Source organism: Mus caroli, unplaced genomic scaffold (genome assembly GCF_978045245.1).
Source record: "Mus caroli unplaced genomic scaffold, Mus_caroli_1 scaffold_22, whole genome shotgun sequence".
In the NCBI taxonomy this organism is placed as follows: domain Eukaryota; kingdom Metazoa; phylum Chordata; class Mammalia; order Rodentia; family Muridae; genus Mus; species Mus caroli.
The window spans coordinates 7,774,221-7,918,399 of NW_028227277.1; the positions used below are offsets into that span (position 1 = coordinate 7,774,221).

The 144,179-nt window shown below is 38.5% G+C and overlaps 4 protein-coding genes across 12 annotated transcripts in view; 2 read left to right on the forward strand and 2 right to left on the reverse strand.

Moving 5' to 3' along the window:
* LOC147000049 (vomeronasal type-2 receptor 116-like) overlaps nucleotides 1-732 on the forward strand; it is a 9,091-nt gene extending 8,359 nt beyond the window's left edge. Inside the window, 1 exon segment of the mRNA XM_085834287.1 lies at nucleotides 1-732. This exon segment is cut by the window's left edge and continues 911 nt beyond it. The gene's annotated coding sequence lies outside the window, so the exon portion shown is untranslated.
* A 31,398-nt stretch (nucleotides 733-32,130) lies between these two features.
* Nucleotides 32,131-41,369, forward strand: LOC147000050 (vomeronasal type-2 receptor 116-like). The gene is made up of 6 exons (XM_085834286.1): nucleotides 32,131-32,444; nucleotides 35,096-35,378; nucleotides 35,833-36,636; nucleotides 37,463-37,687; nucleotides 38,790-38,913; nucleotides 40,035-41,369. Exons 1-6 carry the CDS (start codon nucleotides 32,239-32,241, stop codon nucleotides 40,937-40,939), a joined length of 2,547 nt encoding a protein of 848 aa, XP_085690412.1. The 5' UTR covers nucleotides 32,131-32,238; the 3' UTR covers nucleotides 40,940-41,369.
* A 12,895-nt stretch (nucleotides 41,370-54,264) lies between these two features.
* Nucleotides 54,265-80,180, reverse strand: LOC147000051 (vomeronasal type-2 receptor 116-like). 9 transcript variants are annotated; one of them, XM_085834325.1, is made up of 6 exons: nucleotides 79,892-80,180; nucleotides 78,323-78,605; nucleotides 77,094-77,897; nucleotides 76,024-76,248; nucleotides 74,761-74,884; nucleotides 54,265-55,631 (listed from the first exon to the last, which is right to left on the reverse strand). In XM_085834325.1, the coding sequence occupies exons 1-6, from the start codon at nucleotides 80,098-80,100 to the stop codon at nucleotides 54,727-54,729; spliced, it is 2,550 nt and encodes an 849-aa protein (XP_085690451.1). In that variant the 5' UTR covers nucleotides 80,101-80,180; the 3' UTR covers nucleotides 54,265-54,726. The 9 variants fall into 9 exon arrangements, with proteins under 9 accessions (XP_085690451.1, XP_085690457.1, XP_085690452.1 ...); XM_085834326.1 differs by lacking the exon at nucleotides 54,265-55,631 and adding an exon at nucleotides 72,266-73,605 and having other exon boundaries at nucleotides 77,130-77,897; XM_085834324.1 differs by lacking the exon at nucleotides 54,265-55,631 and adding an exon at nucleotides 72,266-73,602.
* A 20,913-nt stretch (nucleotides 80,181-101,093) lies between these two features.
* Nucleotides 101,094-107,712, reverse strand: LOC147000052 (vomeronasal type-2 receptor 116-like). The gene is given in 7 exon segments (XM_085834371.1): nucleotides 101,094-101,671; nucleotides 101,673-102,438; nucleotides 103,788-103,899; nucleotides 104,976-105,200; nucleotides 106,028-106,810; nucleotides 107,417-107,472; nucleotides 107,475-107,712. Coding segments are annotated over 7 exon segments (2,316 nt in total). The 3' UTR covers nucleotides 101,094-101,535.
* Between the last annotated feature and the right edge of the window lie 36,467 nt (nucleotides 107,713-144,179).

Below are 144,179 nucleotides of genomic sequence, written 5' to 3' on the forward strand. Positions count from 1 at the left end.
ATTCATAATATGAAAATGTTAGATGATACTCAACATATTTTTTCTTTGTCTTAACAAAAGTAGTACTTAATCTTATAAAAATTTAAATAATATACAAATGTGAACTTACAAACATGGTCTCATTCATAAGGACACAATTTTGAAGATATTGAGAACCAGGAATCTCAATTGTGGAAACGCTACCATCATCCTGACCTGCAGTTTTGTATGTAAACCATGAACTTAATTAATGATTAATATTAGGTGACCATACTGACTGTGAACACTACCATCTCTAGGCAAGATGTTTTTGGAGTTATAAGATAAAGGTCTGAAAACAACATGGTTGTAACTCCAGTAATCGACATTTTCCCTCATGCTTTCATGGAGTTCCAGCATCCAATTTCAGGCCTTGGCTTCATTCAATATACTGTGACCAAGGTACATAAGTAAATAAACACTTTCCTCACAAGCTTCTTTTGATTGCTATGTGTTTTTTTTTTTCAGCAACGGAATATAAAATATCAACAAAATGGTAAATTGTTTCTGTTGAGATTTAGAATATCATCGATTCCTGATGCAATAGAAGGCACTCATTTGAAAAGAGAAACAAGCGTGAATATTAGCAGTATGAAGTACAGTGACAGCACAGAAGAACTGTACTTTGGAATAGCTTTAAAATGTACTGGGCAGATGTTAAGAATGTCAGATAACATTACAAAAAAGAAATATTTTATTAAAGGGACTATGCATATCAAATTGTGCCTACAAGACAAGGCTCTTTACATTTATGTGAAAAGACACAATGAGGAGCAATGGAGAGACCTGGGAAGGAAAGTGGACAGGGTGGGGGAAATTGGGGGAAGAGGGGATCAGGGTCTGGTATTGGCTGAGGGAAAAGGACTGAAACCCTGAGGGCCAGCAGAAAGAACGTAAACAAGCAACCTCAGGAGAGAGGAGGTTTTGGGAAACCCAGAGTGCACCAGAGACCTGGAAGGTGAGAGAATCCCAGGACTTAAAGGAAGGGACCTTATATGAAATACCTGACAGTAAGGAGAGGGACTTTTGAACCCACCATCAGCAGGAATATCAAGTATGTGATGGGGTTGCCACCCCACAGACACAATTCTGACCCATATTGTTTCTGTCTTAAAGAAGTATAGGGATAGAAATGGAGAAGAGCCTGAGGAAAGGAAGGTCCAGTGGCAGGCCAAAGTGGGATCCAGCTCAGTGTGAGGGCCCAAGGCCTGACACTATTACTGAGGTTATAGAACGCTTACAAAAAGGGGCAGCCGGGCATGGTAGCGCACGCCTTTAATCCCAGCACTTGGCAGGCAGAGGCAGGTGGATTTCTGAGTTCGAGGCCAGGCTGGTCTACAAAGTGAGTGCCAGGACAGCCAGGGCTACACAGAGAAACCCTGTCTCGAAAAACCAAAAAAAAAAAAAAAAAAAAAAAAAAAAAGGGGGGCGGGCTATCATGATTGCCCTCCAAAAGACCCTGCAACAGCTGAAAAAGACAGGTGCAAATATTTGCACCCAACCAATGGACAGAAACAGCTGACACCTGTTGTTGAATGAGAGAAGCTGAATGAAGCTGCTGAGAAGAGCCATCCTGTATGAGGACCAACAGTCTCAGGTAATCTGCACCCCTGAGATCTCTCAAACACTGCACCTCTTAACAGGCAGTTTACACCGACTGATATGAGACCCCTAACACACATACAGTAGAAGACTTCCAGGTCTGTGTTCATTCAGAGATAATGCACCTAATCCTCAAGGGACTGGAGGGCCCAGGGCATATAGAGGACAGGTGAAGTGAGTGTGGATATATCCACATGGAGACGGGGTGAAGGCATGGAATATGGAGCAGTCAGAGGGTGGATGGGGCTGTGGTGAATGGAATATGTAGTGTAAAATATAAATGAAAAATAAAATTAAATTTAAAAAGAAATACAAAGAAATAAATAATATACCCAATGATAAATAAAAAAACAAAGGAAGAAAGGAGAGAGAAGGAGAGGGAGAAGGAAATGGAGAGGGGAAGGGGCAGGCAGAGGGGAGACAGAGAGAAAGAGAGAGAGAGAGAGAGAGAGAGAGAGAGACAGAGAGAGAGAGAGAGAGAGAGAGAGAGAGAGAGAGAGAGAGAGAGAGAGAGAAAGGACATCCTGAGTTTTGCAATAAAATGGATGGAACTAGAAAATATTATCCTGAGTGAGGTAACTCAGACCCAAAAGGACATGCATGGCATGAACTCAGTAATAAGTTGATGTTAGAAAAAAAAGTACACAGCACCCATGAAACAGTCCATAAAACTCAAAAAGTTTAACAAGATGGAGGTCCCAAGTTAGAATGCCTCCATCCAACTTGGGAAGAAGAAGAAAGAAATCACATGGGAGGGAGGCAGGGATGGAAGGAACTGGTTGGGAAATGGGACAGGGAGATAGAGAGGAGAACATGATAAGGTATTGGGTGCAGGGAAAGGATTGAAGCCCTGAGGGTCAGCAGAAAGAATGGAAACAGGCAACTTTGAGAGGTAGGAGGGTGGGAGACCCTGCAAATTGTTCCCGAGAACAGGGAGATGAGAGAATCTCATGACTCAAAAGGAGTGACAAGGAAATGCTGTGCAGTACGTAGTGGGACCTTGTAGAGCCCACTTCCAGGAGAAAGATAGGGCATCAAATTTTAGATGGGGTTTCCATTCTACAGTCCAAACTCTAACCCATAATTGTTCCTGTCAAAAAGAACTGCAGTGAAAAAAAATTCAGAGAAGACTGAGGAAAAGGAGGTCCCACCACAGTCTCAAAGTGGTGTCCAACTCAAGGGGAGACCCAAAGGCCTGACCCTATTACAGAAGCCATGGTGTTCTCCCATCACTGCCCTCCTAAAGACCCAACATGCAGCTGAAAGAGGTAGATGCAGATATTTACACCCAACCAATGGAAAGAAACTACTTATCCCCTTGGTTGAATTATGGAAAAACTGGAGGAAGCTGAGCAGGAGGGCAACCCTGTAGAGTACCAGCAAGTAGTCTCAATTAACCTGGACCCTGAGATCTTTTAGACATTGGACCACAAACCATGCAGCATAAATCAGCTGATATGTGACTACCAACAATATACAGCAGAGGAGTGTGGGGTCTGTGTTCAGTTAGAGAAAATGTACCAAAACCTCCAGAGACTTGAGGCCCAGAGAACAAGGAGGACTAGTGGGGTCCAATGTGGGGAGAAAACCTCAGAGATAGGGGGAGGACATATGGGATATGAACAGTGATAGGGTAGACCACCAGGTGATAACGACTGTAGTATAAAAAGATTATATAAAAAATTTAAAAATGTGTATAAATTGCCTGATATGATAACTAGATATAGAACTCCAGTCCTCAACCAAAAGAAAACATAGCCTTTTTCATTGATTTATTTGCTTCTTCCTTCATTTATTCATTTACATATTCACTTTATATCTCTTGTGTAGTGGTGGTTCCTTCTATCCACCTAGTCTCCCTTCAAACAGCCCCACTCCTCATTTACCCACTTCTTCTCCTCTGAGAAGAGGGATTCCTGTTTTGAGTATGAACTTACCCTGGCCCATTAAGTAACTGCAGTACTAGAATCATTCTCTTCACCATCTTCAAGTGAGTCTGGACAACACAGTCCTGTCAGGGTGAGCAGGATCCAGAGACAGGCATCAGAGACAGGGACAATGCCCAAACCAGTTGTTGTGTGACACACAAAGACAATGCTGTACATCGTTTAAATGTGTTTGTAGGCCTATATCAAGCCCATGTTAGCATTTTGGTGGTTTGTTGTTGAATCACAGTGAGTCCTCAAAGGACCAGGTTGGTTGTTTCTATTGGTCTTCTTGAGTCTCTATCTTCTTTGGGTCCAGGGATCCTTCCCCCAGAAGAGACGTTCTGCATCCGGCCCAATGTTAAACTGTGTGTCTCTGCACTTGTTTCCATTGTTGGAAGGAGCCTCTCAAGCCCAGATATGCTAGGCTTCTGTCTGCAAGTACAACATGGTGTCATTAATAATGCCAGGGATTGGATTTTGTTCATGAGATGGATCATCAGTTGTGCCAGTCATTGTTTGGCCATTCTATCAGTTTCTGTTTCATTTCTTCACTGAATGTCTTGTAGACAGGACACCTTTTAGGTTCTGTGCATGTTTTGGTGCCTTCATTCATCCACTGGGAGTCCTGCCAGGTTATATGAGGTGACCACATTGGCCTCCATATCTCCCAATACTAAGAGTCTTATAGATTCAAAGGAGACAACTTCCAGCATGGCCCCAGGCACATCTTAAAGATGCCACCATACCACACTCCAATTATTTCCTTTCTCTTCACACTGCTCTCCCTCCATATGATGTCCCAACCACAGCCAGTCTCATACCATGCACTGCCAACATATACCTTCAAAACAATTTTATTTTGCCTTCTGAGTGAGATTCAAACACCTTCCCTTGGGCCCTCCTTTTTATTTGTCTTCTTTGGTTTGTGGACTATTTTATATTTATCCTGTATGTTGTGAAAAAGATGGACTAATAAGTGAAGACATACAATGCTTCACTTTTTCATTCCGGGTTACATCACACAGTATACTCTTCATCAGTTTTCTCAATTTGTTTGCAAAATTAATCATGTCTTGTATTTTGTAACTTAATAGTATTTCATTGTATAAAAGAGAAGCATCTAATTCACCCATTCTTCAGGCGAAGGACATGAGTGTTGTGCCAAGTCCCCAGTTATTAAGAACAAAGCTGCTAGGAATATCGTTGAACAAGTGTCCTTGTGGGGTGGCAGAGCAAATTTTGGTTAAATACTCAGGTGTGGCAAAACTGATTCTTAAGATAGAGCTAATGACAATTGTCTGAGGAACCACAATATGCCATTCTGAAATAAATGTAGAAGTTTGTATTCCCATGTGTACTGGCTAGTTTTGGGTCAACTTGACACAGCTGGAGTTATCACAGAGAAAGGAGCTTCAGTTGAGGAAATGTCTCCATGAGATAGAACTGTAAGGCATTTTCTCAATTAGTGATCAAGGGGGAAAGGCCCCCTGTGGGTAGGACCATCCCTGGGCTGGTAGTCTTGGGTTCTATAAGAGAGCAGGTTGAGCAAGCCAGAGGAGGCAAGCCAGTAAAGAACATCCCACCATGGCCTCTGCATCAGCTCCTGCTTTCTGACCTGCTTGAGTTCCAGTCCTGACTTCCTTTGGTGATGAACAGCAGTTATGGAAGTGTAAGCCGAATAAACCCTTTCCTCCCTAGCTTGCTTATTGGTCATGATGTTTGTCCAGGAATAGAAACCCAGACTAAGACAAATTGGGGTATTCCTGTGACAACATGACCATTTTTTGGGGAGGACTGTGGAAGGACTTTGGAACGTTGGGCTAGAATATTTATTCATTGTTAAGAGCTCTGTCAGATGTTTTGTAGGAGCTTGGAAGATAATGTTGATAACAGTGCAGAAGATGGAGGCCTGGCTTGTGAAATTTCAGAGGGAAAATTAAAGACTCTTTTCAGGGCCATTGCTGTTTTGATTGTGAAGATTCTGTAGTTCTGGTTAGCTGGGGCTGAAGAATCAGCTGTGATTAATAAGATACCAGAACTACTAAAGCAAAAACTTTGCATTACTGGGATTATTGATATTGGTTAGCTGGAGCTAAGAAATTACCGGTGATTAAGGAGAGACCAGCATCATTGAGGTGATATCTTCTGGGAAGTGTTTTCTGAAATCACAAAGAGGCTGTGTTCCAGAGATTGCCAAGGTTGTACTCCTGCTGCAGCCGGACTTGGTAATATGTAAGGGTCACCCAGGTGATACTGGTTTTGAAGGCATGAAGGGGTCATGCAGAGCAGCTGAGGCTCGGCACTGTGAGAGGGCATGGAAGGTCATTGGTGAAGGTGCAGCCTGAGTTGCAATTGTAGGCCCAGGACTGAAGGGGTCTCGCAGTGTTTTGGAGATGCCAGTACCATGAGATGACCACCAAGAGCAGAAGCAGCAGTGGAGTACAGGCATCTGGAGCCTAGAGGACAACACGTGTGCTACAATGGACAGGGCTGGAGAAGTGATCCAAGCCCTTGGAGGAGCCCAGAAGATCGTGAGTTGGATCCCATACATTGGACAGTTGGAGATTGATTTTTGCTTTTGATTGTGACTGTGCCCTGATATTTTCCCTCTTGAAGGAAGAAACTGTTTTAGTGGAGCCCACAGTTAAGAGACTTTTAATTGTAAAAAGACTTTGAATTTTAAAAAAGATGGATATTTTAAAGAGATTGAAATTTTAAGAATATGTAAAGACTGTGGGACTTTTAAGTTATTTAAATCTTGGGGATGAGTAAGAATGTAAGCGTTGAGGATTACTAGTGATGTGTTTGTGTTTCAAGTTGACAAGGGGTCAATTGTACTGGCTGGTTTTGTGTCAACTTGACACAGCTAGAGTTATCACAGAGAAAGGAGCTTCAGTTGAGGAAATGCCTCCATGAGATCCAGCTGTAAGGCATTTTCTCAATTATTGATCAAGGGGGGGAAGCCCATTGTGGGTGGGACCATCCCTGGGCTGGTAGTCTTGGGTTCTATAAGAGAGCAGGCTGAGCAAGCCAGGGGAAGCAAGCCAGTAAAGAACATCCCTCCATGGCCTCTGCATCATCTCCTGCTTCCTGACGTGCTTGAGTTCCAGTTCCTGACTTAATTTGGTGATGAACAGCAGTTATGGAAGTGTAAGCCGAATAAACCCTTTCCTCCCCAAATTGCTTTTTGGTCATGATGTTTATGCAGGAATAGAAACCTTGACAAAGACAATCGCCAAAGGAAGTCAGGACAGGAAATCAAGCAGGTCAGGAAGCAGGAGCTGATGCAGAGGCCACAGACAGAGGGAAGTTACTTACTGTATTACTCAGATTGCTTTCTTATAGAACCCAAGACTACCAGCCCAGGGATGGCACCACCCACAATGGGCCCTCCTCACCTGATCACTAATTGAGAAAATGCCTTGCAACTGGATCTCATGGAGGCCCTTCCCCAACTGAAGCCCCTTTCTCTGTGATAACTCCAGCCTGTGTCAAGTTGACACACAAAACCAGCCAGTACAGTATTTGTTATGAGCAGCCTCTCTCGGGACACGTTGAATTGCCTTTTAGAGACCCTTAGAGTTCATCAAAGCCAGCTCAGACTTCTGGACTCCAGCACAAGGAGAAGATGAATGGGTGTGGCTTTAAGGCAAGAGATTTGTGATTTCTTGCACAGGAGTTTGTCTCCCTTTCTCATCCACATAGTTACCACGGAGCTTATGGACACTGGCCTTCAGAGCAAGTACCTCAACATCAAAGTGGTACCTAGCATCTTCTGGGAAGTTGAGCAATAGCACGTGCTGGATACTCAGCAGATGGGATTGTATGGCTTAGAGGAAGCAACTCACTGTTCTCTCACCGTCGCCCCCAATTTGAACAGGAACTGACTCTGAGTTAAGATGATGAGACCTGCAGAAGAGTTCCTCAGAGAATGTGTGTGTATGTGTGTGTGTGGAAGGCTTTTATGCACATGATGTCAAGCACAGGTGGGACTCGACATGGTTAAACAAATGCTTCAGTTTCCACTGTCCAATTCTCTCTTTCTGTACCCTACTGCCTTCAACTCCAGGGAGGAACTGACAGCCCTATCATTCACTGAGAGAAGAAAGCCAACTTAACTGTACGTCTAATTTCCGGAGAATGGCAGTAAATGGTGGTTGAAAGCTCAACTTGATCATTGAGTAGCCTGCTAACTTTGGACAAGTCAGGCAACTTCCTCGTGCAGGTGGCAACATCTCTGTGCCCCCAGCCACGCATGGAAATTAGTAGCTGAACACACACTTACCCAGAGAGTGTTCATAGAAAGCTGAGATGGAGTCAAAAATGACCATCTCCTCCAGTAGTTTCCTGGCTGGTCTCCTGCCCAAAGACTCAAACCCATCCACACTTGTCCTTCCAACACCAACTTTCATGCTTCTAAAACCTGCATCTTTTCTCTTTTTCCCTTGTCCAAACCCTCCATGTCTTTGGCACCTCCCATCGAAGTGTATCAAAAAGAAATTTAGCATGGATTCCAGTGCCCTCCAGAATTTCCTTCTTGGAAAGGGGGACAAAATATTCACAGGAGCAAATATGGAGGCAAAGTGTGGAGCAGAGAGTGATGGAAAGGCCATCCAGAGACTGACCCACCTGGGGGAGCCATCCCATATATAGTCACCCAGACACTACTGCAGATGCCAAGAAGGGCTTGCTATTATTACTTTACTTACTTATTATTAAAGTAAGGGAGATGTTTGAAATATAAAATTTCAACTGCAGTAAAGTTTGTAATATGAGATATGCTAAATTTCTGTCTAAATGTCTTGAAATAAGCCTCATATATTAGGGATCTTTAGAGCCGAATAAAATCTAAGAATTCATACACATTGGGCACTATGATATGATACATTTTGTATTCATGAAAATAAATAAACATTGTTTTATCTCTGAATGCCATCCTTGAACTAAATTATAGTCCTATTGTTTAAGACTGCCATACAATAACCTTAGAGTTGTAATTCCACAGATATATAAAACAGCATGACTTCCACTACATATGAAATACCTAACAGATTCTCTTTATAATTTTTATTTAAATGCAATTTAAACATTAAACTTCTTAATATTATTGAATACTTTGAGAATCAACTAATATATCTAAGTTTTGTTCAACTTTTTTATTCCTATCCTTTTATACCCTAAAAATATCATTAATGCATATTTAATAATATCCATAGGTGAGGATACTATGTCTAATGTTCACTACTAAATTATTACAAAACATACAAAATACTCTTTAGGATTTAAGCATAATGAAGGAGCATAAAATTTTATATATTGAATCATTAAGAAATATTTTCAAAAGCCCTTATTAGATACAACCTGACAGTATGAGAGTATTCAAAACACATTATATAGTTGTGTATATTGACTAACAATCAGCTTACCTAAAGGAGATTATGAGTATTTCTAGTAGAGAAAATATTTTTTCAATAAGAATATTTTACATATTTCCAAATAACAAAAAGTCTTTTAACTTAAACATTAAGAAAATACTAATTTATACTAATTTATACTAATTTATACGTTCAACTGTTATATCACCAATCAGGCTACTCATTTTAAGATCCATTTCATTTAATTATATATATATATATTTATCCATTTATCCATTTCAAGATATACACAACGATACAATATACCATATGGCCAGAATATTATCTTGTCTTGTACACATCAAGTTAATATCACTTTTTAGTCTGTTCTTACTATTTCTATCTTGTAAAAATTTTATGAGTTTTCTTTTAATACCTCAGTCTTCCTAATAATTTGAGATCCTTTATGTGATGTCTGAGCACAGAGATCTTCTCTGCCCCAGCTCAGCTGGCAGTTCATCAGTTATTTTTCTCTATTACCTCTCATCAGGAGTAACGACACCAAAGATGGTCTTTTGCTAAAATTTGTAATTTTCAATAACGAGTTCAGCGCTAAGTTTTTCTTTCTAATCCCAAAAGTATATTGACACAGTTCATATATTTGTATTTTTAAAACTTATTTTAGCTTAAACAATTGTCCTCAATGAGAATTTCCACAATTTTTGCAAATAGGTATGGGAAAATTCAGAATACATCAGAAATAAAATTCCTACTCACCTAACAGAGAAGGATAATAATGTGAAGCAACCATCACAATCAGAGTGCACAGTGTACTGTGGCTACCAATTGAAAAATATATTCCTTTATTCCCAAAGACATGAAAATTAGCCGGGCGTGGTGGCGCACGCCTTTAATCCCAGCACTCGGGAGGCAGAGGCAGGCGGATTTCTGAGTTCGAGGCCAGCCTGGTCTACAAAGTGAGTTCCAGGACAGCCAGGGCTACACAGAAAAACCCTGTCTCGAAAAACCAAAAAAAAAAAAAAAAAAAAAAAAAAGAAAATTGAATAGGGGATGGGATGAGAGGCAAAAACATAAAAGCACAAGAAACCTTGGTTTATGAAAGAAAGAAGTTGCAACCTCATTGATTTGCTAAAAGGGAAATGATTTTAACACTTTTTTCCCACATTTTCTTCAGCCACAAATGATAACATCTCACACTTTGGATCTCAGACCTAATAGCCACATGGAGAACAGGTTCTTTTCCACAAGAAGTACAATGATTCTCGTAGACTTATCTTTTCAGACCTCAGATGTAGAGATTAAGGCCAGAATTTTACCTATGAATCCATGGAACATGACATAGGATGAATGGAAAGGAATTGTGAATAAATATTAACTACTAAATAATGTTAAATTTATTGAGTAGTTAATAGAAATATTGACCTTGTATCTGATAGTGATAATAATCCTAACCTGTGCCTGAGCATTTGTGTAATTGGATAAAAACATTATTCTGGTAACAGAATATGAGACTAGCATTCTTTTTCCACATTCAGTATCAAATTCAGAATTGCAGGATTAGACTCATTTAAATACCATTTCATAAAGCAAAGTATATGTATATTCACAAGTATATAAGTAATATTATACATATAACCAGGTAAAGTAGACCAACACATACATATGTATTTCCATGAAACAATGCATGCTCATCTATTGGAAACCAGAATTAGGTATCACCTTTATGGAGGCATTTAGATTCATGATCATAATGAGGCGTTGGCAGATAATTGAATATAGGCAGTGATGCAGTCTCTTCATATTGAGTTCTTGACAAAAGTGGGGATTGTGAATTCAAGGCAGATGAAAAGATATCTTCCAACATATATTATCAATAAACACTCAAAAGAGAGAATCCAGACTTTCACATTGTCCAGCATTATGAAATGTAGTATAATTGCATTAAAACTATACTAAATTGCGACATATTTCAAAGTATTAAAATAGTGATTGATATAATAATTCGTTTTCAGGGGTTCTTAAAGTTACATGGTGAGGAAGAGAAAGAACCCACTGTTTGTGTATACAGCTAAATATGTCAAACTAATGACATTGACAAAGGAAATAAAGTTAATGACTTACCTAAAATTTGAAAATAAATTGAAAAAATTACTATTAATATAAGGTAGACTGTAGACCTGTATACTGGGTAAATTAAAAGTCCTATTGTCATATTCTATAATTGTTATATACCTGGTGCTAATACCATGTCAAATTAACTGGGAATGTGCATGGAGGCTGACTCTTTACTTCGCTGTGACTGATATTGAAATGCCATCCTGGGCTGTGGCAGTCTTTTAGAAGTCATATGGTCCACATGAGCAATGGACTACGATCCTTACCATACTCATTACAACAAGACTACAGGTCAAACATTTAGGTCTTTAATAATCTTGAATTTGGATTTGCCCAGATTTAGAGGTGAGGCTCCATGTGCTTTTCTGCAGAGACATCCTCCATGTTGTTTGGAACACAAATAGTATTTCATAAAATTTCTTTTCGTTTTGCCTAAAGCTCATGTTATAGACTTGATTTGGAGGAAAGAGGGCAGAGCACACATCCTCGTGTCCTTCCTGATTATCAAGGGACTCTTTGGTTTCTATTTTCCTTTAAGTTGTTCTGTTGGGTGGCAATCTTAACCTATCCACTACAGTACTTTATGTGTTTATAAAACAAAGTTTTCTTCTATGTTTTACAGATGATATTCCATAGCTTCATTCCAGTTTCTTGTCCCTTTATTTCTTGTCCAAATCAGATATCGGATTCCATGTCATGCTATGTGGAACATGTGATGGCCTCTTATCCTATTTTCATGTCAGAGAATAATCTTAGAAAGGTTGCTGTTGTATTTTCTTTAAATTTTGATGTCATTTATTATTAAACCATTCATATCCTGTTTTTCCCCATTAATCAGATACTGATTTGTGATTCTTCAATCACTTGAAACAAGGTTTAATATGGCACAGAAGTATGATTAATATAAATTATTGAAGTACTTTTGAGTATCTGCACTCATCAATCTACATGGATGGAAAGACATCCTCTTTCATGAATTACATATGCAATAGCAAAGATGTCATTTATGAACCGCAGATATTTGCAAGGCAATGTGATGCCCATTATACATCTATGCACCAACAAATATAATTTCAGTTTTTACATTATAAATAACATCTCAGTCTATTATAATTTTATGATTTTTGTAGAAAATTCAACTTATTCTAATGAAACTAAATCTGACATGTTATAGCTTTTTTGGACACAGGATTTTTAACCCAATGAATCATAATTGGCATCACATATTACTTCACTAACACTCAACGTACATGCAGGATTGCTGATGGTGATTCTTCCAAGGTGTCCCCTAAAATCCCTTAATCCATAGAACTTAGCTTACAATAAAGGGTCCAATTTCCCTTCCAATCTTCATTGTCCCATATACATAACTATACTAATATTGAATACCAAAAAAAGAATTTCAATATTACATAACAATTACACCTGAAGAACATCTGTCGTCTGAACTTATGAAAGCAGGGTTTACTTTCCATCCCTACCAACCTACCTGGCTGACAGGAGATCTTCCATAATTAAGAACATAGGTGAGCCCTTTGGCTGAATACTCATTTCATTTGGGACCTCCACAAACCTAAACACAGAAGGTATCTATCGAGCTCTTCCTGAATACTATTGTCTTTCCAGTTTGCATCTCCAACTGAAACTATTTAAGATCAATATGCCTTCCCCAGACCCGAAAGCCAACGTGGCTCCTATTAGATCTTTCTAAATCAGAGACAGTGGGATATGATGGTTGCACCAAGTAAAGACATTTAAGGCATGCCTTAACCAGATACAGCACTTCCTGACTCCCAGGAGGACTCCTGGAATCCAGGTCACACTACAATATTTGTATCCAAAGAGTACTGATTGAGTCCCAGATACCCAGGCAAGTTAACAACAGAAATGACCAGATGGTGAAAGAAAAATAAAAGGACATAACCAACAGAGGCCAATGTAATTTGGCATTATCAGAACCCAGTTTTCCTACCCTGGATATTTAAACACTCATGAAGAGCAAGATTTTGAGCTAAAATTGCATTTCATGAAGATGACAAATACCTTTAATAAGGATAAATTAACACCTTTAAAGAAATACAGAAAACCACAGGCTAACGGGTAGAAGCCCTTAGAAAGGACACAAATAATTCACTTGAAGACAGGCAATAAAATACAATTTAAAAGATGTTGGAATGGTACAAAACAATCTAACACCGAAAAATGGGAAAAGAAACAACAAAAACATTTAAACCACTTCTGCACCTTCATCAGACTCCAGACACATACAGGAAAGGTTCCCTTACACCACCGATCTTCCCTGATCTCTGAGACCCCTGCACAAGGCCAAGTTTCACTCAGCAACATGAGAGCCCAGGCCTACATCCTTTCCCCTATGAACTCTCCACCCACCTTCATGTGATCTAAGGCTCCTGAAACAAAAAAACTGGAGGTCTGAAAACAGATTTTTGTTTTTTGCTGTTGTTGATGATGTTGTTATTTTTCTTTTTTATTAGGTATTTTCTTTATTTATCTTTCGAATGCTATCCTGACAGTCCCCTGTACCCTCCCCCTGCCCTGCTCCGCAACCCACCCAATCCTGCTTCCTGGCCCTGGTATTCGCCCTGGACTGGGGCATATAATCTTCCCAAGACCAAGGTCGTCTCCTCCCATTGATGGCCTACTAGGCCATCCACTGTTACATATGCAACTAGAGACAAAAGCTCTGTTGGGGGAGGGAGGGGCAATGGCTAGATCATATTGTTGTACCTCCTATAGGGTTGCAGGTCCCTTTAGCTCCTTGGGTACTTTCTCTAGTTCCTTCATTAAGGGCCCTATGTACCATTCAATAGATGACTGTGAGCATCCACATCTGTATTTGCCAGACACTGGCAGAGACTCACAGGAGACAGCTTTATCAGGGTCCTTTCAGCAAAATCTTGCTGGCATAAGCAATAGTGTTTGGGTTTAGTGGTTGTTTATTGGATGGATCGCCGAGTGGGGCAGTCTATGGATGGTCCTTCATTCTGTCTCAGCTCTGACCTTTGTCTCTGTAACTCCTTCCATGGGTATTTTGCTCCCCCTTAGAAGGGGAAGGAACAAAGTATCCACACTTTGGTCTTCCTACTTCTTGAGTCTCATGCGTTTTACAAATTGTATCTTGGGTAATTTATGTTTCTGGGTTAATATCCACTTATCAGTGAGTACATATCATGTGTGCTCTTTTGTGATTGGGTTACCTCACTCAGGATGATGGATCTCATCTATTTGCCTAATACTTTCATAAATTCATTGTTTTTATTTGCTGAGTAGTACTCCAATGGGTAAATGTACCAAATTTTCCATTCCTCTGTTGAGGGACATCTGAGTTCTTTCCAGATTATGGCTATTATAAATGATGATCTTATTAACATAGTGGAGCATGTGTCCCTATTGAAAGTTGGAACACCTACTGGGTTTATGCCCAGGAGAGTTATTGCTGGATCTACCAGTAGTATTATGTCCCATTTACTGAAGAACATCCAGACTGATTTCCAGAGTAGTTTATGAGCTTGCAATCACATCAGAAATGGAGGAGTTTTCCGCTTTCTCCTCATACTCACCAGGAACTGCTATAACTTGAAGTTTTCATCTTAGCCATTCTGACTGATGTGAGGTGGAATTTCAGGGATGTTTTGAATTGCATTTCCCTGATGATTAAGAATATTGAACATTTTGTCAGGTATTTCTCAGCCATTCAGTATTCCTCAGTTGGGAATTCTTTGTTTAACTCTATACCACATCCTTTAGTATGGTTATTTGATTTTCTGGAGTACAGCTTCTTGAGTTCTTTGTATATATTGGATATTAGTCCTCTATGAGAGTTATGATTGATAAAGATTTTTTTCCCAATCTATTGGTGGACTTTTTGTCCTTTTTTGTTTTGTTTTGTTTTGTTTTGTTTTGTTTTTTTGAGACAAGGTCTCTCTGCATAGCCCTGGCTATCCTGGAACTCATTTTGTAGACCAGGCTGACCTTGAACTCAGAAATCCAGCTGCCTCTGCCTCCCAAGTGCTAGAATTAAAGGAGTGCACCACCAAGTCTGGCCCTTTTTGTCTTATTAACAGTGCTTTGCAGAAGCTTTGTAATTTTATGAGGTTCCATTTGTCGATTCTCAATCTTACAGCAGAAGCCATTGCTGTTCTCTTCAGGAATTTTTCCCCTGTGCCCATATCTTTGAGGCTTTTCCCTCTTTCTCAGATATAAGTTTCAGTGGCTCTATTTTTATGTGGAGTTTCTTGAGCCACTTGAACTTGAGCTTATTACAAATGAATAAGAATGGATCAATTCACATTCTTTTACGACATAACTGAGAGTTGAGCGAGCAACATTTGTTGAAAATGTGGCCTTTTTTCCACTGGATGATTTTGGCTCCTTTGCAAATGATCAACTGACCATAGGTGTTTGGGTTCACTTATGGGTCTTCAATTCTATTCCATTGATCTACATGTCTGTCACTGTACAAATACCATGCAATTTTTATCATAATTGCTCTGTAGTACAACTTGAGGTCAAGCACGGTGATGCTACCAGAGGTTTTTGCTTTTTGTTTTGTTTTTTTTTTTGTTTTGTTTTGTTTTGTTTTTTGGGGTTTTTTTTTTTGTTTGTTTGTTTTTGAGAAAAGTTTTTGCTATCCTAGGATTTTTGTTATTCCAGATGAATTTGCAAATTGTGCTTTCTAACTCAGTGAAGCAATGAGTTGGGATTTTGATGGGGATTGCATTAAATCTGAAGATTGCTTTTGGCAAGAGAGCGATTTTTACTATGTTAATCCTGCAAATCCATGAGCATGGGAGACCTTTCCATCTTTTGAGATTTTCCTAGATTTCTTTCATCAGAGACTCCAGGTCCTTATCATACAGATCTTTCACTTCCTTAGAGTCAAACCAAGGTATTTTATATTATTTGTTACTATTGTGAAGGGTGTTGTTTCCCTATGTTTTTCTCATTCTGTTTATCCTTTGTGTAGAGAAAGGCCATTGATTTGTTTGAGTTAATTTTATATTCAGCTACTTCTCTGAAGCCATTTATCAGGTTTTAGGGTCACTTATATATACAATCATATCATCTGCAAATACTGATTTTTTTTTTTTACTTCTTCCTCTTCAATTTGTATCCCCTTGATCTCCTTTTGTTGTCTAATTGCTCTAGCTGGATCCCAGAGAGGGCTCTGAACCCAGGACCAGGTGAGATCGCCATCTTCTATCCTGGGTCCCTCAGAGAGCAATCTTTTCAGGAGTGCAGGCCAGCTGCAGAAGCAACATAGCTTCTTGGACAGTGTCCCTTTGGCCTTCAACTTCAGCCAAGAGGCAGAGCTGAGACACAGACCTCTGTGTACTTTCCTCACCAGAGGAGAGTTGGCCTCCAGAGAGAGCCCTTACTCTAGGACCAGGTGAGGACACCATCTTGCATCCCAGGTCTTTCAAACACTTGTCTGCTCAGGAGTGTGGGTAGGCTGCAGAAGCAAGGTGACAGTCTTTAAAATAAAATGATTAAATTTGAAATTGTAATTAGGATTTTATTCACCAAGGGCAAAAAGTTGTCTTTTCCATGATAATATGAAATTTATGAGTATATGGCCCCATAGGTCTTAGTGGATATTTTCTTCCAAAGCAAGGAAGGGCCCTAGATATCAGTGTCTATGCTCAGGCTTGGTGGTCATTATCTCTCTCCAGAAAATCCTTGTCACCTGGAAAATAAGGCTTCAGTTATGCATATACTAATTCAGTTTTGTTAGATTCTAGACATTTAGATCATATTTGGAGGCAGTCAATTGTGGTATACTGTGGTTAATTAGGTCATAAAATAGTTTGGAAGTGGCTAAGGGACAGACAAGACCTGTTTTGGACAATGTAGAATTTCCATATCTGTTGACCAATTTGGATATACATCTGGTGGGGAGTGTCTGGTGAAATGATTATCTCACAGCCTGACTGACAGAACATAGAAAACAAAGAATATACTATATCCTTCATTTTGTCTCTGGGTCAGAGTGTCAGATCTGAGGTACCTTGCTTTCCATATTTCTGTCTGCAGGCGTCATCTCCAGGCAAGGTCATCCTGAAAAGATCCCTCCCATCCTGAATCAGTACATGCTGAAGGTGTCCCTGGAACTACTTTATAACAAGATTTTGTTTGTTTTGCTTTTTTGTTTGGTTGGTTTTTGTTTGTTTTGTTTCCTGGTTTTTTTGTTTTTGTTTTTGTTTTTTGGCTAAGGAATAGGATGAAAGTAGACAGCTCACGTCTTCTGCTACCAACTTGATGGGCTAGCACTTCCCTTGATCCTGTCACTGCTCTTTCTAGTTAACCCATTTGGAAATAAAGCACACCATTTTCCCACTGTACTTACACGGAAAAAAACTCATTGTCTGAAATCTCTGGCATTTGAAAAGGCGGTGATCAGTATTTATGTCCCAGGAGAGTCTCCAGGATAGGCAATTCAGCTTCTGTTCAGTAGAGGGAGAACTTTAACAGAAAGGCAAAGCCTATTTCCCATGACATAAACAATTCCTTGTCTGAACATTCTATTGTATCCTGGAGAGCTCTTGGTATCCCCTGTGATGTCTCCAGTGTTGTAATAACACCAACTGCACTTAGGGCTTTCAAAAAGTCCATATTTATGTTTGCAAGATGGTGGAGGCGCCTCCTTGAGAGTGAGAATGGAGAGCTTAGAGAAATAAGAGAGAGACCTAAGGAAGATGTCTTTCCATCTCACTGTAAAACAGCAAGGAAGATGTGGTCCTGGGACAGACACAGTGAGTCATGGTACAGTTTTGTGAAAATTCCTGGAGTAGGCATACTTGAGTCTGACTTCCCAGTAATGAATAACAGAAAATGCTGCCACTGTGAATTTAATGAACTTTCCTGCTAATCATAATTCCTGAATGGTGAGTATTCATGTACATTAATTTGTCCATCCATGAAGACAGGACCAGGCAAGTCCAAAACCAGAATAGTGTAAATTTTTATATTTTCTTTTATTGGATTGTGGGTTGGCAAAAGGAGACCATAAAGAGGTAGGGAGAGGCCCTTCCGGTCCGAGCCAGCACCAGGGCACCTTGGGTGTGGAGTCTACGGACATCCCCAAAGTCCCCCACAGGACCCTCCACGAGATCTTAAGACCTCTCATGAGTGGAACACAACTTCTGCTCCAATTCAATTGTGTAGGACCTGAGACTGTATTAATTAGGGAAGCAGAAAACCCAGCCTGACCAGGGTCACAAATCCCTTCTGATCCATGCAAGCATCAGGCCACCTTGAGTGTGGAGTCTTCAGACACCCCCAAGGTCCCCAGAGGACTCTCCACGGGACCTTAGGACCTCTGGTGAGTGGATCACAACTTCTGCCAGGAGGCAGGTTCCAACACCAGATATCTGGGCATCTTCCCTGCAAGAGGAGAGCTTGCCTGCAGAGAGTGCATTGACCACTGAAAAACAGGAGGCAGCTAGTCTCCCATGTCTGCTGATAGAGGCTAATAAAATCACCTGACGAACAAGCTGTAACAAGAGACAACTATAACAACTAACTCCAGAGATTAGCAGATGGCGAAAGGACAATGTAAGAATCTTACTAACAGAAACCAAGACCACTCACCATCATCAGAACCCAGCACTCTCTCCCCACCCAGTCCTGGGCACTGCAACACACCCGAAAATATAGTCCTGGATTTAAAAACATATCTCTGGTGATGGTAGAGGACATTAAGAAGGACTTTAATAACTCACTTAAAGAAATACAGGATAACACTGCTAAACAGGTAGAAGACCTTAAAGAGGAAGCACAAAAATCCCTTAAAGAATTGCAGGAAAACATAACCAAACAGGATGGAATTGAATAAAACCATCCAAGACCTAAAAAGGGAAGTAGACACAATAAAGAAAACCCAAAGTGAGGCAACGCTGGAGATAGAAACCCTAGGAAAGAAATCTGGAACCATACATGAGAGCATCAGCAACAGAATAAAAGAGATGGAATGGAGAATATCAGTTGCAGAAGATTCCATAGAGAACATCGACAAAACAATCAAAGAAAATACAAAATGCAAAAAGATCCTAACTCAAAACATGCAGGAAATCCAGGACACAATATGAAGACCAAACTTATGGATAATAGGAGTGGAGGAGAATGAAGATTTTCAACTTAAAGGGCCAGCAAATATCTTCAAAAATTATAGAATAAAACGTCCCAACTTAAACAAAGAGATGCCCATGAACATACAAGAAGCCTAAAGAAATCCAAATAGACTGGACCAGAAAAGAAATTCCTCCTGACACATAATAATCAGAACAACAAATACACTAAATAAAGATAGAATACTAAAAGCAGTAAGGGAAATTGGTCAAGTAACATATAAAGGTAAGCCTATTAGAACTACACCAGATTTTTCACCAGAGACTATGAAAGCCAGACGAGCCTGGACAGATGTTATACAGACATCTAAGAGAACACAAATTCCAGCCCAGGCTACAATTCCCAGCCAAACTCTCAATTACCATAGATGGAGAGACCAAAGTATTCCACAACAAAACCAAATTCACACATTATCCTTCCAGGAATCCAACCTTTCAAATGATCATAACACACACACACACACACAAAAAGACAAGGAGGGACATTTCATACTCATCAAAGGTAACATCCTCCAAGAGGAACTCTCAATTCTGAATATCTATGCTCCAAATGCAAGGGCAGACACATTCATTAAAGAAACTTTAGTAAAGCTGAAAGCACACATTGCACCTCACACAATAATAGTGGGAGACTTCAACACACCACTTTCACCAATGGACAGATCATGGAAACAGAAACTAAACAGGGACACAGTGAAACTAACAGAAATTATGAATCAAATGGATCTGGCAGATATCTACAGAACATTCTATCCTAAAACAAAAGGATATACCTTCGTCTCAGCTCCTCATGGTACCTTCTCCAAAACTGACCATATAATTGGTCACAAAACAGGCCTCAAGAGATACAAAAATATTGAAATTGTCCCATGCATCCTATCAGACCACAATGGACTAATGCTCATCTTCAAAAACAACATAAATAATGGAAAGCCAACATTCATGTGGAAAATGAACAACACTCTTCTCAATGAGAAAATGAACAACACTCTTCTCAATGATACCTTGGTCAAGGAAGGAATAAAGAAAGAAAAAAAGGACTTTTTGGAGTTTAATGAAAATGAAGCCACAACATACCCAAACTTATGAGACACAATGAAAACATTTATAAGAGGAAACTCATAGCTCTGAGTGCCACCAAAAAGAAACTATAGAGCACATACACTTGCAGCTTGACAACACACCTAAAAGCTCAAAAAAAAAAAAAAAAAAAAAAAAAAAAAAAAGGAAGCAAATTCACCCAAGAGGAGTAGACGGCAGGAGATAAACAAACTTGGGGGCGAAATCAACCATGTGGACAAAAGAAGAACTATTCAAAGAATCAATGAAACGAGGTGCTGGTTCTTTGAGAAAATCAACAAGAAATATAAATTCTTAGCCAGACTGATGAGAGGGCTCAGGGACAGCATCCTAATTAACAAAATCAGAAATGAAAAGGGAGACATAACAACAGATCATGAAGAAATCCAAAACACCATTAGATCCTTCTATAAAAGACTATACTCAACAAAACTGGAAAACCTGGACAAAATGGACAAATTTCTAGACAGATACCAGGTACCAAAGTTTACTCAGGATCAAGTTAATGATCAAAACAGTCCCATAACCCCTAAAGGAATTGAAGCAGTCATGAATAGTCTCCCAACCCAAAAAAGCCCAGGACCAGATGGGTTTAGTGCAGAGTTCTATCAGACCTTCAAAGAAGATCTAATTCCAGTTCTGCACAAACTATTCCACAAAATAGAAGTAGAAGGTACTCTACCCAAATCATTTTATGAAGCCACAATTTCTCTGATACCTAAACCACAGAAAGATCCAACAAAAATAGACAACTTCAGACCAATTTCCCTTATGAATATCGAAGCAAAATTACTCAATAAAATTCTTGCTAACGGAATCCAAGAACACACCAAAACTATCATCCATCCAAACCAAGTAGGCTTCATTCCAGGGATGTAGGGGTTGTTTAATATATGGAAATCCATCAACGTAATTCACTATATAAACAAACTCAAAGACAAACACCACATGATCATCTCATTAAATGCTGAGAAAGCATTTTACAAAATCCAACACCCATTCATGATAAAATTCTTGGAAAGATCAGGAATTCAAGGCCCAACCTAAACATTATAAAAGCAATCTACAGCTAACCAGTAACCAACATCAAAGTAAATGGTGAGGAGCTGGAAGCAATCCCACTAAAGCCAGGGATGAGAAAAAGCTGCCCACTTTCTCCATACCTATTGAACATAGTATTTGAATTCCTAGCCAGACCAAATTGAAAAGAAAAGATCAAGAAGATACAAATGGAAAGGAAGAACTCAAAATATCACTCTTTGCATATGATATGATAGTATATATAAGTAACCCTAAAAATTCCACCAGAGAGAACCTAAACCTGATAAACAGCTTCAGTTAAGTAGCTGGATATAAAATTAACTCAAACAAGTCAATGGCCTTTCTCTACACAAAGGATAAACAGTCTGAGAAAGAAATTAGGGAAACAACAACCTTCACAATAGTCACAAATAATATAAAATGCCTTGGTGTGACTTTAACTAAAGAAGTGAAAGATCTGTATGATAAGAACTTCAAGTCTCTGAAGAAAGAAATTAAAGCATGTCTCAGAAGATAAAAAGATCTCCCATGCTCATGGATTTTCTGAATCCATATAGTAAAAATGGCTATCTTGCTGAAAGCAATCTACAGATTCAATGCAATCCCCATCGAAATTCCAACTCAATTCTTCAACGAATTAAAAAGGGTAATCTGCAAATTCATCTGGAACAATAAAAAACCTAGGGTGGCACAAAATCTTCTCAAGGATAAAAAGAACCTCTGGGGGAATCACCATGCCTGATCTAAAGCTGTACTACAGAGCAATTGTGATAAATCTGCATGGTACTGGTATAGCGACAGACAAGTAGACCAATGGGATAGAACTGAAGACCCAGAAATGAACCCACACATCTATGGCCACTTGATCTTTGACAAGGGAGCTAAAATCATCCAGTGGAAAAAAGACAGCATTTTCATCAAATGGTGCTGGCACAACTGGCAGTTATCATGTAGAAGAATGGAAATTGTTCCATTCCTATCTCCTTGTACTAAGGTCAAATATAAATGGATCAAAGAACTCCACATAAAATAATAGACAGTGAAACTTATAGAGGAGAAAGTGGGGGAAAGCCTCGAAAATATGGACACAGGGTAACAATTCCTGAATAGAACGGCAATGCCTTCTGCTGTATGATCGAGAATTGACAAATGGAACCTCAAAAATTGCAAAGCTTCTGTAAGGCAAAAGACACCATCAATAAGACAAAAAGGCCACCAACAGACTTGGAAAGGATCTTTACCTATCCTAAATCAGATAGGGGACTAATATCAAATATATATAAACAACTCAAGGAGGTGGACTCCAGAAAGTCAAATAACCCCATTAAAAAGTGGAGCTCAGAGCTAAACAAAGAATTCTCACCTGAGGAATAACGAATGGCTGAGAAGCACCTGAAAAAATGTTCAACATCCTTAATCATCAGGGAAATGCAAATCAAAACAACCCTGAGATTCCACCTCACACCAGGCAGAATGGCTAAGATCAAAAACTCAGGTGACAGCAGATGCTGGCGAGGATGTGGAGAAAGAGGAACACTCCTCCATTGTTGGTGAGATTGTAAGCTTGTACAACCATTCTGGAGATCAGTATGATGATGATACTTCAGAAAATAGGAAATAGTACAACCAGAAGATCCCGCAATACCTCTCCTGGGCATATATCCAGAAGATGTTCCAACTGGTAAAAAGGACACATGCTCCACTATATTCATAGCAGCCTTATTTATAATAGCCAGGAGCTGGAAAGAACCCAGATGTCCCTCAAGAGATGAAATGGATACAGAATATGTGGTATATTTACACAATGGAGTACTACTTAGCTATTAAAAAGAGTGAATTTATGAAATTCCTCGGCAAATGGATGGACCTGGAGGGCATCATCCTGAGTGAGGTAACACAATCACAAAAGAACTCACATGATATTTACTCACGGAAAAGTAAATATTAGTCCAGAAACTTAGAAAACCCAGGATAAAGGATACAATCTGCAAAATACAAGAAACTCAAGAAGAACGAAGACCAAAGTGTGGACACTTTGCCTCTTCTTAGAATTGGGAACAAAACACCCATGGAAGGAGTTACAGAGATAAAGTTTGGAGGTGAGATGATAGGATGGATCATCTAGAGACTGCCATACGCAGGAATCTATCCCATAACCATCCTCCAAACGTTGACACCACTGCATATACTAACAAGATTTTGCTGAAAGGACCTGGATATATCTGTCTCTTGTGAGGCTATGCCGGGGCCTAGCAAACACAGAAGTGGATGCTCACATTCAGCTATTGGATGGATCACAGGGCCCCCAATGGAGGAGCTAGAGAAAGTATCCAAGGAGCTGAAGGTGTCTGCAACCCTATTGGTGGAACAACAATATTAACTAAACAGTACCCCCAAGAGCTCGTGTCTCTATCTGCATATGTAGCAGAAGACGGCCTAGTCGGTCATCAGGGTGGGCCTCCATTTGTCTTGCAAACTTTATATGACTCAGTACAGGGGAACGGCAGGGCACAGAAGTGGGAGTGTGCGGGTAGGGGACTAGGGGGTGAGGGTATGGGAGAGTTTTGTGATATCATTGGAAATGTAAATGAAGAAAATACCTAATTAAAAACTCAGCACTTGGATGATAGATGCAGATGGATTTCTGTGAGTTTCAGGCCAGCCAGGTATGCAGAGCTGGCTCGAGTACAGGCAGGGCTCCACATGAATCATTATCTCAAATCCCATGCCCCAAATGAATGTGAATCATTTACTAGCCAGCATCAAAGAGCAGGCTCATGCCACAGTGCTTCTCGGCACCTAAGCTCAGGGGGACAACATTTATAGAGGCAAAAATCACAAAGACCAACTCACATCAAAGTTTGATGAGGGCCAGAGTAACCTTGAAAAATTCATTTCTGGCGAGCATAGTAATTACCTCAGACATAACCTGACAGTTATTTTTAGCTTATACTTTCTTCATTTATTTTGGTTTATAATAATTATTTTGTTTAATATATCTAGATTATGATCAAGGCCATGGAAATCTCAAGTGTTTTGCCAAGGGAGACATGACTATTGGGGAGTAGAAGGGTAAGGACTGTCTAAGCAAATTATAAAATAGAATTAAGTCAAGAAGATGTCAAAATAGTCATGTGAGTTCCAGGACAGTCAAGGTTGCATAAACTCTGACTTTGGTTGTCTCTGTCTCTCTTTCCCTCTGTGTACCTCTCTCTCTCTCTCTCTCTCTCTCTCTCTCTCTCTCTCTATATATATATATATATATATATATATATATATATATATATATATGTCTCTATCTGTGTCTCTGTTTCTATCCTTCTCTTCTTCCGAAAAAAACTAAAAACAAAACAAAAAACAAAAAACTTGCTGCTCTTGTAGAAAACCTGGGTCACAGGTGTCTGTAGACCCAAGAACCATCTCCTGGCCTTCGTGAGCACTAGGTATACACACAACTCACTTAAAAACATGTGGAGAGCCAGACAGTGGTGGCACACGCCTTTAATCCCAGCACTCAGGAGGCAGAGGCTGGCCGATTTCTGAATTTGAGGCCACCCTGGACTACAAAGTGAGTTCCGGGACAGCAAGGCTACACAGAAAAGTGTAGTGGGTGGATGTTTGGTGGAGAACAGGCATGGAGGCAGATGAGAGGGTGGAATGGGAGTGTTCAAAGGGGAAATCTAGAAGGCAGATAACATTTGAAATGAAAATAAACCAGAAAAAAAATCAAAGAATGATTAGAACAGACCTTTTTACATTCAGCGATAGGGTTATTGTTACTTACTAAAAATTCTCAAGATTTCAGTGTCCCTACAGTCAGGTGAGGATGCAAATGGGTGCATGTTATATCTAATTTCGCAGTTTTCAAAGATAAATATTAAAATATTACAACATTGATCTCTCACACTTATATTCCCTCTGCACATATATAAAACAAATATCTACCTAATTTACAAGCACTTTTGTTACATTTACATACACACACAGAAACACAAACACACACAAACACACAAACACACACACACCTCTTGGGTGTAACTACACATTGGAAGTATTCCTTTCTGACTCTGATTCAGAATGACAGTTTACATGAGCTCAGATACCTTATTTTGGAATCTGAATGAATGTGTGACTTTGGAATTAGTTGACTGCTAAGAGAAAACACAAACTGTGTGAGAGAGTGAATTAATGTTGTAGATGACATCGCAATATCATCCCCTTTGCAGGAGAGAAGATAAGAGACTATTTTTTCATATTTATTTCATTATATATAATAGCCAGTTGCTGAAAAGAACTTAGATGTCACTCAACAGAGGAATGGATACAGAAATTCTGGTACATTTGCACAATGGGGTACTACTCAGCAATTATAAACAATGAATTTATGACATTTTTAGGCAAAATGGATGTATCTGGAGGATATCATTCTGAGTGTGGTAACCCAATAACAAAAGAACACATATGTCTGCACTAACTGATAAGCAGATGTTAGCCCAGAAACAGACTAACCAAGATACAATTTGCAAAACATATGAAACTCAAGATGAAGTAAGATCAAAGTGTCGATAGTTCCTTGCTTCCCAAGGAAGGAGTTACAGAGACAAATTTTGGAGCTGAAAAGAAAAAGGGACCATCCAGAGATTGCCCCACCTGGGGATCCTTCCCATATACAACCACCAAACCCAGACACTATTGCATATGCTAGCAAGATTTTTCTTACAGGACCCTGATATAGCTCTCTTTTCTGAGGCTATGCCAGTGAAATATATAGAAGTGGATGCTCACAGTCATCTATTGGATGGAATACAGGGCCCCTAAATAAAAAGCTAGAGAAAATACCAAAGAGCTAAAGGGGTTACTAACCCTATAGGAGGAACAACAATATGAACTAACCAGTACACCCCAGAACTGTGCCTGTAATTGCATATGTAGCAGAGGATGGCCTTAGCAGATCTCCTGAAAGAGTCATACCCACCAAACTTACTTTAAGATTATCCATGGCATATTTTAAAATGAAAATTTAGAAAGGTATAAAATAATATATACATGACATCCCAAATAAAGTTATGACTATTTTCCTGCTTCCATCATATTCAGCTGATAAGTCCAACTGAGATTTCTGCTGTTTATACAAATCACTTGCTAAATTTGTAATAGCATAAAACTTAGCCATCTACTGTGTTTTTTTATCTTCAGGAAAAATATTATACTCAGTTGTATTAAGACAAATTCTCACTCTCAGTCATATAACCAACAAATGCTCTAACATGTTATAAGGACATACTCCAGAATGTGTATCACAGCCGTATTTATAATAGCCAGGACCTGGAAAGAACACAGATGTCCCTCAACAGAGGAATGGATACAGAAAATGAGGTACATTTTCACAATGGAGTACTACTCAACTATTACAAGCAATGAACTCATTGAATGGAAGAAACTAGAAATTCTCATCCTGAGTGAGGTAACACAGTCACAAAAGAACACACATGGTATGCACTAACTGATAAATGGATATTAACCCAGAAGCTTGGAATAATCAAGTTACAATTCATAAACCACATGAAACTCAAGAAGACAGAAGTCCAAAGTGTGGCTACTGCAGTCTTTTTAGAAGGGGAAACAAAATATCTATGGGGGAGATACAAAGTGTAGAGCAGAGACTGAAGGAATGACCATCTAGAGACTGCCCCATCTGAGGATCCTTCTCATATAAAGTCACCAAACCCAGACTCTATTGTGGATGCCAACAAACTAACAGGAGCCTGATATAGCTGTCTCCTGAGAGGCTCTGCCAGTGTCTGACAAATACAGAGGTGGATGCTCACAGCCAACCAATGGAAAGAGCCCAAGGTCTGCAATGGAGGAGCTAGAGGAAGGAATCAAAGAGGTGAAGCAGCTCACAGTATCATTGGAGGAGCGAAATATGAACCAACCAGTAGCTCAGAGCATCCAGGGTCTAAACCACCAGCCAAAGAGTTCACATGGAGGGACCCATGGCTCCAGCTGCAAATGTAGTGTAGGATGGCCTTGTTGAAGATCAATGGGAGAAGAGGCCCTTGATCCTGAGAAGGCTCTATGCTGAAAGGATGTGTTCAGAGGGGGAAACCAGGAAGGAGGATGACATTTGAAATGTAAAATTTAAAAAATCTAATAAAAAAAGGAAAAAAATGGAAAAATTAATGGGTTTCTCCTTGGCAATAAAGAGTTGATCTAATGTCTCCACATCCAAGTTTCATTATAAAATGCTTTGTAGTCATAGTTGGGTGTTTTCCATACCAATATTTTCATAACAAGATTCATATTCATTGGAGCATAATGTGAATGAATATTTGGTACTCTACACATGAGCAGGCCCTATCATAGCAGTATATTTCAAGAACAGCGCTTCTGTAATGAATGATTATTAACAAATTGACTTTGATCTAAATTCCTATGATAACCTCTCTGGTTCAGAGGATCTCTCTAAAGTCACACTATAAAATCAATACATAACTCTTCGTTTTGTAAAGGTTACTTTAAAAAAATATGGATTGTTTTACCAATATTTTAAGCAGATATATATTACATGAATCAAATTAGAAAAAGTCATTTACAGAATAGATTGAACAGATTTTCTCACAATTGAACCACATGAAAGGATGAGAGCTCGTGTCCTTTTCTCTTCAACAATCATTGAAAAGTACGTAGGACACAGTATTACTTGCATAAAATACACCATGATGATTAAACATTTATATTTACCATAAAGTTCAGGTTTGTTCTTCAAAATCATGTTATGTAAATATGTTTGAATGATTCAATCCCATTGACATAAAAGGGATTTCCCTATCTTGTCTAGTATATTCAGGAAGAATAAACATATGTAAATGCATACACTACTTAAAGTATCTACTAGACCTCACAAACAGTAGACATCTGGAATGGGACTTTGATCCCTAATGCACACAACTAATTAAAAGAAAAAAATCTGGGCTCATGACTGTGGAATAAGTAGTTATGTATGGCAAACCGTCATCAAAAGACTGAACAATTCATCCAACTGAAAGACCTAAACAATCTTGAATTGGAAAAAGTACCTGTCTCTGATTCTGACAGTTGTTTGCCTATATTTGAGACATGTCAGACACACAAACTGCTGATACAGGATGCTTAGGGTGTCACTATCAGGTGTTGGTTTTCAGAGGAGTTCAGAGAATGTAATGTCTCATAAGAATAATTTGCTCTGAGTTAGTACAGTCTGATAGCCACTGTAACTAGAAGAACAAACTGGGAATATAGTAAAATATTCAACAGATATAAACTGGGAAATATCATTTCCTCCCTGACTCTTTATGGTCTCCTTTTGGCAAGCCAAAATCCAATAAAATAAAATATAAAAATTCACACTATACTAGCTTTGGACTTGCCTGCTCCTGTCTCCCTGGATGGACAAACTAATGTACTAGAATCCTCATCATTCAGGAATTATGATAAGCAGGAAAGTTCCTTAAATTCACAGTGGCAGCATTTTCTGTTATTCATTACTGGAAAGCCAGACTCAAGTATGCCTACTCCAGGAATTTTCACAACACTGTTCCGTGACTCACTGTGCCAGTGACAGGACCACATCTTCCTTGATGCTTTACAGTGAGATGAAAAGCCAGCTTCCTTTGGTCTCTCTCTTATTTCTCTAAACTCTCAATTCTCACTCTCAAATAGACTCCTCCACCATCTTGCAAACATAAATGTGGTTGAACTCTCTAGGGACTGTTTGAAATCCCTAAGTGTAGTTGGTGTTGTTACAACACTGATGACATCACAGGGGTTACAAAGATCTCCAGGATACAATAGAATGTTCAGACAAGGAATTGTTTATGTCACGTGAAACAGGCTTTGCCTTTCTGTTAAAGTTCTCCCTCTACTGAACAGAAGCTGAGTTGCCTGTCCTGGAGACTCTCCTGGGACATAAATACTGATCACCTCCTTTTCAAAAGCCAGAGATCTCAGACAATGAGCTTTTTTTTTCCATGAAAGAACAGTGGGAAAATGGCGTGCTTTATTTCCAAAGGGATTAACTAGAAAGAAGTTTGACAGGATCAAGAGAAGAGCAAGCCCATCAAGTTGGTAGCAGAACACTTGAGATGTCTACTTTCATCCTATGCCTCAGTGGTACTTACTTATCATAAGTACCTCATGTGCTTATCTCTGTGGAGGTCCTAAATGATGTGGGTATTCAGCCAAAGGGTTCCCCTATGTTTCTAATTATGGAAGAGCTCCTGTTAGGCATGTAGGTTGATAGGGCTGGGAGGTACACCCTGCTTTCATAGGTTCAGACTGCAGATGTCCTTCAGGTGTAAATTTTTTATATAATATTGAAATTCTAATTTTGATGTTCAATATTAGTGTAGTTATGTATATCGGACAATGAAGATCGAAACGGAAATTGGACCGCTTATTGTAAGCTAAGTTCTACGTATTAAGGGATTTTAGGGGATACCTTGGAAGAATCACCATCAGCCATCCTGCATGGACATTGAGTGTGAGTGAAGTAATATGTCATGCCAATTATGATGCATTGGGTTAAAAATCCTGTGTCTAAACAAGCTATAACATGTCAGATTTAGTTTCATTAGAATAAGTTGAATTTTGTACAAAAATCATTTAAATTATATTAGACTAAGATGATATTTGTAATGAAGAAACTGAAATTATATTTGTTGGTGCATAGTTGTATAATGGGCATCCCATTGCCTTTCAGATATCTGTGGTTCATGAATAACATCTTTGCTATCACATATATTTTAATGAAAGAGGATGACCTTCAATCCATGTAGATTGATGAGTGCAGATACTCAAAAGTGCTTCAATGCTTTGTATAAATAGTACTTCTGTGCCATATCAAACCTTGTTTCAAGTGATTGAAGAATCACAAATCAGTATCTGATTAATGGGGAAAAACAGGATAAGAATGGTTTATAATAAATGACATCAGAATTTAATGAATATACAGCAGCAACACTTTTAAGACAATTCTCTGACATAAAAATAGGATAGAGGCCATCACCTGTTACACATAAAATATCATGGAATCAGATATCTGATTTCAACAAGAAATAAAGGGATAAGCAACTAGAAAGAATCTATGAATATTATCTGTGAAACAGAAGAAAACTTTGTTTTATAAACTCAAAATGTACTGTAGTGGATAGCTTAAGATTACAACCCAACAGAAAAACTTAAAGGAAAATAGAAACCAAATATTGCCTTGATAATCAAGAAGGACACGATGATGTGTGCTCTGCCTTCTTGCCTCCAAATCAAGTACATAATATGAGTTTTAGGCAAAAAGAAAAGAGATTTTAATAAATACTATTTTTGTTGCAAGCAACATGGAGGATGTCTCTGCAGAAAAGCACATGGAGCCTCACCTCCAAATCTGAGCAAAACAAAATTCAAGATTATTAAAGACCTGAATGTTTGACCTATAGTCTTGTTTTAATGAGTATTGAATGGATCCCATTCCATTGCTCATGTGCTCCAAATGACTTCCAAAAGACTGCCACAGCCAAGGATGGCACAATAGCAGTCACAATGGAGTGAAGAGTCTGCCTCCATGCACATTCCCAGTTAATTTGACATGGTATTAGAACCAGGTATATAATAATTATAGAATATGACAACAGGACACTTCATTTTCCCAGTCTATTGGTTTGTACTGAAACAATTTGCACTGAAATAGTCGTAATTCAACCAAATTATGAAACAAATGTTTATTCATAGTAACAAAGATAGTAAATTAAATTCCATAGCAGGATTTTATTATAATCCATTGACATACCAACCATTCCAAAAATGAAGTTGAAGACTCACTTAATTCAGTATGGATATTTTGAACAAAAATATAAGGTAGTTAAAAAAATAACAAATCAAATCAATCCTTCATCTTTGTCACTCATTGCAATCTAACCGAATTAGTAGCTAACATCTATGTTATTGAAATGTAATCTAAGATAGAAATATTTCAAAACAAATGCCAAGTAGAAATAAATGAAAAGTGTGAGGTATATACCAGCATTAGCAATAAAATTCTATCTCTTAAATGGCATTCTTTCTCTTGAATAAAATATATGAAATTAGCCTCTAACTTCTTTATGAGGTGTGAACAAACATCAACCAAAGAAATATTTCATTAAATGTCATTGACTGCCAGGCACTGATTATCAGGAAAAAGTTCAGCATATCAGTGAATGTCTGCACAGGTACTGATATTTGACCAGATGGGTGTTGAATCTTTAAAATCCAGGTATTTTTGGATTTAGCATATTGACATGTTCTCCAGATGGCAGGAATCACAGGAAGTTTGAGGAGTTTTTGGAAACATGAGTGGCATACAATAGTATATGAACAACAGAGAGCATGGTCAACTCCAGGCTCAATGTTGCATGTGAGACTGCCCTTCCCTAAACTAGACAATGTGTTACATAATGTGCCATGATTAAACGCAACATCTTAATGATATGGAACTTTTATGACCTTCTCAACTTCTGTCACAGTATGGAACTTCTGATGAAATCCATTGTGTTTGTGCATAATGGCTGTTGACACATGGTCAGGTATGAACTATACAGGAGAAGATTATCCTTGGGATTTACGCTATGCACATGAATGCAGTCATGGCCCCTGAGGGTAGAAAGCATAATCTCAAAACATGTTTTCAAAAATATGTTGATGAAAAGTTTTCAGAGCTCAGATGTAGAGCCTGAGGCCAGAATTTTCCCTATGTATCTAGGGAGCCTGACATAGGAGGAATGGAAAGAAACTGTGAATATAATAAGTGGATCTCCAGACAGAGGTACCTTTCAAACAGACACATAGGTGTAACTGTGTGTGTGATGTCTTTCTACATTAGAAACGGATTTCACAACAGCTCCATCTTAGATCCTAGCAGACATGAAGAAGCTCTGTACTTTCACTATTTCATTTTTGTTTCTTAAGTTTTCTCTCATCTTGTGCTGTTTGACTGAACCCAGTTGCTTTTGGAGGATAAAGAATAGTGAAGATAATGATGGAGATTTGCAAAGGGAATGTCATTTTTACCTTTCGTTACATGATGAACCTATTGAAGATAATTTTGATAATTCAGATTTAAATTTTCGGTAAGTCATTAACTTTATTTCCTTTGTCAATGTCATTAGTTTGACATATTTATCTGTATACACAAACTGTGGGTTCTGTTCTCTTCCTCACCATGTAACTTTAAGGACCCCTGAAAACGAATTATTATATCAATCACTATTTTAATACTTCAAAATGTGTCACAGTTTAGTAGGGTTTTAGTTCAATTTTATACTCCAGTTCACAGTGCTGGACCATGTGAATGTCTGGATCCTCTCTAATGAGTCTTTGTTCAAAGTATATGTTGAAAGATATCTTTTCATCTGCCTTGAATTCACAATTCCCTCCTTTGTCAAGAACTCAATATGAAGAGACTGCATCACTGCCTATATTCAATTGTCTGCCCACGCCTCATTATGATCATGCATCTAAATGCCTTAATAAAAGTGTTACCTAATTCTGGTTTCCAACAGATGAACATGCATTGTTTCATTGAAATATTTGTGAATGTGTTGGTCTACTATACTTGGTTAAATGTATAACATTACTTATATACTTGTGAATATACATATACTTTGCTTTATAAAATAGTCTTTAAATGAGTCTCATCCTGCAGCTCTGAATTTGGTACTGAATAAGGAAAAAGAATGCTAGTCTTATATTCTGTTACCAGAATAATCTTTTTATCCAATTACACAAATGCACAGGCACTGATTAGGCTTCTTATCACTATAAGATACAAGGTCAATAATTCTATTAACTACTCAATAAACTTAACATTATTTAGTAATTAATATTTATTCACAAGTCCTTTCCATTCATCCTATGACATGTGCCCTGGATACATAGGGAAAATTCTGGTCTTAATCTCTACATCTGAGGTCTGAAAAGATAAATCTAGGAGAATCATTGTGTTCCAGTTGAAAAGAACCTTTTCTCATGTGGCTATTAGATCTGAGATCCAAAGTGTGAGGTGTTATCATTTGTGGCTGCAGATCATGAGGGAACGAGTGTTGAAATCATTTACCTTTTAGCTAATCATTGTGCCTGCGACTTCTTTCTTTCATAAACTAAGGTTTCTTGTGCTTTTATGTTTTTGGTTCTCATCCCATCCCCTTTTCAATTTTCATGTCTTTGGGATAAAGGAATACATTTTTCAATGGGTAGCCACAGTGCACTGTACACTTTGATAGTGATGGTTGTTTCACATTATTATCCTTCAGTGTTAGGTGAGTAGGAATTATATTTCTGAAGTATCCTTAATTTTTACCACACCTATTGGCCAAAAATTGTGGAAATTCTCATTGATGACAATTGTTTAAGCCATAATAAGTTTTAAAATTACAAATATATGAACTGTGTCAATATACTTTTGGGATTAGAAAGAAAAACTTAGCGCTGAACTCTTAATTGAAAAATACAAATTTTAGCAAAAGACCATTTTTGGTGTCTTTACACCTGATAAGAGGCAATAGAGAATAACAGATGAACTGCCAACTGTGCTGGGGCAGAGAAGATCTCTTTGCTCAGACATCACTTAAAGGATCTCAATGTATTAGGAAGATTGTGGTATTAAAAGAATTGTGATAAAACTTTTACAAGATAGAAATAGTAAGAACACACTAAAAGGCAACATGAACTTGATGTGTACAAGACCCTTCTGGTCATATGGTATATTGTATCATTGTGTTTATCTTGAAATGGATAAATAAAATTAAATAAAATGGATATTAAAATGAGTAGCCTGATTGGTGATATTAACATTTGAATATATTAAAAGCATGATCTAAAAACATACAAAACAATTATAAAACATGTTCTAACATATTATTCATAATTTTCTTCCTGTGAATAAAATTAGCAATTTCATAATGCTTAAGTTCATAGAGTTTTTGTTATTTGGAAATATGTAAAATATTCTTACTGATAAAATATTTTCTCTACTTGAAACACTGATAATCTTCTTAAAGTAAGCTGATTGTTTGTCAAGAAAAACAACTATATAATGGGTTTTGAATACTCTCATACTGTCAGGTGGTATCTAATAAGGGCTTTTGAATATATTTTTAATGATTCACTATATAAAATTTTATGCTCCTTTATTATGCTTAATTCCCAAAGAGTATTTTGTATGTTTTGTAATAACTTAGTAGTGAACATTAGACATAGTATCCTCAGTTATGGATATTATTAAATATTCATAAATGATATTTTAGGGTATAAAAGGATAAGAATAAAAAAGTTGAAAAAAACAGATATATTAGTTGATACTCAAAGTATTCAATAATATTAAGATGATTGATGTATAAATTGCAGTTAAATAAATTTATAAGGACAATCTGTTAGGTATTTCATATGTAGTGGAAGTCATGCTCTTTTATATATCTGTGGAATTACATCTCCAAGGTTATTTTATAGCAGTCTCACACAATAGGACTGTAATTTAGTTCAAGGATGGCATTCAGAGATAAAACAATGTTTATTTATTTTCATGAATACAAAATGTATCATATCACAGTGCCCAATGTGTATGAATTCTTAAATTGTATTCGGCTCTAAAGATCCCTAATATATCAGGCTTATTTCAAGACATTTAAACAGAAATTTAGTATATCTCATATTACAAACTTTACTGCAGTTGAAATTTTATATTTCACACATCTCCCTTAATCATCACTATGCCCTCTTGTAGAATTGCAGCAAGTGAATATGAGCTTCTTCTGGTAATGTTTTTTGCTACTGATGAGATCAACAAGAATCCTTATCTTTTACCCAACATGACTTTGATGTTCTCCATCATTGGTGGAAACTGTCAGCATTTATTGAGAGATCTGGATCAAGAATATACACAAACATATGGACATATGAATTTTGTTAATTATTTCTGTTATTTAGATAAGTCATGTATCATAGCTCTTACAGGACCATCATGGAAAACATCCTTAAAACTGGCAATGCATTCTTCGATGCCACTGGTAAGAATTTGTGACACTGAATAGGTTAAGAACATTAAATCACATTTACAGGTGCCTTCAAGAAAACTTGGACAGAATGCATTTATGAGTTGGCTGCTACACAAACACACACACATACACACACATTTATATATATACATATATAAATATTTATATAAATACATATATATATATATATATATATGTGTGTGTGTGTGTGTGTGTGTGTGTGTATGAATTAAATAATCAGTTCATAGATTTACTGTACAGACAGGTAAAACTGTGTACTTGGAATTTCAGACTTGTCAGGAATATTCTAGAATCTAATAGGAATGATACATGACATGTATAGTACAATCTTACTCTTTTTATCAGGATTTCAGGAAGGTGAGTATCATTACTTGTATATGAGTACAAACATCCTAATAATCATATTCCTCATTGGAAGTTTCATCCTCTCTTCTACATCCTTTAGGTTTTCTTTGGACCATTTAATCCTAACCTACGCGACCTTGACCGGTTACCTCATGTCCATCAGGTAGCCACCAAGGACACACTTTTATCACGTGGCATGGTGTCATTGATGTTTCATTTTAGATGGACTTGGATAGGACTGGTCATCTCAGATGATGATCAGGGTATTCAGTTTCTCTCAGATTTAAGAGACGAAAGCCAAAGGCATGGGATCTGTTTAGCTTTTGTTAATATGATCCCAGAAAACATGCACATATACATGACAAGGTCTACAATATATGATAAACAAATTATGACATCTTCAGCAAAGGTTGTTATCATTTATGGTGAAATGAACTCTACTTTAGAAGTCAGCTTTAGAAGATGGGAAGAGTTAGGTGCTCAGAGAATCTGGATCACAACCTCACAATGGGATGTCATCACACATAAAAAAGAATTCACCCTTAATCTCTTCCATGGTTCTATTACTTTTGCACACCACAGAGTTGAGATTCCTAAATTTAGGAATTTTATGCAAACAAAGAAAACTGCCAAATACCCTGTAGATATTAATCATACTATATTGGAGTGGAATTATTTTAATTGTTCATTCTCTAAGAACAGCAGTAAAATGGATCATATTACTTTCAACAACACATTGGAATGGACAGCTCTGCACAGCTATGATATGGTGATGAGTGATGAAGGTTACAACTTGTATAATGCTGTTTATGCTGTGGCCCACACCTACCATGAATGTATTCTTCAACAAGTAGAGTCTCAGAAAAAGGCAAAACCCCAAAGACATTTCACTGCTTGTCAGCAGGTAAAGTTTCTTACATTGCATTATGCTTAGATATATCAATGTGATCTTTTAAATGGACCCAGAGGAACAACTGTACATTTGTTAGAGATTATTCTTTAAATTCTCTAATAAACCTTTTGCATGGATGAATATCATGCACAAAGATCATATTTAATAGGAGGAAATACATTTTTATGAATATCAGTGAGTTTTGTGACAAGGTGTCTCACATTTCACTAAATGACTTCAAAATTTAGAATAGGAGCCAAGAGTTTTATCATAAAAGCCTAAGTGATGACTAGACTGGAATGTTTGGCTAAAGAATAGTTTCTCAGAAATTGATCCATGTGCTGTGCTTATTATTTAGCCATTTACATTAACAATTTACAATAACATAAATGACTAAGACTGTACATTTTATTAAGTTTACGTTTAATATATGAATATACTATATGTACATGAAAATGATTTGTTTATTTTCACAATTGCCAGGTATTCAGACTTCCCCTTCAGTCTCTCATATACTGTTTCATTTTTTAAAAAAGTATTTTTGACAAGAATCTTCACACAGACACTCACATAAACAGACAGACACACACACACTCACACTCATGCACTGTGTTACTTATTTACTAGTAATCATTTTTTCTAGCACAATTTATCATCTATCATTTATATGAAGTATATAAATTTTCATTTATCAATGAGGTATACTGTTTTTTTCTACACACGTTTATTTCAATACATCTGTTTTTTCTGAAAGTCATTAAGAAATTAGGGAATTCTCAATTTTGCGTTACCTTTATTGTTATGCTTTATTGATATTGGAAGCATGAATCTCTTCTAGATGTCTTTCTTGATGAAAACCAGGGTATTTACGAACCCTGTTGGAGAACTGGTGAACATGAAGCATAGGGAAAATCAGTGTACAGAGTATGATATTTTCATCATTTGGAATTTTCCACAAGGCCTTGGATTAAAAGTGAAAATAGGAAGCTATTTACCTTGTTTTCCAAAGAGTCAACAACTTCATATATCTGATGATTTGGAATGGGCCATGGGAGGAACATCAGTGGGTATACCATAATTTTTATTTTTCAGGATATATAGGTTTTTAAATATGAGATTGTGTGTTTAAGACCAATTGCTACTTTTGCAAAAGACCATCCAAAGTTACAATAATCAAACGTTGATAATGCTCAACTTCAAGTATATCTGGTAATCGATGGATCAATGGCCTCTGAATTCCATGTTCAATAGTACCCAAATTGTCTATTACCTACAATACAGGAATATATATAATGGGTTTATAGTATAATGTATATGTACATATGATTAATGAAAAAAAATTAACTATATATTAACATGTTTTTTTTAATACTGTAGAAACATATTTATAACCTAATTAAGTATATCATGGACTCTTTAACGTAAATGTTTCTCCATATTAAAGGTTTTCTCTTTTTAATTTATATATTTTATATTGTTTTTTATTTATTTACATTTAAAATGTTATCTTCCTTCGTGATTTCCCCTCCTCCGTGGAGGATTGCCTTATCTGGCATCAGTGGGAGGGGAATCCCTTGCTCCTCTGAAGGGTTGATGCCCTAGCACAGGGGAATACTAGAGTGATGAGGCAGGAATGGGTGGGTGTGGAGCTCCCTCATAGATGCAGGGGAAAGAGAGTAAGGGATAGTGTGTTCAAAGTTTTCTTTTACACTTAGGAGTACTTCATTAATTTTATGGGAGTCTTATATAAAATATTTTGTTCATAGTCATCAAACTACTCTCTCTTGATTTACCCTACATTCTCCCTCCATATATCACAGTATTCTTTTTTGTAATTTATAAATCATGAGAGAAAAACTTGTGCCACCTAAACATTCTTTTTGGATTGATCAGTTTAGGAAGGTACACTTTTGAATTGCTACAACCTGAATGATACATAAATAATATTAAATGATGTAGTAAATTTTGTGTGACAATCTGTGTGTTGGAGGTAACATGATTAAAATTTGCCTGATATTGTAAAGTGATACAAGTTATCAGAGGAATATGTATAGCCATTTCCGTTAGTGTCCCATATATCAATCTATGGATCATTATTCATATGATAAATACATGAAATACACACACTCACATGCATATTATATAATATTTATGCACTGCCTCAGGTACCCTCCTCCGTGTGTAGTGTGATGTGTACTGCTGGATTCAGGAAAATTTATCAAAAAGAAACAGCAGAATGCTGCTTTGATTGTGTTCAGTGCCCAGAAAATGAGGTTTCCAATGAAACAGGTACATTCTTGCATACAGAAGAATGTTTGCTGAATTTGAATACCTTCTCTACCCAAACTAGAAATATGAAATGGCCTAGATGCAAACTGAAGAACTAACATCTCCATGAATGAAAGCACAATCAGTTATATAGAGCCAACTTCTTTTAGACCAAGCAAATAAATTCCAATATCTTCTTTAAACTAGGCATTTCTCTCACAATATGATGGTTACTGCTTTTATATAATATAGAAAGTGTTTAGGAGGAATAACCTGTAAAAAATGTTATAAGGAAACATTTTAGATGTAATAATCTATGCATATGTTTATTTTTCTTTGATTTGTTGCACATAGAAAGTTGACCACCTGATCAGTCCATAATCTTTCCCTCTATCACCCAGCTTACTCTCTGAAAAAGACCAGATGCTCAGGGTAACGGTTGTTGTTTAATGAAATATATTTTAAGAGGTTAGATGGACAAAGTATTAAATATTTACTCTTAAAGATTTAGAACAAGAGTGAAGATTTCAAAAATGCTACAAGAGATGGCTTAGAGCTTAGCTAAGGAAAGAGGGATAAATGTGAACATCCATAAGCTTCCTGCCATATAGCATGGAATGTGTATTTGGCAAGATAGAGATTGGAAAACAATGAAAGGGACATGCATAGGTCTATGAGGTGTACAGCTTCAAGAATGAAAATATTCCTAAATGCAATCAGTATTTCAACGAGGAATTGTATGTTCTAGTTCCTATGTGTAGATACAGATCAAGGCACAAGTACAGAGCAAACAAAGTACATGATGCATTTAATCAACTGACACTAGTACTGATGTCTGCACACTACCCTTGACTGTGAATAGTGGATTTATGTTTGGAGGAATTAAATAATCTGAGATTATGCATATTATTATTCATCATATTTTTGGTTTTGTTCAATAAAATTTTTTTCCGTTCGATTTCATCACAATGCATAGGTCAATACAGAGATATCTTAAGTTAGTGGTTCCTACAGCAAAAAGGAATGGAATAGATGCTGAACAGCAAATTATTTATTGATGTTTCCTAGGAATAACATGAATATAAAATTACTACCTATGTAATTATGATAACTTATAAGGGTTCTTTTTCATTTGTCAGCAGATATGGAACAGTGTGTGAAATGTCCAGATGATAAGTATGCCAACATACTGCAAACCTACTGTCTCTCAAGAGCTGTATCATTTCTGACTTATGACGAGCCACTGGGGATGGCTCTAGGCTGCATGGCACTGTCCTTCTCGGCCATCACAATTCTAGTCCTTGTCACATTTGTGAAGTACAATGATACTCCCATTGTGAAGGCCAATGACCGCATTCTGAGCTACATCCTGCTCATCTCTCTAGTCTTCTGCTTTCTCTGTTCCCTGCTCTTCATTGGACATCCCGACCAGGTCACCTGCATCTTGCAGCAGACCACATTTGGAATATTGTTCACTGTTGCTGTTTCTACAGTGTTGGCCAAAACAATAACTGTGGTCATGGCTTTCAAACTCACTACTCCAGGAAGAAGAATGAGAGGGATGTTGATAACAGGGGCACCTAAGTTGGTCATTCCCATTTGTACCCTAATCCAACTTGTTCTCTGTGGAATCTGGTTGGTAACATCTCCTCCCTTTATTGACAGAGATATACAATCTGAACATGGGAAGATGGTCATTCTTTGCAATAAAGGCTCTGTCTTTGCCTTCCACGTTGTCCTGGGATACTTGGGCTCCTTGGCTCTGGAGAGCTTCACTTTGGCTTTCTTGGCTAGGAATCTTCCTGACACATTCAATGAAGCCAAGTTCCTAACTTTCAGCATGCTGGTGTTCTGCAGTGTCTGGATCACCTTCCTCCCTGTCTACCACAGCACCAGGGGGAGGGTCATGGTGGTTGTGGAGGTTTTCTCAATCTTGGCTTCTAGTGCAGGTTTGCTAATGTGTATCTTTGTCCCAAAGTGTTATGTTATTTTAATTAGACCAGATTCAAATTTTATACTGAACCACAAAGGTAAATTGCTTTATTGAAACTTTCATGGTATGAAAATGTTAGATGATATTCAACTTATCTTACTCTTCATCTCAACAAAAGTAGTATTTCATCATATAAAAAAAATGTTAGTAATATACCGATGTATACTTACAAACAGGACTGTAAACATGAATATGCTGAGAACTGGGAATCTCAATGAGGAATGGCTACCATCATTCTGACCTGTGGTTGTGTGTTTAAGCCATGTACTTAATTAATGATTAATATGAAGTTACCTTACTGTCTGTGAACAGTGCCACATCTAGCCACACTGTCCTTGAGTTACAAGAAAGGGCACTGCATACAACATGGACTTGAAGCCGGTATTCAATATTATTCCACTTGCTTTCATGGAGTTCTTGCATCCAAATTCATTCCTTGACTTCATTCAATGTACTATGACAAAGTTAGATAAATAAATAAACCATTTTCAAACATATTTACTTTGGTCATGGTGCAAGTCGACAGGAAGTGCCTCTATTTTGAACAGGAAGTGCGTCCCAGGTGTTCATGGGAGATGTAGTTAGTGTGTGTGTTTGTCCTAGACCCGCTCTCTATTGCCACCTGGTGGCTATATAGTGTGACTGCAAACCAACAGGAAGTGCCTCCATGTTGAACAGGAAGTCGGGTCCTGGTACTCATGGGAGATGTAGTGTGTATAGGGCCTAGAGCCGATCTTTCTTGCCACCCAGTAGTGAAAAATGCCACTACTCCCCTGGTTCTTTGGCTCAAGGGGAAGAATCTAGGCCCTGAGCACAGGTCAGAGTTTTGGGAAAGCGGTGTGGCCAGGCCGCCTGAGTTCCCAGGCGGGCTGCGTCACAGATCCGCGCCCCCTGCTCCCATTGTACCTGTAGAAGTGCAGGAACAGAGGCTCTTTCTCTCTCTCTGTCTCTCTGTCTCTCTGTCTCTCTGTCTCTGTCTCTGTCTCTCTCTGTCTCTCTGTCTCTCTGTCTCTCTCTCTCTCTCTCTCTCTCTCTCTCTATATATATATATATATATATATATATATATATATATATATATATATATATGTGTGTGTGTGTGTGTGTGTATGTGTGTGTGTATGTGTGTGTGTGGTGTGTGTGTGGTGTGTGTGTGTCTATCTGTGTCTCTGTTTCTGTCATTCTCTTCTTCCAAAAAAAAAAAAAAAAGAAAAAAAAAAACACTTGCTGCTCTTGTAGAAAACCTGGGTTAGAGGTGTATGTAGACCCAAGAACCCTCTCCTGGCCTTGGTGAGCACTAGGCATACACACAGCACACTTAAAAACATTTGGAGTGCCAGGCAGTGGTGGCACACGCCTTTAATTCCAGCAGTCGGGAGGCAGAGGCAGGCAGATTTCTGAGTTTGAGGCCACTCTTGTCTACACAGTGAGTTCCGAGACACCAGGGCTATACAGAAAAGTGTAGTGGGTGGATGTATGGTGGAGCACCAGCATGGAGGCAGATTAAGGGGTGGAATGGGAGTGTTCAAAGGGGAAATCTAGAAGGCAGATAACATTTCAAATGAAAATAAACCAGGAGAAACAAAGAATAATTAGAACAGACCTTTTTACATTCAGCGATAGGGTTACTGTTACTTATTAAAAATTCTCAAGAGTTCAGTGTCCCTACAGTCAGATGAGGATGCAAATGGGTGCATGGTATTTCTAATTTTGCAGTTTTCAAAGATTAATATTATAATATTACAACATTGATCTCTCACACTTATATTCCCTTTTCACATATATAAAACAAATAACTCCCTAATTTACAAGCACTTTTGTTACATTTACATGCACACAGAAACACAAACACACACATACACCTCTTGGGTGTAACTACACATTGGAAGTATACCTTTCTTACTCTGATTCAGAATGACAGTTTACATGAGCTCAGATACCTTCTTTTGGAATCTGAGTGAATGTGTGACTTTGGTATTAGTTGACTGCTAAGAGAAAACACAAACTGTGTGAGAGAGTGAATGAATCTTGTAGATGACATCGCAGTATAATCCCCTTTGCAGGAGAGAAGATAAGAGACTTTTTCTTCATACTAAGTATTAGAGGAGTAGACATTAAGAGAGAAAGAAATATTTTATTCATCACATAGAATATTGTAGAGCATTGACAGAAATTTCAGTTAATTATATAGTGTATTGATCTTGCAGAAGACCTGCTTGCAGGAGGCAACAAGTGGGGAATGGGATGAGGAATTGTGGAAGAGGGAACTGGGAAGTTGTACTGAAAGACTCTAAAAACTCCCAAAGGGAGACACTCACTCAAGCCTCGGGACAGCCGCGCACCCAAGAAGACACTGAGACTGAACTTAAGATGTAGAGAGTAAGATTTAATACAGCAACGACAAGAAAGCACATAAAAAGCACATATACCAGAGGCTCTGGGGTCGAAACTCATACACCCAGCATGGTGCAGAGGAGAATCGGCGCCCAGCCTAAATTTTTCACAGGCTTTTTTTTTTTTTTTTTTTAAGATTTATTTATTTATTATATGTAAGTACACTGTAGCTGTCTTCAGACATTCCAGAAGAGGGCTTTTATAGAAAAACAGCCAAGGGGAAAAGTACAAGTTTTACGTCACCAAGGGGCTTTGCCAAGGGGCTTTCCATAACCAAGGGGTCGTGTCCTATATTTTGGCAATGTACCCGATCTATTGGAACATCCTGGGGTAGTACCAGGAGGCCCCTATCTCAAAAATGTTCTTGGAACAGTCTTCAGTTAGGAGGGGTAGGACCCTGGGGTAAAGAGTTCAGGAATGTACTCTGGGGTGAGAAGTTCAGGAGTGTTCCGGGAACAGTCTCTGGATGGGAGGGGTAAGAGGACCTGAGTTGAAAAGTTCAGTTTTTCCTCTTTCATTCCCCCCTTCTTCTAGTAAAAAGCTCTAATCTTAGAGCGGGATTTTGGCCTCCTGGAGAACCGGATATTGTTGCCTTAGTACCATAACCTGCACTGCATTTATTCTTTCTCTAATAAAAGCTACTAACTTATTGAATATGCAGGGGCCAAAAATAAGCAAAAGCATAAGTGTAATTAAGGGTCCTGCTATGGTGGAGAGGAGGGTGGTGAGCCAAGGGGACTTATTAAACCAGTTTTCGAACCATCCTTGTTGGCTTTCTCTTTCTCTTTTATGCATATCTAGGCGTTCTCTAAGTTTGACCATAGAGTCTTTGATTATTCCTGAATGATCAACATAAAAACAACATTCTTCTTTTAGGGCAGCACAAAGTCCTCCTTCTTTAAGGAATAATAAGTCTAATCCCCTCCTATTTTGCAGCACTACTTCAGACAGTGAAGTTAAAGATTCTTCTAATTTAGTTATGGACTGTTCTATGGTTCTAAGATCAATATCCATAGCTGTACGTAATTCTTCATAGTATTGGGGGGTCTGAATTAAGGCAGCGGTCCCTGTACCTACTCCCGCTGCTACTCCTAATCCTAAAAGTACTGCCAGTGTTAAGGTAATGGGTTCTCTTTTCCAGCGGGCCCGATGATCAAACTTGTCTAAAAAGGAGCTATCATCATGATACAGGAGTCTAGGAATAAGTTGAACTAAAATGCAGAAATCTTTGGAACTATTAAAAACAGACATAGATACGCAAGGAGTGAGACCGGTATTGCAAGCCCATACTGTATCTATGGGGGGCACCAGGTACTGACCACTTTTGCTAGGCTGGATGTTCTGGGTCTGATTACAAAGGTGCCGTTTATCCTGAGGCACCTGGCCCAAACAGAGCCCACTTCCTGAAACTGCTGCCAGAGTCAGCTTTCTGTTTTCTCCCCAAAGGCATTGAGAATGATCTGAAGTAGTATTATAAGTCCTGATCTGAGCAATTCCTTCATAATAAGGAGGCCTAGAGGCATAGCATAACCAACATGATTGAGTCATATTAGGATTAGTCCTATTTAACACCAAAAAAGCTCCTTCGACTAGACTGACCAGACGGCTCTCTGTGTCTAGGGGCGGTGGGGAAACTAAGGTCGGTCTCATGACGGAAGTATTAGTCCTTAGGGAAGGTCTCACTGTGTTGGGCTGTGGAGTTAGTGGAGCTGGTACAGCCGGGACTTGCGGGGGAGCCAGTGCAACTGGGGGACCCTGTTCCATAAGGACTTTGTTGGGCCCTATGGGTGTTATTGCCAGGTCTCTCACTCAGCCTGATTGTGAAGATGAACCCAGGGTCTCTCGGTGGACTGGATACACGCCAACCCCACTTATTTCCTTTAAGCCAACTTAAACGATTTTGTTTCCCTTTTTCAGTGAATTTTATAAGTAGGGGGTTGCAGTATTTACCTTTGCATGGTCCTGGGGGGCTGTTTTCAGTAGCACACCCATAAGCTCCTACGGCGGCCTCATCTGAATCCAGTACATAATGGAGGTCGCCATCGTTTGGATATTTATGGGGATCTCTTTCTCCTTGATATGGCTTATCATAACCACTACCTCGCTTAACCGTGATTAGGTCCCAGGGAGAGGAAGGCTTCCAGTAGGCTTCCCCTGTTGTTTCACATGTCCATTTACCACAAAAATAATCTGTTGCCCCTCCGCATTCTTGTTGAAGCTTTTTGCTTTGACCCTGACCAGGGCAAACATAGAACTGTGCAGCTCTAAGATTGGCTCGGTAGAACTGCCCTGAACACCCATACGTGTTCCCTATTCCACCTGGAACACACCGCTGTTCAGGGGGTGGGTTACTAAGATCAGTATGGTCGGGGAGGTCCCAATTGGGAGATCCTGCTGCTAACTTACAGATGTCAGGGGTGAGATCAGGCCACCAAGTCCAAGGGGGAAGGACTGCAGTGATTGCCCATACAATGTTTCCCTCCCCATTAAGCACTTCCCATGACTGTTGAATCGGGGCATGAGGGTTGTCGTTCCCTAGGCTTAGGGTGGCCCCCACGACACAAGCGAAGTTTAAGAGGATTGTCAGTAGTTGCCACCGTCCAGTTGTCTTCATGGTTGCCTCTACCCTGGCTAGGAGCCTTCTTGACGTGGGAGGCGTGGATCCAGGCGGCGATTCTGTCTACCTTTACTGCCGTGGGAGTTGTTAACAGCACCAGGTATGGTCCTTTCCACCGAGGCTCAAGAGTGCCAGTGCGATGTCGTCTGACAAGGACCGAATCTCCAACCTGGAACCCGTGGGGCACTGCTGTAGTCCCCTGTGCATAAGCTTCTTTGATCTGGTCCCAGATCTGTGTTCTGACAACTTCCAAGGCCTTTAAATGGGTAAACAGAGTAGAGGGTGAGGAAGAGTCAACACTGGGATCCAATATCCCGCCAGACTCAGTCAAGGGGGGCAGTCCCCCATGCAGGATTTCATAAGGGGTAAGGCCGAAACGTCCAGGTGTGTTTCGGACTCTAAGGAGCGCAAAAGGAAGGAGGGTCACCCAGTCTTTACCGCCGGTCTCAATAGCTAATTTAGTTAGGGTTTCTTTTAGAGTCCTATTCATTCTTTCTACCTGTCCTGAACTTTGGGGTCTATAAGCACAGTGTAATTTCCAATCAGTCCCCAATTGGGTGGCCAGTCCCTGACTTACCTGGGCAACAAATGCGGGCCCGTTGTCTGAGCCAATTACCTTAGGGATCCCAAACCGAGGTAGGATTTCTTCAAGGATCTTCTTAGTCACTACCTTAGCAGTTTCAGACTTGGTGGGAAAGGCCTCTACCCACCCTGAAAAAGTGTCTATAAATACCAGCAGGTACTTGTTACCATACATTCCTGGTTTAATTTCAGTGAAATCCACTTCCCAGTAAACTCCGGGGCGATCTCCTCGTTGTCTCTTTCCTTGTTCTTTATAAGGTCGGGCAGCATTAGTGAGCGCACAAGCTCTACAGGACTCCACTACCTGATGTACTACCGTATTTAATTCTTGGATCTGATATCTGGGATTTTTAATAAGTTTCAAGAGTTTGTCAACCCCTAGATGGGTGAATTGATGCAGTTTCTGGACAAACTCTCTTCCCTCTTTGGCAGGTAGCTTGATACGCGCTTGGGAAAAATAGGGAAGCTGGTCCGCAGTCCAGATGAGCTCCCTGATATCATATTCTTCTTTTTGGTCCTGGCGTGCTTCTTGATGAGGTTATGGCGTGGGCTCGCCTCCCTCCACCAAGACTGCTGTTTCTAGAGCAGCTTGCTTTTGGCAAAATATACAATTAGGATGAGTCACTGGTGAGGGTCCTGACGAGGGCCCACTCTTTTCTGTCAAAGCCATCACCTCCTGGGCTGCCTGCTTTGCTGCTACATCAGCCATCTGATTTCTTTGGGCCACTGGATCCTGCCCTTTTTGGTGGCCCGGACAATGGATAATAGCCACTTTCTTTGGCATATGTATAGCCTCTAAGAGGGCTAGAATTTCTTCTTTATTTTTAATGTCTTTCCCTGCCGAGGTAAGTAGCCCCCTCTGTTGGTGGATGGCCCCATGGATATGGGCTGTAGCGAAAGCATAACGGCTGTCAGTGTAAATGTTAATCGCCTTACCTTCAGCCAACAGCAGGGCTTGGGTTAGTGCCATAAGTTCAGCCTTCTGAGCCGAAGTTCCTTCTGGAAGACCACTCGCCCAAATTACCTGTTTTCCATCTACTACCGCCGCTCCTGCTTTCCTTTTTCCCTCCACCACAAAGCTGCTGCCATCTGTGTACCAGGCAGGCACGCCCGGCCAAGGCTGATCAGTTAGATCTCTCCTCGTTCCAGTTTCCTCAGCCAGGACATCAGTACATTGATGTACAGGAGTGGAGTCGTCTGCCAAGGGGAGGAGGGTAGCAGGATTGAGGATGGCAGGTGGAGCAAAAGTTACTTGATCATTTAGCAACAAACTCTGGTAGTGGGTCATCCGGGCATTAGTCATCCACCGGTCAGGGGGCTGACGTACAATACTCTCCAGAGCATGGGGGGCGATTACAGTCACATGCTGACCCAGAGTAAGTTTGTCAGCGTCCTTAACAAGCAGGGCTACTGCAGCAATGGCTTTCAGGCAAGAGGGCCAGCCGCTGGCAACTGGGTCGAGCTTTTTAGATAGGTAGGCCACTGGCCGCTTCCAGGGCCCCAGAGTCTGAGTCAAAACCCCACGGGCTATTCCAGCCCGCTCATCAACATATAGGGTAAAAGGCTTAGTCAAATCTGGCAAGGCCAGGGCGGGGGCTGCAAGCAAGGCTGCCTTTATGCTGTCAAAGGCTTTTTGGTGTTCCTCAGTCCAGGTGAATGGGACTTTTTCTTTAGTAAGTGGATATAGAGGGGCCGCCAGTGTTGCGAACCCTGGTATCCAGAGTCTGCAAAAGCCCGCCGTCCCCAGAAACTCACGTACTTGGCGCGGGGTGGTGGGGGTTGGGATCAGCATCACAGTCTTTTTTCTGGCCTCAGTGAGCCACCGCTTTCCTTCCCGGAGGGTGTACCCTAGGTAGGTCACCTCAGTGCGACATAGCTGGGCTTTCTTAGCCGATACCCGATACCCCAACTCACCCAGTTCATTCAGGAGCCTCTTGGTTCCTTCAAGGCACAGTTCCTGAGTTGAGGCTGCAATCAGCAAGTCATCCACATACTGTAAGAGAGAAATCTGAGGGTTTTTCGCTCTGAAAGGTGCAAGGTCACGGTGGAGCGCTTCATCAAAAAGAGTAGGGGAGTTCTTGAATCCTTGGGGCAACCTTGTCCAGGTTAGCTGGCCCGTATATCCTCCTTCTGGGTCCCTCCACTCAAAAGCGAACAGTGGCTGGCTATTAGGGTGTAATCGAAGGCAGAAAAAGGCATCTTTTAAGTCCAGAACAGTGTACCAAGTCTGCTCTGGCGGGAGGGAACTTAGTAGGTTGTAAGGATTTGGAACAGTAGGGTGAATGTCCTGCACTCTCTTGTTAACCTCTCTTAAATCTTGCACCGGTCGATAGTCATTAGTCCCAGGCTTCCGCACTGGCAGGAGAGGTGTGTTCCAAGGGGATTGGCAAGGCACTAGAATTCCTTGTTCTATCAGTCTCTGAATATGTGGCCGGATGCCTTCTTTAGCTTCCTTACTCATAGGGTATTGCTTGACCGAGATGGGGGAGGCATCGGCTTTTAATTCTACCACGACCGGAGGCACTTGTTTTGCCAATCCCATCCCTGCCTGCTCAGCCCAAACTCCAGAAAAAGCGGATAGCCATTCAGGACCTGGTAATTGTTGGGACCCTGCTCATGAAGGCGATATTCTTCTTCTAAATTTAAAACCAAACATGCTATAGGGGTCTCTCCCCAGGTAACTTCTGGTCCCTTTGAGGTGAACTGGACTTGAGCTTTAAGTTTGGTCAACAAGTCTCGTCCCAGAAGGGGCGCAGGGCATTCAGGAATCACAAGAAAAGAGTGAGTTACTTGATTTTTTCCTACTTCCAAAACTCTCTTAGTAGTCCAGGGGTAAAATTTACTGCCAGTAGCTCCCATCATCATAGTCTTTTTACTTCCTAATTGTCCTAACGGTTTAGTCAAAACTGAATGTTCTGCTCCTGTGTCTATTAAAAAATTAACAGGAGTCCCCTCCACAGAAAGTGTTACCCTAGGCTCAGGGAGGGGATCCGAGCCCCGACTTCTCTAGTCCTCCTTCATAGCCAACACCTTGGGTTCTTTTGGCTTCCTTTTGGGGCAATTTCTGGCCCAATGTCCTTTCTCTTTACAGTATGCACACTGGTCTCTTTCAAGTGGAGGTTTCTGTTCTCTTGGAGGTCTTCTCGCCCTGTTGCCCAGGTACCCTGACTGTTCTTTTTCTGCCCTTTTTGCACCTACTACTATGGCCAAAATCTTAGTTAAGTTTCTCTCTTGGCGGCGATCACGCCGATTTTCTCTCGCTTCGATCTCTCTCTTTTCTCTCTCTTGTTTTTCTTCCTCCGTCTCCCTCTTATGATACACTCTCTCAGCTTCTCTCACTAAATCCTGTAAGGTATAATCTTGGAGCCCCTCTAGTCTCTGTAACCTTTTCTTGATATCAGAGGCAGACTGACCAATGAAAGCCATAGCCACGGCTGCTTTTTGACCCTCTGAAGAGGGATCAAACGGTGTATATCTCCTGTAAGCCTCCATTAGTCGTTCTAAGAAAACAGAGGGCGGCTCCACTGGACCCTGAAGAACCTCTCTTACCTTGGCCAAATTAGTAGGTCGCCATGCGGCCCCTTTGAGCCCCACCACTAGAGTCCGGCGGTAGACCGTGAGATGCTCCCTACCTTCCGAGGTGTTGTAGTCCCAATTAGGACGAGTCAAGGGGAAGGTTTCATTTATAAGATTGGGGAGATTAGTGGGAGTCCCATCTTGTTCCAGGACATTCTTTCTGGCTTCCAGCAGAATTCTCTCTCTTTCCTCCGTAGTGAAGAGGACCTGCAAAAGTTGCTGGCAATCATCCCAAGTGGGTTGATGGGAGAACATAAGGGACTCAAGGAGCCCAATAAGCCCAGAGGGGTTTTCTGAGAAAGGAGAGTGGTTAGTTTTCCATTTATATAAGTCAGAAGAGGAAAAAGGCCAGTACTGCAAAGGAATGAGATCATTAGGTCCTGGCACTGGCCCTCCCACATGTGCTCTAAGTGGCAAGGCAACTGTTGAATCCGGCCCCCCTTCCTTCCCAGGGCTTCGGCCTCGGCGGCTCCTAGTTCCCCCCGCCGGTCCCTGTGGCGGGCCAGCCGCAGGCGTCTGCTGGGGTGGGGGGTAAGGGGGAGGTTGGGAGTCCATCCAGAGGAGGTCATCAATCTCTGGATAAATCTTGGGGGGTGCTGAGGGACTGGATTTTTCGGCTGCATCAGACTGGACAACCGCGACCGTCAGTTTCGAAGAATTTGGAATCCAAGGCTTGACCCACGGAGGTGGGAACTGAACAAGATTCTGCCAAGTCACAATGTAGGGGATCTGATCAGGGTGACCTCCTTCTTCCTGGAAAACAATTTGCCTGACGGCAGCGATTAGTGACAAGTCAAAAGCACCCTCTGGTGGCCAGCCCACTCCAAATGTCGGCCACTCGGAGGTACAGAAAGTCTGCCAAGGACCCTTTCTAACCTCTACCGACTGGTTGTGAGCCCTGACCCTCACCTCTCTCCAGTGCTCCAGGGTTAGAGACGGGGGAGAGGAGGCAGATTGTCCCATTTCTAGAGTAATAGCAGACACAACGAGAGCAGACACAAGACTGAGACAAAAAAGAAACCAAAAACGGCGGCGACCTCGCGTCGCCCACAGACAACTTACAGAATCAGATGGCCTCTCCAAGGCCGGCCGATTTAGACCTTCCACTAAAGTGATGGTCTCTTGGCCTTCAGAGGGGTTCATCAGGCGTCCCTGATCCTCCCCTATTCCACCTGGGACGTCTCCCAGGGGCAGATCAGACGGTGGACACCTGGGCACGTCTTTCCTTATCCACCCCGCGCTCTCTCTTCTAGAGCACAGTCTCAAGTGCTTGTACTAAGCACAGAGCATCACGCAAAACCAAAACTGCGATCGCACCAGATACAGATTCAGATGGCCTCTCCCAGGCCCACAGATCGAGACCTTCCTGGCCTCCAGAAACAGAACACAAACACCAGACCAAATAGAACAGAAAATCTTACCTCTGAGTGGGTCCAGGACTTCTGGGTGGACGCGCTGTTTCCCGGCCAAAGCACCAAATGAAAGACTCCACGACTCCCAAAAGGGAGTCACTCACTCAAGCCTCGGGACAGCCGCGCACCCAAGAAGACACTGAGACCGAACTCAAGATATAGAGAGTAAGATTTTATAAAGCAACAGCAAGCAAATACATGAACCAGAGCTCTGGGGTCGAAACTCATGCACCGAGCAAGGTGCAGAGGAGATTCGACGACCGGCCCAAATTTTGTACAAGCTTTTATAGGAGAAAGGCAGGGTGGGGAAAATACAAATGTGCGTCACTAAGGGGTTCTGCCAAAGGTTATTCCCAGGGACTTTCCAAGGGGCTTTTCGTAACCAAGGGGTCGTGTCCTATATTTTGGCAATGTGAAACACTCTGAAGTTGTTCTTATCTCAAAAATGTTCTCTTGAGGCTGTTCCAGGAAACCCCTATTTCAAAAATGTTCCTGGCACAGTCTCAAGTTGGGAGGGTTTGGACTGGGTTTGTTCCAGGAGACCCTTATCTAAAAAATGTTCCTGGAACAGTTTCCTTTTGGGAGGGGGTCGGACTTCTGGGGTGAGAAGTTCAGGAGTGTTCCGGGAACAGTCTCTGGATGGGAGGGGTAAGAGGACTAGAGGACTTGAGTTGAAGAGTTCAGGAAGAGTTCAGCTTTTCCTCTTTCATTTGTTTTATATATGTGCAGAGGGAATAAAAGTGTGAGAGATTAATGTTGTAATATTATAATATTAATCTTTGAAAACTGCAAAATTAGAAATAATATGTACTCAGTTGCATCCTCATCTGAGAGTAGGGACACTGAACTCTTGAGACTTTTTAATAAGTAACAGAAACCCTATCGCTGAATGTAGAAAGGTCTGTTCTTATTTTTCTTTGTTTTTTTCTTGTTTATTTTGATTTCAAATGATATCCCCCTTCTAGAGTTCCCCGCTGAACACTCCCATTCCACCCGCTCACCTGCCTTCATGAAGGTGCCCCGCCACACACCCACCCACTCCACATTTTTTATTAGAAAACACTACATCCTGATTGTATTGGCTTTAGGATCGGTCATCTACTTTTTCTTTAAAATTGCCATCTCTGTGAGAACTGCACTTTAGTGAAGATGATATTGGTAAATTACCATGTCAAGAAGAACGAACAACAAGCAAGCAAGAATGGTCAAACAGAATGTATGTGTTCAGCCATCTTACCCTATCCATTAGGTATAATCCCCACTGTAACAAGTGTAAGAAATGTTCCAAAAGACCCAGGAAGCAGCTGAAAGAGTCAGATGCAGATATTTGCACCCAACCAATAGAATGAAGCATATGACCCATGTTGTTGAATTAGGGAAGTTTGAAAGAAGCTGAAGAGGAGGGTAGCCCATTAGGAGGACCAGCAGTCTCAACTAATCTGGACCCCCAAGATGTCTGAAACATTGAACCACCAAACAGTCAGCAAACACCAGCTGATATGAGGCCCCCAACAAACATACAGTAGAGGACTGCTGCATCTGTATTCAACCTGAGAGGATTCTAACTCTCAAGAGAATGGAGGCCCCAGGGAGTTTAAAGGTCAGGTGGGGTGGAGGTGAGGGGTGGGGACATTTTTGTGGAGACAGCGAGGTGAGAAGAGGTATGGGATGTGGAGCAATTGGACGTTGTATGTGGTGTGGAATAAAATCTGGAATGTAAAACACTAAAAGATGTTGCAATTGCACCGAATCATGGAATATTTGCAGAGTGATGTTGTGCTTCCAGGGTTTTATTTCCTTTTCTCTATAAAGATGCAGTCTTGGAAAGTAAGTATTGCTTAAGATATTTAAGTGGCTGGGAATTATGTGTCAACTGTGCCGAAAATTTCTTCTCCATGCTGAATATCTGAGTTCTGCTCCTCTACCCATGTCAGCTTTTCCACAGCTGTCTGTGTGTCTAACTCCAGGGTCACTGGATGCCTCTTTCTTGAGATCCATTGTATACACATACAAGCACTTGTGTACCTGCTGCACATACACACACAAAGGCAACTACTAAAAATATTTTTTGTTAATGTTTTCTGTATTCTGTCTCCTCAGTTGCTATGGCCCTGCTACTATGGTCACTCTCACCCCGCCCCTCAGTTGCTGCTGCCCAGCTTTCCCTGTCACTCTCTTCCTACCCCGCCCTGCAGCAGCAAAGAGTACTTTGAGAGAACAATGACACTGACCATCAACACCTGATATAAAGAAGTAATAATGTGTATGTGTTTATATGTGCATGTTTGTGTGTGCAACATTAAACTTAAATAACTTATTACTCCTATTATGATAAAATTGATGCTGAAACACTTGATATAGAGTTACTTATATGTTTATCGAATTCACTGATCAAAATGTGGTGAAGGTCTACTGTGGGACATTTCCATTAGTGATTTACACACTTAATGAACTACAGTCAATTCATAGTAAAATTGTGTCATTTCACATAAAATCAGAGGCTTATATCGCAGGCATAATCAGAACCTCATCATCCTTTTAACAAAATGTACATTTCTTTATTTGTTATCTGATGTTCTTAACATCTACCCAGTACATTTTAAACATATTCCAAAGTTCAGTGCTTCTGCACTGTCATCTGCACAATGTCACAGTGATTCACACTCGGCTAACATTCACTCTTGTGTCTCTTTTCAAATCAGTGTCTTTTATCACATCAGGAATCTATGATCTTTCTAATCCCAACAGAGGCAGTTCATCATTTAGGCGATTTCTTAGATTTTGTTGCTGGAAAAAAAAAATGCCATGACCAAAATAAACATGTGAGAAAAGTATTTACTTATTTATCTACCTTTTTCATAGTACATTGAATGAAGTCAAAGCATGAAATTGGATGCAAGAACGCCATGAAAACAGGTGGAAAAATGTTAATTACTGGCTTTATGTTCATGTTGTATGCAGTACCCTTTCTTATAACTCAAGGACAGTGTGCCTAGACCTGGTGCTGTTCACAGAAAGCAGGGTAACCTTATATTAATCATTATTTAAGTACATGGCTTAAACACACAACCATAGGTCAAAATGATGGTACCCATTCCTCAATTGAGATTCCCAGTTCTCAGCATATTCATGTTCCTGTCCTGTTTGTAAGTACACATCCGTATATAACTAAATTTTTTTATATGATGAAGTACTAGTTTTGTTAAGATGAAGAGTAAGATAAGTTGAATATCATCTAACATTTTCATACCATGAAAGTTTCAATAAAGCAATTTACCTTTGTGGTTCTTTATAAAGTTTGAATCTGGTCTAATTAAAATAGCATAACACTTTGGGACAAAGATACACATTAGCAACCCTGCACTAGAAGCCAAGATTGAGAAAACCTCCACAACCACCATGACCCTCCCCCTGGTGCTGTGGTAGACAGGGAGGAAGGTGATCCAGACACTGCAGAACACCAGCATGCTGAAAGTTAGGAACTTGGCTTCATTGAATGTGTCAGGAAGATTCCTAGCCAAGAAAGCCAAAGTGAAGCTCCCAAGAGCCAAGGAGCCCAAGTATCCCAGGACAATGTGGAAGGCAAGGGCAGAGCCTTTATTGCAAAGAATGACAATCTTCCCATGTTCAGATTGGATATCTCTGTCAATAAAGGGAGGAGATGTTACCAACCAGAATCCACAGAGAAGAAGTTGGATTAGGGTACAAATGGGAATGACCAACTTAGGTGCCCCTGTTACCAACATCCCTCTCATTCTTCTTCCTGGAGTAGTGAGCTTGAAAGCCATGACCACAGTTATTGTTTTGGCCAACACTGCAGAAACAGCCACAGTGAAAAATATTCCAAATGTGGTTTGCTGCAGGATGCAGGTGACCTGGTCGGGATGTCCAATGAAGAGCAGGGAGCAGAGAAAGCAGAAGACTAGAGAGATGAGCAGAATGTAGCTGAGAATGCGGTTATTGGCCTTCACAATGGGAGTATCCTTGTACTTCACAAATGTGACGAGGAATAGAATTGTGATGGCCGAGAAGGACAGTGCCATGCAGCCTAGGGTCGTCCCCAGTGGATCTTCATAAGCCAAAAATGATACAGTTCTTGAGAGACAGTAGGTTTGCTCTATGTTGGCATACTTATCATCTGGACACTTCACACACTGTTCCATATCTGCTGGTAAATGTACATAAACCCTTATAAGATATCATAATTACATAGGTAATAATTTTATATTTGTGTTATTCATAGCAAATATTAATAAACAATTTAGTGTTGATGATCTATTCCCTTCCTTTTTGCTGTAGAACCACTAACATAAAATTGCCCAGTATTGACCTATGCATTGTGATTGAAAAAAAAAAAACATCATGGAAAGTGGAAAAGAAAAATATTCTTATTGAACAAAAACAAAAATATGATGAATAATTATATGCATAATCTCAGATTATTTAATTCCTGTAAACATAAATTCACTATTCACAGACATGGGTAGTGTGCAGACATCGGTACTGGTGTCAGTTGATGAAATGCATCATGTACTTTGTTTGCTCTGTGGTATTTGCCTCTGTATCTACACATAGGAACGAGAATATACAATTCCTCATTCAAATACTGTTTGCATAAAGGAATATTTTCGTTCTTGTAGCTGTACACCTCATAGACCTATGCATGTCCCTTTCATTGTTTTCCAATCTCTATCTTGCCAAATACACATTCCATGCTATATGGCAGGAAGCTTATGGATGTTCACATTTATCCCTCTTTCCTTAGCTAAGATCTAAGCCATCTCTTGGTGCATTTTGAAATCTTCACTCTTGTTCTATTTCTTTAAGAAGAAATACTTAATCTTTTGTCCATCTAACCTCTTAAAATATATTTCATTAAACAACAACCGTTACCCTGAGCATCTGGTCTTTTTCACAGTGTAAGCTGGGTGATGGAAAGATTTTGGACTGATCAGGTGGTCAACTTTCTATGTGCAACAAATCAAAAAAAATAAACATATGTGTAGATTATTACATCTAAAATGTTTCTTTAAAACATTGTTATACAGGAATGTCCTCCAAAACACTTTCTATATAATATAAAAGCAGTAACCATCATATTGTGAGAGAAAGGCCTTGTTTCAAGAAGATATTGGGAGTTTTTTGCTGGGTCCAAAGAAGTTGGCACTATTTAACTGATTATGTTTTCAGTCATGGAGATGTTAGGTCTTTAGTTTGCATCTAGGCCATTTGATACTTCTAGTTTGGATAGAGAAGGTATTCAAATTCAGCAAATTTTCTTCTGTATGCAAGAATGTAGCTGTTTTATTGGAAACCTCATTTTCTGGGCACTGAACACAATCAAAGCAGCAGTCTGATGTTTCTTTTTGATAAATTTTCCTGAATCCAGCAGTACATATTACATTACACACGGAGGAGGGAACCTGAGGCAGTGCATAAATATTATATAATATGCATGTGAGTGTGTGAATTTCATGTATTTATCATATGAATAATGACCCATAGATTGATATATGGAGCACTAACAGAAATGGCTATACATATTCCTCTGATAACCTGTATCACTTTACAATATCAGACACATTTTATTCATATTACCCTGCAACACTCTGAGTGTCACACAAAAATTACTACATCATGTAATATTATTTATGTATCATTCAGGTTATAGCAATTTAAATTTTTTCCTTCCTAAACTGATCAATCCAAAAAGAATGTTTAGGTGGCACAAGTTTTTCTCTCATGATTTATAAATTACAAAAAAGAATACTGTGATATATGGAGGGAGAATGTAGGGTAAATCAAGAGAGAGTAGTTTGATGACTATGAACAAAATATTTTATATAACACTCTTATGAAATTAATGAAGTACTACTAAATGTAAAAGAAAACCTTGAACACACTATCCCTTTCTCTCTTTCACCTGCATCTATGAGGGAGCTCCCTACCCACCCACTCCTGCCTCATCACTCTAGTATTCCTCTGTGCTGGGGCATCAAGCTTTCAAAGGACCAAGGGATTCCCCTCCCACTGATGCCAGATAAGGCAATCCTTCACGGAGGAGGGGAAATCAGGAAGGAAGATAACATTTTAAATGTAAATAAATAAAAAACAATACAACATATATAAATTAAAAAAAGAAAACCTTCAATATGGAGAAACGTTTATGTTAATGAATCCATGATATACTTAATTAGGTTATAAATATGTTTCTACAGAATTAAAAAAAATCCCACGTTAATATATAGTTAAATGTTTTCATTAATCACATGTACATATACATTATACTATAAACCCATTATATATATTCCTGTATTGTAGGTAATAGGCAATTTGGGTACTATTGAACATGGAATTCAGAGGCCATTGATCCATCGATTACCAGATATACTTGAAGTTGTGCATAATCAAAGTTTGATTATTGTAACTTTGGATAGTCTTTTGCAAAACTAGCAATTGGTCTTAAACACGAAGTCTCATATTTTAAAGTCCAAATATCCTGAAAAAAACTATGGTATACCCACTGATGTTCCTCCCATGGCCCATTCCAAATCATCAGATATATGAAGTTGTTGACTCTTAGGAAAACAAGGTAAATAGCTTCCTATTTTCACTTTTAATCCAAGGCCTTGTGGAAAATTCCAAATGATGAAAATGTCATACTCTGTACACTGATTTTCCCTATGCTTCATGTTCACCAGTTCTCCAACAGGGTTCGTAAATACCCTGGTTTTCATCAAGGAAGACATCTAGAAGAGATTAATGCTTACAATATCAACAAAGCATATCTATAAAGGTAACACAAAATTGAGAATTCCCTAATTTCTTAATGACTCCAGAAAAAAAAAGCAGCTGTATTGAAATAAACGTGTGTAGAAAAAAACAGTATACCTCATTGATAACTGAAAATTTATATACTTCATATTAATGATAGATGATAAAGTGTGCTAGAAAAAATGATTACTAGAAAATAAGTAACACAGTGCATGAGTGTGAGTGTGTGTGTGTCTGTCTGTCTATGTGAGGGTCTATATGAAGATTCTTGTCAAAAATACTTTTTTTAAAAAATGAAACAGTATATGAGACACTGAAGGGGAAGTCTGAATATCTGGTAATTGTGTAAATAAAGAAATTATTTTCATGTACATACAGTATACTCATAAAATAAATGTAAACTTAGTAAAATGTAGGGTCTTTGTCATTTATGTTACTGTAAATTTTTAATGTAAATGACTAAATAATGAGCACAGCACATGGATCAATTTCTGAGAAACTATTCTTCAGCCAAACATTCCAGTCTAGTCATCACTTAGGCTTTTATGATAAAACTCTTGGCTCCTATTCTAAATTTTGAACTTATTTAGTGAAATGTAAGACACCTTGTCACAAAAGTCACTGATATTCATAAAAATATATTGCCTCCTATTAAATGTTATATTTGTCTATGATATTCATCGATGTAAAAGGTTTATTAGGGAATTTAAAGAATAATCTCTAACAAATGTACAGTTGTTCCTCTGGGTCCATTTAAAAGATCACATTGATATATCTAAGCATAATGAAATGTAAGAAACTTTACCTCCTGACAAGCAGTGAAATGTCTTTTAGGTTCTGCCTTTTTCTGAGACTCTACTTCTTGAAGAATGTGTTCATGGTAGGTGTGGGCCACAGCATAAACAGCATTATACAGATTGTAACCTTCATCACTCATGGCCATATCGTAGTTGTGCAGTGCTGTCCATTCCAATGTGTTGTTGAATGTAATATAATCCATTTTACTGCTGTTCTTAGAGATTGAACAATTAAAATAATTCCATTCCAGTATAGTATGAGAAATATCTTTTAGGTATTTGATAGTGTTCATTGTTTGCATAAAATATATGTGATAGCAAAGATGTTATTCATGAACCACAGATATTTGAAAGGCAATGGGATGGCCATTATACAACTATGCACCAACAAATATAATTTCAGTTTCTTCATTACAAATATTATCTTAGCCTATTATAATTTAAATGATTTTTGTACAAAATTCAACTTATTCTAATGAAACTAAATCTGACATGTTATAGCTTGTTTACACTCAGGATTTTTAACCCAATGCATCATAATTGGCATGCCATATTACTTCACTAACACTCAACGTACATGCAGGATGCCTGATGGTGATTCTTCCAAGGTTTCCCCTAAAATCCCTTAATCCATAGAATTTAGCTTACAATAAGGGGTCCAATTTCCCTTCCAATCTTCATTGTCCAATATACATAACTATACTAATATTGAATACCAAAATTAGAATTTCAATATTATATAAAAATTTTACACTTGAAGGATCTCTGCAGTCTGAACTTATGAAAGCAGGGTGTACCTCAATGACCTACCAACCTACCTGACTAACAGGAGCTCTTCCATAATTAGAATCATGGGGGAACACTTTGGCTGAATTCCCACATCATTTAGGACCTCCACAGAGATATGCACATGAGGTACTTATGATAAGTAAGTACCATTGAGGCATAGGATGAAAGTAGACATCTCAAGTGTTCTGCTACCAACTTGATGGGCTTGCTCTTCTCTTGATCCTGTCAATCTTTTTTCTAGTTAACCCCTTTGGAAATAAAGCACACCATTTTCCCACTGTTCTTACACGGAAAAAAAAAAAGCTCATTGTCTGAGATCTCTGGCTTTTGAAAAGGAGGTGATCAGTATTTATGTCCCAGGAGAGTCTCCAGGATAGGCAATTCAGCTTCTGTTCAGTAGAGGGAGAACTTTAACAGAAAGGCAAAGCCTGTTTCACGTGACATAAACAATTCCTTGTCTGAACATTCTATTGTATCCTGGAGATCTTTGTAACCCCTGTGATGTCATCAGTGTTGTAACAACACCAACTGCTCTTAGGGCTTTCAAACAGTCCCTAGAGAGTTCACCCATATTTATGTTAGCGAGATGGTGGAGGAGTCTCCTTGAGATTGAGAATGGAAGGCATAGAGAAATAAGAGAGAGACCTAAGGAAGCTGGCTTTTCATCTCACTGTAAAACAGCAAGGAAGATGTGGTCCTGGGACTGGCACAGTGAGTCACGGAACAGTGATGTGAAAATTCCTGGAGTAGACATACTTGAGTCTGGCTTCCCAGTAATGAATAACAGAAAATGGTGCCACTGTGAATTTAAGGAACTTTCCTGCTTATCATAATTCCTGAATGATGAGGATTCTAGTACATTAGTTTGTCCATCCAGGGAGACAGGAGCAGGCAAGTCCAAAGCTAGTATAGTGTGAATTTTCATATTTTATTTTATTGGATTTTGGCTTGCCAAAAGGAGACCATAAAGAGTCAGGGAGGAAATGATATTTCCCAGTTTATATCTGTTGAATATTTTACTATATTCCCAGTTTGTTCTTCTAGTTACAGTGGCTATCAGACTGTACTAACTCAGAGCAAATTATTCTTATGAGACATTATATTCTCTGAACTCCTCTGAAAACCAACCCCTGAGAGTGACATCCTACGCATCCTGAATCAGCAGTTTGTGTGTCTGACGTGTCTTTAATAGAGGAAAACAACTGTCAGAATCAGAGACAGGTACTTTTTCCAATTCAAGATTATTTAAGTCTTTCAATTGGATGAATTGTTCAGTCTTTTGATCATCGTTTGCCATACATAACTACTTATTCCACAGTCATGAGCCCAGATTTTTTTCTTTTAATTAGGTGTGTGCATTAGGGATCAAAGTCCCATTCCAGATGTCTACTGTTTGTGAGGTCTATTAGATACCTTAAGTACTGTATGCATTTACATATGTTTATTCTTCCTGAATATACTATACCAGATAGGGAAATCCCTTTTATGTCAATGGGATTGAATCATTCAAACATATTTACATAACATGATTTTGAGGAAGAAACCTGAACTTTATGGTAAATATAAATGTTTAATCATCATGGTGTATTTTATGCAAGTAATACTGTGTCCTACATACTTTTCAATGATTGCTGAAGAGAAAAGTACCCGAGCTCTCATCCTTTCATGTGGTTCAATTGTGAGAAAATCTGTTCAATCTATTCTCTAAATGACTTTTTCTAATTTGATTCATGTAATATATATCTGCTTAAAATATTGGTAAAACAATCCATATTTTTTTAAAGTAACCTTTACAAAACCAAGAGTTATGTATTGATTTTAGAGTGTGACGTTAGAGAGATCCTCTGAATCAGAGAGGTTATCATAGGAATTTAGATCAAAGTCAATTTGTTAATAATCATTCATTACAGAAGAGCTGTTCTTGACATATACTGCTATGATAGGACCTGCTCATGTGTAGAGTACCAAATATTCAGTTACATTATGCTCCAATGAATATGAATCTTGTTATGAAAATCCTGGTATGGAAAACACCCAACTATGACTACAAAGCATTTTATAATGAAACTTGGATGAGGAGACATTAGATCACCTCTTTATTGACAAGGAGAAACCCATTAATTTTACCATTTTTTTTCCTTTTTTATTAGATTTTTTAATTTTACATTTCAAATGTTATCCTCTTTCCTGGTTTACCCCTCTGAAAACATCCTTTCAGCATAGAGCCTTTTCAGGATCAAGGGCCTCTTCTCCCATTGATCTTCAACAAGGCCATCCTCCACTACATTTGCAGCTGGAGCCATGGGTCCCTCCATGTGAACTCTTTGGCTGGTGGTTTAGACCCTGGAAGCTCTGAGCTACTGTTTAGTTCATATTTGCTCCTCCAATGATGCTGTTAGCTGCTTCACCTCTTTGGGTCCTTCCTCTAGCTCCTCCATTGCCGACCTTGGGCTCCATCCATTGGTTGGCTGTTAGCATCCACCTCTGTATTTGTCAGACACTGGCAGAGCCTCTCACTAGACAGCTATATCAGGCTCCTGTCAATAATCACTTGTTGGCATCCACAATAGTGTCTGGGTTTGGTGACTTTATATGAGATGGATCCTCAGAACGGGCAGTCTCTAGATGGTCATTCCTTCAGTCTCTGCTCTACACTTTGTATCTTCCCCATGGATATTTTGTTTCCCCTTCTAAAAGGACTGCAGTAGCCACACTTTGGACTTCTGTCTTCTTGATTTTCATGTGGTTCATGAATTGTAACTTGATTATTCCAAGCTTCTAGGTTAATATCTATTTATCAGTGAGTGCATACCATGTGTGTTCTTTTGTTACTGTGTTACCTCACTCAGGATGAGAATTTCTAGTTTCTTCCATTCAATGAGTTCATTGGTTGTAATAGTTGAGTAGTACTCCATTGTGAAAATGTACCACATTTTCTGTATCCATTCCTCTGTTGAGGGACATCTGTGTTCTTTCCAGCTTCTGGCTATTATAAATAAGGCTGTGATACGCATTCTGGAGTATGTGGCCTTATAACATGTTAGAGCATTTGTTGGTTATATGACTGAGAGTGAGAATTTGTCTTAATACAACTAAGCATAATATTTTCCTGAAGATAAAAAAACACAGTAGATGGCTAAGTTTTATGCTATTACAAATTTAGCAAGTGATTTGTATAAACAGCAGAAATCTCAGTTGGACTTATCAGCTGAATATGATGGAAGCAGGAAAATAGTCATAACTTTATTTGGGATGTCATGTATATATTATTTTATACCTTTCTATATTTTCATTTTAAAATATGCCATGGATAATCTTACAGTAAGTTGTGGCGGGTATGACTCTTTCAGGAGATCTGCTTAGGCCATCCTCTGCTACATATGCAATTACAGGCACAGTTCTGGGGTGTACTGGTTAGTTCATATTGTTGTTCCTCCTATAGGGTTGGTAACCCCTTTAGCTCTTTGGTATTTTCTCTAGCTTTTTATTTAGGGGCCCTGTACTACATCCAATAGATGACTGTGAGCATCCACTTCTATATATTGCACTGGCATAGCCTCAGAAAAGAGAGCTATATCAGGGTCCTGTAAGAAAAATCTTGCTAGCATATGCAATAGTGTCTGGGTTTGGTGGTTGCATATGGGAAGGATCCTCAGGTAGGGCAGTCTCTGGATGATCTTTTTTTCTTTCTCAGCTCCAAAATTTGTCTCTGTAACTCCTTCCTTGGGTATATTGTTTTCCATTCTAAGAAGCAACGAACTATCGACACTTTGGTCTTCCTTCATCTCGAGTTTCATATGTTTTGCAAATTGTATCTTGGTTAGTCTGTTTCTGGGCTAACATCTGCTTATCAGTTAGTGCATTCATATGTGTTCTTTTGTTATTGGGTTACCACACTCAGAATGACATCCTCCAGATACAACCATTTTGCCTAAAAATGTCATAAATTCATTGTTTATAATTGCTGAGTAGTACCCCATTGTGCAAATGTACCAGAATTTCTGTATCCATTCCTCTGTTGAGTGACATTTATGTTCTTTTCAGCAACTGGCTATTATAAATAAGGCCGTTATGAACAAAATAGAACACGAGTCATTAATACACATTGGAGCATCTTCTGGGTATATGTCCAGGAGAGGTGTTGCTGGAACTTCTGGTAGTGCTATGTCCAATTTTCTGAGGAACCACCAAATTGATTTCCAGAGTGTTTGTACAAGCTTGCAATCCCACCAACAATGGAGGAGTGTTCCTCTATCACCACATCCTAACCAGTATCTGCTGTCACCTGAATTTTTGATCTTAGCCATTTTGACTGGTGTGAGGTGGAATCTCAGGGTTGTTTTGATTTTCATTTCCCTGATGATTAAGGATGTTGAACATTTTTTCAGGTGCTTCTCAGCCATTCGGTATTCCTCAGTTGAGAATTCTTTGTTTAGCTCTGTACCCCATTTTTTAATAGGCTTATTTGATTTTTAGAGTCTATCTTCTTGAGTTCTTTATAAATATTGGATATTACTCCCTTAACAGATTTAGAATTGATGAGATTCTTTCCCTATCTGTTGGTTGCCTTTTTGTTTTATTGACAGTGTCTTTGGCCTTACAGAAGCTTAGCAATATTATGAGGTCCCATTTTTTCCATTCTCGATCTTATTGCACAAGCCATTGCTGTTCTCTTTTAGGAATTTTTCCCCCTGTGCTCATATCTTTGAGGCGTTTCATCATTAGAAGTGATTTTAGACCCATGTCTTGCTTTTATGGTGTGATGGGATATTCAGGGCTTGCTATGATGGGAAAGTTTGGTTCTGTTGATACCAAGTAACCTTGCTTTCTGTTGCTTCTGTTCTTATGCTTGCGTCCTGCCATCTGATTATCTCAAGTACTTGCTGCCCTCAATATATCTGATTAGAGCCTATCCTTTCTATAACCCTAGTCGATTCAGGATTCGTCAGAGTCCATCGTTCTCTGTGATCCTTTTGATAGAACTTAGTGGGGAAACCCCCACTCAACTCCCGATTGGGCGTGCACCCAAGAATCACGAACAGAACACAACACCTTGATGTAAAAACATGAGGTAGTTTAATGGCAGAACTCCTTGGGTCAAAAGGTATCTCACACAGGAGTCAGTGGATTCGACCATGAGGCTAGGAAGCTAGAGGGTTTTATGGGGTATGGGGCTTAGGGGTGTAGAATTCAGCATAGAGACACACTATTAACATATTCAAACATTAACAGAAAGATTTCATGTCAGTAAAAGGGCATCAGGACTTTGTTCCTGTGGGATGGGGGCTTATCTATGTTCACATAGCAACCAGTTGATTTATGACTTTATCCAGCATCAAGGGGCAGTAGACAGAGGGGAGGTTCCAGCCAGGTGGTGTTGACTCAGACAAGATAGCCTTGCATTCTTTTTCATCTTTGCAGTCAAGCTGTTCTTAGGAATGTCTTCACAACAGCTCTGTCTGTTCTGCTTTGTCCTCTACCCCAGGCCATGGGCTCATAGACAACTCTTTTACACGAATCACAAGTTACAAAATCTCATTTTCCTTCACTTTGATTGCAGGTTCCTATGAACCTTAGATTCTGGGTGTCTCAGAGTTCTTGACAGTCAAGGTTTCTCTGAGACTCTGAAATCCTGATGTCACCAAGCTCCTGCTATTCTGTGACCCCGTTATCCTAAGATCCTGGGCATGTTACAGTGTCTGGAAGTGGTGTCTCTTCTGAGGACTCTGGAGCTGTCTGATCACTGATCCAAAGATCATGTGGAGAGTCCTCTGGGCGTCTGTTAGGGTGTCTGCCGACTTGAACCCAAGGGAACCTGGAGCTGGTGCCTACTGGAAGGGACTTGTGCCCGTGATTAAGCAGGTGTCCTACTCCCCTGCTGCTAACTCAGGTCCCTCGCTATTGGATTGGAACCGATGTTGTGTTCCACTCACCAGTGATAGAGAGATGGAGGTGAGAGTCCTCTGTGGAACGTGGGGGTGTCTGCCAACCTGCACCCTGCCAACCATTATTAATATTAGACTGCACAGCCAACAATACACAGTGAAAAACAAATTAACTGAATTGCATCTTTGGAGGTCCTCGTCTGAAAATGACCTGTCAGTGTTCTGAGCCTGAATATTGATGTCTAATATGTACATACATACATACATACATACATACATACATACATACATACATACATACATACATGTGTGTGTGTGTGTGTGTGTGTGTCTGTATGTGTGTATGTGGCTTCCAGGTTCTATATTTTGATAGAATTCCTTTATGTTGTAATGTATGAGATTCATATTCTCATTCCTTCTTTTAGGATCCACTACTTATGTTATATGTTGCTGTATATTTCAAACCTGATGTAATATTTTAATTTAGTGGTGTTTTGTTTGTGTATATTTTGGCTTTTGGGATTTGTTTGTTTTCATTTTTGATTTGGATCTCCAATTTGATTGTGTTTTATCTTTTTATCTGAGCGAGTTGACAAACATAAAGGTAGAGTGTGGTAGAATTTATTATTTCTGCCTTATTATTTTGAAGCTAGGATATCAATTCTTTTCTAAAAATATATTTCATGTGTAAAATTTTGTATATGTTTTTGCCTACATGTTTGTCAGTGCACCACATGATTGCACTGCCTATGGAACCCACAAAAATGCAGAAGATACACTGGAATGGTAGTTACAGAGAGTAGTGATTCCCAATAAGGGTTTTTATAACTAATCTAATGTCTTCTTAGAAAGCAAGAACTATTAATCAAGTGAGCCATCATTCTATTCCCTGTCTTTTTTTAAAATTTTTTTTTAATTCACATTCCAGTCATTGTACAACTTCCCAGTTCCCTCTTCCACAATTCCTCATCCCATTCCCCACTTGTTGCCTCCTGCAAGCAGGTCTTCTGCAAGATCAATACACTATATAATTAACTGAATTTACTGTCAGTGCTCTACAATATTCTATGTGATGAATAAAATATTTCTTTCTCTCTTAATGTCTACTCCTCTAATACTTAGTATGAAAAAAAAGTCTCTTATCTTCTCTCCTGCAAAGGGGATGATATTGGGATGTCATCTACAAGATTCATTCACTCTCTCACACAGTTTGTGTTTTCTCTTAGCAGTCAACTAATACCAAAGTCACACATTCACTCAGATTCCAAAATAAGGTATCTGAGGTCATGTAAATTGTCATTCTGAATCAGAGTAAGAAAGGAATACTTCCAATGTGTAGTTACACCCAAGAGGTGTATGTGTGTGTTTGTGTTTCTGTGTGCATGTAAATGTAACAAAAGTGCTTTAAATTAGGGAGTTATTTGTTTTATATATGTGAAAAGGGAATATAAGTGTGAGAGATCAATGTTGTAATATTTTAATATTAATCTTTGAAAACTGTAAAATTAGAAATAACATGCACCCATTTGCATCCTCATCTGACTGTAGGGACACTGAAATATTGAGAATTTTTAGTAAGTAACAATAACCCTATCGCTGAATGTAAAAAGATCTGTTCTAATTATTCTTTGATTTTTTTTCTGGTTTATTTTCATTTCAATTGTTATCTGCCTTCTAGATTTCCCCTTTGAACACTCCCGTTCCCCCCGCTTTGTCTGCCTCCATGCTGGTGCTCCTCCATACATCCACCCACTACACTTTTCTGTGTAGCCTTGGTGTCCCGGAACTCACTTTGTAGTCCAGGGTGGCCTCGAATTCAGAAATCGGCCAGCCTCTGCCTCCTGAGTGCTGGGATTAAAGGCGTGTGCCACCACTGTCTGGCACTCCAAATGTTTTTAAGTGTGCTGTGTGTATGCCTAGTTCTCACCAAGGCCAGGAGAGGGTTCTTGGGTCTACAGACACCTGTGACCCAGGTTTTCTACAAGAGCAGCAAGTGCTTTTTTTTGGAAAAAGAGAATGACAGAAACAGAGACACAGATACACACACACACACATATATACATATACATATACATATACATATATATATATATATATATATATATATATATATATATAGAGAGAGAGAGAGAGAGAGAGAGAGAGAGAGAGAGAGAGAGGTACACAGAGAGAAAAAGAGACAGATACAAAGAGAGCCAGAGTTTAACCAGCCCTGACTGTCCTGGAACTCACATGACTAATTTGACATCTTCTTGTCTTAATTCTATTTCATAATTTGCTTAGAAAGTCCTTACCCTTCTACTCCCCAATAGTAATGTCTCCCTTGGCAAAACACTTGAGATTTTCCATGGCCTTGATCATAATTTAGATATATTAACCAAAATAATTATTATAAACCAAAATAAATAAAGAAAGTATAAGCTAACAGTAACTGTTATGTTATGTCTGAGGTAATTACTATGCTCTGCCAGAAAATAATTTTTCAAAGTTACTCTGACCCTCATCAAACTTTGATGTGAGTTGGAGTTTGTGATTTTTGCCTCTAAAAATGTTGTTCCCCTGAGCTTAGGTTCCAAGATGCTCTGAGGCATGAGCCTGCTCTTTGATGCTGGCTGGTAAAGGATTCACATTCGTGTGGGGCATGGGCTTCGAGATAATGATTCATGTGGAGCCCTGCCTGTACTCGAACCAGCTCTACAGACCTGGCTGACCTGAAAATCACAGAAATCCACCTGCATCTATCACGCATGTGCTGAGTTTTTTAATTAGGTATTTTCTTCATTTACATTAAAAATGCTATCCCAAATATCCCCCACCAGCTCCCCCACCCACTCCCCCACTAACTGCCCCACTCACCCACTCCCTCTTCTTGGCCCTGGTGTTCCCCTGTACTGAGGCATATAAAGTTTGCAAGACCAAAGGGCCTCTCTTTCAAATGTTGGCCAACTAGGCCATCTTATGATACATATGCAGCAAGAGACATGAGCTCTGGGGGATATTGGTTAGTTCATATTGTTGTTCCACCTAAAGGGTTGCAGACCCCTTCAGCTCCTTGGGTATTTTCTCTAGCTCCTCCATTGGTCGTTGTGATCCATCCAATAGCTGACTGTGAGCATCTACTTTTTTGTTTCCTAGGCCCCACCAGCATAGCCTCATAAGAGACAGATATATCAGGGTCCTTTCAGCAAAATCTTGTTAGTGTATGCAATGGTGTCAACGTTTGGAGACTGATTATGGGATGGATCAAAATGTATGATAGTCATCCTTTCATCTCACCTCCAAACTTTGTCTCTGTAACTCCTTCCATGGGTGTTTTTTCCCAATTCTAAGAAGAGGCAAAGTGTCCACATTTTGGTCTTCATTCTTCTTGAGTTTCATGTGTTTTGCAGATTGTATCTTATATCTCGGGTATAGTAAGTTTCTGGGCTAATATCCACTTATATGTGAGTACATATCATTTGAGTTCTTTTGTGATTGGGTTACCTCACTCAGGATGATGCCCTCTAGGTCCATGCATTTGCCTAGGAATTTCATAAATTCCCTTTTTTTAATAGCTGAGTAGTACTCCTTTGTGTAAATATACCACATTTTCTGTATCCATTCCTCTGTTGAGAGACATCTGGGTTTTTTCCAGCTTCTGTCTATTATAAATAATGCTGCTATGAACATAGTGGAGCATGTGTCCTTCTTACCAGTTGGAACATCTTCTGTATATATGCCCAGGAGCGGTATTGTGGGATCCACCGGTTGTACTCTTTCCAATTTTCTGAGATATCACCAGACTGATTTCCAGAGTGGTTGTACCAGCTTGCCATCCCAACAACAATGGAGGAGTGTTCCTCTTTCTCCACATCCTCGCCAGCATCTGCTGTCACCTGAATTTTTGATCTTAGCCATTCTGACTGGTGTGAGGTGGAATCTCAGGGTTGTTTTGAGTTGCATTTCCCTGAAGATTAAGGATGTTGAACATTTTTTCAGGTGCTTCTCTGCCATGGGAGATGTTTTCATCTTCTGAGATCTTTTTTAACTTCTTTCTTCAGAGATTTAAAGTTCTTATCATACAGATCGTTCACTTCCTTAGTTAAAGTCACACCAAGGTATTTTATATTATTTGTGACTATTGTGAATGGTGTTGTTTCCCTAATTTATTTCTCAGACTCCTTATCCTTTGTGTAGAGAAAGGCCATTGACATGTTCGAGTTAATTTTATATCCAGCTACTTCACTGAAGCTGATACTCTTTGGTGGAATTTTTAGGGCCACTTATATATACTATCATATCATCTGCAAAATGTGATATTTTGACTTCATCTTTTCCAATTTGTATCCCCTTGATCTCCTTTTGTTGTCAAACTGCTCTGGTTAGGAATTCAAGTACAATGTTGAATAGGTATGGAGAAAGTGGACAGCCTTGTCTAGTCCATGACTTTTGTGGGATTGCTTCCAGCTCCTCACCATAATTTTTATGTTGGCTACTGGTTTGCTGTAGGTTGTTCTATCATGTTTATGTATGGGCCTCAAATTTCTGATCTTTCCAAGACTTTTATTATGAATGGGTGTTGGATTTTGTCAAATGCTTTCTCAGCATTTAATGAGATGATCATGTGCTTTTTGTCTTTGAGTTTGTTTATATAGTGAACGAAGTTGATGGATTTCCATAATACTGAACCATCCCTGCATCCCTGGGATGAAACTTACTTGGTCAGGATGGATGATTGTTTTGATGTGTTCTTGGATTCGGTTAGCAAGAACTTTATTGAGGATTTTTGCATCAATATTCAAAAGGGAAATTGTTCTGAAGATCTCTATCTTTGTTGTATCTTTCTGTGGTTTACATATCAGAATAATTGTGGCTTCATAGAATAAGTTGGGTGGAGTACCTTCTGTTTCTATTTTGTGGAATAGTTTGTGGAGAACTGGAATTAGATCTTCTTGAAGGTCTGATAGAACTCTGCACTAAACCCATCTGGTCCTATGCTTTTTTTGATTGGGAGACTATTAATGACTGTTTCTAATTCTTTTGGGGATATGGGACTGTTTAGATCATTAAACTGATCTTGATTTATCTTTGATACCTGGGATCTGTCTTCAAATTTGTCCATTTCATCCAGGTTTCCCAGTTTTGTTGTGTGTAGCCTTTTGTAGAAGGATCTGATGGTGTTTTGGATTACTTCAGGATCTGTTTTTATGTCTCCCTTTTCATTTGTGACTTTGTTAATTAGGATGCTCTCCCTGTGTCCTCTAGTGAGTTTGGCTAAGGGTTTATCTATCTTGTTGATAGAGACAGAGACAGCTGGGGGAGGCAGGGAGGAAGCATGGGCCAGGCAAATGTCTCTCAGTGTGGGCCCTGGAAAAGATGACAGTGAGACAGAGACAGAGAGACAGAGAGAGACAGAGAGACAGAGACACAGAGAGAGGCTCTGTTCCTACAGTGCTACAGTTACAACAGGAGCATGGGACAAGGATCTGAGCCGCCACCCACCCAGGGATGCCACTGAAGAAGCCACACTGCTCGCCTGGAACCTGGGCTGTGACTCAGGTACCTGATTCGTCGCCATGAGACAGAGAAGGGAGGGAGACAGGGGGGACACAGAAAAAGACTGAGCTGTGAGGGCCATGGCCGAGGCCAAGGCCAGGCAGGCCGCCTCAGAGGGAAAGAAGGGAGCTTGGAGACAAACAGACAGATCCAGGGACAGCGAGACACAAGGAAGCAGGGATGGTGCCTCTCGGTCTGAAATGGACTCGGGCTTGGTCCCCGATGAGAAGGGAGACTGGAACCAGGGGGACAGACAGACACAGAGACATGAGCTGCATGAGCAACGGTAAAGGCCAGGCAGCCTGGTTCTGGAAGAAGGGAGAAGGGAGAGAAGGGAGAACTGGGACAGACAGACTGGGGCCTCTCGGTCGGACGTGGACTCTGGCTTGGTCCCCAGTGACAAGGGAAAAGGAAGGAGAAGGGAGAACCAGAACCAGGGGGCTGCAGGACTCATGGAAGCCGGGTTGGGTCTCTCGCTGGCAGACCAATTCTAGGCAGCCCCAGATGGAAAGGAGGAGCAGAGAGAGACATAGAGACGATGAACAGAGAGAGAGAGAGAGACAGAGAGACAGAGAGAGCCTCTGTTTCTGCACTTCTACAGGTACAATGGGAGCAGGGGGTGCAGATCTGAGCCGCTTCCCACCCAGGAACTCAGGCGGCCCAGCCCCAAAGCTTTCCCAAAACACTGACCTGTGCTCAGGGCCCAGATTCGTCCCCTTGAGCAAAAGAACCAGGGGAGCAGTGGCATTTTTCACCACTGGGTGGCGATAGAGATCGGCTCTAGGCCCCATACACAATACATCTCCAATGAGTTCCTGGGCCCTACTTCCTATCCAACATGGAGGCACTTCCTTTTGGCATGCAGTCACACTCTATGGCCACCAGGTGGCAATAGAGAGCGGGTCTTGGACAGACACACAGGAACTATATCTCCTATGAACACCTGGGACTCACTTCCTGTTCAAAATAGAGGCACTTCCTGTCGGCTTGCACCAAGACCAAAGTAAATATGTGATAAAGTGGTTTATTTATTTATCTAACTTTGTCATAGTACATTGAATGAAGTCAACACATGAATGTGGATGCAAGAACCCCATGAAAGCAAGTGGAATAATAATGAATACCGGCTTCAAGTCCATTTTGTATGCAGTGCCCTTTCTTGTAACTCAAGGACAGTGTTGCTAGATGTGGCACTGTTCACAGACAGTAAGGTAACCTCATATTAATCATTAATTAAGTACATAGCTTAAAGACACAACCACAGGTCAGAATGATGGTACCCATTTCTCAATTGAGATCCCAGTTCTCAGCATATTCATGTTTACAGTCCTGTTTGTAAGTACACATCGGTATATTATTAACTTTTTTTTAATATGGTGAAATACTACTTTTGTTAAGATGAAGAGTAAGATAAGTTGAATATCATCTAACATTTTCATACCATGAAAGTTTCAATAAAGCAATTTACCTTTGCGGTTCAGTATAAAATTTGAATCTGGTCTAATTAAAATAACATAACACTTTGGGACAAAGATACACATTAGCAACCCTGCACTAGAAGCCAAGATGGAGAAAACCTCCACAACCACCATGACCCTCCCCCTGGTGCTGTGGTAGACAGGGAGGAATGTGATCCAGACACTGCAGAACACCAGCATGCTGAAAGTTAGGAACTTGGCTTCATTGAATGTGTCAGGAAGGTTCCTAGCCAAGAAAGCCAAAGTGAAGCTCCCGAGAGCCAAGGAGCCCAAATATCCCAGGACAATGTGGAAGGCAATGACTGAGCCTTTATTGCAAAGAATGACCATCTTCCCATGTTCAGATTGTATATCTCTGTCAATAAAGGGAGGAGATGTTACCAACCAGATTCCACAGAGAACAAGTTGGATTAGGGTACAAATGGGAATGACCAACTTAGGCGCCCCTGATACCAACATCCCTCTCATTCTTCTTCCTGGAGTAGTGAGTTTGAAAGCCATGACCACAGTTATTGTTTTGGCCAACACTGTAGAAACAGCAACAGTGAACAATATTCCAAATGTGGTCTGCTGCAAGATGCAGGTGACGTGGTTGGGATGTCCAATGAAGAGCAGGGAACAGAGAAAGCAGAAGACTAGAGAGATGAGCAGGATGTAGCTGAGAATGCGGTTATTGGCCTTCACAATGGGAGTATCCTTGTACTTCACAAATGTGACGAGGACTAGAATTGTGATGGCTGTGAACGACAGGGCCATGCAGCCTAGAGCCTTCCCCAATGGATCTTCAAAAGCCAGAAACGATACAGCTCTTGAGAGGCAGTAGGTTTGCTCTATGTTGGCATACTTATCTTCTGGACACCTCACACAGTGTTCCATATCTGCTGGCAAATGAAAATAACCCATATAAGATATCATAATTACATAGGTAATAATTTTATATTTGTGTTATTCATAGGAAATATTAATAAATCATTTGGTGTTGAGCATCTATTCAATTCCTTTTTGCTGTAGAACCTCGAACTTAAGATTGCTCTGTATTAACCTATGTTTGTGATTGAAGAAAACATCATCGTATGAAGTAGAACAGAAAAAAATAATTATTAAATAAAAACAAAATATGATGACTAATAATAATAATAATAATTTCAGATTATTTAATTCCTCCAAACATAAATGCACTATTCACAGACACGGGTAGTATGCAGACATCTTTGTTGATACCACTTGATGAAGTGCATCATGTATTTTGTTTTCTTTGTGGGTATGCCCTTTGTCTGTATACATACCTAGGAACCAGAACATACAATTACTCATGCAAGTACTATTTGCATAAAGGAATATTTTCATTCTTGAAGTTATATGCCTCATATACATATACATGTCCCTCTCATTGTTTTACAATCTCTTTCTTCACAAATACACACTCCAAGCTCCATGTTATAAATGCTATGGTTGTCCATATTCATCCCTCTTTCCTTAGAGAGGGAGTGATTGATGATAAGCAGTATCCCATCTGATGCTGCATTCTTCAAAACTTCACTCTTGTTCTAACTCTTTAACAGGAAATTATTAATCCATTAAGCCATCTAAGTTCTTAAAATATATTCCATTAAGCAACAAGTATTACCCTGAGCATCTAGTCTTTCTCAGGGAATAAGCTGTGGTTTGAAAGGAAAGATTATGGACTGATCAGCTAGTCAAGTTTACCTGTACAACGAATCAAAGAAAAATAAACCTGTGCATAGATTATGCCTAAAATGATTCTTTTAAAAATTGTTACACAGGTAGGTCCCCCTAAACATTTTCTATATAATATATAACCAGTAACTATCATATTCTGAAAAAAATGCCTTGTTTGAAGAAGATATTGTAATTTATTTGCTGGGTCCAAACGAAGTGGGTATTATTTAACTGATTAAGTTCTGAAACATGGAGATTTTAGGTCTTCAGTTTGCATTTAGATAATATTGTATTCCTTGTTTGCAAAGAATAGGTATTCAATTTCAACAATTTTTCTCCTGCATGCAAGCATGTACCTGTTTCATTGGAAACCTCATTTTCTGGGCAATGAACACAATCGAAGCAGCAGTCTGCTGTTTCTTTCTGACGAATTTTCCTGAATCCTGCAGTACAGGCAACACTACACACAGAGGATGGAACCTGAAGAAGTGAATAAATATTATATAATATGCGTGTGAGTGAGTGTGTATATCACACATTTGTCAAACGAATAATGACCCATAGATTGATACATGGGACACTAACAGATATGATTATACATATTCTTCTGATATTACTTATTCTTCTGTATTATTTAAAGGTATCAGACACATTATTATTTTATATTTTCCTGCAATGCACTGAATGTTACACAATATTTACTATATCCTGTAATATTATATATGTAACATTCAGGTTGTAGCAATTTAATTTTTTTTCCTTCCTAAACTGATCAATCCAAAAGAACAATTATGTGACACCTGCTTTTCTATCATGATTTATAAATTACAAAAAAATAAAAAGTAAAAAAGAATAGTGAGGTGTATGGAGGGAGGTAAAGTTGGGGGATATGGGTAAATCTAAGAAGAGTAGTTTGATGACTATGACCAAAATATGTTATGTAAGACTCCCATAAATTTAACAAAGTTTTCCTAAGTGTAAAAGAACTTGCACACACTATCCCTTCACCTTTCTCCCATGGGTCTATGAGGGAGCTCCCCCACCCACCCACTCCTGCCTTACCACCCTAGCATTCCCTGTGCTGGGGTATGAAGTCTTCACAGGACTAAAGGACTCCCCTCCTACTGATGCCAGATAAGGCAATCCTCCACAAAGAATGGGAAAACAGGATGTTGGAAAACATTTGAAATATAAATAATGTTTTTAAATCCAAAATATATAAATAAAAAAAAAAACCTTGAATCTGGAGAAACATTTATGTTAATGAATACATGCTATAGTTAAGTAATCTATACATTAGTTCACAGGGAGTCAGAAAATTCCATGGGTTATATATAGTTACAAAACTTTAATTAATTATATGTAAATATATACTATATTATAAATTTATCAAATTTATTCCTGTATTGTGTTTGAATTGGCATATGGGTGCTATTGAACATGAAATCCAGAGGACATTGATTCTTCTATGCCCAGATTAACATGAAGCTAAGAGTTATCAAATTTTGAAGATTTTAACTGAGAATGATCTTTTGCAAGAGTAGCAATTGGTCTTAAACACAGAATCTTATATTTAAAAATATATATATCCTGAAAAATAAAAATTATGGTATACCCACTGATGTTCCTCCCATGGCCCATTCCAAATCATCAGATATATGAAGTTGTTGACTCTTTGGAAAACAAGGTATATAGCTTCCTATTTTCACTTTTAATCCAAGGCCTTGTGGAAAACTCCAAATGATGAAAATATCATACTCTGTACACTGATTTTCCCTATTCTTCATGTTCACCAGTTCTCCAACAGGGTTCGTAAATACCCTGGTTTTCATCAGAGAAGACACCTAGAAGATATTCATGCTTACATATGCATATCAATAAAGATAATGCCAAGTTGAGAATTTTCGCTGTTTTCTTAATGATTGTCAGAAAAGACAGCTATATTGAAATAAATCTGTGTAGTAAAAAACAGTATACACAATTGATAATTGAAAATTTATATGCTTCATATTAATATTTGATGGTAAAATGTTCCTGAAAAAATGATTATCAGATAGCAAGTAACATGGTGTGTTTGTGTGTGTGTGTGTGTGTGTGTGTGTGTGTGTGTGTGCCTGTGTGAACATGTTTGTCAAAAATAATTTTAAAAAATGTAGCCATGTATGTGAGAATGAAGGGGAAGTCTGAATGACTGAAAATTGTGAAAATAAAAATGTTGGATTTTATGAACATACAGTGTACACATATAAAATGAACATAAACTTAAGAAAATGGGAAGTCTTAATCATTTATGTTTTTGTAAATTGTTAATTTAAATGAATAACTATTAACCACAGCCCATGTATCAATTTTTGAGACACTATATTTTAGAAAAATATTCAGTCTTGTCATCACTTAAGACTTTTATGATAAAACTCTTGGTTCCTCTTTTAATTTTGAAATCATTTGGTGAAATGCTGAGACACCTTTTCACAAAACTAACTGATATTCATATAAATGTAATGCCTCCTATTAAATATTATCTTTGTTCATGATATTCATCCATGTAAAAGAATCATTAGGGACATTTGCAGTATAGAAATCATTGCCCTGACAGAACAATCTCAAACAAATGTACAGTTGTTTCTCTGGTTCCATTTAAAAGATCACATTGATATATATAAGCATAATGAAATGTAAGAAACTTTACCTGCTGACAAGCAGTGAAATATCTTTTGGGTTTTACCTTTTTCTGAGACTCTACTTGTTGAAAAATGTGTTCATGGTAGGTGTGGGCCGCAGCATAAACAGCATTGTACAGATTGTAACCTTCATCACTCATGGCCATATCATAGCTGTGCAGTGCTGTCCATTCCAATGTGTTGTTGAATGTAATATAATCCATTTTACTGCTGTTCTTAGAGATTGAACAATTAAAATAATTCCATTCCAGTATAGTATGAGAAATATCTTTTAGGTATTTGACAGTGTTCATTGTTTGCATAAAATTCCTAAATTTAGGAATCTCAACTTTGTGGTGTGCAAAAGTGATAGTGGCATGGAAGAGATTAAGGGTGAATTCTTTTTTATGTGTGATGACATCCCATTGTGAGGTTGTGATCCAGATTCTCTGAGCACCTAACTCTTCCCATCTTCTAAAGCTGACTTCTAGAGTAGAGTTCATTTCACCATAAATGATAACAACCTTTGCTGAAGATGTCATAATTTGTTTATCATATATTGTAGCTCTTGTCATGTATATCTGCATGTTTTCTGGAATCATATTAACAAAAGCTAAACAGATCTCATGCCTTTGGCTCTCTTCTCTTAAATCTGAGAGAAACTGAATACCCTGATCATCATCTGAGATGACCAGTCCTATCCAAGTCCATCTAAAATGAAACATCAAGGAGACCATGCCATGTGATAAATGTGTGTCCTTGGTGGCTACCTGATGGACATGGGGCAGCCGGTCATGGTCGCATAGGTTAGGATTAAATGGTCCAAAGAAAACCTAAAGGATATAGAAGACAGGATGAAACTTCCAGTGAGGAATATGATTATTAGGATATTTGGACTCATATACATGTAACGCTACTCACCTTCCAGAACTCTAGATAAGAACAGTAAGATTGTACTATACACATTATGTATTATTCCTATTAGATTCTTGACTATTCCTGACAAGTCTAAAATTCCTAGAACACAATTTTACCTGTATGCACAGTACATCTATGAAATGATTATTTAATTCATATATATATATGTATATATACACACACACACACACACACACACACATATATATACATAATGTGTATGTATGTGTGTGTATTTGTGTAGCAGCACACCCACAAATGCATTCTTTCCAAGTTTTCTTGTAGGCACCTGTAAATGTAATTTAATGTTCTTAACAATTTCAGTGTCACAATTTCTTACCAGTGGCATTGAAGAATGCATTGCCAGTTTTAAGGATGTTTTCCATGATGGTCCTGTCAGACCTATCATACATGAATCATCTAGATAACAGAAATAATTAACAAAATTCATATATCCATCTATTTGTTTATATTCTTGATCCAGATTTTTCAATAAATCATGACAGTTTCCACCAATGATGGAGAACATCAAAGTCATGTTGGGTAAAAGATAAGGATTCTTGTTGATCTCATCGGTAGCAAAAGACATTACCAGAAGAAGCTCATATTCACTTGCTGTAATTCTAAAACAAGGCATAGTGATGATAAGGGAGATGTTTGAAATATGAAATTTCAAATACTGTAAGATTTGTAATATGAGATATGTTAAATTTGCCTCCCAGGTGCAGGGATTAAAGGAGTGAGCCACCAACGCCCGGCCAGACTAATTATTTTAGGATATATTTTATTTAATTTTATTTATCCATTTCAAGATATATATACAAAATGACACGTTATACCATATGACCAGAATATTATCCTTTAGGGTGTTGTACACATCTACTTAATGTTACCTTTTAGTGTGTTCTTACTATTTCTATTTTTTAAAAAATTTTCAACACTCATTCCTTCATAATCTGCAGCCACAAATGATAACATCTCACTCTTTGGACCTCAGACCTAAAACCCACATTGAGAACAGGTTTTTTTCCACAAGAATTACTATGATTCTCCTAGATTTATCTTTTCAGACCTCAGATGTAGAGATTAAGTCCAGAATTTTACCTAGGTATCCAGGGCACATGACATAGGATGAGTGGAAAGGAATTGTGAATATATATTAACTACTAAATAATAATAAAATTACTGAGTAATTAATAGAAATATTGACCTTGTATCTGATAGTGATAATAAACCTAATCTGAGCTTGTGCATTTGTGTAATTGGATAAAAAGATTATTCTGATAACAGAATATAAGACTAGCATTCCTTTTCCACATTCAGTATCAAATTCAGGATTGCAGGAAGAGGCTCATTTAAAGACTATTTTATAAAGCAAAGTTTAAGTATATTCACAAATATATAAGTAATGTTATATATTTAACCAGGTATAGTAGACCAACCCATACACAAATATTTCAATGAAACAATGCATGTTCATCTGTTGGAAACCCGAATTAGGTAACACTTTTATGAAAGCATTTAGATGCATGATCATATTGAGGCGTGGGCAGACAATTGAATATAGGCAGTGATACAGTCTCTTCATATTGAGTTCTAGACAAAGGAGGGAATTGTGAATTCAAGGCAGATGAAAACATATCTTTCAACATATATTATCAAAAAAGCCTCACAGAGAGAATCTAGAACTTCACATTGTCCAGCACTGTGAACTTGAGTATAATTGCACTAAAACTATACTAAACTGTGACACATTTTGAAGTATTAAAATAGTGATTGATATAAAAATTCATTTTCAGGGGTTCTTCAAGTTACATGGTGAGGAAGAGAACAGAACCCACAGTTTGTATATACAGCTAAATATTTCAAACGATTGACATTGATACATTAAATAAAGTTAATGGCTTACCTAAAATTTGAAAATAAATTAAAAAAATTACCATTAGTATAAGATTTTTCAGTTGCCCAAAGGTAAAAATGACACTCCCTTTGCAAATCTCCATCATTATCTTCACTATTCTTTATCCTCCAAAAGCAACTGGGTTCAGTCAAACAGCACAGGATGAGAGAAAACTTCAGAAACAAAAATGAAATAGTGAAAGCACAGACCTTCTTCATGTCTGTTAGGATCTAAGATGGAGCTGTTGTGAAATCCGTTTCTGATGTAGAAAGACATCACACACACAGTTACACCTATGTGTCTGTATTAAGGATACTTCTGTCTGGAGATCCACTTATTATATTCGCAGTTCCTTTCCATCCCTCCTATTGCAGGCTCCCTAGATACATAGGGAAAATTCTGGCCTCAGGCTCTACATCTGAGCTCTGAAATGTTTTCATCAACATATTTTTGAAAACATGTTTTGAGATCATGTTTTCTACCCTCAGGGGTCATGACTGCATTCATGTGCATAGCATAAATCCCAAGGACAATCTTCTCCTGCATGGCTCAGATGAGACCGTGTGTCAAGAGCCATTATGTACGAACACAATGGATTTCATCAGAAGTTCCATACTGTGACAGAAGTTGAGAAGGTCATTAAAAGTTCCATATCACTTAGATGCTGAGTTTAATCATGGAACATTCTGTAACACATTGTCAAGTTTAGGGAAGGGCAGTCTCAAATGCAACATTGAGCCTGGAGTTGACCATGCTCTCTGTTGTTCATATACTATTGTATGCCACTCATGTTTAAAAAAATCTCCTCAAAATTCCTGTGATTCCCGCCATCTGGAGAACATGTCAATATGCTAATTCCAAAAATGCCTGGGTTTTTAAAGATTGAACACCCATCCTGTCCAATATCGATACCTGTGCAGACATTCACTGATATGCTGATCTCTTTCCTGATAATCAGTGCCTGGCAGTCAATGACATTTAATGAAATATTTCTTTGGATGATGTTTGCTCACACCTCATTAAGAAGTTAGAGACTAATTTCATATATTTTCCTCAAAGTAAAGAAGTTAGGTGACATTTAAGAGATAAAATTTTATTGCTAGTGTTAGCATATACCTCATACTTTTCATTTATTTCTACTTGGCATTTGGTTTGAAATATTCCTATCTTGGATTAAATTTAACAACACAGATGTATGTCTGTTAAGCTAATTTATGTAATTTGGATAGATTCCAATGAGTGACAAAAATGAAGCATTTATTTGATTTGTAATTTTTGAACTACCTTATACTTTTGTTCATATCCACAATGGATTAAGTAAGTCTTAAACTCCATTTTTTGGAATGGTTGGCATACCACTGAATTATAATGAAATCCTGCTATGGAATTTATTTTACTATCTTTGTTAATATGAATAAACATTTGTTTTATACTTCGGTTGAATTACAACAATTTCAGTGTACATTTGTTTCAGTACATTTGCAAATTTGTAGATTGGTAAATTAAGTGTTCTGATGTAATATCCTATAGTTGCTATATACCTGGTGCTAATACCATGTCAAATTAACTGGGAATGTGCATGGAGGCTGACTCTTTACTTCTCTGTGACTGATAATGAAATGCCATCCTGGGCTGTGGCCGTCTTTTAGAAGTCATTTGGTCCACATGAGCAATGGACTACGATCCATACCATACTCATTACAACAAGACTACAGGTCAAACATTTAGGTCTTTAATAATCTTGAATTTGGATTTGCCCAGATTTAGAGGTGAGGCTCCATGTGCTTTTCTGCAGAGACATCCTCCATGTTGCTTGGAACACAAATAGTATTTCTTAAAATCTCTTTTCTTTTTGCCTAAAGCTCATGTTATAGACTTGATTTGGAGGAAAGAGGGCAGAGCACACATCATCGTGTCCTTCCTGATTATCAAGGGACTCTTTGGTTTCTATTTTCCTTTAAGTTGTTCTGTTGGGTGGCAATCTTAACCTATCCACTACAGTACTTTATGTGTTTATAAAACAAAGTTTTCTTCTATGTTTTACAGATGATATTCCATAGCTTCATTCCAGTTTCTTGTCCCTTTATTTCTTGTCCAAATCAAATATCTGATTCCATGTCATGCTATGTGGAACATGTGATGGCCTCTTATCCTATTTTCATGTCAGAGAATAATCTTAGAAGGGTTGCTGTTGTATTTTCTTTATTTTGATGTCATTTATTATTAAACCATTCATATCCTGTTTTTCCCCATTAATCAGATACTGATTTGTGATTCTTCAATCCCTTGAAACAAGGTTTAATATGCACAGAAGTATGATTAATATAAATTATTGAAGTACTTTTGAGTATCTGCACTCATCAATCTACATGGATGGAAAGACATCCTCTTTCATGAATTACATATGCAATAGCAAAGATGTCATTCATGAACCGCAGATATTTGCAAGGCAATGTGATGCCCATTATACATCTATGCACCAACAAATATAATTTCAGTTTCTTCATTATAAATAACATCTCAGTCTATTATAATTTAAATGATTTTTGTAGAAAATTCAACTTATTCTAATGAAACTAAATCTGACATGTTATAGCTTTTTTAGACACAGGATTTTTAACCCAATGCATCATAATTGGCATCACATATTACTTCACTAACACTCAACATACATGCAGGAATGCTGATGGTGATTCTTCCAAGGTGTCCCCTAAAATCTCTTAATCCATAGAACTTAGCTTACAATAAAGGGTCCAATTTCCCTTCCAATCTTCATTGTCCCATATACATAACTATACTAATATTGAATATCCAAAAAAAGAATTTCAATATTACATAACAATTACACCTGAAGAACATCTGTCGTCCGAACTTATGAAAGCAGGGTTTACTTTCCACCCCTACCAACCTACCTGGCTGACAGGAGATCTTCCATAATTAAGAACATAGGTGAGCCCTTTGGCTGAATACTCATTTCATTTGGGACCTCCACAAACCTAAACACATGAGGTATCTATCGAGCTCTTCCTGAATACTATTGTCTTTCCAGTTTGCATCTCCAACTGAAACTATTGAAGATCAATATGCCTTCCCCAGACCTGAAAGCCAACGTGGCTCCTATTAGATCTTTCTAAATCAGAGACAGTGGGATATGATGGTTGCACCAAGTAAAGACATTTAAGGCATGCCTTAACCAATTACAGCACTTCCTGACTCCCAGGAGGACTCCTGGAATCCAGGTCACAATACAATATTTGTATCCAAAGAGTACTGATCGAGTCCCAGATACCCAGGCAAGTTAACAACAGAAATGACCATATGGTGAAAGAAAAATAAAAGGACATAACCAACAGAGGTCAATGTAATTTGGCATTATCAGAACCGAGTTTTCCTACCCTGGATATTTAAACACACATGAAGAGCAAGATTTTGAGCTAAAATTGCATCTCATGAAAATGACAAATACCTTTAATAAGGATAAATTAAAACCTTTAAAGAAATACAGAAAACCACAGGCTAACAGGTAGAAGCCCTTAGAAAAGAGACAAATAATTCACTTGAAGACACTCAATAAAATACAACTTAAAAGATGTTGGAATGGTACAAAACAGGCTAACACCAAAAAATGGGAAAAGAAACAACAAAAACATTTAAACCTCTTCTGCACCTTCATCAGACTCCAGACACATACAGGAAAGCTTCCCTTACACCACCCATCTTCCCTGATCTCTGAGACCCCTGCACAAGGCCAAGTTTCACTCAGCAGCATGAGAGCCCAGAACTACATCCTTTCCCCTATGAACTCTCCACCCACCTTCATGTGATCTAAGGCTCCTGAAACAAAAAGAACTGGAGGTCTGAAAACAATTTTTTTTTTTTTGCTGTTGTTGATGATGTTGTTATTTTTCTTTTTTATTAGGTATTTTCTTTATTTATCTTTCGAATGCTATCCTGACAGTCCCCTGTACCCTCCCCCTGCCCTGCTCCGCAACCCACCCATCCCTGCTTCCTGGCCCTGGTATTCGCCCTGGACTGGGGCATATAATCTTCCCAAAACCAAGGGCGTCTCCTCCCATTGATGGCCTACTAGGCCATCCACTGCTACATATGCAACTAGAGACAAAAGCTCTGTTGGGGGAGGGAGGGGCAGTGGCTAGATCATATTGTTGTTCCTCCTATAGGGTTGCAGGTCCCTTTAGCTCCTTGGGTACTTTCTCTAGTTCCTTCATTAAGGGCCCTATGTATCATTCAATAGATGACTGTGAGCATCCACATCTGTATTTGCCAGACACTGGCAGAGCCTCACAAGAGACAGCTATATCAGGGTCCTTTCAGCAAAATCTTGCTGGTGTATACAATAGTGTCTGGGTTTAGTGGTTGTTTATTGGATGGATCGCCGAGTGTGGCAGTCTATGGATGGTCCTTCCTTCTGTCTCAGCTCTGACCTTTGTCTCTGTAACTCCTTCCATGGGTATTTTGTTCTCCCTTCTAGGAAGGAACAAAGTATCCACACTATGGTCTTCCTTCTTCTTGAGTCTCATGCGTTTTACAAATTGTATCTTTGGTATTTTAAGTTTCTGGGTTAATATCCACTTATCAGTGAGTACATATCCTGTGTGCTCTTTTGTGATTGGGTTACCTCACTCAGGATGATGGATCTCATCTACTTGCCTAATACTTTCATAAATTCATTGTTTTTAATTGCTGAGTAGTACTCCAATGTGTAAATGTACCAAATTTTCCATTCCCCTGTTGAGGGACATCTGAGTTCTTTCCAGATTCTGGCTATTATAAATGATGATCTTATTAACATAGTGGAGCATGTGTCCCTATTAAAAATTGGAAACCTACAAGATGAGAGCTTGCCTGCCGAGAGTACTCTGACCACTGAAACTACGGAGAGAGCCTGTCTCCCAGGTCTGCAGATAGAGGCTAACAGAATCACCAGAAGAACAATCTCTAACCAGAAACAACTATAACAACTAGCTCCAGAGATTACCAGATGGCGAAAGGTAAGCGTAAGAATCTTACTAACAGAAACCAAGACCTCTCACCATCATCAGAACACAGCACTCCCAATTCGCCCTGTCCAGGGCAGCCCAACACACCGAAAAAGCTAGACCCAGATCTAAAAGCATATCTCATGATGATGGTAGAAGGACTTTAATAACACACTTAAAGAAATACAGGACAACACTGATAAACAGGTAGAAGACATTAAAGAGGAAGCACAAAAATCCCTTAAAATATTGCAGGAAAACAGAACCAAACAGGTGATGGAATTGAATAAAACCATCCAAGACCTAAAAAGGGAAGTAGACACAATAAAGAAAACCCAAAGTGAGGCAACGCTGGAGATAGAAACATAGGAAAGAAATCTGGAACCATAGATTCAAGCATCACCAACAGAATACAAGAGATGCAAGAGAGAATCTCAGGTGCAGAAGACTCCATAGAGAACATTGGCACAGCAATCAAAGAAAATGTAAAATGCAAAAGGATCCAAAGTCAAAACATCCAGGAAATCCAGGACACAATGAGAAGACCAAACCTACGGATAATAGGAGTGGATGAGAATGAAGATTTTCAACTCAAAGGACCAGCAAACATCTTCAACAAAATTATAGAAGAAAACTTCCCAAATCTAAAGAAAGAGATGCCCATGAACATACAAGAAGCCTACAGAACTCCAAATAGACTGGACCAGAAAAGAAATACCTCCCGACACATAATAATCAGAACAACAAATGCTCTAAATAAAGATAGAATACTAAAAGCAGTAAGGGAAAAAGATCAAGTAACATATAAAGGCAAGCCTATCAGAATTACACCAGATTTTTCACCAGAGACTATGAAAGCCAGAAGATCCTGGACGGATGTTATACAGACACTAAGAGAACACAAATTCCAGCCCAGGCTACTATACCCAGCCAAACTCTCAATTAGCATAGATGGAGAAACCAAAGTATTCCACGACAAAATCAAATTCCTTCCAAACCGGGTGTGTCTCTCCGGGTACTCAGAAAAGGTCAAATTGGACCTTTCCCTGCAGTGCTTAGCCTCAAATATGTAACACATTGTCTAGTTTAGGGAAGGGCAGTCTCACATGCATCATTGAGCCTGGAGTTGACCATGCTCTCTGTTGTTCATATACTATTGTATGCTACTCATGTTTACAAAATCTCCTCAAACTTCCCGTGATTCCTGCCATCTGGAGAACACGTCATTATGCTAAATCCAATATTCCCTGGGTTTTAAAGATTCAAAAACCATCCTGTCCTGTTCTTGTGTGTTTTATTTTATAGAATTTTAGTTTTTTTAAGGGTATTGTAGGATTTTTAGAAGATTATTTTAGATTTTTAAATTTTGATTTTCAGGCTTCTAGTGTATTTTTAGATTTTTTTTTCTTTTCTTTTTTTTTTTTTTTTCTTGTTTTTAATGCATTTTCGGGTTTTGGTGTTTTATTTAGGCTTTATTTTAATTTATTTTTTTACCATTCTGTATTTCTTAGAATTTGTTTGTTGTTGTTGTTCTTAATTTGTTTTTTTTTTAAATTAGGATTTTATATTTGGGGTTCAATTGTTTTAGGGTTGCCTGGCAACGGTGGCCCATGCCTTTAGTCCCAGCAATTGGGAAGCAGAGGCAGGTGGATTTTTGAGTTCGAGTACAGCATTGTCTACAGAGGGAGCTCCAGGACAGCTACAGATTCACAGAGAAACCCAGTCTCCAAAAACTCAACAACAACAACAACAACAACAACAAAAAAAGAAAGAAGGAAAAAAAGAAAGAAAGGAAAATAAAAAATGTTAGGGACATTTTTGGAATCTTATGTACTTTTTTTTTTTAGAAATCTAGGGATATTTAAAGGGTTTTTATTGTATTTAGACGAGTGTTTTAGAATTTTTTCGGTTTTCATGGTTTTCGGGCATGTTTCGTGTTTTTTCAAGGATTTTAGGGTGTTTTAGGGTTTTCGGGTTCCTTTTTCAGCTTTACGGTGTTTTTATGGTTTTGCAAATTTTTGGTGTGGGCTACACAGATAAACCCAGTCTCGAAAAAACAAACAAACAAAACTGTTGTAAGATTGTGGGTTCTTGTGTATCTTTTTTTTTTTTTTGAGGTATTTTTGGTTTTCAGGGTTTTATTGTATGTTTACAGTTCTTTCCTATATATTTTTTAATTTTTTAAGTATTTTAGGGTGTTTTAGTGATTTTCAGTTCTTATTAGGCTTTAGTTTATAGTTTTAGGACTTTACTGTTTTATTAAGTTTTTATTTATTTATTTTTTTTTGCGTGTTCTTGAGCATTTTAAAAAAAAATTTTAGTGTTATATTTTTTGGGTATAAGAGTTTTAGTGTTGCCAAGCATTCGTGATCCATGCTGTAATCCCACACAAGGGAGTCAGAGGCAGGTGGATTTCTGAGTTCCAGGCCAGAGATACAAAGAAAAAAACAGTCTCCAAAATTAAAAAAAAAAATACAAACAAACAAACAAAAACAAAACAAAACAAAACAAAACAAAAACAAAAGAAGAAAAAAAGAGTTTTAGAGTCATTTTTTTGGTTCTTGTGTATTTTTGTTTGTTTGTTTGTTTTAAGGGTTTAGAGTGGTGTTTTTTTTTTTGGCTTGAGAGATATTCTTCAGGATTTTTCTATTTTGTAATTTGCTATTTTGTGTTTGTGTGTGTGTTCTTGAGTATTTTTAATTTTTTTTAAAGTTATATTTTAAGGGTTTAAGAGTTTTAGGGTTGCCATGACTTAAATCCCAGCACTTGGGATGCAGAGGTAGGTGGATTTTTGAGTTTGAGGTGAGCTTGGTCTAGAGAGGGAGTTCGAGGACAGCCAGAGATACACACACAAAAAAAGCAGTCTCAAAAAAAAAAAAAAACAAAAAAACAAAAAACCCTAAGTTTTAGGGTCATTTTTGGGTTCTTGTGTACTGTATTATACTTTTTAGAATTTTAGTATTTTTTAAGGGTTTTTAGAAGATTGTTTTAGATTTTTATTTTTTGGTTTTAAGGCTTCTAGTGTATTTTTAGGGTTTTTTTTTCTTGTTTTTTAAATTTTTTTTTTATTTTAAGGATTTTAATGTCTTTTAGAGTTTTGGGGTTTTATTTAGGCTTTATTTTAACTTTTTTTAAGCATTATTCTGTATTTCTTAGAATTTTGTTTGTTGTTGTTTTTGATTTGTTTTTTTAAAAATTAGGGTTTTATATTTGGGGTTCAATTGTTTTAGGGTTGCATGGCAATGGTGGCCCATGCCTGTAGTCCCAGCAATTGGGAAGCAGAGGTAGGTGGATTTTTAAGTTCCAGGCCAGCATGGTCTACAGAGGGAGCTCCAGGACAGCTAGAGATACACAGAGAAACCCTGTCTCCAAAAACTCAAAAACTCAAAAACAAAAACTCAAAAATTCAAAAAAAAAAAAAAAAAGGAAAAAGAAAGTAAAGAAAAGAAAAGAAAAGAAAAGAAAAGAAAAGAAAAGAGAAAGGAAAAGAAAAAATGTTAGGGACATTTTTGGATTTTTGTGTACATTTTTTTTGTTTTTTTTTTAGAAATTTAGTGATATTTAATGGGTTTTTAGGGTTTTCAGCCGTTTGTTTTAGAATTTTTTCTGTTTTCATGGTTTTAGGGCATGTGTAGTGTTTTTTCAAAGATTTTAGGGTGTTTTAGGGTTTTGGGGTTCTTTTTTAGGCTTTTCGGGTTTTTTTATGGTTTTACAAATTTGGGGGCGTGGCATTTGGTGTTTTTAAGAATTAAAAAAAAAAGACTGTTAGGATTTATTTTTGGAGTTTATGAGTTTTAGTCTTGCCAGGAAGTGGTGGTCCTTGCCTTTAAACCCAGAGGTCGTGGATTTCTGAATTTGAGGCAGCCTGGTCTACAGAGTGAGTTCCAGGACAGCCAGGGATACACAGAGAAACACACTCTCGAAAAAACAAACAAACAAACAAAGTGTTTTAGGGTTTTGGGTTCTTGTGTTTGTTTGTTTGTTTGTTTGTTTGTTTGTTTGTTTGTTTTGAGAACTTAAGGGTTTGTTAAAAATAGCTTTGTAGGATTTTTAGAAGAATGTTTTTGAGGTATTTTTGGGTTTTAGGATTTTAGTGTATGTTTATATTTTTCCTATATTTTTAAAGGATTTTAGGATGTTTTAGTGATTTTCAGTTTTTATCAGGCTTTAGTTTATTGTTTTAGGATTTTTTGCGTGCTCTTGCGTATTTTTAAGATTTTTAGGGTTATATTTTTTGGGTATAAGAGTTTTAGTGTTGCGAGGCATTGGTGATCCATGCTTTAATAACACACAAGGGAGTCAGAGGCAGGTAGATTTCTGAGTTCAAGGCCAGCCTGGTCTACAGACTGAGATCCAGGACAGCCATTGATACACAGAGAAAACCATTTTCCAAAACAAAACAAAACAAAAAACAAAAACAAAAACAAAAAAAAAAAAAAAGAAAAGAGAAGAAAAAAGAGTTTTAGGGTCTTTTGGGGTTATTGTATAATTTTGTTTGTTTGTATTTGTTTTTTTCTAAGAATTTTAGTGTTTTTCTTATTGGTTTGGAGGGTTTTTAGAAGAGTGTTTTAGAGGTTTCTTTGGTTTTCAATATTCTAGTGTATTTTTAGTGGTGTTTTTTTTTTCAAAAGAATTTTGGGTATTTTAGGTTTTTTTTTTTTAGTTTTTTATTAGGGTTTTTTTTAGGCTTTATTCATTTATTTATTTATGTTATAGTGTTTTTGAGTTTTTTTTTTAAGGTTTTAAGGTTTTATTTTTGTAGTTAAGGGTTTTAGGGTTGCCAGGAAGTTGTGGTCCATGCGTTTAATCCCAACAGAGGCAGGTGGATTTTTAAGTTCGAGGCCAGGATGGTCTACATAGTAAGCTACAGGACAGGTAGGGATACACAAAGAACCCCAATGATGAAAAACTAAAAAAAACAAAACAAAAACAAAACAAAAACAAAAAACAAAAAAACAAAAACAGAAAGAAAGGAAGGTAGCCGGGCAGGCAGGCAGATTTCTGAGTTTGAGGCCAGCCTGGTTTACAAAGTGAGTTTCAGGACAGCCAGGGCTATACAGAGAAACCCTGTCTCGAAAAACCAAAAAAAAAAAAAAAAAAAAAAAAAAAAAAAAAAAGAAAGGAAGGAAGAAAGAAAGAAAGGAAGGAAGGAAGGAAGGAAGGAAGAAAGGAAGGACAGATGAAAGAAAATTACTTTATTGACATTTTGGACTTCCTGTGTGTGTATGTATATATATATATATATATATATATATATATATATATATATATATATATATATATATATAATTTTAGGGTTACATTTTAAGCGTTTTTACGGTTTTTTGAAGATTATATTGGTTTTCAGGGTTTTAGTGTATGCTTAGCTTTTGTTCTTTGAGTTTGTTTGTTTTTTTTTAATGATTTAGTGAGGGTTTTTTTTGGCTTTAGGGTTATTCTTTAGGCTTTTTCTATTTTTTTAGTTTATTATTTTGTGTGTGTGTTCTTGAGTATTTTTTTAAATTTTTTTAAAGTTTTATTTTTGGTGTCTATTAGTTTTAGTGTTGCAGGCATTGGTGTCCCCTGCCTTTAATCCCAGCAATTGGGAGAGAGAGGTAGGTGGATTTTTGAGTTCAAGGCCATCATGGTCTACAGAGTGAGCTCCAGGACAGCCAGGGCTACAAAGAGAAACCTAAGCTCCAAAAACTCTAAAATAAATAAATAAATAAATAAATAAATAAATAAGAAAAAGAAAAAGAAAATGAAATAAAGGAACTAAGGAAGGGAGAAAGAACGAAAACTTTTAGGGTCATTTTGGCTTCCTGTGAATTTTTTTTTTTTTTTTTTTTTTTTTTTTTTTTTTTTTGGTTTCTAGGGGTTTTGTTTAAAGGGTTTGTAGAATTTATAGAAGAGTGTTTTATACTTTTTTGGTTTTCAGGCATCAAGTGTACTTTTAGTGTTTTTTCTGTTTGTTTGGTTTTTTAAAGGATTATCGTGTATTTTAGGTTTTGGGGTTTAATTTAGGCTTTATTTTAGTTTTTATCATTTTACTCTATTTCTTAGCTTTTTTTTTGTCATTGTTCTTGATTTTTTTTTTAAATTAGTGTTTTTTATTTGGGGTTAAATTGTTTTAGGGTTGCCATGCAATGGTAGCCCATGCCTTTAATCCAAACACTTGGTAGGCAGTGGTAGTGTATTTCATAGTTCGAGGCCAGCCTGGTCTAGAGAGGGAGATCCAGGACAGATAGGGATACACAGAGAAACCCAGTCAGGAAAAACTAAAAAACAAACAAACAAACACAAAACAAAAAACAACAAAACAAACAAGCAAACAAACAAACAAACAAAAAAACAACCGAAAGAAAAAAAAAAAAAGAAAGAAAGAAAGAAGGAAAGTACTTTATGGAAAATTTTTTCTTCTTGTGTAATTTTTTTTAGAATGTTATGGGTATTTTTTAAGCATTTTTAGGGTTTTTAGAAGTGTTTTTAGAGGCTTTTTTGTTTGTTTTCAGTATTTTAGTGTAATTTTATGGATTTTTCTTGGTATTTTAAAGATTTTAGGTTGTTTTAGGTTTTGGGGTGTTTTGGGGGATTTATAGTTTTTTTTTTTTTCTTTTAGGGCATTATCAGCTTTTTTTTTTTAATATTAAGGATTTGTTTTTGGAGTTTTAGAGTAAGAATATAAGGTCCCATGATAATATTTTTCTCTGAGTTACTAGAGCCACCGTACCTAGAAGAATAAACTGGGAGTACCATAAATACTTGAACTGATAAAAGCTGGGAAGTATCATTTCCTTCCTGACTCATTATAGTCTTATTTTGTCCCCAGGTTACACCTCCATGCCCAATAAAATGAAAATATAAAAGTTCACAGTATACTAGCTTTGGACTTCCCTCTATCTTTGTGTATGTACAAACTAACGTTCTAGAATCCTCACCATTCAGCAATTATGATAAGCAGGAAAATTCAATAAATTCCCAATGACACCATTTCCTGTTACCCATTACTGGGAAGCCAGGCTCAAGTATGTCTACTCCAGGAATTTTCACAACACTGCTCCATGACTCACTGTGCCTGTCCCAGGACCACATCTTCCTTGCTGTTTTACAGTGAGGTGGAAAGACAGCTTCCTTTGGCCTCTCTCTTATTTCTCTAAGCTCTCCATTCTCACTCTCAAGGAGGCACCTCCACCATCTTGCAAACATAAATATGGACTATTTGAAAACCCTAAGAGCAGTTGGTGTTGTTACAACACTGGTGACATCACAAGGGATACCAAGAGCTCTCCATGATACAATAGAATGCTCAGACAAGGAATTGTTTATGTCATGGGAAACAGGCTTTGCCTTTCTGTTAAAGTTCTCCCTCTAAAGTTCTCCCTCTCCCTCTGAACAGAAGCTGAGTTGCTTGTCCTGGAGTCTCTCCTGGGACATAAATACTGATCACCTCCTTTTCAAAAGCCAGAGATCTCAGACCATGAGTGTTTTTGGTGTAAGTACAATGAGAAAATGGTGTGATTTATTCCCAAATGGGTTAACTAGAAGAACAGTGACAGGATGAAGAGAAGAGCCAGACCATCGAATTGTTAGCAGAAGACTTGAGATGTCTACTTTCTTCCTATGCTCTAGCCACAAAAAAATTAAGAAAAACAAGCAAACAAACAAAGAAACAAACAAAAAACTTGTCATAAAGAAATTCCAGAACAACTTACAGCAAGTGGTAATTCTGGATGGGAGGGACCTCCTCAGGAAGACTTTGCCTGGAGATGATGCCTACAGACAGAGATTAGGAAAACAAGATACCTCAGATCTGACACTCTGACCCAGAGACAAGAACAAAATATGCATTATATTCTTTGTGTTCCATGCTTGGTCAGCCAGGTTGTAAAATACTCATCTCAGCAGACACTGGCCACCAGATATTTATCCCAATTTGTCAATAAATGTTCAAATACTACATGTCTAAAAGATCTCTTGTCTGTCCCCTAGCCACTTCCTATTTTTTGTCTGAATTAACCACAGTATACAGCAACTGACTGCCTCCATATGTGGTCTATATGTCCAGAATCTAAAAACACCCCTTCATTTTATGCAGATTGCAGGACCTATTATCCAGTGAAGTGTTTTCTGGAGAGAGATAATGACCACCAAGCCTGAAAATGGACACTGATCTCTAGAGTTCTTCCTTTCTTGGGAAAGATATACCTGATAAGACCTATGGGGCCATATACTCATAAATTTCATATTAACATGGAAAACACAACTTTTTGCCCTTGGTGATTAAAATCCTAATTACAATCTCAAAATTAAGCATTTTATTATAAAGACTGTCACCTTGCTTCTTCAGCCCACACACTCTCCTGAGCAGACTAGTCTCTGAGGGACCTGGGATGCAAGATGGTGTTCTCACCTGGTCCTGGACTCAGGACTCTCCCTGGAGGCCAACACTCCTCTGGTGAGGAAAGTAGAGGGAGGTGTGGGTCTCAGCTCTTCCTCTTGGCTGAAGATGAATGCACCAAGGGACACTCTCCAAGAAGCTATGTTGCTTCTGCAGCTGACCTGCACTTCTGCACAGGTTGCTCTCTGAGGGACCCAGGATAGAAGATGGCAATCTCACCTGGTCCTGGAGTCAGAGCCCTCTCTGGAAACCAGCTAGAGCAATTAGACAACAAAAGGAGATCAAGGGGATAACAATTGAAAAGGAATAAGTATAAAAAAAATCAATATTTTTTTTAAAAATCGATATTTGCAGATGATATGGTAGTATATATAAGTGTCCCTAAAACCTGATAAACAGCTTCAGAGAAGTAGCTGGATATAAAATTAACTCAAACAAATCAAAAGTCTTTCTCTACACAAAGGATAAACAGACTGAGAAAGAAATATGGAAATAATACCCTTCACAATAGTCACAAATAATATAAAATATCTTGCTGTGACTCTAAGTGAAAGTTCTGTATCATAAGAACCTCAAGTCTCTGATGAAAGAAATCTATGAAGATCTCAGAAGATTCAAAGGTCTCCCATGCTCATGACTTGGCAGGATTAATATAGTAAAAATGGCTCTCTTGCCAAAAGTAATCTAGATTCAATGCAATCCCTACCACTTTCCAACTGAAGTCTTCACTGAGTTAGAAAGGCCAATTTGCAAATTCATCTGTAATAACAAAAATCCTAGGATAGCAAAAATTCTTCTCAACAATAAAAAAAAATCTCTGGTGGAATCACCATGCCCAGAAGATGTTCTAACTTTTAATAAGCTGACCTCAAGCTGTACTACAGAGCAATTGTGATAAAAATTGCATGGTATTGGTACAGTGAAAGACAGGTAGATCAATGGAAAAAATTGAAGACCCAGAAATGAACACACACACCTATGATCACTTGATCATTGACAAAAGAGCCAAAACCATCCAGTGGAAAAAAGACAGCATTTTCAAAAAATGGTGCTGGCTCAACTGGAATTTATGTTGTAGAAGAATGTGCATTGAACCATTCTTATCCACTTGTACAAAGCTCAAGTCTAAGTGGCTCAAGAAACTCCACCTAAAACCACAGACACTGAAACTTATAGAGGAGAAAGTGGGGAAAAGCCTGGAAGATATGGGCACAGGGGTAAAATTCCTTAACAGGAAAGCAATGGCTTCTGCTGTAAGATTGAGAATCCACAAATGGGACCTCATAAAATTGCAAAGCTTCTGTAAAGCAAAAGACACTTTCAATAAGACAATAAGGGCCGGGCAGTGGTGGCACATGCCTTGAATCCCAGAACGTGGGAGGCAGATCTGGTGGGGTTCTGAATTTGAGGCCAGGCTGCTCTACAGAGTGAGTTCCAGGACAGCCAGGGCTACACAGAGAAACCCAGTCTCGAAAAATCAAAACCAAACTCAACCAAACCAAACCAAAACAAACAAACAAACAAAAAAAGACAAAAAGGCCACCAACAGATTGGGAAATAATCTTTATCCATCGTAAATCTTATAGGGGATTAGTATCCACTATATACAATGAACTCAAGAAGGTAGACTACATAGAATCCAACAACCCCATTAAAAGATGTGTTATAGACTTAAACAAAGAATTCCCAATTGAGGAATACCGATTGGCTTAGAAATACCTGAAAAAAATCTTCAACATCCTTAATCATCAGGGAAATGCAAATCAAAACAACCCTGAGATTCCACCTCACACCATTCAGAATGGCTAAGAACAAAAAATCAGGTGGCATTAGATGCTTGGGCCGATATGGAGACAGAGTAACACTCCTCTATTTCTGGTGGGATTGCAAGCTTGTTTAATGACTTTGGAAATCAGTCTGGCGGTTCCTCTGAATATTGGACATAGTACTACCAGATGTCCAGCAATACCTCTTCTGGGTTAATACCCAGAAGATGTTATAACTTTTAATAAGGACACGTGTTCCACGATGTTCATAGCAGCCTTATTTATAATAGCCAGAATCTGGAAATTACCCAGATGTCCCTCAACAGAGGAATGGATACAGAAAATGTGGTATATTTATACAATGGAGTACTACTCAGCTATTAAAAAGAATGAATTTATGAAATTCTTAGGCAAAAAGATAAGATCCATCATCCTGAGTGAGGTAACCCAATCACAAAAGAGCACACATAATAGGTACTCACTGATAAGTGGATATTAACCCAGAAACTTAAATTACCCAAGATACAATTTGTAAAGCACATGAGTCTTAACAAGAAGGAAGACCAAAGTCTGGATACTTCATTCCTTCCAAGAAGGGGGAACAAAATATCCATGGAAGGAGTTACAGAGACAAAGGTCAGAGCTGAGACAGAAGGAAGGACCATCCAGAGATTGTCCAACATGGGGAACCATCCCATCAACAACCACCAAACCTAGAGATTGTTTCAGATGGTAGCAAGGTTTTGCTGACAGGAACCTTATACAACTGAGGGTATGCCAGTGCCTCAAATAAAGAAGTTGATGCTCAGAGTCATCTATTGGATGGAACGTTTAAACCCTTAATAAAGGAACTAACCAAAGACTGCAACATAAAACCTGTCACAAAAGGAACTGGATTACTCCTCAAACACTCTGGCACAGGAAACACTTTTGTAAATAGAACACCAATAATTCAGGCATTGAGATTAACAGTTACTAAACATGGCCCTCATTGAATTGAAAAACCTTCTGTAAGGCAAAGTTAAGCTTCAAAACCACAAAATTGAAACCAATAAATGAGAAAAATATCATCACCAATCCTTCACCTGACAGTGTTATAATCAAACATATATAAAGGACCGACAAAATTAGATGACCACAAAAGAAATAACCCAATTTAATAGTAGGGTAAGTAGGGCTCAGTGCTAAGCAGAGCATTGTCAAAACAGGAAGATCAAATGGCCTAGAATCACTTGAAGAAACGTTCAGATTTCTTAGTCATCAAGGAATTTCAAATCAAAGATGTGTCTGAATTCAATTAAACTGTTTGTCACCTGTAATAATAGCTGAGATTAAAAACCACAAATCATAGCAAATGGTGCGATGGATTTGGAGTGAAGAGAACACATATCAGTTTCTCATGGTGTCTTAGTCTGGGTTTCTATTCCTGCACAAATATCATGACGAAGAAGCAAGCTGGGGAGGAAAGGGTTTATTGGGCTTACACTTCCATACTGCTGTTCATCACCAAAGGAAGTCAGGACTGGAACTCAGACAGGTCAGGAAGCAGGAGCTGATGCAGAGGTCATGGAGGGATGTTCTTTACTGGCTTGCCTCTTCTGGCTTGCTCAGCCTGCTCTCTTATAGAACTCAAGACTACCAGCCCAGAGATGGTCCCACCCACAAGGGGCCTTTCCCCCTTGATCACTAATTGAGAAAATGCCTTACAGCTGGATCTCATGGAGGCATTTCCTCAACTGAAGCTCCTTTCTCTGTGATAACTCCAGCTGTGTCAAGTTGACCCAAAACTATCAAGTACACATTGGAATACAAACTTCTACATTTATTTCAGAATGGCATATTGTGGTTCCTCATTAGGTCTATCTTAAGAACCAGTTTTGCCACACCTGAGTATTTAACCAAAATTTGCTCTGCCACCCCACAAGGACACTTGTTCAACTATATTCCTAGCAGCTTTGCTCTTAATAACTGGAGAGTTGACACAACACACATGTCCTTCGCCTGAAAAATGGGTGAATTAGATGCTTCTCTTTTATACAATGAAATACTATTAAGCTACTAAATACAAGACATGATTAATTTTGCAAGAAAATTGAGAAAACTGATGAATAGTATACTGTGTGATGTAACCCGGAATGAAAAAGTGAAGCATTGTATGTCTTCACTTATTAGTGCATTTTCCCACAACGTACAGGATATATATAAAGTAGTCCACAAACCAAAGAAGCCAAATAAAAAGGAGGGCCCACGGGAAGGTGTTTGGATGTCACTCAGAAGGGAAAATAAAATATGTTTTGAGGGTCTATGTTGGGAGGGCATGGTATGAGACTGGCTGTCGTAGGGACATCATCTGGAGGGACAGCAGTGTAAAGAGAAAGGAAATAATTGGTGTGTGGTATGGTGGTATCTTTAAGATGTGCCTGGGGCCATGCTGGAAGTTGTCTCCTTTGAATCTATAAGACTCTTAGTACTGGGAGATATGGAAGCCAATGTGGTCACCTCATATAACCTGGCAGGACTCCCAGTGGATGAATGAAGGCACCAAAACATGCACAGAACCCAAAAGGTGTCCTGTCTACAAGACATTCAGTGAAGAAATGAAACAGAAACTGGTAGAATGGCCAAACAACGACTGGCACAACTGATGATCCATCTCATGACCAAAATCCAATCCCTGGCACTATTAATGACACCATGTTGTACTTCCAGACAGAAGCCTAGCATATCTGGGCTTGAGAGGCTCCATCCAACAATGGAAACAAGTGCAGAGACACACAGTTTAACATTGGGCCGGATGCAGAACGTCTCTTCTGGGGGAAGGATCCCTGGACCCAAAGATGATAGAGACTCAAGAAGACCAATAAAATCAACCAACCTGGTCCTTTGAGGATTCAGTGTGATTCAACAACAAACCACCAAAATGCTAACATGGGCTTGATATAGGCCTCCAAACACGTTTAAACCATGTACAGCATTGTCTTTGTGTGTCACACAACAACTGGTTTGGGCATTGTCCCTGTCTCTGATGCCTGTCTCTGGATCCTGCTCACCCTGACAGGACTGTGTTGTCCAGACTCACTTGAAGATGGTGAAGAGAATGATTCTAGTACTGCAGTTACTTAATGGGCCAGGGTAAGTTCATACTCAAAACAGGAATCCCTCTTCTCAGAGGAGAAGACGTGGGTAAATGAGGGGTGGGGCTGATTGAAGGGAGAGTAGGTGGAGAAAAGGAACTGCCACTACACAAGAGATATAAAGTGAATTTGTAAATGAATAAATAAATGAAGGAAAAAGCAAATAAATCAATGAAAATGGCTATATTTTCTTTTGGTTGAGGACTGGAGTTCTATATCTAGTTATCATATCAGGCAATTTATACACATTTTTAATATTTTTATATAATCTTTATTATACTACAGTCGTTATCACCCTGCTGGTCTACCCTATCGCTGTTCATATCCCATATGTCCTCCCCCTATCTCTGAGGTTTTCTCCCCACACTGGACCCCTCTAGTCCTCCTCGTTCTCTGGGCCTCAAGTCTCTGGAGGGTTTTGGTACATGTTCTCTAACTGAACACAGACCCCACACTCCTCTGCTGTATATGTGTTGGTAGTCTCATATCAGCTGATGTATGCTGCATGGTTTGTGGTCCAATGTCTAAAAGATCTCAGGGTCCAGGTTAATTGAGACTACTTGCTGGTACTCATACAGGGTTGCCCTCATGCTCAGCTTCCTCCAGTTTTTTCATAATGCAACCAAGGGGGTCAGTAGCTTCTTTCCATTGGTTGGGTGTAAATATCTGCATCTAACTCTTTCAGCTGCATGTTGGGTCTTTAGGAGGGCAGTGATGGGAGAACACCATGGCTTCTGTAATAGGGTCAGGCCTTTGGGTCTCCCCTTGAGTTGGACACCACTTTGAGCCTGTGGTGGGACCTCGTTTTCCTCAGCCTCCTCTCCATTTTTGTTCACTGCTGTTCTTTTTGACAGGAACAATTATGGGTTAGAGTTTGGACTGTAGAATGGTAACCCCATCGAACACCTGATGCCCTATCTTTCTGCTGGAAGTGGGCTCTACTAAGTTCCTCTACATACTGCACAGCATTTCTTTGTCACTCCCTTTGAGTCATGAGAGTCTCTCATCTCCCTGTTCTCGGGTACCATTTGCAGGGTCTCCCACCCTCCTACCTCTCAAGGTTGCCTGTTTCCATTTTTTTTTTCTTCTGGACCTCAGGGCTTCAGTCCTTTCCCTCCACCCAATATCTTATCATGTTCTCCTCTCTATCTCCCTGTCCCTTTTCCCAACCAGTTCCTTCCATCCCTGCCACCCTCCCATGTGATTTCTTCTTCTTCCCAAGTTGGATGGAGGCATTCTAACTTGGGACCTCCATCTTGTTAAACTTTTTTAGTTTTATGGACTGTATCATGGGTGCTGTGTACTTTTTTGTCTAACATCAACTTATTACTGAGTACATGCCATGCATGTCCTTTTGGGTCTGAGTTACCTCACTCCGGATAATATTTTCTAGTTCCATCCATTTTATTGCAAAACTCAGGATGTCCTTTCTCTCTCTCTCTCTCTCTCTCTCTCTCTCTCTCTCTCTCTCTCTCTCTCTCTCTCTCTCTCTCTCTCTCTCTCTCTCTTTCTTTCTGTCTCCCCTCTGCCTGCCCCTTCCCCTCTCCCTTTCCTTCTCCCTCTCCTTCTCTCTCCTTTCTTCCTTTGTTATTTATTTATCATTGGGTATATTATTTATTTCTTTGTATTTCTTTTTAAATTTAATTTTATTTTTCATTTATATTTTACACTACATATTCCATTCATCACAGTCCCATCCACCCTCTAACTGCTCCATATTCCATGCCTTCACCCCATCTCCATGTGGATACCTCCACACCCACTTCACCTGTCCTTTATATGCCCTGGGCCCTCCAGTCCCTTGAGGATTAGGTGCATTATCTCTGAATGAACACAGACCTGGAAGTCTTCTACTGTATGTGTGTTAGGGGTCTCATATCAGCGGGTGTAAACTGCCTGTTAAGAGGTGTAGTGTTTGAGAGACTCAGGGGTGCAGATTACCTGAGACTGGTGGTTCTCATACAGGATGGCCCTTCTCAGCAGCTTCATTCAGTTTCCCTCATTCAACAACAGGTGTCAGCTGTTTCTCTCCATTGGTTGGGTGCAAATATCTGCACCTGACCTTTTCAGCTGTTGTTGGGTCTTTTGGTGGGCAATCATGATAGGCCCCTTTTTGTGAGCGTTCTATAACCTCAGTAATAGTGTCAGGCCTTGGGCCCTCCCACTGAGCTGGACCCCACTTTGGCCTGTCACTGGACCTTCCTTTCCTCAGGCTCATCTCCATTTCTATCCCTATACTTCTTTAAGACAGAAACAATATGGGTCAGAATTGTGTCTGTGGGGTGGCAAACCCATCACATACTTGATATTCCTGCTGATGGTGGGTTCAAAAGTCCCTCTCCTTACTGTCAGGTATTTCATATAAGGTCCCTTCCTTTAAGTCCTGGGATTCTCTCACCTTCCAGGTCTCTGGTGCACCCTGGGTTTCCCAAAACCTCCTCTCTTCTGAGGTTGCTTGTTTACATTCTTTCTGCTGGCCCTCAGGGTTTCAGTCCTTTTCCCTCAGCCAATACCAGACCCTGATCCCCTCTTCCCCCAATTTCCACCACCCTGTCCACTTTCCTTCCCAGGTCTATCCATTGCTCCTCATTGTGTCTTTTCACATAAATGTAAAGAGCCTTATATTGTAGGCACAATTTGATATGTATAGTCCCTTTAATAAAATATTTCTTTTTTGTAATGTTATCTGACACTCTTAACATCTGGCCAGTACATTTTAAAGCTATTCCAAAGTACAGTTCTTCTGTGCTGTCACTGTACTTCATACTGCTAATATTCACGCTTGTTTTTCTTTTCAAATGAGTGCCTTCTATTGCATCAGGAATCGATGATATTCTAAATCTCAACAGAAACAATTTACCATTTTGTTGATATTTTATATTCCGTTGCTGAAAAAAAAAAACACATAGCAATCAAAAGAAGCTTTGAGGAAAGTGTTTATTTACTTATGTACCTTGGTCACAGTATATTGAATGAAGCCAAGGCCTGAAATTGGATGCTGGAACTCCATGAAAGCATGAGGGAAAATGTTGATTAATGGCGTTACAACCATGTTGTCTTCAGACCTTTATCTTATAACTCCAAAAACATCTTGCCTAGAGATGGTAGTGTTCACAGTCAGTATGGTCACCTTATATTAATCATTAATTAAGTTCATGGTTTACATACAAAACTGCAGGTCAGGATGATGGTAGCATTTCCACAATTGAGATTCCTGGTTCTCAATATCTTCAAAATTGTGTCCTTATGAATGAGACCATGTTTGTAAGTTCAAATTTGTATATTATTTAAATTTTTATAAGATTAAGTACTACTTTTGTTAAGACAAAGAAAAAATATGTTGAGTATCATCTAACATTTTCATATTATGAATATTTTAATAACGAAATTTATCTTTGTACTTCTGTATAAAATTTGAATCTGGTCTAACTAAAATAACATAACACTTTGGGACAAAGATACACATTAGCAACCCTGCACTAGAAGCCAAGATTGAGAAAACCTCCACAACCCCTGACCCTCCCCCTGGTGATGTGGTAGACAGGGAGGAAGGTGATCCAGACACTGCAGAACACCAGCATGCTGAAAGTTAGGAACTTGGCTTCATTGAATGTGTCAGGAAGGTTCCTAGCCAAGAAAGCCAAAGTGAAGCTCACCAGAGCCAAGGAGCCCAAGTATCCCAGGACAACGTGGAAGGCAATGACAGAGCCTTTATTGCAAAGAATGACCATCTTCCCATGTTCAGACTGGATATCTCTGTCAATAAAGGGAGGAGATGTTACCAACCAGATTCCACAGAGAACAAGTTGGATTAGGGTACAAATGGGAATGACCAACTTAGGAGCCCCTGTTACCAACATCCCTCTCATTCTTCTTCCTGGAGTAGTGAGTTTGAAAGCCATGAGCACAGTTATTGTTTTGGCCAACACTGCAGAAACAGCCACAGTGAAAAATATTCCAAATGTGGTTTGCTGCAGGATGCAGGTGACCTGGTCGGGATGTCCAATGAAGAGCAGGGAGCAGAGAAAGCAGAAGACTAGAGAGATGAGCAGGATGTAGCTGAGAATGCGGTTATTGGCCTTCACAATGGGAGTATCATTGTACTTCACAAATGTGACAAGGACTAGAATTGTGATGGCCGAGAAGGACAGTGCCATGCAGCCTAGGGTCGTCCCCAGTGGATCTTCATAAGCCAAAAATGATATAGTTCTTGAGAGACAGTACGTTTGCTCTACGTTGGCATACTTATCATCTGGACACTTCACACACTGTTCCATATCTGCTGGTAAATGTACATAAACCCTTATAAGATATCATAATCACATAGGTAATAATTTCATATTTGTGTTATTCATAGCATATATTAATAAATAATTTAGTGTTGATGATCTATTCCCTTCCTTTTTGCTGTAGAACCACTAACTTAAAATTGCCCAGTATTGACCTATGCATTGTGATTGAAAAAAAAAAACATCATGGAAAGTGGAACAGAAAAATATTCTTATTGAACAAAAACAAAAATATGATGAATAATTATATGCATAATCTCAGATTATTTAATTCCTGTAAACATAAATTCACTATTCACAGACAAGGGTAGTGTGCAGACATTGGTACTGGTGTCAGTTGATGAAATGCATCACGTACTTTGTTTGCTCTGTGGTTTGTGCCTTTGTATCTACACATAGGAACCAGAATATACAATTCCTCATTCAAATACTGTTTGCATAAAGGAATATTTTCGTTCTTGTAGCTGTACACCTCATAGACGTATGCATGTCCCTTTCATTGTTTTCCAATCTCTATCTTGCCAAATACACATTCCATGCTATTTGGCAGGAAGCTTATGGATGTTCACATTTATCCCTCTTTCCTTATCTAAGATCTAAGCCATCTCTTGCTGCATTTTGAAATCTTCACTCTTGTTCTATTTCTTTAAGAAGAAATACTTAATCTTTTGTCCATCTAACCTCTTAAAATATATTTCATTAAACAACAACCGTTACCCTGAGCATCTGGTCTTTTTCACAGTGTAAGCTGGGTGATAGAGGGAAAGATCGTGGACTGATCAGGTTGTCAACTTTCTATGTACAACAAATCAAAGAAAAATAAACATATGCATAGATTATTACATCTAAAATGTTTCTTTAAAACATTGTTATACAGGTATGTCCTCCTAAACACTTTCTATATAATATAAAAGCAGTAACCATCATATTGTGAGAGAAAGGCCTTGTTTCAAGAAAATACTGGCCTAGTCGGCCATCACTGGAAAGAGAGGCCCATTGGACTTGCAAACTTTATATGCCCCAATATAGGGGAATGCCAGGGCCAAAAGAATGGGAATGGCTGGGTAGGGAAGTGGGGGGCGGTATGGGGGACCTTTGGGATAGCATTGGAAATATAATTGAGGAAAATATGTAATAAAAAATATTAAAAATTTTAAAAAAAAGAAAATATTGGAAGTTTTTTGCTGGGTCCAAAAGAAGTTGGCATTATTTAACTGATTATGTTTTAAGTCATGGAGATGTTAGGTCTTTAGTTTGCATCTAGGCCATTTCATATTTCTAGTTTGGATAGAGAAGGTATTCAAATTCAGCAAATTTTCTTCTGCATGCAAGCATGTACCTGTTTCATTGGAAACCTCATTTTCTGGGCACTGAACACAATCAAAGCAGCAGTCTGATGTTTCTTTCTGATAAATTTTCCTGAATCCAGCAGTACATATCACACTACACACCTGAGGCAGTGCATAAATATTAGATAATATTCACGTGAGTCTGTGTATTTCATGTATTTATCATATGATGGAGCACTAACAGAAATGGCTATACATATTCCTCTGATAACCTGTATCACTTTATAATATCAGGCACATTTTATTCATATTACCCTGCAACACACTGAGTGTCACACAAAAATTACTACATCATGTAATATTATTTATGTATCATTCAGGTTATAGCAATTCAAAAAAATTTCCTTCCTAAACTGATCAATCCAAAAAGAATGTTTAGGTGGCACAAGTTTTTCTCTCATGATTTATAAATTACAAAAAAGAATACTGTGATATATAGAGGGAGAATGTAGGGTAAATCAAGAGAGAGTAGTTTGATGACTATGAACAAAATATGTTATATAAGACTCCCATAAAATTAATGAAGTACTCCTAAGTGTAAAAGAAAACCTTGAACACACTATCCCTTACTCTCTTTCATCTGCATCTATGAGGGAGCTCCACACCAACCCATCCTGCCTCATCACTCTAGTATTCCCCTGTGCTGGGGCATCAAGCCTTCAAAGGACCAAGGGATTCCCCTCCCACTGATGCCAGATAAGGCAATCCTCCACGTAGGAGGGGAAATCACGAAGGAAGATAACATTTTAAATGTAAATAAATAAAAAACAATATAAAATATATAAATTAAAAAGAGAAAACCTTCAATATGGAGAAACATTTACGTTAAAGAGTCCATGATATACTTAATTAGGTTATAAATATGTTTCTACAGAATTAAAAAAAACATGTTAATATATAGTTAACATATTTTCACTAATCATATGTACATATACATTATACTATGAATCCATTCTATATACTCCTGTATTGTAGGTAATAGGCAATTTTGGTACTATTGAACATGGAATTCAGAGGCCATTAATCCATTGATTACCAGATATACTAGAAGTTGAGCATTATCAAAGTTTGATTATTGTAACTTTGGATGGTCTTTTGCAAAAGTAGCAATTGGTCTTAAACACAAAGTCTCATATTTTAAAATCCACATATCCTGAAAAAAATTACGGTATACCCACTGATGTTCCTCCCATGGCCCATTCCAAATGATCAGATATATGAAGTTGTTGACTCTTTTGAAAACAAGGTAAATAGCTTCCTATTTTCACTTTTAATCCAAGGCCTTGTGGAAAATTCCAAATGATGAAAATGTCATACTCTGTACACTGATTTTCCCTATGCTTCATGTTCACCAGTTCTCCAACAGGGTTCATAAATACCCTGGTTTTCATCAAGAAAGACACCTAGAAGAGATTCATGCTTCCAATATCAATAAAGCATATCAATAAAGGTAACGCAAAATTGAGAATTCCCTAATTTCTTAATGACTTTCAGAAAAAAACAGCTGTATTGAAATAAACGTGTGTAGAAAAAAACAGTATACCTCATTGATAACTGAAAATTTATATACTTCATATTAATGATAGATGATAAAGTGTGCTAGAAAAAATGATTACTAGAAAATAAGTAACACAGTGCATGAGTGTGAATGTGTGTGTGTCTGCCTGTCTATGTGAGTGTCTGTGTGAAGATTCTTGTCAAAAATACTTTTTTAAAAAATGAAACAGTATATGAGAGACTGAAGGGGAAGTCTGAATACCTGGCAATTGTGAAAATAAACAAATCATTTTCATGTACATACAGTATACTCATAAAATAAATGTAAACTTAGTAAAATGTAGAGTCTTAGTCATTTATGTTATTGTAAATTGTTAATGTAAATGACTAAATAATAAGCACAGCACATGAATCAATTTCTAAGAAACTATTCTTTAGCCAACCATTCCACTCTAGCCATCACTTAGGATTTTATGATAAAACTCTTGGCTCCTATTCTAAATTTTGAACTCATTTAGTGAAATGTGAGACACCTTGTCACAAAAGTCACTGATATTCATAAAAATATATTGCCTCCTATTAAATATTATATTTGTGCATGATATCCATCCATGTAAAAGGTTTATTAGAGAGTTTAAAGAATAATCACAAACAAATGTACAGTTGTTCCTCTAGGTCCATTTAAAAGATCACATTGATATATCTAAGCATAATGCAATGTAAGACACTTTACCTGCTGACAAGCAGTGAAATATCTCTTGGGTTTTGCCTTTTTCTGAGACTCTACTTGTTGAAGAATGTGTTCATGGTAGGTGTGGGCCGCAGCATAAACAGCATTGTACAGATTGTAACCTTCATCACTCATCGCCATATCATAGCTGTGCAGTGCTGTCCATTCCAATGTGTTGTTGAACGTCATATGATCCATTTTACTGCTGTTCTTAGAGATTGAACAATTAAAATAATTCCATTCCAGTATAGTATGAGAAATATCTTTTAGGTATTTGACAGTGTTCATTGTTTGCATAAAATTCCTAAATTTAAGAATCTCAACTCTGTGGTGTGCAAAAGTAATAGTCCCATGGAAGAGATTAAGGGTGAATTCTTTTTTATTTGTGATGATATCCCATTGTGAGGTTGTGATCCAGATTCTCTGAGCACCTAACTCTTCCCATCTTCTAAAGCTTACTTCTAGAGTAGAGTTTATTTCACCATAAATGATAACAACCTTTGCTGAAGATGTCATAATTTGTTTATCATATATTGTACTCCTTGTCATGTATATCTGCATGTTTTCAGGGATCATATTAACAAAAGCTAAACAGATCCCATGCATTTGGCTCTCTTCTCTTAAATCTGAGAGAAACTGAATACCCTGATCATCATCTGAGATGACCAGTCCTATCCAAGTCCATCTAAAATGAAACATCAAGGACACCATGCCACGTGATACCTGATGGACATGGGGCAGCCGGTCATGGTCGCGCAGGTTAGGATTAAATGGTCCAAAGAAAACCTAAAGGATGTAGAAGAGAGGATGAGACTTCCAATGAGGAATATGATTATTAGGATATTTGGACTCATATACAATAATGCTACTCACCTTCCAGAACAACTGTTAAGAACAGTAAGATTATACTATACATGTCATGTATGATTCCTATTAGATTCTAGAAGATGAAACTTAAAATGAATAATATGATTATTAAGATGTTTGAACTCATATACACGTAATGATACTCATCTTCCTGAAATCCTGATAAAAACAGTAACATTGTACTATACATGTCTTGTATTATTCCTATTAGATTCTAGACTATTACTTACAAGTCTACAATCCGAGAACACAGTTAACCTGTCTGTACAGTAATCTATGAACTGATTATTTAATTCACATATATATGTATGTATATACATATATATATACAAACATACATATATACAAACATACATATATACATATATACATAGATATATATATAGTGTGTATGTGTGTGTGTGTGTGTGTGTGTGTGTGTTTGTGTAGCAGCACATTCATAAATGTATTCTGTCCAAGTTTATTTCTAGGAACCCGTAAATGTAATTTAATTTTCTTAACCCATTCAGTGTCACAAATTCTTACCAGTGGCATCGAAGAATGCATTGCCAGTTTTAATGATGTTTTCCATGATGGTCCTGAAGACCTATCATACATGAATCATCTATATAACAGAAATAATTAATAAAATTCATATGTCCATATGTTTGTGTATATTCTTGATCCAGATCTCTCAATAAATGCTGACAGTTTCCTCCAATGATGGTGAACATCAAACTCATATTGGGTAAAAGATTAGGATTCTTGTTGATCTCATCAGTAGCAAAAAACATTACCAGAAGAAGCTCATATTTACTTGCTGCAATTCTACAAGAGGGCATAGTGATGATTAAGGGAGATGTTTGAAATATAAAATATAAAATTTCAACTGCAGTAAAGTTTGTAATATGAGATATACTAAATTTCTTTCTAAATGCCTGAAATAAGCCTGATATATTAGGGATCTTTAGAGCCGAATACAATTTAAGAATTCATACACATTGGGCACTATGATATGATACATTTTGTATTCATGAAAATAAATAAACATTGTTTTATCTCTGAATGCCATCCTTGAACTAAATTACAGTCCTATTGTGTGAGACTTCTATATAATAACTTTGGAGATGTAATTCCACATATATATAAAAGAGCATGACTTCCACTACATATGAAACACCTAACAGATTCTCCTCAGAGAAAAATATTATCATGAGACCTTATATTCTTACTCTAAAACTCCAAAAACAAATCCTTAAAATTAAAAAAAAAAAATCTGATAATGCCCTAAATGAAAAAAAAAACTGTAAACCCCCCAAACCCCCCCAAAACCTAAAACACCCTAAAATCTTTAAAATACCAGGAAAAATCCCTAAAATTACACTAAAATAATGAATACAAACCAAAAAAAGCCTCTAAAAACTCTTCTAAAAACCATAAAACTGGCTCCAGCTGCATAGGTAGCAGAGGATGGCCTAGTCAGTCATCATTGGGAGGAAATGCCCTTGGTCCTGTGAAGGCTCTATGCCCCAGTGTAGGGGAATGCCAGGGTCAGGAAGCAAGAGTGCATGGGCCTGTGGGTAGGGAGAGGGGGCAGGGAGTAGGGGGGGTTCAGAGGGTAAACCATTTGAAATGTAAATAAAGAAAATATTCAATAAAAAAGGGGAAAAAGAAAAGAATAATATCCAATAAGTGAATTTTAATTTTAGCTGTTTCTACAAATGTTTCCTCCTTTTCCCCTTGTCTCTACCCCTCTTTCCAGTTCATCCTCAAACTGGTTTTAATTTTCTGTTCCTTTGTGGCTAATGTTTAACTTCCTCATATTTTGTCATTCGGTCGTTTTAATTTCAACTTCTGAGAATATCAAGTCTTGTATCCTTTAAAAATCAAGCTAAACTATTTTTTATATTCAGTTTTTTTATTCTTTATATAATTTAGATTATAGTTCTTTATGTGCAGTAAACAATAACATTTGTTAAGCAGCTGTATATAGTTCCTTGGCTGTTTATGAGACTTACATTGACACTTAGTTGGATATGGCTGCAAAATCAAATTATACATTTACTACTTCACTGAAATTCTTTTCATACTGTAGTGGCAATATTTTGGTTCTCTTCATCTATGGTCCTAGGAGCTTCTATTAACTGGTATAATGAATCATATATATTATAATATCCACATATTTTCCTTCTTTTACACTATTGCTTGATCAATAAAGGGCATGTTTTTATGTTTGAATTTTAGTATGATTCTTCACAGTTCTCTTTTTTTTTTGTAGAATCAGAGGAAGCACACACACAAACACACATGGAGAGAAACATATATGTGCCCACTAGCAATTTCATGATACCTGAAATTAAATTGTATGTGATTGTATACATGAGTGATTCCAAATCTCTAACAGAGAACTCCTTTAGCTGAAATACATCTTCATCAAAGATCCTGGGTATAAAATCATCTCAAAAAAAAAAAAAAAAAAAACACTGGCCTTCATTTTTCCAAACATAAAATGTGTGTAGAAATTAGACAAAATGTTTTTACCATACAAATTGCATATTCAATAATATCAAAATTCTTGGTATTACTTTAAACAAGATATGTATGAAAAATTGATAAGTAATTTTAATGGACAAACAGCAGTACTAATTATAGATTGGTTCCAATGCTATTTATGATATTTTAGCTCCCAAATTCACATTAGTCTCTACATGTCCATAGACTGAGTATCCCTGTCTCCAATTGGCTCAAAATGGTAAATAAAACGACCAACCGCCAATGTCCAGACAAAAAGACAGATGAAAATTTAAATTTTCCAAAGAGGAGTCTATGAGAAAAGAAAAACAAACAAACAAACAAACAAAAAACCAAAACAAACAACAACAACAACAAAAAAAACCAACGAGGGAAAATGTCCATGAGAGAAAATCAAAATGATCAAGCCTACATCTACAAGAGAAAAAAAGTACAATACAATGTCAAAATATGGGGCTAGCATAATCTCATAGGCCACTCTCCCCCAACTGGGTATGAAATAACAAAGATAAAATGTTGATTAAAAAAATAATAATTCACGAATATCGGGTGGGAGAGTGTGCTAGCTGCACAAGGGCTTTAAAATGCCCAGGCAATACACTGTTTAAGGCATATTCAAAATAAGACTACATGTGTATGTGGCTTTCATTAATAAATCCAAAACATTTGGGCAGCTGAAGAGAAGACATACACACCCACTGAAAACATAGAACACTACCACATCATAAGGCCATCTTCTGTAAGTATATCATCATGCTTGTCTAGAAAATTTCCGTTTTTAGTCGTTTGCTCAATAAAATTAACTTTATGATTTGGCCTACAAACAGTGCCATTCTTGATATTAAAATGATCAATTTTGAGATTGTAATTATGATTTCAATCATCAAGGGCAAAAACGTTTTCTTACCCATGATAATATGAAGTTTATATTCTATGACCCCAGAGGTCTTAGTAGCTATATCCTTCCCAAGCAAGAGATCAGTGTCCATGCTCAGGCTTGGTGGTCATTATCTCTCTCCAGAAAACACTTGTCCACTGGATAACAGGGCCTGCAATCTGCATAAAATAATGGGGTGTTTTTAGATTCTAGACATATAGACCACATATGGAGGCAGTCAGTTGTGATATACTGTGGTTAATTCAGTCACAAAATAGTTTGGAAGTGGCTAAGAGACAGACAAGAGCTGTTTTGGACATATAGAATTTGAAAATTTATTGACAAATTGGGATAAACATCTGGTGGCCAGTGTCTGCTGAGATGAGCATCTTATAACCTTTCTGACCGAGCATGGAACATAAAGATATAGTGCATCTTTTGTTCTTGTCTCTGGGTCAGAGTGTCAGATCTGAGGTATCTTGTTTTCCTGATCTCTGTCTGTGGGCATCATCTCTAGGCAAGGTCTTCTTGAGAAGGTCCCTCCCATTCTGAACTATCACTTGCTGTAAGTTGTTCTGGAACTTCTTAATAACAAGTTTGTTTGTTTGTTTGTTTGCTTGCTTGCTTTTTATTATTATTATTATTTTTTTTGTACCTAGAGCATAGGAAGAAAGTAGACATCTCAAGTCTTCTGCTACCAATTGGATGGTCTGGCTCTTCTCTTCATCCAGTCACTCTTCTTCCAAGTTTACCAACTTGGGAATAAATCACACCATTTTACCATTGTACTTACATTGAAAAAACTCATTTTCTGAGATCTCTGGCTTTTGCAAAGGAGGTGATCAGTATTTATGTCCCAGGAGAGTTTCCAGGATAGGCAACTTAGTTTCTGTTCAGTAGAGGGAGAACTTTAACAGAAAGGAAAAGCCTGTTACACGTGACATAAACAATTCCTTGTCTGAACATTCTATTGTATCATGGAGAGCTCTTGGTATCCCTTGTGATGTCACCAGTGTTGTAACAACACCAACTTCTCTTAGGGCTTTCAAACAGTCCCTAGAGAGTTCACCCATATTTATGTTTGCGAGATGGTGGAGGAGTCTCCTTGAGAGTGAGAATGGAGAGCTTAGGGAAATAAGAGAGAGGCCAAAGGAAGCTGGCTTTCCATCTCACTGTAACAGAGCAAGGAAGATGTGATCCTGGGACTGGCACAGTGAGTCATGGAGCAGTGTTGTGAAAATTCCTGGAGTAGACATACTTGAGTCTGGCTTCCCAGTAATGGCTAACAGGAAACGGTGCCATTGGGAATTTATTGAAGTTTCCTGCTTATCATAATTCCTGAATGGTGAGGATTTTAAAACATTACTTTGTCCATCCCCAAAGATAGAAGAAAGTCCAAAGCTAGTATACTGTGAACTTTTATATTTTCATTTTATTGGGCATAGAGGTGTAACCTGGGGACAAAATAAGACCATAACGAGTCAGGGAGGACATGATACTTCCCAGCTTTTATCAGTTCAAGTATTTACGGTAATCCCAGTTTATTCTTCTAGGTACGGTGGCTCTAGTAACTCAGAGAAAAATATTATCATGAGACCTTATATTCTTACTCTAAAACTCCAAAAACAAATCCTTAAAATTAAAAAAAAAAATCTGATAATGCCCTAAATGAAAAAAAAAACTGTAAACCCCCCAAACCCCCCCAAAACCTAAAACACCCTAAAATCTTTAAAATACCAGGAAAAATCCCTAAAATTACACTAAAATAATGAATACAAACCAAAAAAAGCCTCTAAAAACTCTTCTAAAAACCATAAAACTGCTTAAAAAAACCCATAACAATCTAAAAAAAAATTACACAAGAAGAAAAAAATTTCCATAAAGTACTTTCCTTCTTTCTTTTTCTTTCTTTCTTTCTTTCTTTCTTTCTTTCTTTCTTTCTTTCTTTCTTTCTTTCTTTCTTTCTTTCTTTCTTTCTTTCTTTCTTTCTTTCTTCCTTCCTTTCTTTCTTTCTTTCTTTCTTTTTCTTTCGGTTGTTTTTTTGTTTGTTTGTTTTGTTTTGTTGTTTTGTTTTGTTTGTTTGTTTGTTTGTTTTTCCTGACTGGGTTTCTCTGTGTATCCGTACCTGTCCTGGATCTCCCTCTGTAGACCAGGCTGGCCTTGAACTATGAAATTCACTACCTCTGCCGACCAAGTGCTTGGATTAAAGGCATGGGCTACCATTGCATGGCAACCCTAAAACAATTAAACCCCAAATAAAAAACCCTAATTAAAAAAAAAAATCAAGAACAAAGACAAAAAAAAGCTAAGAAATAGAGTAAAATGATAAAAACTAAAATAAAGCCTAAATTAAACCCCCAAACCCTAAAATACACGATAATCCTTTAAAAAAAACAAGCAAACAGAAAAAACACTAAAAGAACACTTGATGCCTGAAAACCAAAACACTATAAAACACTCTTCTAAAAACTCTACAAACCCTTTAAACAAAATCCCTAGAAAGCTAAAAAAAAAAAAAAAAAAAAGAAAGAAAAAGAAAAAAAAAAAAAAAAAGAATACACAGGAAACCAAAATGACCCTAAAAGTTTTCGTTCTTTCTCCCTTCCTTCCTTCCTTTCTTTCATTCTTTCTTTTTCTTTTTCTTTTTCTTATTTATTTATTTAATTATTATTTTATTTTATTTTATTTTATTTTTTTAGAGTTTTTGGAGCTTAGGTTTCTCTTTGTAGCCCTGGATGTCCTGGAGCTCACTCTGTAGACCATGATGGCCTAGAACTCAAAAATCCACATACCTCTCTCTCCCAATTGCTGGGATTAAAGGCATGGGACACCACTGCCTGCAACAGTAAAACTCATAAACCCCAAAAATAAAACTTTAAAAAATTTTAAAAAATACTCAAGAACACACACACAAAATAATAAACTAAAAAAATAGAAAAAGCCTAAAGAATATCCCTAAAGTAAAAAAAAAAAACCCACTCTAACTCATTAAAAAAAAAAACAAACTGAAAGAACAAAAGCTAAGCATATACTAAAACCCTGAAAACCAAAATAATCTTCAAAAAACCGTAAAAACACTTAAAATGTAACCCTAAAATTAAAAATATATATATACACAAGTTGTCCAAAATGTCAATAAAATAATTTTCTTTCATCCATCTTTCTCACTCTGAAGACCAGGCTGGCCTCAAATTCAGAAATCCACGACCTCTGGGTTTAAAGGCAAGGGCCACCACTTCCTGGCAAGACTAAAACTCATAAACTCCAAAAATAAAACCCTAACAGTTGTTTTTTTTTTTTTTTTAATTCTTAGAAACACCAAATGCCTCCGCCCAAAATTTGTAAAACCATAAAAAAACCCGTGAAGCCTAAAAAAGAACCCCAAAACCCTAAAAAAGCCTAAAATCTTTGAAAAAACACTGCACTTGCCCTATAACCATGAAAACCAAAAAAATTCTCAAACACTCGTCTGAAAACCCTAAAAACCCTTTAAATATCACTAAATTTCTAAAAAAAAAAAAAAAAAAAAAAAAAGTACACAACAATCCAAAAATGTCCTTAACATTTTTTTCTTTTCCTTTCTTTTTTCTTTTCTTTTCTTTCTTTTTTCTTTTCTTTTTTTTTTTTTTTTTTTTTTTTTTTGAGTTTTTGAGTTTTTGAGTTTTTGGAGACAGGGTTTCTCTGTGTATCTCTAGCTGTCCTGGAGCTCCCTCTATATACCATGCTGGCCTGGAACTCAAAAATCCACCTACCTCTGCTTCCCAATTGCTGGGACTAAAGGCATGGGCCACCATTGCCACGCATCCCTAAAACAATTGAACCCCAAATATATAACCCTAATTTTTAAAAAACAAATAAAAACAACAACAAACAAAATTCTAAGAAATACAGAATAGTGCTAAAAAAAGTTAAAATAAAACCTAAAAAAAACCCCAAAACTCTAAAACACATTAAAATCCTTAAAAAAAAAAAAAAAAAAAAAAAAACAAGAAAAAAAAAAAAACCTAAAAATACACTAGAAGCCTTAAAACCAAAAAATAAAAATCTAAAACAATCTTCTAAAAACCCTTTAAAAATACTAAAATTCTAAAAAATAAAATAAAATAAACAAGAACCCAAAAATGACCCTAAAACTCAGGGTTTTTTTCTTTTTCTTTTTTTTTTTTAACTGGTTTTCTTTGTGAATCTCTGGCTGTCCTCGAACTCCCTCTCTAGACCAGGCTGACCTCAAACTCAAAAATCAACTTACCACTACATCCCAAGTGCTGGGATTTCAGTCATGGCAACCCTAAAACTCTTAAACCCTTAAAATATAACTTTAAAAAAAATTAAAAATACTCAAGAAAACACACACAAACACAAAATAGCAAACTACAAAATAGAAAAATCCTAAAGAATATTCCTCAAGCCCCCCCCCAAAAAAAACCAAAAAAAAAAAAAAAACACTTTCAACCCTTTAAACAAACAAACAAACAAACAAAAAATACACAAGAACCCAAAAATGACCCTAAAATTCTTTTTTCTCCTTTTGTTTTTTGTTTTGTTTTGTTTTGTTTTTGTTTGTTTGTTTGTTTGTTTGTTTGTTTGTTTGTTTGTTTGTTTAATTTTGGACACTGGTTTTCTCTGTGTATCTCTGGCTGTCCTGGAACTCAGTCTGTAGACCAGGCTGGTCTGGAACTCAGAAATCCACCTGCTTCTGTATCCCTTGTGTGGGATTAATGCATGGATCACCACTGCATGGCAACACTAAAACTCTTATACCCAAAAAATATAACCCTAAAAATTTAAAAAATACGCAAGAATTTGAAAAAAAAAACCCAAAATAAAAGAGTAAAATCCTAAAACAATAAACGAAAACCTGATAAGTACTGAAAATCACTAAAACACCCTAAAATACTTTAAAAATATACGAATACTATAAACATACACTAAAACCCTGAAAACCAAAAATACCTCAAAACGTTCTTCTAAGAACCCTACAAAGCCATTTTTAACAAACACTTAAGTTCTATAAATAAATAAATGAATAAATAAATAAATAAATAAATAAATAAATAAACAGAAGAACCCAAAACCCTAAAAAACCTTTCTTTGTTTCTTTGTTTTTTAGATACTGGGTTTCTCTGCTTATCCCTGGCTGTCCTGGAACTCACTCTGTAGACCATGCTGGCCTCAAATTCAGAAATCCACGACCTCTGGGTCCTTTCTTTTTTCTTTTCTTTTGTTTTCTTTCTTTTTTCTTTCTTTTTTTTTTTTTTTTTTTGAATTTTTGGCGACTGGGTTTCTCTGTGTATCTCTAGCTGTCCTGGAGCTCCCTCTGTAGACCATGCTGGCCTCGAACTCAAATATCCACTTACCTCTTTAATTTCTAGGACTAAAGGCAAGGGCCACCATTGCCAGGGAACCCTAAAACAATTGAACCCCAAATATAAAACCCTAATTTTTAATAAACAAATCAAGAACAACAACAACAAACACAATTCTAAGAACTACAGAGTAATGCTAAAAAAGTTAAATTTAAATAAAGCCTAAATAAAACCACTAAGCCCTAAAATGCGTTAAAATCCTTAAAAGAAAAAATAATAAAATAATTAAAAAACCTAAATATACACTAGAAGCCTGAAAAACAAAATATAAAAATCTAAAATGATCTTCTAAAAACCCTACAGAACTCTTAAAAAACACTAAAATTCTAAAAAAATAAAATAAAATACAGAAGAATAAAAAAGTGACCCTAAAACTCTTTTTTCTTTTCTTTTTTTTTTCTTTTTTCTTTTTTGACTGTTTTTTTCTGAGTATCTGTGGCTGTCCTGGAACTCAGTCTGTAGACCGCTGTGCCCTTGAACTCAGAAATCTACCAGCCTCTGCCTACCTTGGGTGGGATTAAAGCATGGATCACCACTGCCTGGCAACACCAAAACTTTTATACCCAAAAAATATAACCCTAAAATGTTAAAAAAAAAATACTCAAGAACACGTTAAAAAAAAACTAAATATAACAGTAAAACACTTAAAAAATAAACTAAAGCCTAATACGAACTGAAAATCAATAAAAAAATAAAAAACCCTAAAATCTTTAATAAACCAAAAAATTTAAACACATAATAAAACACTTAAAAACAAAAATAGCTAAAGCACTCTTCTAAATACCCTACAAAACCCTTAACTAATAACACTAAAATTCTAAAAAAATAAATAAATAAACAAGAACCCAAAAATGACCCTAAACTCTTTTTTTTTTTTTTTTTTTTTTTGAATTTTTGGAGTTTTTGGAGACAGGGTTTCTCTGTGTAGCCCTGGCTGTCCTCGAACTCCCTCTGTAGACCAAACTGGCCTCAAACTCAAAAATCCATCTACCTCTGCCTCCCAATTGCTAGGATTAAAGGCATGGACCCCCACTGCCTGGCAGCCCTAAAACAATTAAACCACAAATATAAAACCCTAAAATTTTTTAAAAACAAGTCAAGAACAACAAAAAACCCTAATAAGTACTGTAAAATTCTAAAAATTTTAAATAAAATAAAGCCTAGATTAAACCCCAAAATACTAAAGTACTCTAAAATCCTTTAAAAAATCAAGATAATACACTAAAAATACACTATAAGACTGAAATCCAAAAAAACAAAAACAAAAAACCAAAAAACTACTATAAAATACTCTTCTAAAAACTCTACAAACCCTTTAAAAAAAAAAAAAAAAAAAAACTTGAAATCTAAAAAAATACACAAGAAGCCAAAAATCCTTTTAAAACTTTTCTGTCTGTCTGACTGCCTGTCTGTCTTTCTTATTTATTTATTTATTTATTTATTTATTTATTTATTTATTTATTTATTTATTTATTTATTTATATGAGTTTTTGGAGACAGGGTTTCTCTTTGTAGCCCTGGCTGTCCTGGAAATCCCTCTGTAGACCAGGCTGGCCTCGACCTCAAAAATCAACTACCTTTCTCTCCCAATTGCTGGGATTAAAGGCATGGACCACCACTACCTGGCAACACTAAAACTCATAAACCCAAAAAATATAGTCATAAAAATTTCAAAAAATACTCAAGAACACACTAAAAACACCTAAATAAAACATTAAAATCCTGAAAAAATAAACTAAAGCCTAATAAGAACTGAAAATCACTAAAACACCTTAAAATCCTTAAAAATTATAGGAAAGAACTGTAAACATATACTAAAACCTTGAAAATCAAAAATACCTCCAAAACATTCTTCTAAAAACCCTACAAACCCATTTTTATCAAACCCTTAAGTTCTAATATATATATAAGAATCCAAAACCCTAAAACACTTTTTTTTCTTTTTTTTTTTTTTTTTTTTTTTTTTTTTTTTGAGTTTGGAGACTGGGATTCTCTGTGTAGCCCTGGCTGTCCTGGAGCTCCCTCTGTAGACCATGCTGACCTTGAATTCTTAAATCTACCTACCTCTGCCGCCCAAGTGTAGGATTAAAGGCAAGGAACTGTGGGACTTTGCTTATCTAAAGGGACCAAATCTAGGGAAACAACTGTAGTGTTTTCTGCATGTACTCACGGCCCTAAGGGGCATTCCTTATCCGCAGAAGCCACAGTAGGAAAGGCCATGTCTGCAAAGCAGACTGTGGGAACTTTGACTCCCACTCCAGGACATTTGGGGTCTACCCAAATCACTCCGGTGGTCTCAGAGTCTTTGTCATATGATCAGAAGCCTCTGGGAATTTCTTTATCTTCGCCAGGAACTCAAGGCTCTTCATCTTCCTTAGAGGCTTTTGGACATTCCCTTTCTGACCAAGGGTCTCTAAACCAGTCCACAAATAAGCAAGGGACTGTACAAACTGTGCCATCTTCTCCAAAGACTGTGCAACATTCAACTTATTGCTAGAAAGCTAGGAGGTTTTCTCCCCTTTCTGACCATTCGGGACAAAGATCCCCAGCTTCCTCAAGGGACATTGGGCCATTAATAAATAGTCAGAAATCTCAAAAATCCATTTCATATTCACCAGCAGATGTAACACACTCACCATCAGTTCTAGGTTCTCAGGAGCATCCTCTATCTAGTAAAGACTCTCAAGGATATGTGCTAACCTCTCAAAAGTGTAAGGACCTTTCCACAGCTGCAAAGGGGGTTTGCCTGTGCAAAGTTCTTTGTCATCCACCCAAAGGAATCTAGAACCTTCGGGAGATTCCACAGGGGTTTTTGACTTGGGACAATGTAAACACACAGAGACTATCTTGGGTCCTTTGGCTCAAGTGAGGGGGGATTCAGAATCTTCTACATCTGCTTTGCCTACTCTAGGTAATTGGCCACCATCACCTCGAGAACCTGGTAGACATTCATCTTTTACTCAAGGAGGTGCAGAAACTTTCCCATCTGGTCCCGGGAACCTAGCACATTTGCAATCAGCCCAGGGGCCTCTGACACTTTCCATCTCAGCCCAGGCAATGACCCATATCTGGGGATCTGCTGAAATGTCTAAACTGCATTCAACACAATCCCCAGCATTTTCAGAAAAAAAATCAAATATTTCCATCTCCTGGAGGGACTTTAGAAGCTTCCAGATGTTCTGGACTGCATCTGAATCTTTCAGCATCACTTCATGTAACTCCATGTTTGAGATGTTTATGTGTAGAAAGTGGTCTGAACGTTATTAAATCTTTAGAAACAACTCGAGAGTCTTCTACATCTTCTCAGCGCACTGAGGGGAATTATTTATCTGCAGAAACCACAGTAGGAATGACCATGTCTGCAAAGGAGTCTGTGGGAACTTCGCTTCCCACTCCAGGACATCTGGGGCCTACCCAAAATAATCAGGTGCTACCAGAAACTGTGTCATCTGATCAGATGACTCTGGGAATTTCTTTATCTTCACAAGGAACCCTAGGCTCTTCATCTTCCCAAGAGGCTTTTGGATATTTCTGTTCTACTCAAGGGTCTCTAAAACTACCCATTTCTAAACAGGGGAATGCACAAAATGTTTCATCTGCTCAAGATACTTTGCATCCTCCAACTTGTTGACAGACAGATGTAGGATTTTCCCCAACTGCCCAACATTTTGCACAAAGATCCCCAGATTTCCCAAGGGATACTGGATCTTTCCTCCCTAGCCAGAAATCTCAAGAAACCTTTTGTCTTTCACCATCAGTTGTAGGACATTGCCCACCTGTACTGGGTGTTCAGGAGCGTCTTGTACCTACTCCAGTGGTTCTAGAAGCTTTGCCATCTTTTCAAAAGCCCAAGGAACTTTCCAGGGCAGAAGAGGGAACTTTGCCCATGCAAAGTTCTTTTTTCTCCAACCAAAGAAATCTGGAAAATTCAACAGATGCCACTGGGATATTGGCACAATATGAAGAATCACAGAGTGCTTTAGGCCGTTTGCCACAAGTGAGGAAGGCTGTAGCAACTTCTCAGTCTACTTCAGCCACCCTAGGAACTTTGCCACCACTTTACCAACTGGTAGACATTCTTCATCTACCCAAGGAGGTGCAAAGACTTTCCCATTTGGCCAAGGGTATCTAGCACCTTTGCAATCTGCCCAGGGGCCTCTGAAACATTCTATGTCAGCCAAGGCAATGATGAATCCATCACAATGTTCTGAATGTTCTCATAATCCTCTGAGTCTTTCCTTCTCAGAACAAGGTACTCCAGCATCTTCTGATTCTGCTCATGGAGGTGTGAGTCCCAGTCCCTCTGCACATGGGACCATATATCTGTCCAAATGTCCACAAAGGTCTACCCAACATTCTACATCTTCCAAAAGGTTTTCAAGTCCTTCTTTACATACACAAGGTATAGGAACTCAGTCCACATCTACACACTACACAGTAGCAGACTCACCATCTTTCCCAGTGTGTCAGGGATATATCCACACTGCTCAAAATACAGCCAGGACTTTGAGATCTGACCAGGGATCTTTGAGGATTTCAGCAACTACACAAGGCTCTGTAGAACCTTTGCCACCTCCCCAGGGGACTCTTAGGTTATTCATCATTTACATCAGGTGCACAAAAATTTCCAACAGCTACCCCAGGACATGTGATATCCAGTGACTTACCTCTGGAACTTGCAATTTCTGACCAACTTAGTTCCTCACTTTCTTCCCTAAGCCTTTTGGATCCTTCCCTTTCCACAGAAGAGCCTTTAGTTCTCTCTAAACCTACAGGGGGTCCTTTAACTTCAAGCCAGGGACCAAATGAGTCTTTGAATTCTACACAAAGGGTTCAACAAACAGATCCATCTGCTTCAGATCCTTCAGGATCTATACATTCTTCCAAAGGACCCATGGTAATTTCTTTATCTGGACGAGGAACACTAGAATCTGTATCATCTGTCCTAGAGCCTTTGACAATGTCCCTATCTGCTCAAGTGAATCCAGGACCTTTGTTATCTGTTCAAGAAGCTGGAGGACCTTGCCTATCTTTACAGGGGAATCTGGAAGGTTGTACCTGTACACATGGCAAGCCAGGAATATCCAATGCTTCACGAGGCACTTTGGAAATTTCAGCATCTACCATAGTGAGTCTAGGACCTTCTCCATCTGTCCAATTGGATTTAAAAGTGTCACAATCTGGCTTAATGTCTTGGAGACCTTCCCTGTCTGCCCAAGGTGTACTAGGAACATCAATATCTTCCCAAGGGCTTCCAGAAACTTCCTTGTTATCTCAAGAGCCGCCAGGACCCTGTTTGGAAAAAGAGGCTTTAGGATATTCACCATCCAATCCAGAAGATCTTGGGCTTTCTGATTCTGCCCAGGACACACTAGAAACACTGGCATGTATGCAAAATAGTGCAGAAATACTACCTGTCACCCAAGAGGTCATAGAAACTTTGTCAGCCACACAAGATTCTCCCAAATTACTAACTCCTTCACCACTTAGTCCAGAGGCAGAAGAGCCTCTGACATGTACACAATCCATTTCAAAGAGTTCAGAATCTGTGTCAGGGACTCCAGAAGCTTTGCCATCTGTGTTAGGGACTCTGTGTCTTTTGAAATCCAGTGAAGGTGCTCTGGATACTTTAGTATCTGAACAAGGGATCCTGGGAACACCAGCATTTCCCTAGGAAAGTCTAGAACTTTCTCAACCAGCCCAGGGGCCTCTAGAACCTGTGACATCTCCCCAAAAAACTGTGGGTACTTCCTTTTCAACAGAGTTTCAGGGACTGTCCCTTTGTGCAGAAGGGGACTTTATTCCTACCCTTCCTCATGAAGGTGGCCAGAGAAATTCCTCTTATCTCAAGAATAGCCCTAGACCTTTCAAATCTAACCAAAGGATATTGAAACTTGTCCTACTTCCTGAAGGGGATATCAGATACTGCCTTTCAGAACTTGATGCCTTAACATGTATGTCTTCTGCCGAAAGTAGCCTCACATCTTCCAAGTATGCAGAAAAGGAATCCAGTCCTACCTCTACTCCTCAAAGGAGCATCTCCCTCTTCTTCTTCTTTTTTTTTTTTTTTTTTTTTTTTTTTTTTTTGGTTTTTCGAGACAGGGTTTCTCTGTATAGCCCTGGCTCTCCTGGAACTCACTTTGTAGGCCAGGCTGGCCTCGAACTCAGAAATCCGCCTGCCTCTGCCTCCCAAGTGCTGGGATTAAAGGAGTGTGCCACCACCTCCCGGCCCATCTCCCTCTTAAAATCACCAGAATTGAGTTTCAGATCTAGTGTCCTTTGTAAAAAACGTCTCAGTCATTCTCCTCCTCCAGGGGATTGCCCCACACCTTCTAAATTGTGGAAAACTGGACCAAGCCCTTCCTCTGTAGATCAAGCAGGCCTGAAATCGGTATGCTCAAAACATGCCTGCTGGAAACACTGCCAATCTTACAAAATGCAGGTAAGAGCTTGCAAATCTAAGAAAAGAGGTGTAAAGCTTAAAACTGTGACTAACAGAAACTTCGCCACTTCGAATTCTGCTAAAGGAGCCTGCAGATGCTCACCATCTCATGAGGAGGGCCTCAGAAGTCCCCTAACAAACCAAGGCATTCACAGACCATCCAAGTCTACTGAAACCCCATCAGAAAAAGCCCCTTCTGACCAATGGGACACCCAAGCTCCCAATTCAGAGCATGAGGTTGGCAAACTATCCTCTTTCCCTACAGAAGAGTGCATGCGAACCACTCTTTCTCATGAAGAGAGCCTCAGGCATCCCACCTCTCCTCATGAGATTCCCAGACACGCTACTTCTACCAGGAGAAAACAGAGGAAAGCCTCTCTTACCCAAGGAGCCCTGCAAACTTCTCCTGCAGATCAAGAATACATTGAGTCATCTCCAGATAAAGACAGTCCCCGTAGAGGGGTGAAATTCTCATCATCACCCCAAGAGGATATCAGCCACCCTGTTTCTACTACGGAGGGCTCAAAACATATTCCTGTTGTCCAAGAGGGAGGGAAACCTTCCAGAAGTGCCAAACGGGAGCCCATAGCTTTGGTGCCTACCCTATGGGGATTGATACCTCCAAAAGGGAGTACCACATTCCCTTTTGAAACATTCTCTGTTATGCAAAGATAGTACAGACCTACAATATGTCAAGCAGAGGATGTGGTACCTGCTCTCTCCTGTCCTTGGAGAGACCCATCCTTACAATATGAATTTGGGTTCCCCCTTTGTGACCATTCTGTCCTAGGAGGCCACAAATATACACTTTATATGAAAATCAATCTCAACAGGATCGCATGGCAAAAGGGGAGTTCTAGTTCTTCCCTCTCCCCTAAAGGAGGTGTAGGACATTCTCAATCAGACCAATGTGGACTCAGAATTTCCAGTTCTCACCAGAGGGTCACTGGCTATGTGATCCCTGTTTCAGAAAGACTCAGAATGCTTCAGGCTGAAAGAGGTGACCTCTCAAATGCCCCATCTAAGAAACTGGGCCTCCCAGATACTTTTTGTGACAAAAGAGATATCGAAAATGCTCTAGGAGGCTTACGACTTACTCCTTCTGCCCAGGGTCACACCAGAGCTTCCCAGCCTGCCAAATGGAACCTGTATGGCAATCCATCTCAAGAGGGTGGCCTGGGCCCTACTCTCTCTTACCCTGGCGTTTTAAGTTCTTTTTTGATCCAGAAGCTGCCCTCATGTTTTCCCTTTCTATACCCCTTATGAGCAACATGAATTTAGAACTATTCCCATCAACTGTCTATCAAACTTACAATTTCCACTCCTAGTTGCCTGAGATTCACATTGAAGCATCATCTATGCCCCTGTGAGTAAAAGCAGGACAAGAATCCCCTTTCTGATTAAGAGTAGCTCACAATTTGTAGCCAGAAGAGCATGCTATATAATTTTCACCTCATGGAGAATATTATGTGACTCTTCTGATCATTGAGGACCTAGACCTACCTACTAGATCTGATCTAGTCCATGACAAATCGACTCCCTTGATCTAAGGTGCACTGAGTGCTTCTTATTCTGATCCTCTGACCTCAGTACCTCTGTCCAAGGATCAGGACCCGGGTGCCTGAGGTCGAAGATCCTAAGAGTAGCCAGCTGGTTCATGAACCCAGGACACAGACATTAATTTGGCCAGCAGAAACGAGAAAGCCTTGCCATGTTCAGAAGTAGGCAGCTGATTTATCAAGAGAACTACCTGGGAAATGCCTCCTAGCATACTGGAGATTGATTAAGCTGTTGCATGGCCTGCATGATATGTGTGTTCTAGGTTCCCAGGAAGCCTCGATAATGAAATATTCAGGCCTTCTCTCCTCTCCAAATCGACACTTGATCTTGTACAGATCCAAGAGTCTTTGGCATTTCTAAGTGCCCCAACATGGTGTGAACCTTTCTGCCTCTAAAGGATGGCATCGTTTATAGCTTGTTTGTGGGTACGTCAACATTCTCACTCTGTCAATGGGTCCCCCAAGTCCTGTTTCTGACACAGAAACCTCAGAATTATTCCTTCAGCACCATGAAGACTCACAGTTTCCCCCCATTCTTGAAGTGGGGCTTAAATCACTCTCAATGGCTCAAGGAGTCATCAGGTACACTTTGTCTAAACCAGGAATTCAAATACACCCCAGACATTCTTCTCTAGTAAGGTTCAGACCTACAGCTTAAGAACCACAGATCTTCCAAACTACTGTATGGACCAAGGGGACTTCTGATCTGCCCACTCTGAACCAGGGATACTCAGAGGTTCCCCAATAGCCTAAGTGACCATAATCCTACCTGTCTAGGACCAATGTGCTGGGGCTGGAGAGATGGCTCAGCGGTTAAAAGCACTGACTGCTCTTCCACAGGTCCTCAGTTCAATTCCCAGCAACCATTTGCTGTTTCACAACCATTTGTCATGGGACCCGATACCACCTTATAGTGTGTCTGAAAACAATGACAGTATACCCACATACATGAAATAGAACCTATGTGACTCACAACTTCCACCAATAACTCAAGGGGGTTTCAGATGTACCCCCCAAAATCAAATATGTTAGAAACTCCCCAGTGTTGAAGGCAGCATTAACATATGAGAACCAGAAGCCTCAGAAATTCTTTAATTCCCCTCAGAATACCACTTTAGAACAAAGGTCCTCACATAGGTCCTCAATGACTGAAGATGCCCTGATACATATGGCATGATAAGCAAAGGACTTCAGACCTCAACAAGATTTTAAGAAAGCAACAAATATGGCTCTTTTACTATCAGCATTCAATAGCATTGATGAAGTCACAATGGGGACTCAGATGTACCCTTCTAGACCCAGGATAATTTATACCTCCAGGGTAAATACCAACTCCATCACGTCAGGCCCCCTCAGATGTAAAGTATCCCATAACTTCAAGGGGGCTGACACCCAGTTAGTTTATCTTTTGAAGAGGGCCTAAACCTTGCTTCCTCTGACCATACTATCCCCTGACATTAAGGGTATGCCAAAGGGATCAGCTGACATTGAGTAAAATGCTTTATTCTTCCTCCTTCTGCACTGGAAGGGTCTGAGGCACACCACTCTGATGAAGCAAGGTGCAGAACTGACCTTGTGAGTGAGAAGTTTATCTCAAATATTCAGGCTCAGCTCTAGTGTGCTTAAGGCTGAATCCTTGGTACCAAGAATACACAGGAGCTTCGCTCTTTGTTCATGACAGACTCAGGTCTACCATTCAACTAAGAGCTTCTCCCTCAGACCTTATTGGTTAGGGAATACACGTCACACCACCAAAAACAAACAAACAAACAAACAAACAAACAAAACTCCAAATCTCAGAGAACTTCAGAGTCAAGTCCCATGGCGATTGTATAAAAGCACAGCCTGGATCCAAGGCTCTCTTTAAGCTGGTCATCAGAAAAGTAACTGTCCTCCACACCCACACATGTGTGCCCTGTTGTAAGTTTAATAGGGAACAAATCCAGTAACTTAGAGCCGACTTGTCAGAAGAAACTTCAGATTTCTATCAAATCTGCATGGAGTCCTCTGAGATAAGAATTTTTTAGAGTTCTCTGAAGATGTGGAGGCCTGGAGTGCCTGGACCAACCTCCTCTACAGAAGGTGAACAGGGCAATTACACTACTGTCCAATAGGGTTGAGGGAATTTCTCTTTTCCAAACTTGTATTTTTCTTCCCGTGATGATCCAGTTCATAAAATGTACCCCTTTGACCCAATGGGCTCTCATAAAAATCCCTTCTGTTCAGGAACCCATGGGATATTTTACCTCTGACCAAGGAGCATTGCTCCCTCTGCTCAAAATTCGCAGAAATCAAGAGGAAGAGGCCAATCCTGAAACCTTATGCCACTTCCTTGAGTACAGTCACATGACATGGTGTGAAATCATCATTCTAACTCAGTTCTGGTTGGTTGAACAAAATTCTTAGGAGGCAATCATGCTGAGGACACAATCCCAAGCTTTTCACGAATCATGGTATCTATATTTAGTGTCTTGCTAATTCAGCTAAGGATATGGATACCCCAGGCTGTGAAGAACTGTTAGAAGGTGTGGCAATGCTAGGACCTCATGAGCTAAGGTAAGCAATTTAATATTTGCTCAAAATTTTATGGGGATTTTTATACTCTGATCATCTCTTCTGTTACAAGTATATCAGCACCTCCTTCCTCCCCAGGGCTACTCACTCATTCTACCTTTGCTTAAGGAGGCATCACATCTTCCCACTGAAGCAAAGGGAGCCTCTGATCATAGCAGTTTGTCCAAAGCAAGCTTTGACATTCCTTTAGGTCGAGGAATCCCACACAACTTGCTGATATTATGGACTGAACCTTAGATATTTTCCCTAATGTTTCCCAGATTTTTCCTTCAGTTCAAGGTAAACTCTAGGTTCAAAAAGGTTTCAATGAAGAATCTTTGACATAGATACTCTGTCAGGGAAGAAACTTTCATTTTATCTTTGAATTAGGGAAATATAGACTCACCCTTAAATTTGACAGGGGATTAATACAAATTCTGCTGCTGAAGGAGCCTACAGAAAAGCCACTGACATGAAAAACTTAAGCCAATTTTTTTTTCTCAAGGAAACTTTAAATCAACATCTCTTGACCATGCTTACCTCAGAAAGTCCACTTTTATCCATAGAATCATGAGGTCTATTCCTCTAGGAGGTCCTAAAGTTTCCCTTCAGACCTGGATGGCCAGGCATGCTCAAATAAAAGAAGGGATGTCAAACACTCTGAAATGATGTCCTGGGACATGACAGTAAAAATATGAACCCTAATCTAACTTTTATTTTTAAGCCTGTCACTTGAAATGGAGCAGTTCCATCTTTGGTGCCTATGCCGGTGATGCTGCTGCACAGCTTGTGGAGCACATAGAGCTAGAGATTACCAAAAAAATTGTAAGAAAAATGCTCTGATTGCTGGCAAGCATAACTCAAAGTCTCAGAACACATAGGTATTCTGGACTATGAGGACATTTGCACTTGATAAGCTATTTTTGACATCTTCTTCCAATTCCCAAGGTAAATTTTGCCTGAGGGATTCTGTGACCTTTCTGCTCTTCTATATCCTCCCAACATATTTTCTTTCTCAAAAATGGCATTCACATATATGGACAAAGTAGTTTTATACCTAGCTGACCAGGCATATTTCCAAAGGTGACTCCATCTGTAAACAAGGTACCCTAGTCCACTCTGGTTTGAGGTCCCACAGTCCAAGTTACAAATCAGAGCAAAGAACCTGTGCCATCTGCCTTCAGGTAAGTCAATAGAAATGTAATAACTTCATTAATTCTGCCTAGACCTGGATAGATGAACAAAGTCAAAGAAGTATCCTAGCCAGCAACAGTCATCCAAAGCCTTTTGAATAGGAAATATGTTGCTGCCTTGTCTCTCGTGAATGAACACAAACTATGAAAATACAAAACTCTGAATAAGAATTGGAAACTTTTGATCATGGCTGGAAACATTCTACACTCTATAAGGTACCAGGGACCTTTACCTTTGACAGAATTGTATATGGCAATTTCACAGTCTGCCTCAAGAGGATTCTGTCCTCCTCTTTCAGTAGGGCTTTGGAGATTTCCTCTCTTACATGGGGCCCACATTTCCCCATGGTAACTCATTTTTTCTCACTACACTCAATAGAATGTCAGAACTCTCCTAGGACTAACATTGCCCTAGACCCTATTGGCCAACTGTGGCCTAAAAAATGTATTATGCCTTACATGGAATATTCCTATTCCTACCAAATAGCTTTGAGTCTTTTTTCCTTAAAGGGCTGTCAGACCATTGGAGACTTATACCACTCATTCTACATAAAAGAGAATCTAAAATTCCCTGTCTTTCCAGTAGGAATCTGGGCCTATTGTCTACTTCAATTCACCAAGTGGATTTTAGGCCTCCAGTTTCTGCAAAGGAGGTCCTGGGAAATCAAAGTCTATTGAAAGGACTCTCAGAACTAGCTCCTGTGTCGAAGGGGCATTTCAGACCTCCACCCTCTGTACTAGGAATTATAGAGGAATTGTACCTTTGCAATTATAGAACCACCAGAGATTCTCTTATGGCGGTGCCTCACACATACCCCTATTAACTAAGTTTGCTTTAAATATGTCCCCTCTGTCCAAGGTATCCATACAATACATATGCGACCAATGACACCTCACATTTTCTCTCCTTTTAGATCATAGGACAGAAAATAGAAGTCTGAAATTGGCTCTCATATCCTGTGCCTCAAAAATAGTCATCAAAATGCACCATTCCTATCTTTTATTCACAGATGTGTGCAGCTGAATACAGCCTTGAGGAAACATCAATGCTTGCATAACTACTTATCATGTTGGGAGATTGTTGTGACCATTGACTGGACTCTAAAAGATGTTACACAGGGTATGCATATGGGGAAAATACATGGAAGCTAGTGAGGCAGAGTCTGACCATTCCTCCAGTACCCAAATGGAGCCTAAAAACTTCCCCTGCTGACTGTGGGTGAACTGGATATTTCTGACCTGCAAAATATGACTGGGGACCTCTACTTTTGGAATTAAGACATTCATGATTTCTCCTCTGTTGAAGGTGGTCTTAGGACTTCCCATTCTGAGAAGAGGTTCTCAGAACTCCTCTGTTCCCCATATTCCTTTCACACTTCTTCTTTTTTGAAGTAGCCAAGAGAACTAACCTGGGTGAGGCTGAGTGAGGTTCGGTCTTTTCCTTCCCCCAAAATGTGGCCTTGGATCTTGTCCACTTCTCAAAGGGGGCGGCGGGGGGGGGGGGCGTTAACCAATGTGTTTGACCAAAGGAAGGTCACACTTTCCTTTATTCCAGAGATGCCATGAGATATGCTCTTTTGAATAATAGTGCATGGTGCCTTGTATCCTCAAGCATTCACTTATGACTTTGAACTATATCAAATGTATATTCTCTAATTAAGTAAGATTCAAGCCTTTCTCTTTTATAAGAATGGCAGGGGAAATATATGGTTTCTCTCTGGTTTGTGGTCCCAGGTCCTATATATAGAATTATTGACTGGATCCTGTGTTATGCTTTGCAATCCAATCGAATTGTTGTTGCCTATATATGGACATATTAAGACAAACAAAAGGAGGCAACCTAGCCAGGGACAGACATCCAGGCTGTTTGAAAAGGCTTGGACTGCTGTCTGAACTCCCCCAGACTAAACACAGGATGTGGAACTTTTACCAACTAAGGAAGAGTTGGAAGCTGAAGAGCAGTGGAGGGACTTCCTTTACTGAAGAGGTAAAAGAGAAATTCATGCATAACAGGATGTTGCATTGCACTCACCCCCTCTCCAAGGATTTTCTAATGCATACCATTGTACAACCAGGTCTCATTATTTCTTCCTACTCTTAAGTGCCCAGTACTTCCTATCTTCCCATGTTAACTCAGTCTTTTGTTTTTTTTTTTTTTTTTTTGGTTTATTTTCCACTGAAGAGAATGTCAGATATCCCTCCTATTACTAAGCCTCCTGCAGAACTTCTCTATTTGCCCAAGATTGTCTAAAATACTCATTTAGTGGAAATACCCTCAAACATTCAGTTTCGTTGAAAGTGGGACTCAGTCATTTCTCTTGTAACAAAAGATGCCCCAGACCAGTGCCTGCCAAATACAGAAGTGGATGCTCACAGTCATCCATTGGACAGAGCATAAGGCCCCCAATGAAGGAGCCAGAGAAATACCCAGGGACCTGAAGGGGATTGAAGCCCCATAGAATAGAAGGAACATCAATATGAACTAACCAGTACCCCCAGAGCTCCTTGGAACTATGCCACCAAATAAAGAAAACACATGGTCGACCTTGTGGCTCTAACCACAAGTGTAGCATAGGATGGCCTAGTAGGTCATCAATGGTCCTACATAGATGGTATGGTCCTACATAGACCATAGAGCCCCTTGGTCCTGTGAAGGCTCTATGCTCCATTATAGGCAAATGCCAGGGCCAGGAAGCAGGAGTAGGTAGGTTGGAGAGCAGGGGGAGGGGGAAGGCATAGGGGATTTTCAGAGGGCAAACTAGGAAAGTAGATAACATTTGAAATGTAAATAAAGAAAATATTTAATAAAAAAAAGATGCTCCAGACCAAGTAAGCCTTTTGCCATTCCCTCTGAAAAAGGTAGAATGATATCCACTCACATGCAGTTCATTGTAATACAAAAGGGGGCTATGATTTCCTCCTTCATCCACAAGGAACATAGACATCTAATTGCTGGCCAATGGTGTATGTGCCATGGAACAATGATGACAGAGACCTCAGGTTTGGATCCTATGGCCAAGTGGGTCTCGTTCATTCCACCTGTAGTCATAGGAGCTTCAGATATAGCCTCTTGGGATGCCCAAGAGTATTCATTCCAAGGGCACCTTAAACTTGACTTAAACTCATATTACCTCAGTGCCACTCTCTATTATCAAGATTGCAAGGTAAACACAATTGCAACTTCACAGTGGGCTCTCACGTGTTTCTGAGTGTAGAACAGAGGGCAGAACATAGAAAGGAAAACAAGTATACATGCTATTAGAGGTAGTTGTCAGAAATGCTGTGTTCCTGTCTCTCAGTTATAGACAGGTACAGACCAATACAACCTCAGGTCAGACAACCACTCACCCTGTTGGAAGCCTGTGCTGATTGCTCCTTGTATTCTTCCCAACAGTATATACAATATATGGATAATGGAAATACGGAAGTCTAGATGAAAGCAAACCAGGCACTACCATTCTGTTCTCCCTCTACCCAAGGTAAACTAGATTTTTCCCTTCTGAACAGTGAGGTGACTGGGTCCTGCTATAGGGTAAAACATGGCCTGAAACTAACCTACTTTCTTTCTTTCTTTCTTTCTTTCTTTCTTTCTTTCTTTCTTTCTTTCTTTCTTTCTTTCTTTCTTCCTTCCTTCCTTCCTTCCTTCCTTCCTTCCTTCCTTTCTTCCCTCCCTCCTTCCCTCCCTCCCTCCTTTCTTTCTTTCTTTCTTTCTTTCTTTCTTTCTTTCTTTCTTTCTTTCTTTCTTTCGTTCTTTCTTTCTTTCTCTCTCTTTCTTTCTTCCCTCCTTTGTTCCCTCCCTCCCTCCCTCCCTCCCTCCTTTCTTTCTTTCTTTCTTTCTTTCTTTCTTTCTTTCTTTCTTTCTTCCTTCCTTCCTTCCTTCCTTTCTTCCCTCCCTCCCTCCCTCCCTCCTTTCTTTCTCTTTCTTTCTTTCTTTGATTCTTTCTTTCTCACTTTCTTTCTTTCTTCCCTCCTTTCTTCGCTCCATTCCTCCTTTCTTTCTTTCTTTCTTTCTTTCTTTCTTTCTTTCTTTCTTTCTTTCTTTCTTTCTTTCTTTCCTTCCTTCCTTCCTTCCTTCCCCTTTCTTCCCTTTTTTGTTCCCTCATTAATTTATTTATTTATCTCTCTTTCTTTCTCTCTCTCCCTCCCTCCTTCCCCCCCCTCCCTCTTTCTTTCCTTCTTTCTTCCCTCCTTAATTCTATCTCTTCCTTCCTTCTTTCCTTCCTTCTTTCCTTCCTTCTTTCCTTCCTTCTTTCTTTCCTTCCTTCCTTCCTTCCTTTCTTTTCTTAAGTATTTTTTTATTATGTATAAGATGTTCTATATATGCATGTGTGTTTGCACTTTAGAAGAGGGCACTGGATACCATTAAAGATGGTTGTGAACTCAAGAGCACTGGAAGAGCCATCAGTGTTCTTAACCACTGAACCATCTCTCCAGACCCAGGTACTTTCTTTTTAAGCAAAATAGGTCAGGAAGGCCATAGAAGTTGCAGGTATGAACACATGCTACACAACCTGTATCTGATTTCAATGCATTTCACACCATCATCTTTGGATGAAGGATCATCAGCATTTCACTTGGGATAGGTGGCCTTCATGGCCTCTCTGCTGTTACCAACAATACCCCAATCCATTTCTGCCCAAGGTCAGTTATAATTATGACTGGAGTTTACTATTGGAATCTCAGAATTTTCATTTTTCCCAAGGGGACCAAAATCCAAGTATCATAAGAGCATTCCCTACATACATATGGACCTCAAATATAAATGCTCCAATCATGAGCTTTAGATCATTTCCCTCCAACCACGGTCTCTAGGAAATTATACTTCACTTAATTGTGCCCTGCATTAACAGAGCCTGAAACATAGGTCATCTATCCTTCGTACCATCCTTCATGCAAACACCCATATAAATGATGATAAGCTTCAAGAGTGCTTAGAAACTTACAGTCATGACTGATGCATAATGCTTGTATTGCTGCCAGGCTTACCACGGTGTATGTGAAGATGGAAATCTTCTAAGTTGTGAAGCAGCCCTTCCTCTCCTGCTTAAGGTAGGCTAGGTCACTCCCTTATCCCTAAAGAGGTTTGGGACATTAAGCAGATTCTAATACTGCTTTAATCTTCTACTCCTAAACATCAATGCTTAGACCACTAATTTCTGTCCATTATATATCAAATGTACCCTCTGTATACAAGAGGGTCCAATATCTGTCTTGTAAGCCTGACGGGCCTGGGATCATCTCTACCTGCCCCAGGCCCCAATCTCCACTTCCAGACCAAAAGGTCTTCAATAATTACCCTCTCTGACCAGGAAGGATTCCAAATTATCCTCTATCTGATGGATGGCAAAAAATTCCATTTAACTGTGTCTCACATATAACTCCTCATTTGAAAGGGGCACCAGAATGACTCTTTTTGTTCCAGTGGTTCCCAAATTCACACCCTCTGTCTAAGAGGACTGTAAATGTCATCCTGTCATACCATGTCTTCAGTGCCTCTCCCTCAGCCTACAGGAGCCTCAGACACACCACATCTACTCATAAATATTTCCTCTTCCCCCTCTGTCTATTGGGCAACAAAGCCTTCTCCTAATGCCCATATTGGACTCAAATATTTCTTTTTTTTCCAGTGGTAGACTCATACCTACCCTCTCTTGTAAAGTGTCAATAGATCTTGTCTTATTGACTATGTGTTCCTGCTATATCCCAACTGTCTAAGATTACTGCCAAATTTCTTCCTGCTACAAATATTCAGAGACATTCCTCCATTCAAGAAAAGTGGCCTTGCTCTTATGTCATCTCACTAAAGGCTTCATAGGCCAAAGATAACCATCCAACCTGTTGGAATACTGAAACAATTGCTGCCTGCTGTCCACACAGCACATAACATATGTGGATATTCTAAATTCTGTAAACAAGAATTGGAAGCTGATCAAGCAATACTGGAACATCCTCTGCTCCAGAAGGTATTTTCATTTTCTCCAATGTGAAATGGTATTTCTTATTTATTGAAAATAGCCAGAGATTTTACCCCTCTGACAAGTAGATATAGAATTTCACATTTGCAAAGTGTCACAGAAATGCTGCTTATGACCAGAGTGCTTCAACTCCCTTATTCTCATGAAGTTTGCCACATTACCTCTTTGATGAAGGACACAACCATCCTACTTCTGTCCAAAACTGCCCAAGCTCCTCCCCCATCTTACTTAGGAAGATTTAGACATTCACAACAGAGAGTGCTCCAACCTGTGTGGAGCACAGTGTGTTTGAGGAAATCCCCCAGATTCACCATCTTCCCAGTGGATGTCCTACCTATTACTTCTAATTTCCATGGTCTGGGAAGCACTGTTCTGACCTAAGAGATTTCAGAACACTCTGGACTGTGATCCCAAACAGAAGAGTATCTAGGTAAGGGTAAATCAGATTACTGTCTTCGTTGTGTTCCCTTAGACAGAGACATCCTGGCCTCCATGCAGAGGAATGTGTGATGGACATATATTTGAGGAAGACACTAAACCAGAGACTACTACATGATACCCTCTAAGAAGACTTCTAAGATTGTTGTCATGCCTACCATGGACATTCAGATGATGTGTATTCTTGATTGTGATTTCAAGTTTGGATCTGATGAAGGAGTAAGTACCTGGAATGTCCTGTCATTCTCAAGGTATGAATCAGTGTTCAATTTCTGCTCAATAGTGCTGCAGACATAGGAATAAGAGGATAAAACTATTCCATACAATCCTATGAAGCTCTTATTGCCATCCTTCTATTTTAGAGAATCTTAGATCTATCACCAATCCCAAGACGGGCAGAAACAATTCTTCTTCTGCACATAGGAATACTGGATATGTCTCCCCTTACCCAAAGTATTCGAAATAATATCTTTTACTGAATTGGCTTTCAGACAATACCTGAAATATTCCACTTCTCACCAAAGGATCCACCAGCCCTCCCTGTTCTAATAGAGAGCTACAGTCCACCAATATCCAAAGGATTCTCAGACATTCTAAATATGCCCCTGTGGGAGTAAAGTTACTGAGTCCATTTAATTGGGCCTCAGATCCTTCTGTTTTGACCAAAGGGATTCCAATCTACTGCCTCTGAGTTACTAGGGACCTCAGATCTAATTTTTTTCCAAGTGGTCATCAAATATGCCTTTCTGACCAATAGTGACCTTGCAATGTTCTCCTCTGATGAATAGACTTAGACACCTCCCGAATTTTAACTCACAAATGGAACTCCAGACCACCCAAGCTTAAAGTACTCGAGCCAAACATTAAGAAGTACAGCCCAAAACAAAAGCTCATTCCCTCAAGGCATAAACTAAAATGATGCGTTCCTCACCATTCATACCTAGACCCAGCAGATGAACATATGCCTGAGAAGAAGAACTAGTGTGGAACTGGCAGCCAGGTTTTTGATGAGTGCTCAGACTGCTTCCTGATCCGGCACCACATTTACTACAGTGAAGAGATGCTCTAGTCTCTGATGAGGAGTTGCTAGCTGTTAGGAAGTACCTGGAATGGGCTCCACTGCATGAGGTAGGCTGGTTCTTTGATCTCATGTCAAGGAAAGAGCATGCAAATTTAAACTCTACCCAACCAAACATACTAGTTTACCTGTACAAAGGGGTTTTAGATTTCTAATTTCTCACAAAGATGCCCTCGTGCATTTCCCCTCTGACCCCTGGGGTCCTATCTATTTTTCATGGCTCATAGGGTCTCATTTCTTCCCAATGTCCATTACCAACTCACCTCTGACCACTAGTCATACATCTCTGACTAGTGTTGGGGATGTTCTCAGTATGACAGTAAGGCCATCTATAGTGCCTACATGCCATTTCTGAATAATTGGATCTTAAAATTCCACCTCTGTCCAAGGGTACTTCAGAAAGCCCTTTCTCATTACATGGAGTCTCTATAGTAGCATCTTTATTCAACAGGCCTCTGGTTGTTCCTTCTGGCCAAGCAGGTCTTACACTTCACTCAAAGAGATGTCACATTTACACAATGTAGACAAAGAGGCTTTGAGCATTCTCATACTCATCAATATAACATTCCTCCCCTCAGGTTTGGAGTCTCTAGAGCAGCAAGGAGAGTGAGGAGTAGAACTCATCATCTTTAGGGCACTCATCATCGATGGATTGTTCCCAACCTTAGTATACAGACATGGATGGTTGAACACAACCATCTGTCAGGCTGACAAAGCACTAGACATCTACTAACGTCCTTGGAACCATGTTCAGATTGCTGCACATCCCCCTGAAGATGCCACGGATGACATGGTTCCTTGTGATTGTTGTTCTCTTCTTCTTGTTGTTGCTGTTTTCTTTTAACTTTTGAAGAAGATATTTTATTAGTTTGTTGCTATGTTAGTCATCTCCTGGCATTAGAAACCAGCATCCCACTAATTAAATGTTTTACATTTCCTACTTTTTTTTGGAAAAGACAATGTATGCACATCATTTTTCCTATTGTTTCAAAGACATACCACTATGTAATTCAACTTTCAATTGTAATCATTTTGACCAATATTCATATGAATATAAATTTTATGTGTAAACTTCTTCCTGTACAGTGTTATTTTCCACCAGATGACAGTTTCATTTGAGGTCATTTGGAAGGTCATTCCTTACTATGTGTCTTTAAAAGATATATTTTGGAGCTGAGTGGTATGACTGAATATCTTCAGCACAATAAATACCTTTTGTAACATTACTATCTAGTGGATTATAAGTATCAGGTTGTACATAGTAGTAACTGAAGTAATGAACAAGCTTGAGAAAGAGATTTTAGGATGTAATCTCTCATAATATACAGAAACAAAGGAAATCCTAGATATTAATCAAATCTATGCACACCAAACGAACATTGTAGGTTTTGTGTGTTTGTTTGTATGTCTTTGTAGTTCGAATGTCCACCCATTAAGTCTTTTTTTTTTTTTTTGAGATCTACAGTTCTTTAGTGTGATAGACACTAGAAAAGCAGTAGTTGTGTTTTAAGAGTTAATTAGAAAGGAGCTTGTTGTTTATCTCACTTTGTTTTTAACTTTGCACTTCTGCCATATCCCAGAAAAATCTTTTATGCACAGTTATACATATTGAATATTTTTTAAACTGGAATTTTTAGTACATTACACCAGCAAATAATGCAAAAGCAGAAAAGGAACAAGCACTCAATTTTTGTGCACCAGGGAAAGTAGTGAATTGGCAAGACTAAAGAGAAGAAAAATTGTTAGTATATTAATATATGTAAGCTATATTGCAGTCTAACTAGAACAATGAAGATCAAAGCTGACTGGGTCAACCTTTATGTCTTAATTGAGGATTGTAAACAATGCTCAGGGTGTGTGTGTGTGTGTGTGTGTGTGTGTGTATGTGTGTGTGTGTGTGTGTGTGTGTGTGTGTGTGTGTGAAGTAAAGGGCACCATGTCTTTAGTGTTTAGATTAATATCACATTTAATTGTCCATCTATCCATCATCTATGTATGTATGTATGTATGTATGAATGAAGTAATGATTGAATGTATTTATGTAGATATATATGCAACTATTTCTCTATCATCTACCTATCACTCTCTCTCTTTCTATTCCTCTCACCCTCTTTCTCTGTTTATCTCTCATGCATGAATATATGTATGCATGTAGATAGGTAGGTGTGGTAGTTTTAATGTAATTGGTTCCCATAGGCCCATAGGCAGTATTAGGATGTGTTACCTTGTTGGAATAGGTGTTTCCTTGTTGGAGGAAGGGTGTCACTGGAGGAGGTGGGTGGTTTCATACATGCTCAAGCCATGCTCAGTAGGGTTCTGTGTGTTTTCTGTCTGTCTGTCTTTCCAAGAGTAGTTGTGATAGTGTGTTCAGTGATCCAAGGAGGGGATGTGGGTTAGGTGGCATATAAAGCAGGCAAGACCCATTTACACACATGGTGGAAGAAGCAAGCTTTAAGAAGCACAAACAATCTTACACACACACACACACACACACACACACACACACATTTGTTGGACAGTGCAAAGCTTCAATCACTTTCCATATATGCTCACATGGTGGATGGAGCAAATCACCAACTTTACTTTTCTCACACTGCTTATATATCTCTGTACAATCTTTCAAGTAGTATAAAATTATACTGGTTACTTTCTATTTTCTTCTAGTGAATAATTATGAATAATTATAATATAATTATAATTATATTATAATTATAATTATATATAATTATATATAAGGAAAAGCATCTTCTCAATATACTTTACAATGACCTGTTTATAAATTATGTTTATAAATATCCAATATTATTCCCAAGAACCAACACACATTTCTAACCAAAAAACTTGTTACAGATTAACAAGTTGTAAGCAAGTAAGGTAATTTCTTTTCAGCCAGTTTCTCTTACTGGTAGACTGAAATTTGCTGTTATACAGAAAGGATTAGTTTTTATCTATCTCAAAAATTAACCCGTCAAAAATCTTAAAAGAATCACAAAACTAAACTTTTATATAAAAACCTATCATCCCTTTCTACTTTGAATCCTCGGGGTGTACATCTGCCCATTAGCCATGTTTTTCTTAAATCATATCAGGAATCAGAGGGGGGAAATGGGTACAAGGAAATAATCATCACCTGAACACCAGCCTGACTTTTGCAAAACAAAACAAAACAAAAAAACAATAAAAAAGCATGTTTTTTGTAGTAATTCTTTCCAAGATCATGGTTGAAGTATTAATCTGCATCAGCTGCAATGCATGAGAAAGTTAGATCTAACTAACACTGTGGGTGGCAATGATATTGCCAAGTGAGGGGCTGGAACCCCCCTTAAATTTTCATACAATCCATAGATTATGAGGGATGTGACATGAGGGCAGCAAGTAGAGAGAAACTCTACAACAGCATGAAATCCTCAGGACACAGTCCTCGGGGCTCTGCCTCTCCCAGGCACACCCACCATGCTTGGGCTATCTGCTGGGCCACATTCCATAAGTTCTAATTGTTTTGCTGTTCCTTTGCACAGCACCCAACATCTATCTATTTAATATTTTACTACAGAGTGTATAACATACATATGGAATTGAAAAGTACACGTCATAATGTCTTGTCTTTCCCTCTACCATGCACATCTTGAGGATCAAACACAGATTAGCTGGCATAGCTACAGTTACCACTTATCTGTCTAACCAGTACCAATACTGTGTTGTATAAAGCTGACTTAAAGGATTATGTAAATTCTTATTGCAAAATATACATATTATCACTATTGCCCCTGTTACCCACAGAGTGAGTACACTTCAGCTTTTAAGTGGTTCACCTCACCAAGAAATCATCAAAGACCAGTATTTTGGAGGTAAAATGTACATACCTGGGAGCCTTTCTGCCATGCTTAATATTCTAGTAAAATTAAAATTAATTTCTCATTTAATAGACCCTGCTTACAGTCCCCCCAAATTTCACTCCCCACGGTTCTTTTACCACCTCCAATCCTCTCCAGTTCCTCCCCCTTTCTGTCATCATTCATCAAATACCCCTCTCTTTCAACTATCTCTTCCTGCATTTCCTTATTCAACCCCATCTCCCTCTACCATGCCACCTGATCTTTTCTTTCTTGTCCACCTTTGTCCACTATTAAAATCCATTCTATTTCACCATACCATGGGCATCCATGTGTGCTCCCCAGTCCCTTCCTCTATACATAACTTCAGTGGATCTACAGATTGTAGACAGGCCATCGCTTATGTAATGTTGAATGTCTTAATGTTTCTATTGCTGTCACCAAAAACTATAACCAAAGCACAAGTTGGGGAGGGTAGGATTTATTTTGTTTACACTTCTTCATTGCTATTCATCATTGAAGAGAGGCAGAACAGGAACTGAAATGGGCCAGGAACCTAGAGGCAGGAGCTGATACAGAGACCGTGGATGGGTGGTGCTGCCACGAATTCTGGTTGAGTCAGCTTGACAGGCCGAGAGGCCTGGAAGCACTCACGAGGCAAAGAATTTCACAGAAGCTCACCTCCTGGAGTTCTGGCATTCTCATTAACCCATATACTCATACCCTATTCCAGTGTTAGTCTGGTGTATGGTTCCATGTGCTCTCGTTTAGTATTATCTTAATATAAGTGCTTTTATGATGGAATTCTGACATAGCTAAGCCTTTGCCAGTGTTCCAATGTCCTAGAAAATCCTTGAGCTGACCATGGGCTTGGAATTCAGTAAGAATGTTGCCTATTCAGTGACATTCCGAATTGCCTTTGGTATTACACTATCACTTTGAATAAAAGCTAAATCACTGCCCTACACAGGAATTTACCATCATCTAGGAAGAAGGAAGTTTGAGACCTAAGGAGGAAGCAGAGTAGATACTTAGAACTATAGATAGCTGAGTTACACCCATATACACATATTTACAATGGCCTAGGGGAAAGGTGGACTATACAATAGACTAGAATAGGAACTATAGCAAGGGGACAAAGCCCTTGACCCTGGCTTCTAACATAATTGGATCTTAGGTGGAACTCTTTTTGATCCCAGTTGTTAACAATGAATTTCATCCCAGGTGGTTCCTGCCAGACCTTCTGTGTTTGTATTCCTCTGTTTTGTGTATGAATCCAGTAACCTCTTTTTACCTTGTTGGTGTGTCACCCAACTTCCCTATTCTCTTCTGTATAAAAAGTTAGATGCTCAATTTGACACATTACATTCAGATTCTACACAACCTCTCCTGTGTGCATCTGTCTGTCATTTCATCCAATGCTTTGCCCACTTGGGACTAGAGACCCGTTCCACGCAGACAAAGGGGCCCAGAGGGTCTGCAGCATGCTGCTTAGTGGCTAGTTCCCCATGATTTCATGCTTTCTCATAGAAAACTCAGAACCACAAGCACATTGATCGCAGTACCACAATGAGCAGCATTCCTCCCCATCCATCATTAATTAAGAAAATGCCCTGCAGTCTTTCCTGCACAGTCCAATCTTATGGAGACATTTTTTCAATTGAGGTTCCCTACTTTCAGGGGACTTTACTTTGTGGCAAGTTGACAAAAAACTATCCAGCCAAGTAAATATCAACATATAAATCAACTCATAGCATAATTACCTTCCTGGGACTGGGATATTTTACTCAGGTTATGTTGTTTTTGTTTTTTGTTTGTTTGTTTGTTTGTTTTCTGTTTCCATCCATTTGGCTACAGATTCCTGATGTCAACTTTTCATAACACTGAGTAATGTTCCATTGTATAAATAAAACATATATGTTATACATTCTTCAGTTTATGGACATGTAGGTTATTTCCAGTTGCAGATAATAATGAATACAGCAGCAATTAACATGGTTGGCAAGTGTCCTTCTGGGAGGAAGAAGCACTTTGCAAAACTTTCTGACCTATCAGGTGTCTGTTGTTATGTCTCCCCTCCCCCATTTGAAATCTGATTTTGCTTATTTGGATATTATCTCTTTTTATTTTAGTTAACTTGGATAATAGTTTGTTGATCTTAGTGATCTTGTCAAAGAACAAATACTTGTTCCAATTTTTTTTTTTATTTTTCTCTTTCTATTTTATTTATTTCCACCCTGAGTTTTACTACTTCCTGCCACCACTTCTTTTGGGTGTCATTTCTTCTTTGTGTTTGAGGGCTTTAGGGTGTGGTTTTAACATGCTAGTATAAGGTTTTGTTAATATTTTTAAACTCATTTTTATTAGATATTATTCTTCATTTACATTTCATATGCTATCCTGAAAGTTTCCTATACCTTCCCCTGCCCTGCTTGCCAACTCACCTCCTGCTTCCTGGTCCTGGCATTCCCCTGTACTTGGCTATATGATCTTCACAAGAACAAGTGACTCTCCTCTCTTTGATGGCTGACTAGGCCATGCTCTGCTACATATGCAACTAGATACATAGTCTGGGGGTTACTGGTTAGTTCATATTGTTGAGCCTCCTCTAAGGTTGCAGACCCCTTTAGCTCCTTGGGTACTTTCTCTGGATTCTTCATTAGGGGCCTTGTGTACCATCCAATAGATGACTGTGCGTATACATTTCTGTATTTGCCAGGAACTGGCATAGCCTCACAAGAGATAGCTATTTAAGGGTCCTGTCAGAAAAATTTTGCTGGCATATGCAATATTATCTGCGTTTGGTGGTTGTATATGGGATGCATCACCAGGTAGGGCAGTCTCTGGATGGTCCTTTCTTTTTCTCAGCTCCAAACTTTGTCTCTGTAACTCCTTCCATGGGTATTTTGTTCCCCGTTATAAGAACCAATGAAGTATCTTCCTTCATCTCGAGTTTCATGTGTTTTGCAAATTGTATCTTGAGTAGTCTGTTTCTGGGCTAATATCTGCTTATAAGTTAGTACATATCATATGTGTTCTTTTGTGATTGGATTACCACACTCAAGATAATATCCTCCAGATACATGCATATGCCTGAGAATTTCATAAGTTCATTCTTTTTAATTGCTGAATTGTACTCCATTGTTTAAATGTACCAGAATTTCTGTATCCATTACTCTGTTGAGCAACATCTGAGTTCTTTCTAGCAAATGGCTATTATAAATAAGGCTGGTATGAACATCTTAGTGTATGAATCCTTATTACACATTGAAGCATCTTCTGGGTATATGCCCAGGACAGGTGTTGCTGGATCTTCTAGTAGTACTATGTCAATTTTCTGAAGAACCGCCAGACTGATTTCAAGAGTGGTCATACAAGGTTCCAATCAAACCAGCAATAGAGGAATATTCTTCTTTCACCACATCCTCACCAGCATCTGCTGTCACCTGAATATTTGATCTTAGCCATTCTGTGTATATATATACAGAATACTATATAAGCATAGAATTAGAAGTCAGTAGTGTTGGAGGTCCAAAATGTATAATATGTTCCCCAATGTGAATTAACATGAAGGAGAGATGATTGCTCAACTGCAGCCTTACTAATCATTCACATAGGTTTACAGTTACCTCAAGTGTACTTTTCTACTTAAGCAGAAAACCTAGAGGCAGCATATCTATTTAGTAAGAACAAACAAAAGATTTTGGAAAGAAAAATAAAGCACACCACTCATTTGTCCAGAACATGTAAATAAATAAATGCTAGTTTGCTTATCTTACAGACACAGAGCTTATTTATTCATAATTTCTCTGATCTTAAAACAAAAGTGTTCCACTGAATATGAACATTTTTCTGCCTACAGTGTAAAATTTCAACTTTCACAGGTGTTAATGAAAGAGATGTAACTGTATGGAACAGAAAACATGCACTGAATTATTTATAATGTCAAGTAACATAGCAGCCCAAAGAAACCAGGCTCCTCCAAAGTTGTGATGAAGTATGCAATGTTTTCTTCATGACTTCTGATCAGTGCCCTGATTAATAGACCTGGGTGCTCAGTGAAGTTAACCAGCTCCCTTCCCAGAATGTGTATATAAATTTGTAGTTACTTTGAATGACTAATTTGTTCTACATAAACAGCTTTTGCACTTTTATATCCAAGAATTTCTTTGGAAACAAGCATCCATAGCAAATTAAAACAGATATACGGTGTACATCATTAGGAAGGAAGAAAAATATGCGCTGCTATAATTGTCACTTTTATATTATCCACAGCCTTATGATTACTTAAACTAACATTTTCAACTCATTCTTATTTAATAAGGTAAAGTTATAAAAGAAGATACAAGCTAGAGATGTCCCAACAATGCAGATAACTGCATATGGTACATCATTAACAGGCTGGTTATAAAGTTGTTTTAGAGCTTTGAGTTTCACATCACAGTACCAACACATATTTTATTGTTAGTGCTGTCTCTTAGCCAAATAAATAGATAATTTTAGTGGATTTTATCATTTCAAAGCAATTTTAACACTTAACCTTAATTTTAGTTCTTTCAATTTTAGTCATTTCAACTCCAATTTGTATGAAGCATTGTTAAGCATTCAATTTCAAGACCTAGAAATACATTATTACAAATATTTTAGCGTTCTAGTCATTGAATGTCAAGTTGGATTATATAATAATGGTTCAAATTAGCCAGGGTAAGTTCATACCCAAACGGGAATCTCTCTTCTCAGAGGAAAAGAAGTGGGTAAATGAGGGGTGGGGCTGTTTGAATGGGGACTAGGTGGATAGACAGAACTACCACTACACAAGAGATATAAAGTGAATTTGTCAATGAATAAATAAATGAAGGAATAAGCAAAGAAATCAATGAAAATGGCTATGTTTTCTTTCGGTTGAGGACTCGAATTCTATATCTAGTTATCATATCAGGCAATTTATACACATTTTTAAAATTTTTATATAATCTTTCTTATACTACAGTCATTATCACCCTGCTGGTCTACCCTATCACTGTTCATATCCCATATGTCCTCCCCCTATGTCTGAGGTTTTCTCCCCACACTGGACCCCTCTAGTCCTCTTTGTTCTCTGGGCCTCAGGTCTCTGGAGGTTTTGGTACATGTTCTCTAACTGAACAAAAACTCCACACTCCTCTGCTGTATATGTGTTGGTAGTCTCATATCAGCTGATGTATGCTGCATGGTTTGTGGTCCAATGTCTAAAAGATCTCAGGGTCCAGGGTAATTGAGACTACTTGCTGGTACTCATACAGGGTTGCCCTCGTGCTCAGCTTCCTCCAGTTTTTCATAATGCAACCAAGGGGGTCAGTAGCTTCTTTCCATTTGTTGGGTGTAAATATCTGCATCTACCTCTTTCAGCTGCATGTTGGGTCTTTAAAAGGGCAGTGATGGGAGAACACCATGGCCTCTGTAAAAGTGTCAGGCTTTGGGTCT

Coding starts and splice junctions, on each gene's coding strand:
- LOC147000050 (XM_085834286.1), top strand. CDS start 32,239: ATGAAGAAGCTCTGTACTTTCACTATTTCATTTTTGTTTCTTAAGTTT. Junction 35,379..35,832: donor TGCATTCTTCGATGCCACTG/GTAAGAATTTGT, acceptor TACATCCTTTAG/GTTTTCTTTGGACCATTTAA. Junction 37,688..38,789: donor GGGCCATGGGAGGAACATCA/GTGGGTATACCA, acceptor GCACTGCCTCAG/GTACCCTCCTCCGTGTGTAG.
- LOC147000051 (XM_085834323.1), bottom strand. CDS start 80,100: ATGAAGAAGGTCTGTGCTTTCACTATTTCATTTTTGTTTCTGAAGTTT. Junction 74,885..76,023: donor GGGCCATGGGAGGAACATCA/GTGGGTATACCA, acceptor TCACTTCTTCAG/GTTCCATCCTCTGTGTGTAG. Junction 73,606..74,760: donor TGAGGTTTCCAATGAAACAG/GTACATGCTTGC, acceptor TTCATTTGCCAG/CAGATATGGAACACTGTGTG.